Source organism: Leptodactylus fuscus, chromosome 1 (assembly GCF_031893055.1).
Source record: "Leptodactylus fuscus isolate aLepFus1 chromosome 1, aLepFus1.hap2, whole genome shotgun sequence".
NCBI lineage: Eukaryota > Metazoa > Chordata > Amphibia > Anura > Leptodactylidae > Leptodactylus > Leptodactylus fuscus.
Genome location: NC_134265.1, coordinates 126,554,574 through 126,664,750, shown reverse-complemented (window position 1 = coordinate 126,664,750; position 110,177 = coordinate 126,554,574). Strand labels below are relative to the sequence as shown.

General features: G+C 43.4%; 3 protein-coding genes across 3 annotated transcripts; 2 read left to right on the top strand and 1 right to left on the bottom strand.

The window, feature by feature from the left end:
• The first annotated feature begins 16,843 nt into the window (after positions 1-16,843).
• GAL3ST1 (galactose-3-O-sulfotransferase 1) lies at positions 16,844-76,350 on the top strand. The gene is made up of 3 exons (XM_075276658.1): positions 16,844-17,159; positions 69,714-69,847; positions 74,812-76,350. The coding sequence occupies exons 2-3, from the start codon at positions 69,714-69,716 to the stop codon at positions 75,956-75,958; spliced, it is 1,281 nt and encodes a 426-aa protein (XP_075132759.1). The 5' UTR covers positions 16,844-17,159; the 3' UTR covers positions 75,959-76,350.
• Positions 76,351-90,537: 14,187 nt separating this feature from the next.
• On the top strand, positions 90,538-101,051 carry LOC142202712 (zona pellucida sperm-binding protein 3-like). Its single transcript, XM_075273033.1, has 10 exons — positions 90,538-90,607; positions 94,166-94,362; positions 95,305-95,420; positions 96,984-97,072; positions 97,226-97,406; positions 98,675-98,783; positions 98,858-98,943; positions 99,997-100,088; positions 100,627-100,746; positions 100,894-101,051. Exons 1-10 carry the CDS (start codon positions 90,538-90,540, stop codon positions 101,049-101,051), a joined length of 1,218 nt encoding a protein of 405 aa, XP_075129134.1.
• A 30-nt stretch (positions 101,052-101,081) lies between these two features.
• On the bottom strand, positions 101,082-107,461 carry MTFP1 (mitochondrial fission process 1). The gene is made up of 4 exons (XM_075263036.1): positions 107,053-107,461; positions 102,769-102,896; positions 101,825-102,057; positions 101,082-101,606 (listed from the first exon to the last, which is right to left on the bottom strand). Exons 1-4 carry the CDS (start codon positions 107,123-107,125, stop codon positions 101,522-101,524), a joined length of 519 nt encoding a protein of 172 aa, XP_075119137.1. The 5' UTR covers positions 107,126-107,461; the 3' UTR covers positions 101,082-101,521.
• Between the last annotated feature and the right edge of the window lie 2,716 nt (positions 107,462-110,177).

The following is a 110,177-nucleotide window of genomic DNA, read 5'->3' as shown; positions in this document are numbered from 1 at the left end:
TGCTTATACAGTGGTCAGACAATTTTGTAATAGAGGTGACTGTCATTACACGAACATAAAACTTTATGGGCCATCACCAGTCGTGACCTTTAACATGTGGATGGTGCTTGGACATATAAAGTTAGCCTGAAATGGCATCATATCATGTGGGGTAATGTGGGAGCGGGGACAGAGGAGGGTTAGATTTTGGGGATTCTAATGACTGTATGGAAGGGTTTACATTAGGAATTGTGATAGGCCTGTCTGAAAAGATGTGTCTTTAGTTTGTGCTTGAAGCTGTAGAAATTGGGAGTTAATCTGATTGTCCGGGATAGAGCATTCCAGAGAAGTGGTGCAACTCGGGAGAAGTCTTGTATACGAGCATGGGAAGTACTAATAATAGAGAATGTGTTAGGTCACAGTGAATTGAGAACACAGGTTGGGTGGTAGACAGAGATGAGGGAGGAAATGTAGGGAGGTGCAGCATTATGGAGAGCCTTGTGGATGAGGGTGATAACTTTATATTTTATTCTATAATGAATAGGCAGCCAATATAGACTGGCACAGACCGGAGGCATCACTGTAGCATTTAGACTGATAGATGAGCCTGGCCACTGCATTCAGAATAGATTGTAGAAGGGAGAGTTTAGTAAGGGGAAGACCAATTAGTAAGGAGTTACAGTAGTCAAGGCGAGAATGAATCAGAGAGACAATAAGTGTCTTTAATATATTTCTGGTAAGGAAAGGGCGTATTTTGAAGATGTTTTTGAGGTGGAGGTGACATGAACGTGTGAGTGATTCAATCTGAGGGGTGAAGGAAAGGTCTGCGTCAAACATGACCCCGAGGCAGCGGGCCTGCTGCCTAGGAGTTATAGTAAGGCCTGAGTCTACAATGGATATATCAGGGACAGATCTATTAGATGGTGGAAACAGTAGTAGTTCAGTCTTAGAGAGATTTAGTTTCAGATAGAGCGAGGACATGATATTAGAGACAGTGGCGGATCCAGGGTTTGCGGGGCCCTACGCGCAGCGTGCCGCAGCAAATTAGGCCCCGCCCACTTTTATGTTGACTCCGCCCATTCTCATTCATTTTTCATGTGACTCCACACAGTATAATCCTCCTACAGTCACCCGTAAATTATATGTTCCCCCTCCATCTCTCCCCATTTTCATATACACCCTTCATCTACCCCTAGTTTCATGTCCCCCCCTCTATCTCTGTCCCCAGTTTCATGCCATTCTCCCCCTTTATCTGCCCACAGTTTCATGTCCCCCCCCGTCTCTGCCCCAGTGTCATGCCGTTCTCCCCCCTTCATCTGCCCCAATGTCATGCCATTCTCCCCCCCTTCATCTGCCCCTGTGTCATGCCATTCTCCCCCCTTCATCTGCCCCAGTATCATGCCCTTCTCCCCCCTTCATCTGCCTCAGTGTCATGCCGTTCTCTCCCCCTTCATTTGCCCCAGTGTCATGCCGTTCTCGCCCCTTCATCTGCCCCAGTGTCATGCCGTTCTCCCCCCTTCATCTGCCTCAGTGTCATGCCGTTCTCCCCCCCTTCATTTGCCCCAGTGTCATGCTGTTCTCCCCCTCCATCTTCCCCAGTGTCATGCCGTTCTCCCCCCTTCATCTGCCCCAGTGTCATGCCGTTCTCCCCCCCTCCATCTGCCCCAGTGTCATGCCGTTCTCCCCCCCTCCATCTGCCCCAGTGTCATGCCATTCTCCCCCCTCCATCTGCCCCAGTGTCATGCTGTTCTCCCCCCCTCCATCTGCCCCAATGTCATGCCGTTCTCCCCCCTCCATCTGCCCCAGTGTCATGCCGTTCTCCCCCCCTCCATCTGCCCCAGTGTCATGCCGTTCTCCCCCCCTCCATCTGCCCCAGTGTCATGCCGTTCTCCCCCCTCCATCTGCCTCAGTGTCATGCTGTTCTCCCCCCCTCCATCTGCCCCAATGTCATGCTGTTCTCCCCCCCTCCATCTGCCCCAATGTCATGCTGTTCTCCCCCCCCTCCATCTGCCCCAATGTCATGCTGTTCTCCCCCCCTCCATCTGCCCCAATGTCATGCTGTTCTCCCCCCCTCCATCTGCCCCAATGTCATGCTGTTCTCCCCCCTCCATCTGCCCCAGTGTCATGCTGTTCTCCCCCCCTCCATCTGCCCCAGTGTCATGCCGTTCTCCCCCCCTCCATCTGCCCCAGTGTCATGCCGTTCTCCCCCCTCCATCTGCCCCAGTGTCATGCTGTTCTCCCCCCCTCCATCTGCCCCAATGTCATGCTGTTCTCCCCCCCTCCATCTGCCCCAATGTCATGCTGTTCTCCCCCCTCCATCTGCCCCAATGTCATGCTGTTCTCCCCCCCTCCATCTGCCCCAATGTCATGCTGTTCTCCCCCCCTCCATCTGTCCCAATGTCATGCTGTTCTCCCCCCCTCCATCTGCCCCAATGTCATTCTGTTCTCCCCCCTCCATCTGCCCCAGTGTCATGCTGTTCTCCCCCCCCTCCATCTTCCCCAATGTCATGCTGTTCTCCCCCCCCTCCATCTGCCCCAATGTCATGCTGTTCTTCCCCCCTCCATCTGCCCCAATGTCATGCTGTTCTCCCCCCTCCATCTGCCCCAGTGTCATGCTGTTCCCCCCCCCCTCCATCTGCCCCAGTGTCATGCTGTTCCCCCCTCCCCTTCATTTGCCCCCCAGTTTCTTTGGGCCCTCTCCATCTCTGTCCCCAGTTTCATGCCGTTCTCTCCCCACCACCTTCATGTTCTCCAGTGTCATGCCGTTCCCCCCCTCCCCTTCATTTGCCCCCCTGTTTCATGGGCCCCCTTCATTATGTTCCACCTTAATATTTAATACAAAACAAACACACTCACCTTCCATCACTCACCTTCCATCGTTCCCCCGACGCTCCTCTCTCTCACTCCAGTGCAGACACATACGCGATGCAGGAGCTGTGACCTCAGCTCCTGCTTAGCTCCGGCCCGGCTTGCGTGTGTAAGTGTGATGTGATGACGTCTTCGCGCCTACACACGCAAGCCGGGCCGGAGCTTTAAAGCAGGAGCTGATCTCACAGCTCCTGCATTGCGTATGTATTCCAGCTCATCGGTGGACGGACGCCGATGAGCTGAAATCGTGACAGGCAAGTGCCGGGGGGCCCCCAGAGGCTCTGTGGGCCCCGGCACTTGCCCGACTATGCCGACTCCGAGGCTGACCGGGACCATTTTGTTAGGGCCGCGGGGCCCCGCTAAGCGTGGGGCCCCGGGCGGTTGCCCGGCTCGCCCGGCCCTGGATCCGCCCCTGATTAGAGACAGCAGAAAGACAGTCACTGGTGTTCTGTATGAGTGCAGGGGTGATGTCACTGGTAGATGTGTATAATTGGGTGTCATCAGCATAAAGATGGTACCTGAAGCCAAATGTGGCGATGGTTTGTCCAATGGGGGCTGTGTAGAGAGAAAAGAGCAGGGGGCCTAGGACCGAGCCCCGAGGAACCCCAACAGCAAGGGAAAGAGGGGAAAAACAGAGCCTACAGATGATTCAGTGAACGTGCGGTATGAGAGATAAGAGGAGAACCAGGAGAGCGTAGTGTTCTTGAGGCCGACTGAGTGGAGCATAGTGAGGAGGAGATGATGGTCAACAGTGTCAAAAGCTGCAGAGAGGTCCAGAAGAATAAGAAGAGAGAAGTCACCATTAGATTTAGCTACTTTAAAATATAGAAATAGCTGTCACTCAGGGGACATATTCCAAAGCAAAGTCTTTAAATGAAGTTGATCCGCAATTCCTCAGTCTCGTATTTTCTTTAAAACATAACCTTTATGGTTCATTTAATATTATGCAGTACGCACAACACAGACTCCATAAAGTGACAAAAAAGTTAGGAAAAGTACAAAGTGTCCATAGCGGTTAAAAAAACGCCGTTTTTTTAACCGCTATGGACACTTTGTACTTTTCCTAACTTTTTTGTCACTTTATGGAGTCTGTGTTGTGCGTACTGCATAATATTAAATGAACCATTAAAGGTTATGTTTTAAAGAAAATACGAGACTGAGGAATTGCGGATCAACTTCATTTAAAGACTTTCCATTAGATTTAGCTGTTAGGAGATCATTGGAGACTTTTGTGAGGGACGTTTCAGTAGAGTGCAGAGCGCGGAAACCAGATTGTGAGGGGTCAAGCAGAAAGATAGCGGATTAAACGAGAATAGACCAGGCGTTCCAAGAATTTAGAGATGAAGGGGAGGTTAGAGACTGGTCGATAGCAGCACAGGACGGGTCCAAGGAGAGTTTTTTCAATAGCGGGGTTATAACAGCATGCTTGAAAGAGGATGGGAAAATTCTAGAAGAGAGAGAGAGGTTAAATATTTTAGTAAGGTAAGTCGTGACAGCAGGCGACAGAGATTGGAGGAGGTGTGAGGAGAAGGGGTCACTACTGCAGGTTGTAGGGCGAGATGAAGAAAGTAGCTGAAAGACTTCCTCTTCTGTAACAGGTCCTCTTCTGTAGCATGTCACTTATACCTACGGAAACGATGGTAATTTCTGTAAGTATAATAAGGACAGAAAGTCCATAAAACTTGGCGGCCTTTTATGAAAACCACCACAATGCATTTCTGCCACAGTCTTTTATGCAGAGCTTTTTGTCTGTGAATCGCTATGTGGGGGTCTTAGTTTTAAAATGGTTTAGTGGAAAGTGGCCTTCCTACACATCATTACTCCCACCAAGAGAGTAAGAGAAGTTCAAACTCTGTCTGCCTGAGAATTCTACATTAACCGGTTAAGGACCGCTGGCCGTAAAATTACGGCCAGTGATCCTGGTACCTAAAGACCGGCCGATTGTAAAAATACGGCCGGTCTTTAGACTCCATTTTAGAGGGGATCGCGCGTCCCCCCGGCGACAGTCCCGCCCCCACTACCGGCGCGGGACTTGGTGAACATGCCGGGGACCGATCTGATTGGTCCCCGGTCATGTGATCGCTGTGACAGCAAGTCACAGCGATCCGTTCTATTTACAGTAGTGACGGCTGCTTCTAAGTCTCCTCCTTCTCCTCTTCTTCTTACACTTAGTTTCTTTTGTGAGGAGAAGAGAAGAAGAAGCGATATTTTAGAGCAGCAGCTGTCACAAAGCACTATACTTTGTTTCCACTGCCCAAAAACCCATCGATCACCCCATCCACTGCCCAAAAACCCCTAATTCCCACCCCATATCACCTTATACATAGATCATATATATATAAAAAATTAAATATATATATATATCTCTGTATATCAGATCTAGATAGGGAGATATATCTATATATATATACCCGCCATATAGGTATATATATATATATATATCTGTCCCCTGTATAGCGCTAACATATTCTGCGGCGCTTTACAGCCACTGTGCCAGAGGGCTCGCAGTAATCAGCTCTCTAGCTAAATACATATATATATATCTACCGTATAAAATATAGATATATATATATATATATATACCCGCCATATAGGTATATATATATATATCTGTCCCCTGTATAGCGCTAACATATTCTGTGGCGCTTTACAGACATTGTCAGCCAAAGTGTCAAAGAGGGCTCGCAGTAATCAGCTCTCTAGCTAAATACATATATATATATATATCTACCGTATAAAATATAGATATATATATATATATATATATACCCGCCATATAGGTATATATATATATCTGTCCCCTGTATAGCGCTAACATATTCTGTGGCGCTTTACAGACATTGTCAGCCAAAGTGTCAAAGAGGGCTCGCAGTAATCAGCTCTCTAGCTAAATACATATATATATATATCTACCGTATAAAATATATATATATATATATATACCCGCCATATAGGTATATATATATATCTGTCCCCTGTATAGTGCTAACATATTCTGTGGCGCTTTACAGACATTGTCAGCCAAAGTGTCAAAGAGGGCTCGCAGTAATCAGCTCTCTAGCTAAATACATATATATATATCTACCGTATAAAATATAGATATATATATATATACCCGCCATATAGGTATATATATATATCTGTCCCCTGTATAGCGCTAACATATTCTGTGGCGCTTTACAGACATTGTCAGCCAAAGTGTCAAAGAGGGCTCGCAGTAATCAGCTCTCTAGCTAAATACATATATATATATCTACCGTATAAAATATATATATATATATATATATATATATATATACCCGCCATATAGGTATATATATATATCTGTCCCCTGTATAGCGATTATGGCGAGGAGGTTTTATACTAGTGAGGAGGCATACGCCATTCTTTGGTCAGATGCATCAGATGCGTCTGACACTGAAACATTTGCAGACAATGAAAATGACAATATAAGTGTCAATTCCGATGTGTCTTCAGGGGACGTTCTCCCTGATGACATTGACTCTTCAGATGGTGAAGGTGCAGGAACTAGCAGTGCGGCAGCACACAGTGACACTTTCCCACTAATTGATGTGCGTTCCCTCCAGTGGGCACCTGCTCCATCTTTTGCCCCTAGAGTCCACCCATTTACTGCATCTCCTGGCATAACAGTGGATGATTCCCAGTTTACCCACATGAATTATTTTAGTTTATTCATAAGCGACGACCTCCTCAATGAAATTGTCCTTCAAACGAATTTATATGCCACCCAGTACATAACCCAAAAACCTTCCTCTGCCCATGCCAAAGATTGGACACCCACAGATCTAGTGGAAATGAAAAAATTTTGGGGCCTCACCCTAAATATGGGTATTGTAAAAAAGCCCTCAATCAGATCATATTGGTCAAAAAGTCCCGCACAGTCAACCCCAATATATTCGGCAGTCATGTCCAGGCTTCGCTATGAGCGAATAATGAGGTTCCTTCACTTCAGTGATAATTCACAGGCCCCCCCAAGTAATGATCCAAACCGTGATCGGTTATTCAAACTGAGACCCCTCATAAATTATTTGAACCACTCCTTTTTACAACATTACACCCCAGAGCAAAACGTCAGTGTGGACGAATCCCTCCTTAGTTTTCACGGCAGACTGAGCTTTCGCCAATATCTCCCTTCCAAACGGGCAAGATATGGCATAAAGCTATATAAGCTTTGCGAAAGCAGTTCTGGCTACACCGCCGCCTTCAGAATATATGAGGGACGAGATAAAAAAATTAATTCCCCAGGATGCCCCCCAAATTTTCCCATCAGTAGTAAAATAGTGGTGGAGATAATGCAGCCCCTGCTACACAAAGGGTACCACTTGTATTGTGACAACTTCTATTCAGGTGTGGCCCTATTTAGACACTTGCATTGTGCAAACACAGGAGCATGTGGAACCATGCGCAAAAACCGAATTGGTTTTCCGCAGCAGCTAGTGGGGAAGGGCATACAAAAGGGGAAGTCCTGTTCTTATTCTTGTGAGGAGCTGTTGGCGGTGAAATACAGAGATAGGAGAGATGTATATGTGTTGAGCACAATACACCCCACAGGAACAGTGGCAGTGAGGGAAAGAGGGGCAACAGCAGACAAGCATAAGCCAATAAGTGTGTCCGAGTATAACAAACACATGGGGGGGGTGGATTTAAGTGATCAAATCTTACAGCCCTATTTGATAAAAAGGAAAACCAAAACCTGGTACAAAAAAGTGGCCATCTACCTAATACAAATTGGAATTCACAATGCCTTTTTACTTTATAAAAAGAAGGGAGGCACCGACAAATATCTGGATTTCCAGGAAAAAATAATTCACAACCTCCTTTTTGACCCTCAGGACCCCATAGAGAACCCCCAGTCTGAAAATGTCAAACGACTAACTGAAAGGCATTTTATCAGTCTAATTCCCTCCACAACAACACGAGCTAACGTGCAAAAAAAATGCCGTGTCTGCGCCAAAAATGGGCGACGCAGAGATACCCGTTACTTTTGTCCCTCATGCCCCTCACAACCAGGCCTGTGTATTTCTTGTTTTGAGAGATACCACACTGTTGTTCATTATTAGAGCTCTTCCCCAGAAAATATTCCACTTCTAATTTTGTGGTTGCCACCAAGCCCCATTTTTTGCATAAACCTGCAAATTCCTATTGTTATAAACTCTAAATTCCCTAAATTATACCCCTAGATGAATACATTGGGGAACAAAAATACTAATTACATTTTTTGCATAAACCTGCAAATTCCTATTGTTATAAACTCTAAATTCCCTAAATTATACCCCTAGATGAATACATTGGGGAACAAAAATACTAATTACATTTTTTGCATCTTTTTCAACATTTCACAAAAAATCTGGATACTCTAAGAAGATGCTAAAGCACTTATTGAATGCCTGCAAACTATTCTAGCAAAATCTGGCCTACAAAATCCAATTAGCGCTCCATCCGTTCTGAGAGCGACCGTGTGCCCGTACATTCGGGTACCAGCACATATGGGGTATTGTCACGTTCGGGAGAAATTGGGTAACAAAATGTGGGGTGCAATTTCTCCTTTAACCCCTTGTGGAAATGAAAAATTTGGGGTAAAGCAACATTTTATAGCAAAAAATGTCATTTTCCCATTTGCTGGGCCAATTCTGTGAAACAACTGTAGGGTCAAAGTGCTCAATATTCCCCTTGATAAATTCCTTGAAGGGTCTAGTTTCCAAAATGGGGTGATATTTTGGGGGTTTCCACTGTTTTGGCACTTTGGGGGCTCTGCAAAAGGGACATGATGCCTGCAAACTATTCTAGCAAAATCTGGCCTACAAAATCCAATTAGCGCTCCATCCGTTCGTACATTAGATTACCAGCACATATGGGGTATTGTCACGTTCGGGATGAATTGGGTAACAAAATGTGGGGTGCAATTTCTCCTTTAACCCCTTGTGGAAATGCAAAATTTGGGGTTAAAACAACATTTTATAGCAAAAAATGTCATTTTCCAATTTGCTGGGCCAATTCTGTGAAACTCCTGTAGGGTCAAAGTGCTCACTATACCCCTTGATAAATTCCTTGAGGGGTCTAGTTTCCAAAATGGGGTCATTTTGGGGATGTTTCTACTGTTCTGGCACTTCAAGGGCTCTCCAAATGCAACATGGTGCCTGAAAGATATTCCAGCTAAATTTGCCCGCCAAAATCCCAACAGCGCTCTTTCTGCTCTGGACCTTACAGTGTACCCATACATCACTTTACAGCCACATGTGGGGCATTTCTGTAGTTGGGGGAAAATGCGTAACAAATTGTGGGGTGCATTTTCTCCTTTAACCCCTTGTGGAAATGCAAAATTTTGGGTTAAAGCAACATTTTATAGCAAAAAATGTAATTTTCCAATTTGCTGGGCCAATTCTGTGAAACTCCTGTAGGGTCAAAGTGCTCACTATACCCCTTGATAAATTCCTTGAAGGGTCTAGTTTCCAAAATGGGGTCACATTTTGGGGGTTTCCACTATTTTGGCACCTTGGGAGCTCTGCAAATGGGACATGGTGACTGCAAACTATTTTATCAAAATCTGGCCTACAAAATCCAATTAGCGCTCCATCTGTTCTGAGAGCGACCGTGTGCCCGTACATTAGGGTAACAGCACATATGTGGTATTGTCGTGTTCGGGAGAAATTGTGTAACAAAATATGGGGTGCAGTTTCTCCTTTAACCCCTTGTAAAGATGAAAAATTTGGGGCTACAGTAACATTTTATTACGAAAAAAGTAATTTTTCATTTTCACGTCTCAATGGTAAAAAAATCTGTGAGACACCTGTAGGGTCAAAGAGCTCACTATACCCCTTGATAAATTCCTTGAAGGGTCTAGTTTCCAAAATGGGGTCACATTTTGGGGGTTTCCACTATTTTGGCACCTTGGGAGCTCTGCAAATGGGACATGGTGCCTGCAAACTATTTTATCAAAATCTGGCCTACAAAATCCAATTAGCGCTCCATCTGTTCTGAGAGCGACCGTGTGCCCGTACATTAGGGTAACAGCACATATGTGGTATTGTCGTGTTCGGGAGAAATTGTGTAACAAAATATGGGGTGCAGTTTCTCCTTTAACCCCTTGTAAAGATGAAAAATTTGGGGCTACAGTAACATTTTATTACGAAAAAAGTAATTTTTCATTTTCACGTCTCAATGGTAAAAAAATCTGTGAGACACCTGTAGGGTCAAAGAGCTCACTATACCCCTTGATAAATTCCTTGAAGGGTCTAGTTTCCAAAATGGGGTCACATTTTGGGGGTTTCCACTATTTTGGCACCTTGGGAGCTCTGCAAATGGGACATGGTGCCTGCAAACTATTTTATCAAAATCTGGCCTACAAAATCCAATTAGCGCTCCATCTGTTCTGAGAGCGACCGTGTGCCCATACATTAGGGTAACAGCACATATGTGGTATTGTCGTGTTCGGGAGAAATTGTGTAACAAAATATGGGGTGCAGTTTCTCCTTTAACCCCTTGTAAAGATGAAAAATTTGGGGCTACAGTAACATTTTATTACAAAAAAAGTAATTTTTCATTTTCACGTCTCAATGGTAAAAAAATCTGTGAGACACCTGTAGGGTCAAAGAGCTCACTATACCCCTTGATAAATTCCTTGAAGGGTCTAGTTTCCAAAATGGGGTCACATTTTGGGGGTTTCCACTATTTTGGCACCTTGGGAGCTCTGCAAATGGGACATGGTGCCTGCAAACTATTTTATCAAAATCTGGTCTACAAAATCCAATTAGCGCTCCATCCATTCTGAGAGCGACCGTGTGCCCGTACATTAGGGTAACAGCACATATGTGGTATTGTCGTGTTCGGAAGAAATTGTGCAACAAAATGTGGGGTGCATTTCCACTTTTAACCCTTAGTAAATGTGTAAATTCTAGGGCTAAATGAATATATTAGTGATAGAAATTGAAAAATGTAAATTTGACCTCCATTTTGTTTTAATTGCTGTGAAATGCTGAAAGGGTTAAAAAACTTTCTACCTGCTGTTTTGGATTCTTTCAGGAGTGCAGTTTTTAGAATGGGGTGACTTATGGGGGGTTTTATTACAGAGGCCTTTCAAGTTCCCTTCTGAACTGAACTGGTCCCTTGAAAATTGTGTTTTGGAAATATTCTTGAAAATTTGGAAAATTACTGCTTGACTTGTAAGCCTTATAATATCTGAAAAAATTTAAAGAGTGATTAAAATTTGATTGCAACATAAATGAAAGACATGGTTAATTAGATTTATGAAAAAATTTGGTTGGTATGACTCTCTATTTGGAAGACTTGCAATTTCAAAGTTTGAAAACTGCATTTTTTTCGAAATTTTCGCCAAATTTCATATTTTTTAATAATCAAAGACATAACATACCGACCAAAATTTACTATTGACATGAAGTACAATGTGTTACGAAAAAACAATTTCAGAATCACTTGTCTATGTTAAAGCGTCTCAAAGTTATTGCCATTTAAAGTGACACATGTCAGTTTTGAAAAAAAAGGCCTGGTCTTTAACATACTTTTGGGCCTGGTCCTTAACCGGTTAAAATACTAGATGATTGGGTTATATTGCACTGTGGCCTCGTCTTCTTTCCCACAGAAGGAGAATTTTTGGATCTTTGTCAGTATCTGAAAAACAGGAGAGAAGAATGCTTGCATGTACTAGATGTCCAGTTGTCCTAACTTACCTGGACTTGTCCTGCAAGCAAAAAGAGCTAAAAAATTACTATTATGATGGATGGTGGATCTTTACATATGTTTTCCATAGTGAAGACTGGGAATTAATGGTCCTGATTAGAGTTTTCTCAGATTATAGGCATTTACTTGTTTTATGCTCCCCTCGGTGCACACTGCTAGCCCCTACCCCACCACTAACTATCTGATTGAGCATCCCATTCTCCTTGAGTGTGCATACTGTCCTCCCCACCCTGGCTTCACCCACATCCACACATTTCTTCTAAGATGTGGGACAGGTACGCAGCCACGGGTAATTTGGGTATTGAGACTAAGCACAATTAGCTGTTGTGACTACTATTTAATATCTCTCCCTTATAAAAGATGTACAGCTCGGCATCTCTTCTTCTTTATCTTGTGTTACATGGGTTGTCCATAATTCGGATCTGTAAATTTTTTTTTTTTTTTTTTTATGTAGATTGTGAGCCCCACATAGGGCTCACAATGCACATTTTTCCCTCTCAGTATGTCTTTGGAGTATGGTATGGAAAGCCACGCAAACACGGGGAGAACATACAAACTCCTTGCAGATATTTTTTTTGCCTTTGGCAGGATTCGAACCAAAGACTCCAGCACTGCAAGGCTGCAGTGCTAACCACTGAGCCACCATGTGGCCCCTAGGATCTGTAAATCTGTCCATGTCCAAGTAAATAGAAATAAGGCTAAGGCCCCACAATGAGCTACAGCTGAAAAATGCAATTTTCACAGAAAGTCTGCAGTGTTTTCCTCTGTGGACTTTCTGCTTCTAGTACAGTCCCTGACAAAAGTTCTGTCGCTTATCCAAGTTGTGGAATCAAAAGCTTATAACCTAAATTCATCTATTGGTTTAAGAAATGACTCATATAAAAGCTGAAACCCTCCCAAATGTGTTTTTATTAAGAAAATAAATTGGCTTCAATGGCGAAATATTGATCATTTAATGAACACAGAAAGGTCAGTTTTTGGCAAGACAAAAGTTTTGTCGCCTTGTCATGTGATGCCCCCAAATTCTAGTGTACAGCCTCACTAATTGATCGGTTAATTAGTGGGTGTGTATAAGAAGAACTCCAGCACCCCAAACCTTCACTTGAACTACAACTTCACCTCTGACAGCATGACAAAACACGACCCTGCAACCAAAGCCTCGATCATCAAGAAGCTGAAGACCAGATCCACTGCAGGGGTGGCTGGCACCTTCAATGTGTCTCAGCGTCAAGTACACAGAATTAAAAAAAAAAGATTTGACCATACTGGAGATGTTTTTGGCAAGCCCAGGTCCGGCAGACCCCGCAAGACAACGGCTCAGGAGGAACGTTTCTTGGTTAGAAAATCAAAAGCCAGCCCCTCTTCCACTGCAGCAGAGCTCCAACAGGCCCGGTCATCTCAAGTCCCTGTGTCAACTAGAACAGTTTGTAGGATTCTGCCTCGAAATGTTCGAATTAGTGCCCAGAAGCTATCACTAAACAAAAGACAATTAAAGGCCCACAGCCTACTAAACGGATGGACACTGGAAAAATGGCAGAAGGTGGATTTCTCAGATGAATCTTCAGTTGAATTACACCACAGCCATCGCAAATACTGCAGGAGACCTACTGGAGCCATATGGATCCAAGATTCCACCACCAAACTTAACTGTTTTCTGGGTGTAAGATCATGGTCTGGACTTACATTCAGTATGGGGGTATGCAAAACATTTGCAAGGTGGAAGGCAATATCAATAGCCTAAAATATCAAGAAGTATTAGCTTCCTCTTACATTCCCAATCATAAAAGGGGTCAAATTTTGCCACAGGATGGTGCTCCATCTCATACATGCTGTAAAATCTTCTGTCTTCCTGCTTTGTTGCATCATTGGTGGGCGGGGTTCTCCAGCCTTCACAATGCCAATACAGACCTGGCATCCGCTGTAATAGAGAGGCGGATGCCAGGGAGGGTTAGACGCCGGCACAGGTGCCTGCAACATCGCTACGCTCCTGCCCTGCATGAAGCCAGCAGCAGCAGGAGCAATGCTGCTATTCCGGAGGGGGGGGGGGGGGGCGGAGGAGCGGAATAGCAGCAAAGGAACGAGTTTAATGGCAGGGCAGCTTGACAGCTGCTGAAACACTGTAGCAGGCACATTATCAACGCCAACAACACACTCATTATAAGGCTTCCCAGCGAGCTGCTGAAATGCCAGAACAATCACAGGCACGGCGTGAGGAACAAGTTCAGCAGCAGGACAGCTTAAGAGCTGTCGAAACGCTAAAGCAGGCAAACCATCGACGGCAGCAATTTGCTGAATATAGGCGGATCATCGACGCCAAGAACACTGTAAGGATTGGAGTCAGGGTCAGGCAGTGCAAAGTGACACAGCTGGGAAAGCAACACTGTGCAGCTAATGACAAAAGGGGTCGTAGGCCCTGCAGCTATAACTATGCTGTAATATCTGAGATGAGGCAGACCAATGCACTTCCTAATTGAAGTGCGCCTACCACGACTCCTTACGCTTCTATCCAGGCGGCTAGGATAAGGGAAGAGGAGGCCCTGAAAGTCCTAGGGACTGGAGTCACGGGGTCACACCTAAACAGAAAGCACAGTGTAAATACAATACAAAACAAAAGACTAAACAGCATGGAACCAGGGAGGACCACAAGTCCCAGCAAGACACAGAAGAGAAGGCGAGGTCAGACGAGCAAGAGGTCAAGCCAGGAGATATAATAAAGGTACCGAATCAAAAGACAAGGGATAGCCAAAAATACAAGCCGGGTATATAACCAAGGAACAGACCGAATACAAACAGACAGGGAAACAGACTGAGCAGGGGGACCAGGAAACTCAAAGTGAATGGCTGGCAAGGATCCATGCCTGGGTGGGGTTTAAATAGCAGCAGAGAACACACCTGATGGCTAATGACATGGAGACTGAAGGCAAGGAAAAGATTAACCCTTAATGACCTAAGCACACCCAATAGAACTCCTAACACGTCTCCCAGGGAGACGCCGCGCAGCAAGGAGACCGCGGCGACTCCGTATCCTGACAAACACGCAGACGAAGTCGCGGGCAGAGGATAGTATGCTTATACTTTGTTTAACCTTGAACATCTAAGAAATCTACTTACCTCTCCCAGTCCTTCACAAGCATTCATTGCACTGTTATTGCATTGTCATGTTTCACATAGGAATCACAGGTTTAAGTTCATCAGAACATTCATTCATTTAAGTTCATAAGAACATACATAATTAATGTGTCTAATCCAGTTACGTGATACTTCAATACAAGGAATAGGTTGTATAATGAAAATCTCCCCATCCTACGCCCTTACAAAATTAAGTTAACAAAGGACGGCAAATGTACCGCCGATGACAGAATGGTGGGAAATTTATCACACATTTTACACAATTTTTTTCCCCTATAATATTTGATAAAAGCAACAAAATGTGATTGGCACTGCCCATTATGAGGCCTTTGTTATTAATTTCTACCTCTGATGAAACAACACAAAAGTATAGTATTAATATTTTTGTGGAAATCTTGGGTTTAAACTCCTTATGACATAATTTCCAATGTCTGTGCAAACTGATGTGATCTCTGTATCATGACTTCTTAAAAGTATATCAGAGAAGAAGATGAAAAGAAGGTTGCTGTGTGCATTGCGCACCTCTAACCCCATTCCCATATGCTAACTGATTAGTAATCCTATACACCTATAGATGTGCAGGTCTATAAATAAGCAATGAATAGGTGTAATATAGTGAGTGAAGGTACTTAGGAAGTAAGTGCATGTTATTATAGTTACTCATCTGTCCCAAATGCGCGTTGTACAAGGGTGGACTCTAGTAAACCAAGTAACAGCAATGTACAGATTTCAGTTCTAAAGAGAGAAACAAGGAAAGAAGTGATCTGCAATAAGCCTACTTTGTGAGGGTCAATGAACTGAATAAATTCGTACATATCTGTTCAGACTTGAAATGAACAAATGGCCACTTTAGCAGTCATATCACACTTTTGGACATTCTTGAAGGTACAAAAAAAACTTTGGCCCTGATTAGGCTAGCTCACTGCCTGGATATTAGGACGTCACGCCTCATGCTTCCCACTCTCAGATTGTGTTTCCATGGTCCATGAGAGAGAGTGTGTCCACAGGGGCATGAAAGATCAGGAAGAGCCCTGTACCAGGAAAACAAAGGCGCCAACCAGGACCGTTTTAACACATTGATGGGGCCCCCTGTCCTTCCACCACCACTTATCTATGCCTTCCAACTCTCAGAGAATAAAGGTGGACAAGTGCACACAGTCCACTGCAGCAATGTTTTTTATACGTTAAGCTGTGGACCTAACTAAGCCCATGTCCTCCAATCATTCCTATCATGCCCCTTTGTGCTATAACACAGTAATGATGACCTTCAATGTTTAACATGTAATGATAATAACTCTTTAGATCGCACCACACAGTCACCAGGTAAATGGAGGGTTGTCATCAGTCCCAGGCTGGGCTGTTTGTCACCAGGTAAATGGAGGGTTGTCATCAATCCAAGGTTATGCTGTCAGTCATCAGGTAAATGGAGGGATAGTCATAAGTCCCAGGCTGGGATGTCAGTCACCAGATGAATGGAGGGATGTCATCAGTCCCAGCCTATGCTGTCAGTCACCAGGTGAATGGCAACTTATGGCAAATAAGTCCTTGACTAGGCTGTCAGTCACTAGGTAAATTAAGAGGGTGCCATCAGTCCCAGGATGGGATGTCAGTCAGCAGGTGAATGGAGGGGTTGCCATAAGTCCTTGACTAGGCTGTCAGTCACTAGATAAATTAAGAGGGTGCCATCAGTCCCAGGATGGGATGTCAGTCAGCAGGTGAATGGAGGGGTTGCCATAAGTCCTTGACTAGGCTGTCAGTCACTAGGTAAATTAAGAGGTGCCATCAGTCCCAGGCTATGCTGTCAGGTTCTGTCTCTTCTGCATATCTGTAAATGACATTTGAATCTCTTTGTACTTGCTGCTCGTTTTCTTACAGCAGAGTGATGATGCCGGTGCCATCCACTATAACCGCAGCCCTGCTTCATATAAAGAAGCCTGTGGGCTCAGTTGCCAGCACTATTAGTGACACCCACCTGTAAGTCCCAGTCCACCCTCCCTGTGACATTGAGACCCCAGAGACTGGCTTGTGAGACTGTCGTTTGTTCTGTCAGCAGATAAGAGGAGCCTTGTTCTCGCCTGACGCTCAATGGACTCTCTGTGCTGAGGAAGAAAAGGGGAGGGACGGAGAGTTATGAGGGAGGTTGTGAGACTGAGAGTTATTAACTATATATTAGCCAGGGAGTCAGTGATATTGTAGAAAGGGGCAGGATTGAAATGACTTCTTGTTCTGGACCCAAAAAATGGAAGACGTGAACTGAGTTTGTGTGAGGGAGATAAGAGACTGCGAGGGGGGAGCGGATACAGCCCTGACTGAGGAGAGAGGCGCGGCGGGGACAGAGGTCTGGGACAATGCTGTGACATGATATGCTTCCCCAGCTCCGGGCTCTGTTATCTCTCTGAAGTATGGCACAGTGCGACATGAGACAATAAGACGGGCTTCTACCTCACAACAAGCGCCAGACCTCCGAGGTGAGTGCAGACCCCCAGAGGAGGGCTACAGGTGCAGCCGGCAGCGTCACCCTGCTGCTGCCATTATGGAGGGAGCTTTACTTCATGGCTAGATAAACTCTTGTATACTCTCTCATACACAGAGGAATAACGCAGGCTACTTCTGGAGGTTAGTGAAGTATAGAATTACATAGGAGAAAGTTTATTTGATGGCTATTAGTCATGGCTGTCCTAGGCACTGGTCTTCTACAATATTGGTTTGGTATTATTTGTCCAGCTACTAGTATGAACCTCTTTGTGACCAGCCAAAAGTGGTGTTTTTGGGTGTGGGGGTCTTCTCAGAGTGGCCAACCACTCTACATAATATATGGACACAATGGTCATCTGTCACAGGTGGTCCTCTCATCGTGGTGGTCCTCTCATAGTGGTGGTCCTCTCATAATGGTGGTCCTCTCATCGCGGTGGTCCTCTCATCGCGGTGGTCCTCTCATCGTGGTGGTCCTCTCATCGTGGTGGTCATCTCATTGTGGTGGTCCTCTCATAGCGGTGGTCCTCTCATAGTGGTGGTCCTCTCATCGTGGTGGTCCTCTCATCGTGGTGGTCCTCTCATCGCGGTGGTCCTCTCATCGTGGTGGTCCTCTCATAGCGGTGGTCCTCTCATAGCGGTGGTCCTCTCATCGTGGTGGGCCTCTCATAGCGGTGGTCCTCTCATAGCGGTGGTCCTCTCATAGCGGTGGTCCTCTCATCGTGGTGGTCCTCTCATCGTGGTAGTCCTCTCACCATGGTGGTCCTCTCACCGTGGTGGTCCTCTCATCGTGGTGGTTCTCTCATCGTGGTAGTCCTCTCATCGTGGTGGTCCTCTCATCGTGGTGGTCCTCTCATAGCGGTGGTCCTCTCATCGTGGTGGTCCTCTCATCGCGGTGGTCCTCTCATCGCGGTGGTCCTCTCATCGTGGTGGTCCTCTCATAGTGGTGGTCATCTCATTGTGGTGGTCCTCTCATAGCGGTGGTCCTCTCATAGTGGTGGTCCTCTCATCGTGGTGGTCCTCTCATCGCGGTGGTCCTCTCATAGCGGTGGTCCTCTCATCGCGGTGGTCCTCTCATAGTGGTGGTCATCTCATTGTGGTGGTCCTCTCATCGTGGTGGTCCTCTCATAGCGGTGGTCCTCTCATAGTGGTGGTCCTCTCATCGTGGTGGGCCTCTCATAGCGGTGGTCCTCTCATAGCGGTGGTCCTCTCATAGCGGTGGTCCTCTCATCGTGGTGGTCCTCTCATCGTGGTAGTCCTCTCACCATGGTGGTCCTCTCACCGTGGTGGTCCTCTCATCGTGGTGGTTCTCTCATCGTGGTAGTCCTCTCATCGTGGTGGTCCTCTCATCGTGGTGGTCCTCTCACCGTGGTGGTCTTCTCACAGTGGTGGTCCTCTCATAGCGGTGGTCCTCTCATAGTGGTGGTCCTCTCATAGTGGTGGTCCTCTCATAGCGGTGGTCCTCTCATAGTGGTGGTCCTCTCATAGTGGTGGTCTTCTGGATGGCTTTCAATGTATCTGGTAAAATGGTTTGCTTTTAGCGAAATATTCACTGGTTTCACTGCAAAAAAACTCAGATGAAGGTTAAAGTGACTATGGAGGTTAACGTTTAACCCATCTTCATCCAAGGCCAGGACTATGCAGCAACTTGTAGTCATGTGACAGTAACACCTAATAATAGTGAATGTGGTTGTGTCACTACAGGTCACAATATGAGCATGTTCATCAGTAAGTGTAATGGACTAGCATGACATTACAATCTTCTGTCACATGAGTATAAAATGCAATATAGTTTCAACCTGATCTGACAGAAATGTTTTTCATATGGTCAGCTATAGACTAGTTTAGGGGTACTCAATTACTTTTAGTAAAGGTCCATCGACCATATTCTGCCATCAACTAAATGTCCGAGCTGGACATGTCCAGTATTTATGGTATTTTTCAGACAAAAAGACATATCTGACGCTTCTCAGATATTGAATTGAAAAAATCAGGGAAAAATATTTCCTAATGTGGTATTACACTTTGTGTGGGGGACACTAAGGAGGATTATACTGTAGGTATTGGCACTAAGAAGCATTATACTGTGGCTGAGGGCATTAGAGAGCATTATACTGTGAAGGACACTAATGGGACATTAGTGCCCCACAGTATAAAGCCCCATTATTGTACCTCCATGCGGGATGCTCCTTAGTGCCGCCCCCCTCCACAGAATAATTAGTGTCCCTCACACTAGCATTAACAGCAGCTGGGAGGAACCTTCATCTACCACCCACTGTCCTTACAGTAAGTGGCGGCAGGAATCGGCAATCGTCCATGCTGCCCGCACAAGAGCCCTCACGTGTGACCGCAGCAGGGATTATTACCAATCTTTACTGTGGCTAGAGCAAGGGAGGTCCAGATAGCTGGTGGTCCGAGTTCATACCACAGTCCTCCAGTTAAGTATTTCTAGGCTAGTTTCTAGTCTTCATCAGTTGCAGTAATTTCTGTCTGAGGTTTCTTGGGTACACCCTACAGCTGCAGAGAATACATGTATACCCCATTTTACACGCATCAATAAAGTCAGATAGGGTTCTTGTGAATTGTCCCAGAAGAAATAGACCCTTGAGCAAGTAATTGTGTCCATAATTCAGCTCAAGTTAGGTTTGTGTTTGCTATAATTTTGAGGTCCAATGTGTTTATCCTGAGCCCTGCAGGGGATACTCCGCCAGTTGCATATTAATTGATTCATTGTAGTATTTCACTTCAACAGTCTACTTGTTAAAATTGGAAGAAAAAGTAGTAAAACAGTCAAATCTGTTTGCATTTGCACATTATGAGACCACGTTCACATTACAATTGCATCATCTACTTTATGTAAAAGCAGGTGTTGGTGGGCTGAGAATTGGACAATTGCCTAGTGCTTCCATGCCCCAAGGGGTCCCCTGCATCAGCATTACTGTTCAGAAAACTATCCATGAAAGCAAGGGAACAGACAGCTGAAACAGCAATGACAACAGCCAAGGACTGTGAGGTGAACTCCAGGAGGAATCACACCAATACCCCTCCGGAAGTCCTGCCTACTTGCATCCTCTTTCTGCTATGTGAGTGTCACTGTACTGTATCCTGACACCATGCAGCATCAGATGGTATACTGGCGCTGTATGATGTCAGGACACCATTGTATGGACTCCAGTGATAGGGGTCCTGGAGGAATAGCCATAAACGCCTCAGTACAGCAACAGTTGGTTATTTTTCTTCTGTTCTGTATTACCATTATGCAGTTTTATATATATATATATATATAATGAAAATAAGTCATATATAAATACATGGGACTCATATAACAAAATAAAGTGCATCATTATGTATTATGCATGTAAGGGCGGGTTCACACCTGCGCCCAGTCTCCGCTTTATGGGTTTCTGTCTTCTGCCGAGAGGAGACGGAAAACCAGCATTCAGTGCCGCCCATGAGCGTCTTCTGGTCTCCACTGCAAAACCACTTTTTTTTAACCGGACACAAATTCCTGCATGTCTGACTTTGTGTCCGGTTAAAAAAAAACAAAACGGTTTCGCTGCAGAGACCAGAAGCCGCTCATGGGCAGACACTTTGCAAATCCATTCAAATGAATGGGTTTGAAAACTGACTGCCGGCTTCCATCTGCTGTCCAGTTTCTCGTGTCCAGATGTGAACCCGCCCTTAGCAACTGTGATCTTCGGTACATCATGATGGCTCCCATTATTGTGAATTGTCCCAGAAGAAATAGACCCTTGAGCAAGTAATTGTGTCCAAAATCTACGACAATATCACATTTCCAGACACATGAGATCTCATGACTGTTACTAAAGAAGAACTGGTAAATGTGACGTATAGTAGAATAATTCTACTCAGTTCTCCTTTAGTTATAATTATGAGATCTCATAGTTTGTAGAAATGTGATATCACCAGCACTGAGCATAATGGGAGGCATCATGATATAGTAATGGTATGGTAATAGTCACTTACTTGCCATTTCAGTCTGTGCTCCACTTTTTACTAAAAGTCCCTGGGCCCGAATGATAAATATATAATGAGGCCCCAATTGCTATGTGCTGTCTATAATTCTGGTGATTTCTTATATTGTAGAGAGGCCCAGGCTCCGGGCCCAGTAGCGATTGCTACCTCTGCATCTCCTATAGCTATGCCATTGGCCTTTTCACTGATAATCTCATTCATTTCAAAGCAGTGAGCGAAATCCATAGCTCAGTTTGCAGCATAATCCGCATGTAAAATATATGGTATTTTAGATTTTGGTTTGGATTTTCAACCTGATGAAGTTGTTCACACTGTTAATAATTGATAAGGATTTCAACACATATTCCATGAAAAATCCATGTTCAAAAGGTGTGTAAACTTCATCTCATTGTTTTCAGTGGAAATTGGTGCAATGTTTCTACAGTGCAGAATCTCTTAGTGGTTTAAGATTAGGGTAAGTTTACACATAGTTTTTTGGTCAGGATTTTGACACCGTATCCGCCTAAAAATCCTTACCAAAAAGACGGCTCCCATTGAAATCAATGGGAGCCGCTCAGGTCTTTTTTTCCGGGGGCCGAGATGCTTATTCTCCGGGCCGAGTCGCTTCGCGTTTTGTTCTGAAGACACTCCCCCATCCGGACTAGGCTCATTCATTGGGCCTAATTTGGAGCGGAGTGCGTGGCTGGATGCCGGTGTAATGCACTGGATTTCAGTCACAGCTACCTGGTTTTTGGATTGGAACCTGAGGCGGCCTCCGCCTCAGGTTCCAATCCATAAAACCCCGTGTGAACTTACCCTAAGTGTCACAGAATACAAAGAATGTGCTGAGTAGCCAGAAGCAAAAAAATCTTACTGTAAGAGAGGAATCAGCATACACGGCAGTGTAAATTTATGCCACAGAATACACGTCTGATTTTTTCCCAAGGTTGTCAGAGCATCATTTTTCTGTTGCTTATACCCACACCCTTAGGCTAGGGCCCCACATGGCGTAAATGCCGCGATTTGCCTGCGGTGTAAATGACGCGTTTTACAGTCAAAGCAAAGTGAATGGGATTCTAGCGAATCTCATGCCGACTTTGTGGTAAAAACCGCGCTATGAACATGCGGCGATTTCCAAAACCGGAGCAGTTTTGGAAATGGCAGCATGTCAATTATACCTACGGAAGCGACAGTTTTCCCATAGGTATAATTGAAACAGAAAGTACGCAGAGGAAATCTCTCAGAACTTTCTGTCTAAAGCACTGCAGGAAGAACCACAGTGCATTGCTGCCACAGTTTTTCCTGCAGCACTTTATTGCTGCAGGATGCCATGTGGGACCTAAGCCTTAAAGGGGTTGTCCCATCACAAGGATCCTATCTATACTGCTGGTTAATGTGGATGTAAGACTTTTCCTAAATACACTGCTTCAGCAAAACTGCTTTGTTTGTCCACTATCTTACTTTATTCAATTCATTGTTGACACAGCCCTTGACTTATCTGCTCAAAAGTCAAGTGATGTATCTGCTGCTCTCAGGGGGGAGGGAGGAGGGGCTAAGTGCAGGGAGCGAGCCTGTGTATCTAGCTATTCCTGTGTCTACACCATGTGACCTAGCTCCCTGCTCTCAGATAGAGGAGCTGCTTTCATTTCTTCTGTTCTCCCAGTTATCAGGCTAATTCAGTTGTGTTCATTATGGCAGAGGCAGGCAGTCTCTGTATGTAACACAGAATGGAGTTGCTGCTGCCTGTACTTCATAGTCCAATGTGGGTGGGCGGAGCTACACACGAATTTGGGGGCGGAGCTAAACGGCAGGTTGCCTGTGAAACCCCGCCCACCAAATGATGCAAGAAACCAGGAAGAAAGAAGATTTTACAAGAGTGAAGACTGCTGAGTATGTGAGGTGGGAATACCCCTTTAAGGAGTGTAGTTGAAGGCAATTTTATTTTTAATGGACACTGGGTACAAGAGGGGGATTTAACTGGTAAAGAGAAGCAGGCTACTTCTCCATGCCAGTAATACATAAGCATCTCCCCTCTCTTTTCTAGTTCTTGTTATTCCCTCTATGACTTTGCATCCTTCACAATCAAATGTTATTTTATTGCTGAGCCATCTTCCTCTACATGTTGGCAGAATTTATAGAAGATTTATTGCATATTATGCTACATTATTGTATTATGTGGGTTTTATGTAAGAAAAAGCCAATAAAAGCAGATTATACACAAAAAAAAAAATTGTGCCCAGAAAACCCCTATGCCACACTGCATTAAAAAATTTTGGTGCATTTTTTTTTTCTTATTGTAGCCAACAATAAGCCAACTAATAAGTGGTATAAAGTTTATCTAGATGGTATAAAAGTGGGCCAGATTTGTCAAACAGCATTAGACACTTAGATAAATGTGGTATAGTTTAAAGTCTAAAGTTTGCATCTTCTAAAACAAGACAGCATTAGGTTATTTTCCCTATCCTTTTAGAATCCTATCACACACTAACCTTTATGAGCTGATAAGGAGAAAGCCATAAAATGAACATTACAGACAAAACTGATAAACTGTGGCCTGAGGAGGCAGCGGGGCACAGGGATTTTCCCTTTGGTGTATTTCAAAATCATGTACCCATGTAGACATGTATGTATTTCCTCCTTAGGCCCTGCGCTAGGGTGGTAGTACGCCTAAAGATATCTATGAACATGTGTGACTGGCTACAAAAGAATCCAATCGAATCTCACAGACCAATGCAGAGCTCTTGCAGCTAAAGAGATCCCCCGGCATGTACTTTCATGGCCACTGCTAGACCGGGCGCTATGCTGCTGACGGGCAATGATTTTTTTGTCCTATTGAAATCATCAGATCGCCCAAACACTTGTATATCAGGTGGTTGTTGCCACTATTAGACAGGCTTGTATGAGTTTTACTTCCTGATAATTTCCTGCTAAATTACCATGTCTAATACGGCCTTTAGACATAATACTGTACAATTTATTTGTTCTGGCTGAAGATGTAGATTATGAATTTGTTGACATGCTCCAAAAGCAATGCCAAAAAATGGCAAAAGTCAATCAAACAGATGCCTAACAATGGCAACACAGAATAAAACACGTGGGTCATTTTATATTAATCTTCAATTTGTGCTATTGTAGCTATGATAAACCTCTGTACAAAAATAAAAAGCCCAGCAAAGCTCATATTCTGAAGATATTCACCTGCACAGGCTTGTTGCTCCCTTTATCTTTTTTTCAGATTTATATTTGAGAAAAATGAGCCATCAGAATTGCGAGATAATGTGTCACGTTGAACATGGCGTCTCATATGCGGGCAGTATGTTATAGAGCAGGAGGATTTGTATGTATTTGTTGTGCAGGAAAAGATTCCATTCCATTTATTTCATATTTTATTCATTGAAATCTCTGCTCTGTTTCTTGTTTAGAAGTTCAGCGGGTAAGTGACAGCTATCTCTGTAGGAACAGGTATACAGGGAAGGCTGTGAACTGGTAAATACATCTGCCCCCGAAAAGGATGAGATATAACCCCTTCCCCCCAGAGGCATTTTTCGATTTTTGTTTTGGACTCCCCTCCTTCAAAACCCAATAGCTTTTTTTCCGTTCACAGAGCCATATGAGGGCTTAATGTTTGCGGGACATGATACTACCAACTATTATTCTGTACAATGTACTGGAAACCTGGAAATAAATTCAAAATGGGGTGGAAATGCAATTTTTTCCGACTTTCTATCGGGCTTCGTTTTTACAGCATTCACTTTGCAGCCAAAATGGCATGTCACCTGAATTCTTTGTTTCAGTGCGATTCCAGGGATGCCAAATTTATATAGTGTTATTCACATTTTAACCCCTTAACAAAAATCCAAAACGTTCCAAAAAAAAAGATTTTATTCTAAAAGTTGGCATATTCTGATATTTATAATTTTTTTTATATTTCCGTGTCTTTTTTTGCGGGGCCAGGTGTACTGTTTAGTTCTACACTTTTGGGGATTTTCTATTGCTTTGATCACTTTTTATTCAAATTTTTATCAAAGGCAAAACAGCAAATAAACAGTAAATTGACACTTTTGATTTTTTTTCCCACTATGGCATTTACCATATGTGAAAAATATTTTTATAAGTTTGCAGATGGGCATTTATGGACACAGGGATAACTAATGTGTATGTGTTTTTCACACAGAGTTTTTTGGTAACGGTTGTGGTAGAAATCTGCCTCCAAACCCTGAACCAAAAAACACCTCACCATTCAAACTATACAAAACACTTCTGAGTCTTTTCCGGTAGTGTTTTTTTCCACTAGAAAAAAAGAAAAGCGAAAGAAGAAGCGAGATATTCATTATTTTTTGAAGCCTGAGCGTTTAACAGCTCACGGCTTCAATGCAAGTCGATGTGAGCCGGTTTTTCCTGCTAACGTTTTTTGGTCAGAAACCTGAAGCGAAACCTGATCAGGAAATGCCAGGTGGTTTTTTAAAATATAATTCATGACCACATCCCAAGAGGAAACGGATCAGGAAACTCCTCGAAAAACACCTCAAAAAACGCCTCAGGAAACTCCTCACATGTTTTCCGGTCCGGTTTTGACAATGCCCTGACCAAAAAACTCAGTGTGAACTTACCCTAAGGGTCCATTCACATGGAGGAAAATGATGAGGAATTTGGTGTGGAATTTTCCATGCTGAAAAAAAAGCCTCCCATTGGTTTCAGTGGAAAATTCCACTAGTGGAAAAAAAAGCTAGCAGAACCCATTGAAATCAATGGTAGGCTTTTTTTCAGCATGTGAATGGACCCTTATGTATTCTAGGGAAAGAGGTGTAATTAGGATCTTTAACCCCTTCTCGCCGATGGCATTTTTTGATTTTCATTTTTGACTCCCCTTCTTTCAAACCCCATAACTTTTTTTATTTTTCCACTCTCAGAGCTATATGAGGTCTCAATGTTTGTGGGACAAATTTTTCTTCAAGAGGCTACCATTAATTTTTCTGTACAATTTACTGGGAAGCTGGAAAAAAATTCAGAATGGGGTGGATTTGAAGAAAAAGTGCATTTGTGCGACTTTCTTACGGGCTTCATTTTTACAGCGTTCACTGTGTAGCCAAAATGACAACTCACCTGTACTCTGTTTCTGTACGATTCTGAGGATACCAAATTTATATGGTTTTATTTACAAAAATCCAAAACTGTTAAAAAATGTTTTTTTTCTAAAAGTCGCCATATTCTGGCCTGGTGTAATATTTAGTTATACCATTTTGGGGAATTGCTTTTGCTTTGATCACTTTTTAAAAAATTTTTTATCAGAGGCAAAACAGTGAAAAAACGTCAGTTTGGCATGTTTGACTTTTTCTCCCGCTATAGCGTTTACCGTATGGGAAAAATATTTTTATAGATTTGTAGAGCGGGCAATTTCGGACACAGGGATACCTAATGTGTAGGTGCTTCACAGTATTTAACTACTTTTATGTGTTCTAGGGAAAGGGGGGTGATTTGAACTTTTAATATTTAGAAAAAAATTTTTTATATTTTTTCTTTTTTACGTTTTTTTTAAACTTTTTTTTGCATTTGTTAGATTCTTGAACTCAGGGGATCTGATCACTAATACAATGCATTACAATGCTAATGCATTGTAATGCATTGCAAAATACCAGGGCTTCTATTGCAGGCTACATAGCGTAGCCTGCAATAGAAGAAATAGAATGACAGGCCGGGGAGCCTTCACAAGGCTGTGATAGCAACATGATGCCGTCCCCGGAGATTACTCTGGGTGCCGGTGATCACAGGTAAAATGGTGGCGCCCACACACCATTGGAAAAATAGCACCTTGGTCAACTTTGACCAAGGCACCGGAAAGGTTAATCCGTGCGATCAGTGCAGGCACCAATCAAACGCAGTAGTAGTGTTCTAGCCAATCCCATGCACCTTTGTGCTTTTGGAAATCACAGCATGTGAATTATACTTATGGAAACGCCAGCGGTTTCCCTATAAGTATAATTGACGTAGAAAGCGCTGCTGGAAAAATAGGGATGTGTTGCCGCCACAGTTTTTTCCTCAGTGCTTTTTTTTTGCTATGGTCCACTACGTGGGCCTTAAAAGTTTTTAGTTACTCTTTAAAATGGAGTTTGTCACTAGAACGCAGCCCATGCAGATAAATAGTTTAGTATCATCGGAATCGAACAGCATTTTCCCCTTGTGAATCAGCATCTGCAATGACGAGATGCCTAGTCAATATGCAAATCTATTTGGGCAGCGCCCTCATTGATCCAAATTTGAATTGACAAAAACAGCAATATCTCTGCAACAGTGACTCAGATTCAAGGGGAGAACACCATTTGATGCAGGTGACTGTAGTCTATTTATCTGCAGGTCTACGTTAACCTGCTGATACTGGGTTCACACCAGCGCCCGATCTACATTTCAGGTTTCCGTCTTCAGGTGTCCGGCTGTAAGCGCCGGTGAGCGTTTTGTGCTCTCCGCGACTAAACCGTTTTGTTTTTTTTAACTGTACACAAAGTCAGACATGCAGGACTTTGTATCCGTTTAAAAAAAAACAAAAAAACGGTTTCGCCACAGAGAGCGCAAAATGCTCACTGGCACTCACGGCCGGCACTTTTCAAACCCATTCGTTTGAAAAATGCCGGCAGGTTTCTGTCTCCTGCCCTGTTTCGGGCAGGAAACAGAAACCTGCAAAACGGAGACCCGGGGTGCAGATGTGAATGAGCCCTGAGTTCTGGTGACAGACTGCTCCTAATGGGTGCACCATTTCAAACAATCAGTACAGTTAGTTTTTGGTGCCTGATATGCTATTTAGGCTCTGTACTTTAAGTTGGTGGTCTCAGTCTGGAGCAGACAAGGGGCCTTAGTTCTCTGTAGCTGTCCAATCAGCAGTACAGTGTCAAAGCTTGAAATAATGTCCCTTATCTGCAACTGCCATAGAATCGTGAGTGGCACCTATTAACCCCTTAAACACACAACCAAAACCACCTTAGGCTGAGGCCCCACGTTGCAGAAATGCAGCTTATTTTGTTGCGGTTTTTTGATCCAAAGCCAAGAATATCTACAAAAAGAATGGGAAATATATAGAAAACTCTTATATTTGTCCCTTCTATTCAATCTATTCCTGGCTTTGTCTCAAAAAACCGCAACAAAATCTGTAACAAAAAAAGCTGCTTTTCCACATTGTGGGGCTTTAGCCTTAAAGTTTTCCATAACTGACTTTTGTCACTGTGTAGCAATAACTTTGACATTTTAACTTACCAAAGTGATTTTTAAATTGTATTTTTGACAAATTGCACGGCATGTTAGGCTCCTTGCAAATGACCGTGGGCTGGTCACGACTGAATGGCATGGCGATTGTGTATGTGTTTCACGGTAATTTATTTTTTATATGTATTCTAGGGAAAGGGGGTGATTTGAACTTTTAATTATTATTATTTTTTTTTTAAATTATAGTTTGTTTTTTATATATATATATATATATATATATATATATATATATATATATATATATACTTTATTAGACTCCCTAGGGGTTCTTAAACCCCAAGGGGTCTGACCACTACAGCAATACTTTATAATGCTAATGGATTTCAATAAATTGCAAAATGCTAGCATTCGTATGAGAGGCTGCATAAAATAGCCTGCCATACAAATGATCAGCACACAAACCTGGTAGCCTTAAGTAGGCTCCTGATGTAATGGCAATAGATTGCTGGCCCAGGATCTCATTCCGGGTGCCGGCTATCCTTGCCAAAATGGTGGCACCCATGCGGCACAGAGAAAATGGCGCCTCGGTCAATGCCCATGATCAGTGCGGGCATTAGCGCCGGGTCTCTGTATAATATTTAAATATCTGACTTCTGACATACTATAACAGCGGATGTTGGGAAGGGGTTAAGTCAATAAAATATAAGTTGCACCGAATTTTCCTAGAAATAGAACTCCTTGTACCACATTTACAGGTTCCCTTTAACGTTCCTGTTATCAGGGTTTTATGGTCCTAACAACGTCATGTTCTTCCAACACTACAGTTGCTAGACATTTACAAGGGTCAGTTATAAGATTCATCGCAATCTAGTCGTCTCAATGGCTGCCAGAGAACCTAAAGCCTCACAGAAAAGTAGTTAAATATAATGTTGACTGACTGCATATGGCTGCGACAGCTGCTAAAATAAGGTCTGACTGTTGTCATAACCTGGACTGTCAGCAGATCAAGTATTGGATCAGAGAAAAAAAAAGAGCTGCACACCCTCCGGTGTCATAGTAGTCAGGTATAAAGAGATAGAAGTCACAATAGGGTGCCCACAAAAATATATAGGAAATTATCCGTTTACATAACATACACAGGCAAATGCACAGTAAAGTAGATTCATTGGCTTCCTATGAGTGGTCCTGTAGGCAAACAGGTTTTTATAACAGGTAAGAATGACTATAATCACACCAGAAAATAATAAAATAAAAAAGTGTTTATTAAAAGAAAGGATACAATACTTAGCTGCACATTAAAAGTGACGTAAGGAAGTTCACATGATGGGGGGCCCTGTTGCATATTATGCTCTAATATACACTCATCTCGTTCGATGACATCCAAAGGTTGCTGGGCATCCTTGTGATCCGAACTACACTTAACATGATGCAGCATACCATAGAGTTTTATAGTATCTTTGGAGAGGGTTTTCAGGACTTTGTTTGTCTGATCATAACATTAACATTTAGTCTAAGGCCCCACATAGTGGGGCGCAGCCAAAAAGAGGCTTGGGAAAAACCGTGGCAGAAACAGATAGTGTTTTTTCCCGCAGCTCTTTTCAAAGAAAGTCTGCACAGGCTTCTTGCTTCCATTATATCTATAGGGATTCTGCCAACGTTTCCATTTGTAAAACTGACATTCTGCCATTTCCAAAAACACAAAGGTTTTTGCCATGGCGTTTACACCATGTAGGGTCCTGGATTTATGGAAAACCAGGAAATTGAAAGAATGTTCAGCAACTTGTTAGTAACAGAAATTATCCATAGATGGACAGCAAAGCATAAATACAGACTGATCAGAAAGACATTTAGCCCGTCATATCACATCAATAACACAGTCTGATATTGTGGAAACCATGTCCTATTACAGGCCCTATTGGATATCAGGTATGGTGGAAGAATACTGTTTACTTGTTTTAAGAGCCTTTGGTCAGGAAGGAAGTGAAATATCACACTATATAGACATACAGTGTGATACATTTTTATATACAGTGCCTACAAGTAGTATTCAACCCCCTGCAGATTTAGCAGTTTTGATAAGATGCAAATAAGTTAGAGCCTTCAAACTTCAAACAAGAGCAGGATTTATTAACAGATGCATAAATCTTACAAAACAAAAAGTTATGTTGCTCAGTTAAATTTTAATAAATTTTAAACATAAAAGTGTGGGTCAATTATTATTCAACCCCTAGGTTTAATATTTTGTGGAATAACCCTTGTTTGCAATTACAGCTAATAATCGTCTTTTATAAGACCTGATCAGGCCGGCACAGGTCTCTGGAGTTATCTTGGCCCACTCCTCCATGCAGATCTTCTCCAAGTTATCTAGGTTCTTTGGGTGTCTCATGTGGACTTTAATCTTGAGCTCCTTCCACAAGTTTTCAATTGGGTTAAGGTCAGGAGACTGACTAGGCCACTGCAACACCTTGATTTTTCCCCTCTTGAACCAGGCCTTGGTTTTCTTGGCTGTGTGCTTTGGGTCGTTGTCTTGTTGGAAGATGAAATGACGACCCATCTTAAGATCCTTGATGGAGGAGCGGAGGTTCTTGGCCAAAATCTCCAGGTAGGCCGTGCTATCCATCTTCCCATGGATGCGGACCAGATGGCCAGGCCCCTTGGCTGAGAAGCAGCCCCACAGCATGATGCTGCCACCACCATGCTTGACTGTAGGGATGGTATTCTTGGGGTCATATGCAGTGCCATCAAGTCTCCAAACGTCACGTGTGTGGTTGGCACCAAAGATCTCGATCTTGGTCTCATCAGACCAGAGAACCTTGAACCAGTCTGTCTCAGAGTCCTCCAAGTGATCATGAGCAAACTGTAGACGAGCCTTGACATGACGCTTTGAAAATAAAGGTACCTTAGGGGCTCGTCTGGAACGGAGACCATTGCGGTGGAGTATTTTACTTATGGTATTGACTGAAACCAATGTCCTCACTGCCATGGGATCTTCCCGGAGCTCCTTCCTTGTTGTCCTTGGGTTAGCCTTGACTCTTCGGACAAGCCTGGCCTCGGCACGGGAGGAAACTTTCAAAGGCTGTCCAGGCCGTGGAAGGCTAACAGTAGTTCCATAAGCCTTCCACTTCCGGATGATGCTCCCAACAGTGGAGACAGGTAGGCCCAACTTCTTGGAAAGGGTTTTGTACCCCTTGCCAGCCTTGTGACCCTCCACGATCTTGTCTCTGATGGCCTTGGAATGCTCCTTTGTCTTTCCCATGTTGACCATGTATGAGTGCTGTTCACAAGTTTGGGGAGGGTCTGAAATAGTCAGAAAAGGCTGGAAAAAGAGATAATTAATCCAAACATGTGAAGCTCATTGTTCTTTGTGCCTGAACTACTTCTTAATACTTTAGGGGAACCAAACAGAATTCTGGTGGTTTGAGGGGTTGAATAATAAATGACCCTCTGAATAAACTTTTCACAATTTAAAAAAAAATTAAACAAAGAAATAACATTCTTTTTTGCTGCAGTGCATTTCACACTTCCAGGCTGATCTACAGTCCAAATGTCACAATGCCAAGTTACTTCCGAATGTGTAAACCTGCTAAATCTGCAGGGGTTGAATACTACTTGTAGGCACTGTATCTATACAGTACACTGAGGTTTTGTGTACTGCATTATTTCATACCACAGAAAAAAAAGATAAGCAAACGCATACTAATCATTGTATGACAAGGGGTGAAACTATTTTGGAATACACTGTGTATAAAACTAAAGAAAAATAGCCCATATTTATTAATATACTTTGTAAGCTTACCATGCAGTCTAAAAATATGTCAGATTTATCAGAGAGGCTGATGCTGGATGATAAATCTGATACATCTTTAGATTAAGTTTAATCCACCTAACAGTTGGTTTACTTTGGGCCAAAATTTTATGCCAAACTTAGGCCAAGGCAAGCCACGTAGCGAGCCAAAGCTGAAAAACGCTGCAGAAAAATCCAGTGGCAGAAAATCACACCACGGCATATTCCACAACATTTTTCACAGAAAGTACTCAGAGTTTTCCTCTTTGGACAGTTTTCTGATTTATACTTGAATGGAAAATGGCAGTGTTTCTGAACTGACATGCTGCAATTTACAAAAACGCTTTTTGACATTGCAAAATTTCCACTGCAGATATTTTTCTGCAATGTGTGGATGGGATTAGCCAGAATCTCATCCACTTTGCAGATATGGTTTTTGCAATGTGGCCTTGGCATTATTGTAATTTGTCTCATTTAAGCCATGCCATTTTTTTTTTTTTTTTACAAAGCACACCTTGATTCTACAAAGCCACACCCAGCGAGAGGGAAAATGTAGTATATTTTGTCAAATTTTATGGTATATAAATATACTTTATGCTAGATAAATATGGACCATCTTCTACTTTTCTGATCTCAGTTTATGCTGTCTAAATATTCAACAGGATTACGCGGGGTTCACACTAGAATTCAGGTTTCCGTCCTTCGGGTCTGTTTGGTTATCCGAAAAATGGAAACCCTATCCGATTAAAAATCGGTTACACGAGGAAGCTATATTGACTGTAATGGGGTTCCCACCCGATTTCTACAGGACTTTTCTTACTGCCTATTTTAAGCAGAATGGGGGGAAGGAGTCTCAAACTGAGACTAATGCTAGTGTGAACCTTATATTAGTAAATCTTCCCCATTATGTTAATCTGTGATATATCTTCAGTCCAATATAATATGTGCATTTTTAGGGCTAGTTCACACGGGGGGCAGTGGGGCGGATTTTGACACCGAGAGTGATGAGAGGGCTTCCCCCTCCGGAGTCTGCTCAAATGAACGTGCCGATTCCGGAGGTTGCTGCCGCCAGGCGGTCACTGCAGCTCCCTGAGACCAACTAAAGAAAGGGCAGCTCGCTTCTTTTTTCCGATAGCGGCATCTTGCTAGCGGAAAAAAGAACGCTAGTGGTCTCCATAGACCACCATTGTGAGGGGGCGGATAATGACGTGGATTATGCGCCATAATCCGCCCCCTCTGTGCCCATGTGAACAGACCCTTATAAGACCCTTTAACCATGCTGGATATTTAGTAAACTCTGTTTCCTTTAGTGAGTTTGAATGTCAGCAAAATGTATAGAAAGGAGTATGACTACTAATAATGCCATCAGTAGAAGATCCCAGAGGTACATTGAACTCACTGAATGCTCAATCACCCACCGTGCATTGACCTCTGGGGGAAAAAAAAGTTTAAAAATTAATGTGTCATAACTACTGCTGCCTGTCTCTAGCAATTCAGGCTGGGCTTCGGACGCTGGTGTAATGAATAAGTTCTACACATGACGCATTAACTTGGGTTTCATGTACTGCAAACCTATGGTCCACATTACCAAATAGTTTGGCCCATAGCAGGAGGGACAGCTACATTTCAGCCATATGTCCTGTATTGTAGCTAGTGAGGAGTCCATGCCTATTTTGCCAGTATTGGGCAGGACCAAATTCTACATATTTTCTGCCTCCCAATCACTTCATTGGTGGAATCAACATGAAGAACGGGCAGGGTGCTTATTTTTTTTGCTAGCTGAAAAAATCAGTTAGCAGAAAATAATCAGCTACTGCCCCCCATTGAAATGAATGAATGGGAGGCAGATTTCAGGCAAAATTTGAGTGGGATTTGGAGGCAGATTCCTACGTGTTATACATTTTCCTTACTACCCAGTGTTTCCAGTGACAGATATAACTAATACCAGAGACCCCTGCACTAAATGTGTTGGAATAACAAGACCTGAATGTACCCCTACCTTAACGCAACACACTAGGCCTGGATACACTAGACAAAATTAGCTCCATATTGTATATTTCAGACCTCCCATTCTATTTAGATGACAAGTGCTTATGGTTATGACCTTTATCTTTTTGTCTCATTGTTTTGTTCCTTTAATTTCATTACTTCTATTTTGCTTGTTTGCTCAGTTGTAAAGTGCTGCAGAGTCTGTTGGTCCCATCTAAATACGTATTATAAATGAGTATTTGCTGCATATGTTATGTTGTTGGTAACCTCATAAACTCTGCTAATTAGTAAGCTATTACTTAATGGAATGTCGATATTAGGACAAGCGATGTATATTTAACTATAGAAAAAAAAAGGATGGGCGTGGTTTGTGATATGCATGTACGAGAGTTTATACAAAGCCATGTAGGGCCAATGTCTGATGAGATAGGTTTGGATCTCAAAAGTAAAATCCACATTTATCAGTCATTTATGGCTTATCTTGTGGCACTCAGAGCACTCTAAAAGCCTATATGTTGTTTAGTTTTGCTTTTTTAGGTTAAGTTGTTATATGTGTACATGAGGAGTAACATCATTTCTGGTCATTATACGACTTAAAGGGGTTTCCAGCTCCAAATCGTTTTTTTCATACTGATGACTTATCCACAGTATAGGGTTTCAACACCTACTGTTCATCTCTCGCAGTCTACACCTGGATTTCTTATGTTCTCATCTGCTTTTCCTGCTCAATCTCCCTGCTCCCCTTTCCATGGACTTTTACAGAATCATGTGAGCCATGTGATTTGCAATCCATCTCCAGACAGGTAGAGAAGTGATTTTCAGAGAGGGAGGGGAGCAATTAAACAGCCTGATATGTTAAGAAAGAGTCATTTATATCTGGTACGACATATCACATACAATCACCTATTCATATTTGCAGAATTTGTTGAACAGACAGTGTCTGTTTAATAAAAGCAGATTTGCTGCTGTATTTACTACCTACAGTGAGAGGCATGGGATTTCCTGTGGTGCCAAGATATTTATCCTGACCACCATTTCAAGCCTGAATGTGGTGGAATGGTAGGTTGTAGGTCCCAGTCCTTGATATCAGTACAGATAAAAAGAATAAGTCCTTCCCTTATACTAGTGACATGTCAAGACGTTTTAAGTAACACAAATTGTCTGAACCAAGTGGCAGCTGTAGAGGTACCCCTTCCATGAGGCGACCTGAGTTGATGGCCTCAGTCAGTGTCTCATGGAATAAACCGGGGAAGGAATTTTATTACTTGATAGTAGTTATATGTTACTTCAGTAAGCAGCTGCCGATAATTTTTACTAACCTGTCCATGTTCCTGTCCTAGCCGCCCTCTGCTGCTTCCTCTAGGCGACGATACACTTACATAACAATGTTGTTGAAGAACACTGGGATGCTACATAGAGATCATATTCTGTGTGGGAGAGATATAAAAGGGGGTCATATACTGAGGGCCATATAAGGGTGTCAAATACTGTGTTGGGGCCATTAAAAGGGGTAAGATACTGTGTGGGGGGCATAAAAAGTTGTTACATGGCACCCGAATTAAGCTAGGTATTTTTAAGAAATTTGACAAACTGAGCTCAAAAGGTTAGCTATCACTGCCTTATACCATTCCTCCCTTTTGTAACATACTCTTTGCCTTGACCAACAGAATGTGAATCCACTTTTAAAACATCATGCACAACTGAATTATGAATCAGTTTTGTACATACGGAGGTAAATGTGCAGGCTGAGGTAAATGCTAATGAAATGCCACTCTTCTTCAAGGGAAGAGGCACTCTTTTTCAAGGGTAGACTACAGTGCCTCCTAGAGACACATTACTGCCTCAACATAGAGTTTCTGCATTGTCTGGGCACTCGGAGAAATCGTGTGCAAGGGCCCTCAAGGCTAGAACTCTTCTTGTTATGTGCAGAGCTACAGTATATCCTTTCTTACCCAGAATGGGATACTTGATATAAGAGACATAAAAGAACCTGTAAAGAGACACCTTCAATGATAAAACATTTATCAATGTACATTTCAATCTTTAAAGGAAGTTCCCAAGCATATTCAAATGTCACCACTGTTACCTAGATTATTACAGTGATAAACAACACACCTTTGTTATTTATGTCACTTATGTAGACTTGTAGAAAAACAAGTTTTATGTAAATTACATCACCTATTCTACTTCAGTGGCAAGAGTAGTGCCCTGGGACTGAAGGCCCGCCCCCACTGCACCAATTGCCACACAAGATCTTGTTTTCTCCAAATCTACAGAGGTTACCTACACTGTAATGTGCTCAGTAATGTGGTGGTGACTGATGGATATGCTCAGGGGAGGTGGTAGACTCCCTTTAAAGCATTACTCATTTTCCAAGGAAAAATGTTGTTAATCATTTCTGAACGAAATTCCACTTAAAGAGGTTGTCCTGGCTGTTATCGAAGCCCAAACCAGATTCAATACTGTGAGATGGGAAAACCCCTTAAACAAAGCATATTGATCCTAAGGGAAAAGAAAAGAATTTCAGGACTGAAAACATAACAAGGGGATATCTACTAAATCAAAAGGAAAGAATAGAAACATTTCATCACTGTAAGGGTATGTTCACACTGAGTTATTTGGAGCGGACTTTGCTGCGGAATCCGGCTAGTAGCGGAAAAAAGCAGCAACATATCCTATCTTGCTGCGGATTCCGCGACTGACTCAGCTGCGGCGCGAGGCACCTTCCCAACTAGGCCCATTCTTTGTGCCTAATCCGGAGCAGAATGCCGCGACTGGAGGCCAGTGCACTGCACTGGCATCCCGTCACGGCTAGCTGCACGGAAGTGTTCACATGTGGAATGCAAATTCTGCCTTGTGAACATACCCTTAGAGAAGAGTTCTCTGTCAGAGATGTTGTTAATTTGTTAAACAAAGAGTTTTTAAAAGATGGAATGTCTTTGTTAAAAGATATAACCGTCTTGGTGTGCTGTCTTAAAAAAGGGATTTTTTTGTACTCACCGTAAAATCCTATTTTCGTTGTTTCACTGGGGGACACAGCACCATGGGTATAGACCCGGCCACTAGGAGGCGGACACTAGGAAAACGAAGGCTGTTGGCTCCGCCTACACAGTCTATACCCTCCCACAGACAGTGCACTAAGGCAGTTTTGTACCACAGCAGTAGGAGAGAGTTCAAAACCAAAAAAGAATACGGAATCAACAACCACCAATAAATACTAAACTCGTGAAAAAACAAACAAAAAAAACCCTGTGCAGAAAAAATAACAGGTGGGATCTGAGTCCCCCAGTGAAACAATGATCGAATGAAAGATTTTACGGTGAGTATAAAAAAATCCCTTTTTCTCACATATTTCACTGGGGGACACAGCAACTTGGGACATCCAAAAGCAGTCCCAGAGGGAGGGAAAACAGATAGCCATGTGAACAATCCAGCATACTGCCACCTCCAGAACCTTATGACCCAAGTTGGCATTGGCAGGAGACACAGAATGAATCTGGTAAAACTTAGTGAAAGTGTGAACAGAAGCCCAAGTGGCAGCCATGCAGACCTGGGTATCAGAAGCCTGATGTAGAACAGCCCAGGATGCACCGAGAGCCCTGGTAGAGTGAACCATCACACGGAAGGGCAGATCCTTACCCTTAAGCCGATAGGCTTCCTTAATGACAGACCGAATCAATCTGGAGATGGAAACCTTGAAAGCAAGCAAGCCCTTTCTAGAGCCCTCTGGAAGAATGAATAGCGCATCAGAGCGACGGAAAGGGTCCATGAGAGCTAAGTAGACCCAGTAAAACAACATCCAGGCAGTGAAGGGAACACTCACGAGGATGCTTGGGATCAGGACAAAAGGATGGCAAGACAGTGTTCTCATTGATGTGAAAAGAAGACACCACATTAGGAAGAAAAGACGGTGGAGGATGAAGGACAAGCTTGTCCTTGTGAAGAACCAAAAAAGACTGGCAAAACAAAGCAGCCAGCTCGGAAACGCTGTGAGTAGAAGTGATAGCCACAAGAAAAACAACCTTCCAGGAAAGAAGAGGAAGAGAGATTTCCTTCAGAGGCTCAAAGGGAAGAGTCTGAAGCACCTGAAGGACGAGGTTAAGATCCCAGGGATCAACTGGCGGCTGGTAGGGAGGGACACAGTGAGCCATACCGTGAACAAAAAGTTTTCACCTAAGGACGGAAAGCCAGGGTCTTCTGGAAAAAATAGAAAATGCAGAGATCTGACCCTTCAGGGTAGAAAGACCAAGACCTTGATCCAAGCCAGACTGAAGAAAAGACATGATCCTGAGCAAAGAAAAGGAGAGAGGATGACAATTTTCACCTTCGCACCAGTGGACATAAGCCTTCCAAGTGTGTTGGTATTTTAAAATTTTTGCCGACTGAGGTTTCTTGGCCTTGAGCATAGTCTGAATGACAGGCTCAGAAAAACCCAGACACCTCAAAACCTCATGCTGTTAAACGCAGCTGACTTAAGGTGGGGTGGAATAGTGTCCCTTGAGACATAAGGTCCACCCATAGAAGAAGAGGCCAAGGGGCATCTGCCAAAAGAAACATGAGATCCGCGTACCAGGCTCACTAAGGCCAGTCTGGAGCCACTAGGATGGCAGGAACCCCCTTGACCTTGAGCTTCTTGAGGACCCGAGGAAGAGGAGGGTACAGGTACAGAAGCTGAAAGTCCAACCAGGGAATCACGAGAGCATCGGCAGCAAGTGCTTGAGGGTCTCAGGACCTGGTCACGTAGAGAGGGAGCTTGGTATTTAAACGGAAGGCAAAGAGGTCCACATCCGGAGAGTCCCACCATGCACATAGCTAAAGAACGACTTCCTGATGAAGGGACCACTCGCCTAGATCAAGACTTTCCTGGCTGAGAAAGTCTGTTGCCCAATTGTCCGCACCTGGAATGTGGACTGCTAAAAGAGCAGGAACGTGAAGCTCTGCCCACCTTAGGCAGCGAGATGCCTCCCGAAAAGTGGCACGGTTCCTGGTCTAACCCTGGTGGTTCAGATAAGCCACGGTGGTGGAGTTGTTGGACTGAATGCGGACTGGCTGACCCTGGAGGACAGAGGTCCAGTGACACAGAGCCAGAAAAATGGCCCTTAGTTCCAGCAGGTTGATTTGGAAAGGGATTTCCTTAGTGGATCACTGGCCCTGAACATTCAGGACTCCAAATACCGAATTCCCCAACCTTGAAAGTCTGGTGTCGTTGGTGACAACCTGCCAATGGATGGGAAAAAAAGACTTCCCTGGGGAAATTCCCGGGAAGGAGAGCCACCAGTCCCAGCGCGCCAGAATCGCCAGCTGAAGTGGCCGCGAGTGGAACTGGGCAAAGGGTTGGCCTCGAAGGATGAGTCCATCAAGCCCAGGACCCCCATGAAGAACCAGAGGGAACATGGAGACCTCTCCTGCAGGCACGACACACTGGATTGAAGGGCCCAGACCTTGGATTCTGGGAGAAGAATCCTGCCCTGACAAGTATCCAAAATTATACTCAGAAACTCCATGCGCTGTGACGGCACAAGGCAGGACTTTTCCTCTTTGATGAGCCAGCCTAAGCGCAGAAGAAGATCCAGGATGATCTGCAAACTGGAGAAATTGTCCGTTCTGGAGGGAGCCTTGATCAACAGGTCATCCAGATATGGAATAACAGCAACGCCTCTGGAATAGCCATGAGAGAGGCCATCACCTTGGTGAATTCTCGAGGGGCAGTGGCCAGCCTGAAGGGAAGGGTGACAAATTGGAAATGTCGCGAAACTACCACGAAACGCAGAAAACGCTGATGGGCCAGAGCAATGGGAATATGGAGGTAAGTGTCTTGGATGTTGATGGACGAATTAAATTCACCCGGCTCCATTGAAGCGACCATGGATCGTGGAGACTCCATACGAAACCTTCGAACTTGAACAAAGCTATTGAGAGACTTCAGGTCCAAGATAGGATGGAGAGAACCGTCCTTCTTGGGGTCAGTGAACAGGTTGGAATAGATCCCCTGGAAAAGTTCTGAAGCAGGCACTGGAACAATAACTCCCTGCCGCTGAAGTCTGGAGACTGCTTCAAGAAAAGCGGCTGAACAAGTGGGGGAAGAAGGTAAAGAGGAACGAAAAAACCTTACACTTAGAGTAGGCGGTAAACACTATCTCCTGAACCCAGGCATCGTCGACCCTGGCAATCCAGACCTCCCGGAATGCGAGCAGAGGACCCCCCACCCGAGAAACCCCAGGTGGAGGAAGACCTTCATGCAGAGGAGGATTTGGCATCTCTAGACCTGAAAGGCTTAGAGTGGGCCTGCCAGGCAGGTCTGGGCTTGAAGGAGGGCTTCTTGGAGCACGAATCCCGAGGAGATTGCCCTCTGGAGCAGAAAAATGTGCTCTGAAAAAAACGAAAACATTGGGAATGGCCAGAGAAAGAAGAAGAAGGATGTCGCCTGTAACATCTCTGGGGAAGAAGAGAACTTTTACTCCCAGCCACAGAAAAATCCCCCTTAGCAAGAGAATTCAACCTCCTATCAGAGGGATCAATGAGAGAAGCTAGAGGAGTCTCTTTATGAGAAGACATGATGGCAAAAAAAAGAAAAAAAACCCAAAGGGGTAGCCTACCAGACTGCTGGAAGGTAGATTAGTCGCCATCTGCTGCAGATAGATGGTGTGGCCATCGTGCGGCTCCAAACGCCGGCCAGCGTGAACCTGAAGCGCCACTGCCAGTACAAGCACCAGAAGCAACATTACCAAGGGGAAGGGGAGAGGGCAGAAACCCCCTCCCTCCAAACAAAAAGCCCTCCCCTGCAAGATGGTGCTGAAAATGCCACAAGGACAATACCTGGAGAGGTCCAGTGACACAAAGCGCCCAGGAAAAGGTAGCTGCAGAAAAAAAAAATGAGGGGGGGGGGAGAGCCCAGCAGAAAAAAACAATTCCGGCATAGGAAAGGAGGGGGGAGGGAAAGCAGGAATACTCACCCATATACAATCTTCACATACTTACCTATCTGGTGTCTTCAGGCGCCGCAGGGTCATCCCATCTGTGAGACCTCGCACGTGGACCGGAACATCCAGCCATGCAGCAAGAAGGGATGGGGACCAGGTGAACGGCAAGGCCAGTGGTGAACCTAGCCTCTCTGCTGATCGTCCGCCTCAGACAGCGGGGGGGACACATTACAATTAATTCAATGCAGTAATACTCACAGGAGACGTCTCCCCACATTTCCCGTCCCTTCCCTTTGGACCGCCATGACCACTTCTTTCAGCTGTGACTTGACTCTGTAAAGTTTGAAACATAGACATCTTTGACTCCTCACTTCTCCACGCACCCAACCCCTATTTATATATACAGTCCTATGAAAAAGTTTGGGCACCCCTATTAATCTTAATCATTTTTAGTTCTAAATATTTTGGTGTTTGCAACAGCTATTTCAGTTTGATATATCTAATAACTGATGGACACAATAATATTTCAGGATTTAAATGAGGTTTATTGTACTAACAGAAAATGTGCAATATGCATTAAACCAAAATTTGACCGCTGCAAAAGTATGGGCACCTCAACAGAAAAGAGACATTAATATTTAGTAGATCCTCCTTTTGCCTCTAGTCGCTTCCTGTAGCTTTTAATCAGTTCCTGGATCCTGGCTGAAGGTATTTTGGACCATTCCTCTTTACAAAACAATTCAAGTTCATTTAAGTTTGATGGTCGCCGAGCATGGACAGCCCGCTCTCAAATGATCTGAAAACAAAGATTGTTCAACATAGTTGTTCAGAGGAAGGATACAAGGATACATAGCTTTATGATCAAATCTGCTATGATCAGAAGTGAATGGGGATTTTTTTTTAGTTACAGTCCTATGAAAAAGTTTGGGCACCCCTATTAATCTTAATCATTTTTAGTTCTAAATATTTTGGTATTTGCAACAGCCATTTCAGTTTGATATATCTAATAACTGATGGACACAGTAATATTTCAGGATTGAAATGAGGTTTATTGTACTAACAGAAAATGCGCAATATGCATTAAACCGAAATTTGACCGGTGCAAAAGTATGGGCACCTCAACAGAAAAGTGACATTAATATTTAGTACATCCTCCTTTTGCAAAGATAACAGCCTCTAGTCGCTTCCTGTAGCTTTTAATCAGTTCCTGGATCCTGGATAAAGGTATTTTGGACAAACAATTCAAGTTCAGTTAAGTTAGATGGTCGCCGAGCATGGACAGCCCGCTTCAAATCATCCCACAGATGTTCAATGATATTCAGGTCTGGGGACTGGGATGGCCATTCCAGAACATTGTAATTGTTCCTCTGCATGAATGCCTGAGGATTTGGAGCGGTGTTTTGGATCATTGTCTTGCTGAAATATCCATCCCCGGCGTAACTTCAACTTCGTCACTGATTCTTGAACATTATTCTCAAGAATCTGCTGATACTGAGTGGAATCCATGCGACCCTCAACTTTAACAAGATTCCCGATGCCGGCATTGGCCACACAGCCCCAAAGCATGATGGAACCTCCACCAAATTTTACAGTGGGTAGCATGTGTTTTTCTTGTAATGCTGTTTCTTTTTGGACGCCATGCATAACGCCTTTTTTTATAACCAAACAACTCAATTTTTGTTTCCAAAATGAAGCTGCCTTGTCCAAATGTGCTTTTTCATACCTCAGGCAACTCTATTTGTGGCGTACGTGCAGAAACGGCTTCTTTCTCATCACTCTCCCATACAGCTTCTATTTGTGCAAAGTGCACTGTATAGTTGACCGATGCACAGTGACACCATCTGCAGCAAGATGATGCTGCAGCTCTTTGGAGGTGGTCTGTGGATTGTCCTTGACTGTTCTCACCATTCTTCTTCTCTGCCTTTCTGATATTTGTCTTGGCCTGCCACTTCTGGGCTTAACAAGAACTGTCCCTGTGGTCTTCCATTTCCTTACTATGTTCCTCACAGTGGAAACTGACAGGTTAAATCTCTGAGACAGCTTTTTGTATCCTTCCGCTGAACAACTATGTTGAACAATCTTTGTTTTCAGATCATTTGAGAGTTGTTTTGAGTAGCCCATGATGCCACTCTTCAGAGGAGATTCAAATAGTAGAACAACTTGCAATTGGCCACCTTAAATACCTTTTCTCATGATTGGATACACCTGGCTATGAAGTTCAAAGCTCACTGAGGTTACAAAACCAATTTTGTGCTTCAGTAAGTCAGTAAAAAGTAGTTAGGAGTATTCAAATCAATAAAATGATAAGGGTGCCCATACTTTTGCACCGGTCAAATTTTGGTTTAATGCATATTGCGCATTTTCTGTTAGTACAATAAACCTCATTTCAATCCTGAAATATTACTGTGTCCATCAGTTATTAGATATATCAAACTGAAATGGCTGTTGCAAACACCAAAATATTTAGAACTAAAAATGATTAAGATTAATAGGGGTGCCCAAACTTTTTCATAGGACTGTATGTAGATAGAGAATGTATGCTGTTATACAGTGATAAAAATGCAAGTGATGCTGGGTTCACACCTGCGTTCATGTCTCCGTACTATGGTTTCCGTCTTCTGCATGGCAGAAGACAGAAACCATAGACCGGGTCCGGCCGTGCGCGGCGGTGAACGTTTTAGGCTCTCCGCCGCGAAACCGGATTTTTTTATCCGGACACAGAGTAGTGCATGTCCGACTCTGTGTCCGGATTATAAAACCCGGTTTCGCGGCGGAGAGCGCAAAACGCTCACTGCCGCGCACGGCCGGACAGCTTTCTCACCCATTCAAATGAATGGGTGAGAAAGTCTCCTGCAGGCTTCCGTCTCCTGCATCTGTTTTATGCAGGAAACGGAAACCTGCAATAAGGACCAATGAACGCAGATGTGAACGAGCCCTTACAAAACAAATTACGTAGTAAACATATCTGTGGATGGCAGAGCTATACCATGCAATGTTGTTCATTCCAGTGTAGGTTTTAATTTTGGCTATGCAGTATTTCAGTATTTTTCCATTGTCCAAAGTAATTCAGAGGTCACCTTGTGTAACTCATGTTTCATTCATATTGGGGCACTCAGGTCACAGCTGCCAATTAATATTAATTCCCTGCTCAGATTTCTCTCCAGTGTAGCACGCATTATGAAAATTAAGGCTCCATTCTCTCATCTACAGCATTACATATGAACCAGTCTCATATGACTTATTTACATTGACCTCCTGCAGTTTGCAAAATAGCATATTTCTACTTTTATCTATAACTGATCTAGAGCAACTTGCCGAATATGCTAAAGTATATGGACTAGTCTTGTTTATGAGTCTATAAACACTTCACCCTCACCCTAGTTTTGTCACGTGATTTACCACACAGTCCACAATCCGCTGCTACATCCTGTATGGCAAGTGAACAGCGTGGCTCCTAGAAATGAGGCACCAAGTTGAGACCAAACAGACAAAGGCAGGGAAAAACAGAGTGCTGGGACAGGTGAGTATCCTTTTCTTTTTTTTGGAAAATTTACACCTCCCTGGCGGCCACAGAGGTCACTCCAATTTATGGACAACCTCTTTAAAGGGGTTGTCTGGGCCAAATTTTTTTATGGCCACTTCACTGTTCCCCCATACTGTATGGACAACAGTGATGGAGCCGTTATATTGTGTGGGAGCAGTGAAGAGGCTAAGATCCTGTGGGGGGACATTAAACTGTGTGGGGAATATTAAATGGCTTGAGGAGGGTTAATTATTTTTATGGTCTATGCTCAGGATAGGCCTCATCACTAGGGAGCTGACACAAGGCCCCATCAGCTTTATGGAGCCACTTCCTGCACCTCTTTCTGTACACAACCCAGAGCTGGAAGCAGAAATCTCCATCCACTGTACAGTGTATAGTCACCTGGTGCCTTCACTGCAGCTCAGATCTCACGGACTTCAATAAGTGCTGGGATGCAGTGAAGGTGCCCGGCTAATACACATTGGACAGAGTTTTCTTCTTCCAGCCTCGTATTGTGTACAGGACAGTTGCCATAAGTGACTCCATCTAGCTAAACGGTCAAGGGGCTGGGTATCGGCCCCCTACAAATCAGTTATTTTGGAATGGTCTGATGATAAACCATCAAAAATATGCCTGGACAACCTCTTTAATATACCCCACTAATGCCCCACGGGTCTCTTCGGGAGTTGTGCTGAAGCTGCTGATTGGCCTCAGATAAAATTAGATATTTCTGACTTAACCTCCATGGAATCCTATCAGTAATATGCTGGAGCCCTTCAATCTGCCAGTTATAAATGGAGAAAGAAAGGCACTATTGAATAAAAGTGTATCTGGAAGAGAAGTTGATGAAGTACTTGGTTTAAAAAAAATACCTAAAAAGCATGAGACCCTCATGGGTTCCTGAATGAGTACTATTGTCTGTGCAAAGCAACCCTCATTCTCCATCTTGCAACTCTTTTTACTTGTTATGAAACTTGTAGGCCTTGGGCAGAGCCAACTGCGCATGCCCACAAGCCACAAGAAAATAACAGCTTACTTACTGTGTAAGCGGCCATTTTTCTTGTGGCTGCAGGCATGCGCAGTAGGCTCTGCCCAAGGCCTACAAGTTTCACCGCCTGTGCCAGAAGAAGACACAGGAAGGGGACGTTCCTGAAGAAGATGGAGGCAGCACTGGAGAGTTCTCTCGCAGCATTGGGGCACCCCTAGTGCTGATTGAGCGCTGGGGCCCGCCCCCAGTGCTGCAAAAGAACTAATCTGCATACCGGTGGAAATTCGGGATTTCTACAGAACGGCAGCGCGGAGAAGACATCTAAAGGTAGGAGGCGAATAGCCTTTCTTAAGGCTATTACAATTTGTTAGTCACAAAAAATTCCATCTGAACGATAGGATCCCTTTAAAAATAAAGTACGGCTGTGAAGGAAAAAAACATCAATAGTAATAAACAGTAGCAACAAACTCTGAACCAGGGTGTGCACACCAGGGAAGAGTGTTGTGCCCACTGGAGGAGGGTGGTGTGTAGCAGACCCTGTAATGCACAAGGCGTAGGGTGGACATGGGGACCACTGACACTGTAAACCCCCAAAGATCAAAAGCAGAAAAGGAATGTATGGCCTAGAAGGCTGCTAAACTGAAATGATACAACATATAGATCCAAGGAACAGCCCTGAAAACCGGGCAGAAAAACGAACGGAAGCCACAAGGACCCCATTATAGTCTATGGGGTCCACAGGTTTCCTAAGGTAACCACTTTTTTATGTGGATTAGGCTTCCGTTCGGGGGGGTCCCAAAGTGGACCCCTCCAACAGAAACCCAAGCGCAGATTTGAACCTAGCCTAACTAAAGTTTGGTTAAGTATCAAGGTAGCTATAATGGTAGCAGAGTCTATAGTTAAAAACCTAGAAAAGACAAGTGTCTGTGTACTTATGCAGGAGACATAGAGGGCCTCTGCAGGATTTAGAGGTCAGGTAAGGCCTGATGGCTGCTTGTGCTTTGGTTGCCAGATATGTAAAGGTCTCCGAGGAAGAGGATCTGCAGGATCCGGGCCATCCACCTGGAGTCCTTCACATTGTACAATGTGGAATCCTTCTTTCAAGGAGTCAATGGTGTAGTCCTTATTGTTGAGGGAACACACAATATGAAAGGGGAAACCCCATCAGACGCATGCTTGGGCTTTCTGTATACAGCAAGAGTGAGCGGGCACATAGTTCTGCACCTTTGTAGGGTGGTCAGTGCTAAGGCAGCGAACAGTTGGACAGGTGCTGCCATTCCTGATAACAGTTGGAGGTTTTGTGCTGCAAACAAGATTTGGTCACACTGCTGTGGGTATTGCAGCTTTAGAATGATGTCACTAGGAATGTTTGGATTTTTAGGGCGACCCAGTGCTCTATGAATGCAGTCCATGCAAAGCAATGTGGCATCAGTCTCTGGAATGTCCAACAGTACAAAACTACCACACAATTGATTAATAAAACATAATAAATTTTATTAATACCTACTAAAATAGTAGAATCACATGACATATATGAGAGACAATTACATAATACAATTCTGTTGCTATAAGCAAGTGGGGGTAGACAAAACTACATAGTACCAACTAGCCAGTAATAGGTAGAAAACAGATGGCCAATAACAGTTACATGAAGTAGGAATGGTCCTGGATAAGAACAACAATATATAATAATGTATGGTGCAGGATGCACCTAACCATAAACAGCAGTGTGAAAAAGCCAGGAACCCAGTATTTCTCCTAGGTGGTATAACAATACAGTGTTGCCATCTTACCTACCAACAAGAAAGGAAACGCCCGACGCGCATTTCACCTGCACACAGGCAGGCTTTGTCTCTGGAAGCAAAGCTGACAAAGCTTTTTGTTTTACAATTGTTGATACAAGTTTTTCATACATGATTTTACAGTTGCATTATTTTCTTTAACATCATCTTTAACAATCTCCAAAGCATGCTATCTTGTGACACAGTCACATGAGTCTCTATAATTGTTTTCAGAAATTACGTGTAACTATACCCTCACCGGCCACTTTATTAGGTACACCTGTCCAACTGCTCGTTAACACTTAATTTCTAATCAGCCAATCACATGGCGGCAACTCAGTGCATTTAGGCATGTAGACATGGTCAAGACAATCTCCTGCAGTTCAAACCGAGCATCAGTATGGGGAAGAAAGGTGATTTGAGTGCCTTTGAACGTGGCATGGTTGTTGGTGCCAGAAGGGCTGGTCTGAGTATTTCAGAAACTGCTGATCTACTGGGATTTTCACGCACAGCCATCTCTAGGGTTTACAGAGAATGGTCCGAAAAAGAAAAAACATCCAGTGAGCGGCAGTTCTGTGGGCGGAAATGCGTTGTTGATGCCAGAGGTCAGAGGAGAATGGCCAGACTGGTTCGAGCTGATAGAAAGGCAACAGTGACTCAAATAGCCACCCGTTACAACCAAGGTAGCCAGAAGAGCATCTCTGAACACACAGTACATCAAACTTTGAGGCAGATGGGCTACAGCAGCAGAAGACCACACCGGGTGCCACTCCTTTCAGCTAAGAACAGGAAACTGAGGCTACAATTTGCACAAGCTCATCGAAATTGGACAATTGAAGATTGGAAAAACGTTGCCTGGTCTGATGAGTCTCGATTTCTGCTGCGACATTTGGATGGTAGGGTCAGAATTTGGCGTCAACAACATGAAAGCATGGATCCATCCTGCCTTGTATCAACGGTTCAGGCTGGTGGTGGTGGTGTCATGGTGTGGGGAATATTTTCTTGGCACTCTTTGGGCCCCTTGGTACCAATTGAGCATCGTTGCAACGCCAAAGCCTACCTGAGTATTGTTGCTGACCATGTCCATCCCTTTATGACCACAATGTACCCAACATCTGATGGCTACTTTCAGCAGGATAATGCGCCATGTCATAAAGCTGGAATCATCTCAGACTGGTTTCTTGAACATGACAATGAGTTCACTGTACTCCAATGGCCTCCACAGTCACCAGATCTCAATCCAATAGAGCATCTTTGGGATGTGGTGGAACGGGAGATTCGCATCATGGATGTGCAGCCGACAAATCTGCGACTGCAACTGTGTGATGCCATCATGTCAATATGGACCAAAATCTCTGAGGAATGCTTCCAGCACCTTGTTGAATCTATGCCAGGAAGAATTGAGGCAGTTCTGAAGGCAAAAGGGGGTCCAACCCGTTACTAGCATGGTGTACCTAATAAAGTGGCCGGTGAGTGTATGTACATAAAGCTTTAAGTAATGTAGAAACAAAACCTACAACAGTGTATATATGACATGCCTGCATGTGTCAATATTTTACTATTCAGTTTATGCCCATCAGCAAAACTGCACCTTTATGTAGCAACCCATATGACAGTCATACAGTTACTTGTAATTTAACTAGTTAAACGGAACGCTACTTGACCAAAGCTCTAAGAATTTAAGAATGTATGACCGCAGTGTAAGGGTGCTGTTACATTATGGTCATACCACTTTTCACTTTTGTGCTGGCAATTTTGTCTGAAGTTGGTCTCTATATGACCAAAAGATCACTTGGATAAGTTGCTTTTTTTTTTTTACAGTGTCCATGGATCTCACCATTTGTACCATAAGGCATAATATTGTACCAGTCAGCTATACCATTGTAAGAACTCTCAGACTCCATGTAAATCTCTCTATGTAGATTTCTGCCTTCCTCCACCCAAAAAAAAATCCCGTCAAGATAATCACAAAACAACCCTTCTATTTATCTGGTTTGAAAGTTGATGTTGGCATATAAAAATAGTTTATGAGTGTAAGAATCTCCCTATCACAGAAGTAGGAAACTATTAATTATTAATAAAACTATAAACTATTAATAGAGATATCAGTCTGTGGCCATCCAGGGAGGTTGTTGCACCTTTTTGAGCTATGTACGCTTTGCCCCTTTTTGTTGAAAAAGGAGCAATTGCCCATTTTCAATGCTGCCTGACCTTACGGGCTTTTTTACGTTGCCCATGTATTGGAATGTTTTTGCTCCTTATTTTGCTCCCCCCTTTTAATGTGTTTATTAAACTATTTCAAATTATATACAAAAAGCAAAAATGAACAGTTCAATATTTCATACAAGCAGCATTATCGCAGTCAGTATCTGACAAGGACATCTCTGCTACCAAGTTCATTATCAAAATCAGTAAGATAACAAAGTCCAAGACAGGCACTGAGACAAACCAGCTGTCATAGTCCCAATGAGGTTTTGAAAGCAATTCTCATATAGACCATATATGGTGATGCGTCATAGATCAGGTGCATGATAGCAACAAAAGTTCACTAGAATCTATAGTATAGAGCAGGCATGTCAAACTCAGGGTACCCTGAGGGCCACATGAGTAACAAGAGGTTGCAGCGAGGGCCGCACACAGCAGCTAATGGCTAAGGCCTAGGGGACTGATCACTAATACTATGCATCGCTAAAATCCGGCATTTCTATTGCAGGCTACATAGAGTAGCCTACAATAGAAAGTATAGAATGACAGGCTGGAGCCTCAGAAGGCTCCCGGCTGCCATAAAAATGCACGCAGGCCCCGAATCATGCTCCTGGTGCCTGCGATTGCCGGTAAAATGGCACCTCAGTTAAAGCTGGCAGACACCATTATTGTGTTGGAGTGCTGGGGAAGGGTTGGAGTGCTGGGGGGGGGAATAAAATAGTTAAAAGAAAAAAAAAAGCTTTAAAAATATATAATAAAAAAAATGAAATAAATAAAAGTTCTAAATCACCTCCTTTCCCTAGAATATATATAAAAGTAGAAAATCATATATCATAAACCACCGGGTTTTTTTTCAATACAAGGTGATCTAAGCAATAGATATTCCCCAAAATGGTATAACTAAAAAGTACATCTGGCCCCACAAAAAAAACCCACTCTATGCATGCCCGTACAGCTGCAGGGACACCTGCCAATGTGGCCTTGCAGCTGTTGCAAAACTACAACTCCCATATATTAAATATTTTACCATTTTGTGCTTCAAAATTTTTTCCCCTATTTTCCTCCTCTAAAACCTAGGTGCGTCTTATAGTCCAGTGCGTCTTATAGTCCGAAAAATATGGTAATCCCATCCACAAAATGCAGAAAAAACTGTTGCACACTGCAGTAAAAAAAAAACACAGTGTGAGTATTTTATGACAGTCATGATGTCGCCAGTGGAGGGTGCTCTTAATATATGGTGTGACTTTGCCTCATCATGAACTAAGCTCTGCCTTCTGCCCACATGCCTAGGAACAAATCTATGGCAGCCAGTTTAGCGGTGTAAGTGTTGATGAATTAGGCGTGGGCAGTGTCCACTCTCACTTCCATGGCCCTTCTCACTTTCAGAAAAGTAATGAGGTCTGCGCAGAAAAGGCCATATTAGCAGAAAGCTGGAAAAAGGTAGAAGGCCACAGAGAAGGCTGGAGGCAGATGGGGGGCCTGTGTGGGATTAGCTTTATCATTTAGGACGCTCTTAGTCTTTTATCATATACAGTAACCTGTTTTTATCTTACTTATCTATAAAGGAAATACATTTACAGTGATTCTTATCTTACAGTATTGGCTGAGCTGAAAGGGGAGCAGAAGTTCAGGAAAATCAATTCCCTTCCCTGGTAACATCAACAGAATACAAATGCCGTAGAGTTTCCGCATATCTGCAGCAGGATAATTTGCTGCTGCATGATATTTTATCACATAAGGGGGCGTTCACACTACCGTCGGTGTCCGACATGTAGTGTCCGCTCCTAGTGTCCGCTCAAAATCTGTCACGGACACTAGGAGCGGACACTAGATGTGTCCGTGACACCTGTCATTCACTTTAATGGGCATCGGGTGCGTTCTTTTGCACTCCGTGCCCGTCCTTCTCTGTCCGCAAGAGAAGATGTCCGACTTCTCAAGCGGACAGAAAAACCCTGCATGCAGGGTTCCTCTGTCCGCTTGAGAAGTCGGACATCTTCTCTTGCGGACAGGAAAGGACGGGCACGGAGTGCAAAAGAACGCACCCGATGCCCATTAAAGTGAATGACAGGTGTCACGGACACATCTAGTGTCCGCTCCTAGTGTCCGTGACAGATTTTGAGCGGACACTAGGAGCGGACACTACATGTCGGACACCGACGGTAGTGTGAACGCTCCCTAAGAAAGCAAAAGCCAATGAAAAGTTATTGAAACATTGTTTTCTATATAAAATATTATGTTTATCCTACTACAGAAATGTGGGTTAATTCTGCTCTATTTATACAAGAAGTTCCCTCTCCACTGTCCGTTGATAGAACATAAATTCTAGAAATCTCTCTATTAGCATGGGTTCACACTAGCGTCGGTGTCAGACAGCTAGTGTCCGGTGCTAATGTCCACGCAAGATTTTAGCATCGGACACTAGCTGTGTCCGTTACAATTTGCATTATTTTAAATGGGATATCATGTAGTGTCCTTTACAGTCTGTGTCTGTCCTTAAGTGTCCGTTTACAAAGATGTCCAATTTTTCAAGCGGACATCTAAATCCTACATGTAACAGCAAAAGCTACAGATGTCAAGGAAACTCAATATCCACAGTAGCAAATCCACAATTGTATAAGGCCTCACAGCAGAGTGGATAAAACGTGACTTTTAATTCTATTACTGAGAATAAAACGATGTGAACAAAATAAAGGGGTGTTCACACCACTGCTGGTGACCGTCAGCAGTATCTGTAGCTATTGTCCGTTACAAGATTTTAGCAACGGATACTCAGAAATACATTAAAATTTCCATTCATTTCAATGGGATTTTATCTTGTGTCCATTATTGTCCATTTACACCCAAATCTGTTTTTTTTTCCAGTGGACAAAAAAATCCTACATTCAGGACTTTTCTGTCCATTATTCTTTTAAGGGCTAGTTCACACGTGGGCAAAGGGGAGGTTTTTGACAGCGGAATTCGCTTCAAAAACCTCTCCTTTAACATGGTGGTCTATGTAGACCACTAGCTTTTTTTTTCCTCCTAGCGTTTTCCGCCTGAAGAAGCGACATGACCTTTCTTCAGGCGGAAAACGCCTGAAGAATTGCATAGAAGTGAATGGGAGGCGAAAACCGCGCGGTTTTTTGCACACAAAACCGCACGTTTTTTTGCAAAAAACCACGCGGTTTTCGCCTGCAGTTTCTATAGCACATATAGGAAAAAAAAACCCTAGCGAAAACCGCTAGCGAAAACCGCGTCAAAAACCTCGTCAAAAACCGCGTGGAATGCAAAAAACAGCGTCAAAAAAACTCCGAGGTTTTTTACCTCGCACAAATAAGCTAGGCGGTTTTCACGTGTGAACTGACCCTAACATTGAGGACTATGGGCAACGGACAGTAACTGATAGCCATCAGTTACTGTCTGTTTGTGTCCGTTATGATAGGTTTTTTTTTCACCTTCATAAAGAAATCCAACAGTAGTGTGAACCCTGCCTAATTAATAAAAACATATTCATGTATATGGTACTATCTATCGCATGGACAACTATTTGGTTACGCATCAATTGCAAACACCAGAGGAAATCATTGATGAACTCAGGAAAAATGTAGCAAGTTCAAAACACAAAGATGGTTTGTAAGGGCGAGAGTTTTTCTTGTGGCTAGGGAATATATAGATATATTATAGGGTCAGTGGAAGACTGCAGCTCCGCCTGATACCAGGATGGATGGTTCCATTGCCTTGACCTTGGATTGATGCTTTTACAGTCATTGTGTACAGCAGGGGTCTCAAACTCAACTCAGCATGTGGGCCGCAGAGCAAGATCCCAGCCAGTCGGCGGGCCGCACCGCGGCAAATTTAGCTCCACCCACTTTTATGTTGACTCCGCCCATTCATTTTTCATGTGCCCGCACACAGTATAATCCTCCTACAGTCACCCGTAAACTATATGTCCCCCCTCCATCTTTCCCCCAGTTACATATACACCCTTCATCTGCCCCCAGATTCATGTCCCTCCATCTCTGCCCCCAGATTCATGTCCCCCCATCTCTGCCCCCAGATTCATGTCCCCCCATCTCTGCCCCCAGATTCATGTCCCCGCATCTCTGCCCCCAGATTCATGTCCCCCCATCTCTGCCCCCAGATTCATGTCCCCCCATCTCTGCCCCCAGATTCATGTCCCTCCATCTCTGCCCCCAGATTCATGTCCCCCCATCTCTGCCCCCAGATTCATGTCCCCCCATCTCTGCCCCCAGATTCATGTCCCCCATCTCTGCCCCCAGATTCATGTCCCTCCATCTCTGCCCCCAGATTCATGTCCCCCCATCTCTGCCCCCAGATTCATGTCCCCCCATCTCTGCCCCCAGATTCATGTCCCCCCATCTCTGCCCCCAGATTCATGTCCCCCCATCTCTGCCCCCAGATTCATGTCCCTCCATCTCTGCCCCCAGATTCATGTCCCCCCATCTCTGCCCCCAGATTCATGTCCCCCCATCTCTGCCCCCAGATTCATGTCCCCCCATCTCTGCCCCCAGATTCATGTCCCTCCATCTCTGCCCCCAGATTCATGTCCCCCCATCTCTGCCCCCAGATTCATGTCCCCCCATCTCTGCCCCCAGATTCATGTCCCCCCATCTCTGCCCCCAGATTCATGTCCCCCCATCTCTGCCCCAGATTCATGTCCTCTCCATCTCTGCCCCCAGATTCATGTCCCCCCATCTCTTCCCCCAGATTCATGTCCCTCCATTTCTGCCCCAGTGTCATGCTATTCTCCCTCCTCCCTTCGTCTGCCCCCAGTGTCATGAGCCCCTTCATTCCACCTCAATGTTTAAAGAGGACCTTTCACCATTTTGCCCACAGGCAGTTCTATATACTGCCGGAAAGCTGACAGTGCGCTGAGTTCAGCACACTGTCGGCTTTCCCGATGTGGGCCCAGTGTGAAGAGCTTACGGTCCGGTACCGTAGCTCTTCTATGGTCAGAAGCGAGTTTCTGACACTCAGTCAGAGACGTCCTTCTTCACAGCACAACCAATCGCGCTGTGCTGTGAGAGCCGGGAGGAACGCCCCCTCCCTCTGCTCGCAGTACTCGTCCATAGACGAGCATTATCAGGGAGGGAGGGGGGCATTCCTCGCCGCTCCACAGTACAGCGCGATTGGCTGTGCTGTGAAGAAGGACGTCTCTGACTGACTGTCAGAAACGCCCTTCTGACCATAGAAGAGCTACGGTACCGGACCGTAAGCTCTTCACACCGGGCCCACATCGGGAAAGCCGACAGTGTGCTGAACTCAGCGCACTGTCAGCTTTCCGGCAGTATATAGAACTGCCTGTGGGCAAAATGGTGAAAGGTCCTCTTTAACACACAAAAAAACACTTATACTCACCATCCAACGCTCCCCCGCCGCGCTCTGCAGTTTCACTAATAGACCTGTAGGCGCGATGTGATGATGTGATGTCATCACATCGCGCCTATATGTCCACTAGCCGGAACGTAGCGGCTAGTGGATATAATCATCTCGCAATGTATTCAACTCGGATCCGGCGTCCCTAGGCTTGTGCGGGCCGCACAAAATTGTTCGGGGGGCCGCATGCGGCCCGCGGGCTGCGAGTTTGAGACCCCTGGTGTGGGAGGATTGGATTCTAGCGAATTCTACCCCCACTTTGCGGAAAATTACATGAAGTGGAAACAGTGCGATTTCCAAAACCTTTGCAGTTTTGGAAATCACAGCATGTTAGTTTTACCTACAGAAACGCCAATAGTTTTCTGTAAAAAATGCTGCGAGAAAAATTGAGAAGCGTTGCTGCTGTGTTTTTCCCACAGTGCTTCAACTGTTTCTGCTAGTGTAGTTTTCATTGCAGTTTTGTCATACTGCCCTGATGCTGAGACAAACATAATTTACAGACCAACAAAGCACTGTGCAAGACTGGGCATTATGGGTACAAATGTCTGTTATTATCACAAATGTTTGGATAAAAATATACTTAAATATAGCTTCCAGAAATGTTGAGTAAATATACAATAAATTATGTTTATAATATATACAGCTACCTATAAAGAAAATGTCTGCGCGTGCCAATGATTTATTGTTCATTTTATACCCATCATTAAACTTGCAGCTTTATGTGCCAACCCTCCCGGCAGTCATACAATTACTGTGGGTACTATACAAACTGTTCCGGATTGTTCTTCTGCATCATGTGAATAGGACTGAGGTTAGGTTTACACGTGAGCCTGTATTCCATTCAGGGTTTCTGCAGAACTGTTCTCTCTGCATTTTTCGGGAAGAAACTGAGCAGAAAGCCAGTGGAAATCATTATAGCGGGTATCCGCTTCTTAGGGCTAGTTCACACGGGGACATGGACGCTGATTTTGACAGCAGATTTTGCGGCCAAATCAGCGTCCATACAATGTCCACACTATGTGAACTGCTCCCGCCGCGACCATCGCGGTCGCGGCTTTCACCTCCGCTGTCGGCTCAAATGAATGAGCCGACATGGAGGGCGCTGCGGCTGGGCGGAAGCCGCGGCTCATCGCGAGCGGCTTCCACCCGAAAGATAGGTCATGTCGCTTCTTTTTCTGCTAGCGAGCTAGCAGAAAGAAAAAAGCGAGCAGTTCACATAGGGATACATTGTATGGACGCTGATTTGGCCGCGAAATCCGCTGTCAAAATCAGCGTCCATGTCCCCGTGTGAACTAGCCCTTAAAGGGGTATTCCCACGCCGCATACTCACCAGTCTTCACTGCTGTAAAATCTTCTTTCTTCCTGATTTCTTGCGTCATTTGGTGGGCGGGGTTTCACATGCAACCTGCCATTTAGCTCCGCCCCAAATTAGTGTGTAGCTCTGCCCACCGCATAGCGTGATCCTGTGGCTGAAGGGCCTGTGATGTCATTAAAGGTCCTTAAACACTATATGTACAATATTGGACTATGAAGTACAGGCAGGAGCAACTCCAATCTGTGTTACATACAGAGACTGCCTGTCTCTGCCATAATGAACACAATTGAATTAGCTAGCCTGATAACTGGGAGAACAGAAGAAATGAAAGCAGCTCCTCTCCCCTATCTGAGTGCAGGAAGCTAGGTCACGTGGTGTAGACACAGGAATAGCTAGATACACAGGCTCGCTCCCGTGCACTTAGCCCCTCCTCCCTCCCCCCTGAGAGCAGGCAGATACATCACTTGACTTTTGAGCAGATAAGTCAAGGGCTGTGTCAACAATGAATTGAATAAAGTAAGATAGTGGACAAACAAAGCAGTTTTGCTGAAGCAATGTATTTAGGAAAAGTCTTACATTCACATTAACAAGTAGTATAGATAGGATCCTTGTGATGGGACATCCCCTTTAAGCCGGTTTCCTTAGGGTTTCTTAAGCAATACATCATATTAAATAAAGGACCAAATGAAATAAAATGTCACCAAACAAATCTCTTGGCCATGTGTACACACTGCAGTACTAGAGGTTGAATCCATGTGAAGCTCTTTACCAAAAAACAAAGCAAATGCTAGTGAGTGAAGTCACTGTGGCATCTATAATCCTCAGACTGCCTTATCCCATGTTTGTTTTTTCTTTGAATGGCCATGGATTTTACCAATTGTAACATAGGTTGTAATGTCATCACTGTAGAATTTCAGATAATCAATTATTATTTGAAGCCCTCACATAAATAGAACGGTCCTGCTGCTCATCTAAAAGTCTGTGTTACAATATGAAAATAGTTTATGAATGTAAAAACTTCCCGGAGTAAGAAAAAGCTCATGTGAGTGCATATTTAATAGGGTTACCTGGGTTTGCATAGTATCCTACTGGAAGTATGAATAGGTCAGTCTTTGGAGTGTACTCATGTACTCAGCACTAACCGGTCACCGTGTCCTTAACAGCAAACATAGTGCCCTCCCCCCTTCCCCTGCAACGGTGATCACTACTAATCAAATCTGTCTTTCTCTGCCTTGCTTTCTCTATCCCTGTCCATGTATACGCTTTTTTTCAGACACTTTCAGATTAGTCTCCCCCCTCTTCTGGCTGCTGATTAGGGAATAAATCCCCTAAATAAGCCCCCTCTATTTTTTGCACCCCTGCATCACTACCTGCCACCACTCAGCTCATTCAGTGACCTAAGTTACTGATTGGACCTCTGCTCAATTTTTTTTTTTTTGCAGGATTTTTTTTTTTCTAACAATCTTAATTTACAGTTAGAATTAGTTAGAATCGCTATAAATATAGTTAGAAGTCTCTATCTACAGTCCTATGAAAAAGTTTGGGCACCCCTATTAATCTTAATCATTTTTAGTTCTAAATATTTTGGTGTTTGCAACAGCCATTTCAGTTTGATATATCTAATAACTGATGGACACAGTAATATTTCAGGATTGAAATGAGGTTTATTGTATTAACAGAAAATGTGCAATGTGCATTAAACCAAAATTTGACCGGTGCAAAAGTATGGGCACCCCAACAGAAAAGTGACATTAATATTTAGTAGATCCTCCTTTTGCAAAGATAACAGCCTCTAGTCGCTTCCTGTAGCTTTTAATCAGTTCCTGGATCCTGGATGAAGGGATTTTGGACCATTCCTCTTTACAAAACAATTCAAGTTCAGTTAAGTTTGATGGTCGCCAAGCATGGACAGCCCGCTCTCAAATGATCTGAAAACAAAGATTGTTCAACATAGTTGTTCAGGGGAAAGATACAAAAAGTTGTCTCAGAGATTTAACCTGTCAGTTTCCACTGTGAGGAACATAGTAAGGAAATGGAAGACCACAGGGACAGTTCTTGTTAAGCCCAGAAGTGGCAGGCCAAGAAAAATATCAGAAAGGCAGAGAAGAATAATGGTGAGAACAGTCAAGGACAACCCACAGATCACCTCGAAAGAGCTGCAGCATCATCTTGCTGCTAATGGTGTCACTGTGCATCAGTCAACAATACAGCACACTTTGCACAAGGAGAAGCTGTATGGGAGAGTGATGAGAAAGAAGCCGTTTCTGCAAGCATGCCACAAACAGAGTCTCCTGAGGTATGCAAAAGCACATTTGGACAAGGCAGCTTCATTTTGGAAGAAGGTCCTGTGGACTGATGAAACAAAGATTGAGTTGTTTGGTCATACAAAAAGGCGTTATGCATGGCGTCCAAAAAAAACAGCATTCCAAGAAAAACACTTGCTACCCACTGTAAAATTTGGTGGAGCTTCCATCATGCTTTGGGGCTGTGTGGCCAATGCCGACACCGGGAATCTTGTTAAAGTTGAGGATCACAGCAGATTCTTGAGAATAATGTTCAAGAAAGTGACGAAGTTGAAGTTACGCCGGGGATGGATATTTCAGCAAGACAATGATCCAAAACACCGCTCCAAATCGACTCAGGCATTCATGCAGAGGAACAATTACAATGTTCTGGAATGGCCATCCCAGTCCCCAGACCTGAATATCATTGAACATCTGTGGGATGATTTGAAGCGGGCTGTCCATGCTCGGCGACCATCTAACTTAACTGAACTTGAATTGTTTTGTAAAGAGGAATGGTCCAAAATCCCTTCATCCAGGATCCAGGAACTGATTAAAAGCTACAGGAAGCGACTAGAGGCTGTTATCTTTGCAAAAGGAGGATCTACTAAATATTAATGTCACTTTTCTGTTGAGGTGCCCATACTTTTGCACAGGTCAAATTTTGGTTTAATGCATATTACACATTTTCTGTTAGTACAATAAACCTCATTTCAGTCCTGAAATATTACTGTGTCAATCGGTTATTAGATATATCAAACTGAAATGGCTGTGGTAAACACCAAAATATTTAGAACTAAAAATGATTAAGATTAATAGGGGTGCCCAAAGTTTTTCATAGGACTGTATATCTATAAAGCGTTGCTGATAAAGATGAGCGAATATACTCGGTCGAATACCTTCGGCGCATAGCTCCCGCTGCATAAACACTCGAATTTTTACTGCCCCTCCCACCTCCCCTAGCACAAGCTATGCACCGGAGGTATTCGATTGAATATATTCGCTCATCTCTAGTTGCTGAGTGTTAGTCAGTGACATACGTACATTATTGACTAGAATCTGCTCAATTTTTTCCACAGGTTTTACTTTTTTTCTTTCTAATAATCTAAATTGTAGTTAGAATTGCTTTTTTTAATTTGCTATTTATAAAAGTATCTCTCTATATAAAAAAAATACAGGTAGCTTTTAGCACAAGGTCTTATATATAGGTAAATTTCACAAAGTTTTTTTCTGTTGAAGCATAACATATACACAATAAATAAACTTTTTAAATTCCTATTTAAAAGCACAACACAAATAAAAAAAAAATGTCCCAAAGCTCTCAAACATACCAAAGACTGTATTCAGCAGGGGAGGCTTATTTCCTAAAGGTAAACACACTACAGTCCACAGCCAACCATCATTAAGTATATGTCTGGAAAATTCAAACTTTTAGGAAATTACCTCCTTTTTGAGATGAATGGTCAATTGCAAAAAAACTAGAATCTCTCATGCTGGATATCCTATTTGTTTGCAATTGAGGCATAGTTCTTACTGACCTCTGACACAACAATGGAGAACAGGAAAATTCCCCATTTCTCAATTTGTCATCCTCTTCCACTGTTGAGTGACTCCATAGAATGTGCCCCAGAACAATTGCTGAGACAACTCCTGAAATTGATGGCCCTATGTGGATCCCACACACTGAAAATTATGAGCCTCAGATTCTGTGGATAGGTTAGGAATCCAATTTTTTTGTCTGAAGGATCCACAGAAATTGATTTTTCCAGAAATGTTTTTTTTTCGATGATTTCATAAATTTTATGGCGGCTTAAACAAATTTGTATGCCCAGCAATTACTAGAACAAAATGTCACTTTTTCAGATGCTAGGCCCAAGAGTTGGACCCCTGGAAATGCAGCAGAGATTAAAATATTCTGTGGTCTTGTCCTGCACATAGGTATAGTAAAGAAACCAAGTAGTAGACAGTATTGGAGTACAGATGTCTTGTATAACACTTCAATATATTGAATAGTCTTAACCAGGATACATTATGAAATTATCCGAAAGTTTCTGCATTATAGCGATAATGCACAGAGCTCACATGAGCTGCCTCCAGCTTTGTCTGCATATTCAAAATTAGGCCAGTTATTGACCACTTCTCTGCCAGATTTGCTGCATCATTCATTACAAATCAGAACATTTCAATAGATGAGTAACTGATCATTTTCAAAGGGAGGTTGAAATTCTGCCAATACTTGCCCAGTAAGAGTATATGGTACGGCATTTAAATGTACAGACTGTGCAGCTCAGGGTACACCTACAAGTTTATGACGTACAGGACACAAGAATCGAGGCCCCAGAATGCCCCCAAACCGAGGAGTCACTGATGAAATAGTGTGGGATTTGCTGCACCCTCTGATGGACCAGGGTTATTACCTCTATGTGGAGAACTTCTACACCATCATCCTATTCTTTAGGTGCTTCAGTTCCACAGGAGCTGAAGGTTGTGAAAGACTGTGCAAAAATCAAAGAGGCTTCCCTAGGGCACAGGTTGCCCAACCACCAGAAAGGATGAGAGCAAGGCACTCTAAAATGAGGACATGTTGGTCAAGTATAAGGCCAAAGGGGATGTGCTTGTACTGACGACAATTCATGGTAACGGCAGCAACCCTGTCCCTCTACAAGGTACTAGTGCCATTACCCCCAAGCCATACTGCATCCTGACATATAATAAGTACATCTGATCTATCTGACCAAGTCCTGAAGCCGTATATTGCCATGTGAAAAGCAAGAGTGTGGTACAAAAAAAGTGCTGTGCACATCATACAGCTGGCAGTGTATAATGCTTATGTACGATCATGATGTGCAGCTAGGAGAAGAAGATTCTTTGAGTCTCAAGAGGAAGTTATGAAGGCCCTGATATCTTGGGGACCAGGAAGTGCAGGGCTGTAATTGATAAGTAGTGAAGGGGTCAAAATCTTCAGTTGATCATGGAGGTTTCAGGCACCCACTAATCAGATATTGATTTGGAAAGTTTATTATTACCTCTGATGACATATTTGAATTCTTTAGTCACCCAGTAATCAAATAACTAGATTTCATTTTTATGTATGCACGAAGAAATTGCATTCACAGTGACATCCTATTATTCCTCTATAGAAGCTAAGTTGGCTGAAAGGACAGCAAGGTGCAGGAAGTGAAATTCTGTGGCTGCCATCCTTGGTAGCAGTGTGTATTGTCTTAGTAGAGATAAGTTGGCATGATTTTGATTTCCTATATAGCAGTCTCTATTGTGAGACTATAAACTTACTGAAATTTTCAGGTCCTGGAGTCTGGAGGCAGCACGCAAATGGATTAATATTCTCCTGGGTACCATTAGAAGAAACTGGCAATAGAAAAAAATTTACATAAATTATTTAACTATGGACCTCTTATAAGGCTGAAGAGGCAACACCACATATTACTGTATGTAGCAATGAAACTATATTTAATGGTGGGTAAGTTGCGCTGCCTCTGGACTCCAGGAAATGAAAATTTCAGTTAATAAATTATCTTATTCAATTTCATTCGTTCACAGCACATATATGGGATTTGTAAAGCAGTGATGATTTGGATGGAATCCGAGAAGCTTTTATTAGCATGATTCTACCAAAGGATAAGTCCTCCATGCCAAGCTATCCACCCTGCAATAGCTGAAAGTGAATCCAGGTCGCTTTTCTGCAGAACTGGTCCTGAGAGATGTGACTTACCAGAACTCTAGCCAAGACATTGATAAACAGTTTGGCTGTCCGATGCATCTGGAACTCATGACTGTTAATGGGTTGATGACTTGAAGTTAGTTGACATGAGAATAAAGCCGCTCTTGCTGAGCGAAGATCTTGCTGAACTGGAAGTACCCAACATCTTCACCTCAATGTAGGAATGGCTATAAGAGAGATATCATTAGAGCTATTGCAATCCACTTGCTTGTCCACGATCTTCCTGACAATTTTGTGTTAGATGGAATTGAAGGAGTACAAAAAAAAATTGTCCAGCTGATGAATATTTCATCTATCGGTACACAATGGCCACGATAAGAAAGAAAAAGTTAGTTTTTAAAGGGCTTGGAGAGATGGAGGCTCCATTGACTTGAGGGAAGATTCAGACTTTATTTTGCAGGGAAGAGGGTACTGCTGGCGAGCCAACAAGATTTCTTGTTATGTGTGGCCAAATGTGAAAATTAGATGAGATTGACCTTAGACCACTGACTTAATTGTTTATAAAGATCATGTTCTGGTTCTTTTCTGCTTGTTTATGTAGTAAAACATGGCTAAAATGTAATTGTTATAGAGATGGAAAAAATGAACAAAAATCAGCTTAATGAAAACATCACAGCTTGTGCGGTCCGGCTTTGATAGCCCAAAACCATCAGAGAGTCAGAATAGAGCAGATATTATCAGCTGAGAATATGACATAATACAAGATCACACAGTTAATGTAATTTACAGTATCTGCTTTGATCCACAAAGTCTTGCATGTCCGACTTTGTGTCCGTTTTTTTTACCTGGACACAAAGTAATTTAGTTCACACGTGAAAAAAGCCTAGCTGATTTTGTCACTGATTTTTCAGCGTCGCTTTTTTTGGACACTGTTTTTTGCATTGGACGCTGTTTTTGACACTGTTTTTGACGCTTTTACAGTCACTCTTTTTTTGAAGCTTTTTTTTTTTTTGCACTACAAAAAAAGTACATGATAAAAAACCGCTAGCGGTTTCCGTCACTGTTTTTGCCAAAACAGCTGCAAAAATACGCAACCAAACACCGCTAGCGGTTTTTTCAGCGCCCCATAGACTCCAATTCATTTTTTCAGGCGTTAAACGCCTGAAGAAAGGTCATGTCGCTTCTTTTTCTGCTAGCAAAAAAAGCTAGCAATAAAAAAAGCTAGCAGAAAAAAAAAAGCTAGCAATTCACATAGGGCTACATTTTATGGAGGCTGATTTGGCCGCGAAATCAGTTGTCAAAATCAGCGTCCATGTCCCCGTGTGAACTAGCCATGCAGGACATTGTGTCCAGTTAAAAAAAAACAACGATTTGCCCGCGGTCAGACAGAAGACGTACATGGGCGGTAACCTTTGCAAACCCATTCAAGTTTCCAAGTGTCCAGTTTCACAGGGCAGAAGACTGAAACTAGCCGGATTGCACAAACTGGACACCAGGCGCAGGTGTGAAAGCACCCTAAGATTGGTTAAATTCCTTTTGTACCTGTAACCATTATTATCAAGAATTCGCTGTAGAGATGAGGTAGGGGGCCCTGGACAAAAGATTGCACTGGGACCCACAATACTGTAGTTACGCCACTGGTTCAGGCCAGTAAATCTGGCCAACTTTCACAGCTGAAACTGTCATGTGACGGAGGTGGTAGGTCTACTAACTAAAAAAACAAATGCTTTAATTTATGAAAAATAGAATTTTTTTTCCAATGTGTTCATGGTGTGCAGGAAGGCTCAGGTAGATGCCCACTACCCAGCGCTGTACCTCTAATGAGGCGACGTGAGGCGGCCACCTTGGGCGGTGGACCGGAGGGGGCGGCAGCCCGGACATTTTTTTTTCCTTACTTTTTTTCCTCTGAACCAGTGCAAGGAGAGCTGCCGCTCTCCTTGTGCTGGTTCAGACGACTACATATCAGCGTAGGGGGCGTCATCACACCACCTATGCTGAGACGCAGATGTCTTACTGCAGGGAAAAGAGGATGCGGCGGCAGCGGGAGCAGCACTCATGTCAGTAAGTATAATAACTTTTTTTTTTGTTTTGTAATAGGCCGCTACCTGCTGGAGTATCTCCAGCAGGTAGCAGCCTATTTACCAACCTCCCCAGACCTGCTCACTGCCGCCCCCGCTTCCCCTTGTACTATAGGCCGCGGAGGGCGGTAGTGAGTAGGCCCGAGCCCAGGCCGCAATCCCACTATCACTACTATTATACTTGGGGATCCTTTCAGACCCTCGAGTATAATTATCGGAGCCCCAGGGGAGGTGAGGGAACATAATAAACATTGTTACTCACCTCTCTGGGATCCGATGTTACTCCTAGCAGACTTCGGGGCTATATGGTAATGTGTCAGACGTCGCGTGGTCTGGGATTTTACCATATAGGCCCTAAGCCTGTGCTAGCTGTACCATACAGGCCCAAAGCCTGTGCTAATAGTAATAGCCTGTTACTGCTAGCACAGGTTTTGGGCCTGTAGGGCAACAGGCTGTTACTGCTACCACAGGCTTTGGGCCTATATGGTAATATCCCAGACCCCGTGACATCTGGGCATTACCATATAGGCCCGAAGCCTGCTAGGAGTAACATCGGATCCCGGAGAGGTGAGTAACAGCTGCGGAATCTGCCGGAAGAAAGGGCATGTCGCTTCTTTTATCTGCAAGCAGGAACAAACCGCTCAAGGAAAAAGGAACCCATTGAATTCAATGGGAGGTGTTTTTTCTTAGCTGGATTCTGACGCGGAATCCGGCCCAAAAAAACCCGTCTGAACCCGGCTTTAGAGTGATAGTAAGATGTTTGTGTATGTGCATAATTGTGGTGAAGTGCTTCGCCAGAACAGTGTGGAATACTCCACATAAAATAATTCATTCAGCACTCCCTGTACACACAAACACTGTGTACTTAGGAAACTTGGCACGTTACTAGGTCAGTAATCTAATACAAAAAATAAATTGGCAGATATTCAATGGCAATGGTAGGAATTTAGTGAAAGTAAAATTGTAATAACCATATCTTCTCCAATGAGAGTGTCAAGCAGGATTAAATGGTCAGTTACTAACAGAATTTCTGCCTTGGCAATGATGTATATTGCCTGTATAAATCATTCACTTTAGGCTACGTTCCTCCGATGGACCAGAACAATGGAGAGGCAGCGCTAGTGTGAACAGTGTGAACCTAGCGTTACCTGTATTTTTTTGTTGAAGCACACTGAAGAATCTCCAGACCCTGTTAAGGGAAAAGGTGGGCATGGTACTGACACTATAAATGAGGGCTGGCATTCATGTCGGCATGTTGTAAGCATTTGTGCTAAAGCTGGGGACATTATAAGGCACAATGGGCCTCCCAGGAAATTATTTCATGCCACATAGACTATATTTTCTTACAGTTTCTTTATCGTTGGATGTCACTAACAGCTCTCACATTATTATTGGGATCTGTCTCGCCAATATGGTTGAATCAGCGGCTGCCACAGGGCCCTGGACATTCTGCGAACCCCACAGACACTGCTATTATACTCGGGGGGGTCTTTTCAGACCCCTCCAAATATAATGATTGGAGGGCCAGGGGAGGTGAGAGAACATAAAAAACACTGTAACTTACCTCTCTTGCGCTCCAGCAGTCTGCAGGCATGTTTGGTGACGTCCCAGACGTGACGTGGACCAGGCCATGAAGATATGCTGAGGTGATCCAGGATTAAAGGGGCTCTATCAGCAAAATTATGCTGTATGAGCCCCACATATGCGTGAATAGCCTTTGAAAAGGCTATTCAGGCACTGGTAATGTTATTTTAACAACCCCCCCGGTTTTAAGATAAACCAGAAAAACATATATGCAAATTATACTTATCGTGCACGGTGGCAGTCTTGCACTGTCCGACGTCATCTTTTGGCACGTTTTCCTCTTCTTTCTGCGACGCCCTCCGGTCCTGGCTCTTCCCCTGCTTCATCATCCTCTTCTTCTGGCAGGATTGGTTCAAATCCGGCACGTGCGCAGTATCGCTTGCCTCAAGGACGCGAGCATACTGCGCACACGCCGGATTTGCGTCAATACCGCCGGAAGAAAAGGACGATGAAGCTGGGGAAGAACCAGGACCGGAGGGCGTTGCAGAAAGAAGAGGAAGGCGTGCCAGAAGATGACGTTGGACAGTGCATGACTGCCACCGTGCACAGTAAGTATAATTTGCATATATGTTTTTATGGTTTTATTTTAAAACGGGGAGGGGGTTAAAATAAGATTAGCGGTGCCTGAATAGCCTTTTTATTCACGCATATGTGGGACTCATACAGCATAATTTTGCTGATAGAGCCCCTTTAAGAATGTCAGGGAGAGGGACAGCAGGTGTAAGAGTGGTGCAGGTGTAAGTAGGAGCGAGAATCAAGTGGTTATGTGTGTGTGAGGTGGAAAGCTTGCAGGTTTGGGAGTAGTTCTGCAGAGAAGGTCGGATGGTTGGGTAGAACAGATGGAGTGATAAAGACTTTGTTACCAACTGTAGTGGTTTGGGGTTGAAGAGTCACTTTTAAAAGTAGGGGAAGAATAACAGTGATAAGGTGGTAAGCATTCTGATATGTGATGTTATATAATTTTGAATGGGTTTTTGCAGTTACCTTCCGTTTTAGTCAGTGCATCTAGAGTTGCACTTGGAGATTATATTGAACTAACTTATACGCTTAAATATAAACCAGGGATGCGAATACATGTGGGCTAGTGGAGATAGAATCAGAGACAGGGAAGGAACAGGTGAGAAATGTAGGGGAGTACATGACTGTCTAAGGCTGAGTTCACACAGAGTTTTTTGGTCAGGAAACTGACTCAAATTCCTCCTCCTAAAAACACATCACCATAGGACTGTATGGTGAGGCGTTTTTTGGCGGAGGAATTTGAGTCAGTTTCCTGACCAAAAAACTGTGTGAACGCAGCCTAAGGGTGAATTCACACTGAGTAAACGCTAGCTTATTCTGAACGTAAAACACGTTCAGAATAAGCGGCGTCTAAAGCAGCTCCATTCATCTCTATGGGAGCGGGGATACGAGCGCTCCCCATAGAAATGAATGGGCTGCTTTTTCACTCCGTGCAGTCCCATTGAAGTGAATGGGGAGTGCCGGTGTGTACGCTCCGGCATGAGCAGAGCTTGCCGTATACGCCGGCACTCCCCATTCACTTCAATGGGACTGCACGGAGTGAAAGAAGCAGCCCATTCATTTCTATGGGGAGCGCTCGTATCCCCGCTCCCATAGAAATGAATGGAGCTGCTTTAGACGCCGCTTATTCTGAACGTGTTTTACGTTCAGAATAAGTTAGCGTTTACTCAGTGTGAATTCACCCTAAGGGTGCATGCACACTACGTAACGCCGGGCGTGTATGAGAGCCGTACACGCCGGCGTTACAGCAGACTGCCGAACACTTCCCATTCACTTCAATGGGAGCGCTCGTAACAGCGGCGTTTACGAGCGCTCCCATCGAAGTGAATGGGAAGTGTTCGGCAGCCCTGCTGTAACGCCGGCGTGTACGGCTCTCATACATGCCCGGCGTTACGTAGTGTGCATGCACCCTTAACACAGCGGGAGAATAGAGGTTGTGTTCAGAGTTTGAAATACAAACAAAAGCAGGATAACACAAATAGCACAGAGGTGACAATATAACAAGCAGTGTGTGTTATGCTGGGAGCAGTAGTGCCTTAGCTTCTTAGTACAGATGGAGAGACATACCAATAGCACAGATGTAACAATAAACTAAATAAATACATGAATGAAACGCTTGTTTAATTTCAGGCTAATTTCAGATGGAGACGTTTTGTTGTTAACAAAGCCAGTGATGAGAAATAGTCTGGGAGGGCACCTGTAGCCCCAGGACTAAAAGCAGTTATAACTACAACCAGGTACATGGTGTATCACTCTCCTAGTAATGAGAAATAACCTGGAATTAGTCAGTGTTAAGGAAAATACCTGTGAATCTGAGACCTGACTGCAGTTCTAACAATATTTGGTACATAGTGAGTGAAATTTATCACTCCCTCTATGCCAGGGTCCTGTCTTGTACCAGTTGTGAGCCACAATCTGCGCCTTGCCAGCCACTATATGCCAGTCTTAATACATTTGCCCCAGTGTGTAGGGTTTAGAGGATACCAAATTAACATACCCAGATAGCTAATTTTGGAAAGCTTGGAGAATGCTTAAAAATGATCCAGGACACCAAGTAATGTAGAATTTGTCTTCCAGCCTTTATACCTTGCCATAATTTCATCCATTTGTTCTACATTAGAGGATTCTGGAGTTATTATAATAGGGACACAGCAAATTTTATTTTCCAGTGTCAGCAAATTGCCAGACTGGTGGCCTGCAGAAAGAATCTGGTTAGCACAAGAACATCAGCTGTGACAATTTATGCCGCAATTGGCATTTAAAAAAAAACTTGCAAATCCAATGTTGACTGATATAGGGCCTGTCCATTAAGGTACAACAAAGCACAAATGCATCATAGATAAAGAAAGTTATTAAAAAAAAAAAACAACCAATAGCAAGTGCAAACAACGAGAAAGAAGCCCACAAGCAGCGCAATAAATAACCGCCATTTTCATTTATTCATTGCATGTGCAGGCCAAGTTATTTGTGGTATGACCTATGAAATTCATACATTTAAATGGGAGTATAGCAGCTTAGGCATCCCTGTTAAACTAAGAATAGCGCCATGTAGTGTTATTAAGCACTAGTGCCATCATACCTTTTAATAGAGGTGCTCGCAGCACCAAGGGTGTGTATTTCTGAGCCCGATCACCATCAATTATGCTGCCCCACCACCCAGACCTGCTCCCCTTACTCTGAATGTGGCGTCAGCTTAAAGGTCTATTTACATTTCATGTACATATGGAATTAGCAGTTTTTACGGACAGCATACAGATCCATTCATTTCAGTGTATTTGTTCATACGTTTGTTTCTTTTCACAAACCATGGATCCATAAAAAAAATAAATGGGTGCTGTTTTTTGACCAAGAGGTTGATGCATCAAAACAATGCAAGTCTACTGGTTTATGAAAAAAATGGATTGCCTCTATGTGTTACCTGTTTTATCCACAGACTGAAACATATTGACAAACATAGAAATGCGTTGAATGAAAGTATGATCTTTTTTCATGGATGTCATAAACAGATAAAGCACAAGCAGGACACGAACCACAAATGAGCAGGATCCGGTGCTGCGTGTGAATGACCTGGTTGTGTTATGTGTTCATTTTCATTGCTGTAGAAAAACAGCACTTGTGATAGCGCCCTGGAGTAGCAAAGTTACTTGGGAATTCTGCTTGTTTTCAGTTACCAGAGGTCACAGTAAAATTTCAGTATTTCTCCTGCTAGGCAAATTCTGATCATTGGTCACTGTCATTATCAAGGTTGATTGGTGACTTGATTTGTCTTGATCTTTTGCTAAAATAAGTAAAGTAATAAGTTACATTTCTGCACTGACCACTTCTCAGTCATCCATAACAGCTTTATGCACTTTCTTTTCAGATGATGTGTGTACGGACCCAGGGCAAGCTCTGTCGATCAGTATGGAAAGGTTTGGCCCTAGGAACTCTTCTCACCACTTTTTTGATCTTGCTGTATTCATATGCAGCTCCTCCACTTATCTTTAGCAGCACAGAGTGAGTAATACAATTGTTTACTTCCACTTTATTCTTATTATCAGTAATTGAAAATAGTTATGCAACATTTTCAGGAGTTAATAAGCCCGTCATTAACTTTGACTCTTCTGAAGATCCACCTCTGCCTTCAAGTGCAGGTGGATAGTTTCTTTGGTAGTATTGGTAGCTGCATTTGGTAAGAGAAGTACTTCGGTTGCAACATGCCCAGTATGTTATCTACTCATAGTCATGGAAAAAACACATATATATGCAAAAACAAGGCATCAAAAATGGTAAGTTCAAAACATGTAAGAGTATAAATGTGTCAAAAGACAGAACTACCATGTTAATAAAAGTCCCTCTGACGAAGCCGACATGGCGAAATGCGTGTCGGGGCGCGTTTACATTTGGTAGGTCTTTTTTCACTATTGCATGCATTACTTTATATTCCTTGATCTTGGGTTGGCTGTATTTATCCATCGATTTAATATGACTATTGGAGCTAGTGCTCATTTATAGAGATGAGCGAGTAGTATTCTATCGAGTAGGTATTCGATTGAATAGTCTAATATTGAGGTCTACTCGAATCGAATTTCGAATTTTCAAATATTTCACTACTCACTCATCTTTACTGTATACATTTTTTTTAATGTCACCATTGTCCTAGTTCCTGTCCCACCTCCCCTGCATAGTTATTAGTGTAAAAAAAAAAGCACCAGGAAAGGTGGGAGGGCAATCGAATTTTTACTGTGTTTACCGCGTGGTATTCGACAGAGTACAAGTATTTCGAATACCGTTGTATTTGATCGAATACCTTCTCGCTCATCTCTACTCATTTACCTTCATAGGAATTGTATTCATATCTTGTGGCTGCATGTCCAGCCACCTGTATTTATGTGAAATGTTTTGATATGTATTAGACCTTCCTTATGTTTCTTTTGGAAGTACTGATTCCCCTTTGATATATTTTTGTGTGTTGTTCTTTAATACATGAATTTTCAATAAAAACTTTGTATTTTATTAACATGGTAGTTCTGTCTTTTGACACATTTATACTCCTACTCGTAGTCATGAAAGAGTCACAGTGAATGGTCATATTAGACTTATGTCCTTGAGGCAGGGATACGTCATTACTGTCTCTCCCTGCTGCAGAGACATCAATCATGCAAGGATGGGCATGTTTATGGAACACTCACAGTGACTCTCCAGCGGAGAAGCCGCACCTCCATAACTGCACGCCATGATCAAGAATTTACTTGCAGGAACAAACAGTATATAAATTATACTTGTATAGAATAGGCACAAATAGTGTCTTGCAACCTTAGGCCGGGACCCACATAGTGTAAAAGCAGAGATTTTGCAGCAGTGGAAATTGCAGCATATCAATTATGTCTACGGAAATGATGGCATTTTCAGTATAGTTATAATTGTAGCAGAAAGTCCAGAGATGAAAACTTTCTGTGGTCATTCTGTGAAAAGCAATTTTGGAAAAAACGCTGTTTGTTTCTACTGCAGGTTTTTCATGTAACGCTTTTTAGCTGTGGCTCGCAATGTGGGACCTTAGCCTTAAAGTAATAAACTGAGTATGATAAAAAGTTTGTTTCTTCCTCCAACTCCCACCCAGTCCTAAGTTGAACATAGTAAGGGTATGTTCACACGGAGTTTTTTGCAGGCAGACTTTGATGCGGAATCCAGCTCAAAATCCGCCTGTGAAAATGTCTCCCATTCATTTCAATAAATTATCGCAAAGTGCCAACTAGGCAATGTAACCATGGCAAAGTGCCCCCACACAGTATTATATGCTGCATATTAGGCTCCACACACAGTATTATATGACATTAGGCCCCCACATTGCATTATATGCTCCACAGTAGGCCCCCCCACACACAGTATTATATGCTCCACAGTAGGCCCTCACACTGCATTATATGCTCCACGGTAGGCCCCCCACACACAGTATTATATACTCCACAGTAGCTCCCCCCACAGTATTATATGCTCCACAATATTCCTCTACACACACACACACACACAGTATTATACTTACCTTATACTTACCTGATGTCCCACAAAGAGCAACCGGGCGTCCTCCTTCTTCTGACTGCAGGCGCTGACGAATGACGTCATCGTGCCTGTGTCGGGACAGAGATCACATTCTGCAGTCAGTGTAGGCCACGGACCCGTGGCCTACACTGACAGCTTTCAGCTGTTTGCACATTTGGTACATGGTTTGGGACTGCCCTAGCGGCGTTTCCATCCCATGGTACCCCGTCCTTAGGCCTCTTAGACAAATTGGAACGGCCTCACTAAACACAAATATTTCTGTGGGAATCTCTGTTCAAAGCTATAGCAATTAGGTGGATGGATGAGAAACTCCTGAGCATGAGACAATTGAAGATGTTAGTAAACAACACCATCCGATATGATAAGATAATATACAAACATAGAGCCCAATAATGTATGGGATACATGGTGCAACTCCCCAGTGACTCATCCTTCCCTCAGGTTGCTGAGACTCAAGCTGTCTTCTAGATCTTTCACGTCTCAGTAATAGCTGTCTGAAATAGTAGGCAATAATATGCAATGTAACACGTAAATGTTTATTGAAATGCTATAAACAGTATGCATTAGAAGCATAATAAAAGCAGAGAGCTTCCATAACCATGGTGAGGTGGGGGAGGGAGGATGAAAGTACATGGGGGGGGGGGAGGTAGGACATAAGAGGAAAGAGAAAAGTTGTGGACATAAAGCAACAAACCACATAGTATGAGTCAGGTGATAACTGACTCCAGTGTGAGGAACAGTAACAGGACAGAGAGCGAGCCTCTCAGTAGGCGCATGAGTACTAGTATGCACCTGGAGGGGAAGTAGACATGCGCACACACAGAAGGGGTAGTCAGGTGGGAATGGGAATAAGGCTAGGGGGGTAAAATGAATGGTCAGTGCGCCATGTTTATGCCAGTGTATAATCATAACCACAATAGCAAAAATGGGCCTATGTTGTTCACTTCCTCTGTCATGCCTCCTTGAAATTTATGTGTAAATTGAGAACAGGGTCTCAGCTGGAGTGTCACTATGTTCTCTTTCTCTGTCCAGTCAGTCTTGCCAGTGTTAGATTGTGTGTGACACACAGTTGTCAGGAGGAATAACAGAGGAACAACACAGCACAGAATTATAAGAATGAACAGGTATGTCAGGAGACTTGAAACTCACTGAAGTCATTACTCCAGCCCTAACCCATCTCTTCAATCTGTCCCTAGCCAATGGATCCTTCCCCTCTTCCTTCAAACACGCCACAGTCACACCTATACTTAAGAAACCGTCCCTCGACCCGTCCTCTCCAGCCAACTATCATCCCATCTCACTGCTCCCGTACGCCTCAAAACTGCTTGAGCAGCACGTCCAGTCAGAACTCTCCTCCTATCTCTTGTCCAACCTGCTCTTTGACAGACTTCAGTCAGGCTTCAGACCTCATCACTCAACTGAAACTGCCCTAACAAAAGTCACTAATGACCTTCTAACCGCCAAACCCAAGCGCCATTACTCTGTCCTCCTCCTCCTCGACCTCTCCTCTGCCTTTGACACAGTCGACCACTCCCTATTGTTAAGAAATTCTCTCATCCCTTGGTATCTCAGACCTGGACCATTCCTGGATCTCCTCATACCTCACCGACCGCACATTCAGCGTCTCCCACTCACACACCACACCACGCCCTCTCTCTGTAGAGGTCCCCCAAGGCTCCGTCCTAGCACCCCTCCTGTTCTTCATCTACACCCTTGGCCTGGGCCAACTCATAGAATCTCATGGTTTCCAGTACCACTGCTATGCCGATGACACCCAAATATACATCTCTGGACCAGACATTGCCTCCCTGCTGGCCAGAGTTCCAGATTGTTTAACGGCTGTAGCCTCCTTCCTCTCCTCCCGCTTTCTCAAACTCAATATGGAGAAAACGGAGTTCATCATCTTTGCCCCACCCCGTATGACCCATCTATCAAAGTCAACGGAACCCCACTTACCCCTGTCCCACAGGCCCAATGCCTTGGAGTAACACTGTACCCCGACCTATCCTTCAAGTCACACGTTCAAACCACACTTCCTGCTGCCTCCAACTCAAGAACATCCACCAAATCCGCTCCTTCCTCACCCCTGAAACCACTAAGACACTCGTCCAGGCCCTCATAATCTCCCGCCTAGACTACTGCAACACCCTTCTCCATGGACTCCCAGCTAATACCCTCGCCCACCTCTAGTCCACCTTAAACTGCGCTGCTTGCCTAATTCACCCATCCCCCCCGATCTTCATCAGCTGCTCCCCTCTGCCATTCCTTCCACTGGCTACCCATAGCCCAGCGAATTGAGTTCAAGCTACTAACACTAACATACAAAGCCATCCACACCCTAACCTGTCCCCTCCATATATCTCTGAACTAATCTCCTGCTACCTGCCCACACATAACCTCAGATCCTCCAACGACCTCCTACTCTGCTCTGCTCTCATCCGCTCCTCACACAACCGCCTCCAAAGATTTCTCCTGTGCATCCCCCATATTCTGGAACTCCTTACCAAGACACATAAGACTGACCCCCACAATCACAGGCTTCAAGAAGGCCCTGAAGACTCACCTATTCAGGAAGGCCTACAACCTCCAATAACACTATCACCACACCACCATCTGAACAGTCTCCCCCTCACCTTCTGTCTCTATTCTTCTTCCCTCAGACTGTAAGCCCTCGCGGGCAGGGCCCTCTACCCCATTGTGCCAGTCAGTCACTGTTAGTTTTATATCTGCCTGTATATTTTGTGTACTGTATGTAAACCCCCAAATGTGCAGCACCATGGAATTAATGGTGCTATATAAATAAACAATTATAATATTAATGGGTGCTGTGGAAGGTGAACGGCCTGTTACATGGACTAGATATATAAATTATAAATATAATTGCCTGTTTCATTGTTTTTGTTTATTTTTTTTCTTTTCAGAAATCCGACATCCTTCCAATGTCATCCATCTTCACTTCCTAATTTCCCAGTATCCAAATCCAATTCCACTGAAATGCACTGTCCTCAGCGCCATAACCTTATGTTTCTTAAAACTCACAAGACCGGTAGTAGCACAATCCTAAACATTTTGTTCCGCTATGGAGAGAAGCATCACCTTCACTTTGCCTTCCCTCGCGGACGCAATGATTTTGACTACCCAAGCTATTTTCAGCATTGGCAAGTTGAAGGATACCATCCTGGCTCATGCTTTAATATCATTTGCAACCATATGCGATACAGCCATTCTGAGGTGAAAATGTTGATACCCCCAGATGCAGTATTTGTCACAGTGCTGAGGAATCCAGCTCTACTGTTTGAGTCCTCCTTTCAGTACTTTGCACGTGTTATACCCCTAACTTGGAAGTTACCAGGTGCTGGAAGTGAACAAAAGATGGATGCCTTCCTGCGCAACCCAAAGGATTACTATGATTCCAGCGGATTCAATGCTCACTACCTGCATAACTTGCTAACATTTGACCTGGGCTATGACAATGAAATGGCAATAGAGGACCCCATGGTATCAGACTTACTTAAGCAACTTGATAGTCGCTTTCATTTGGTCATGCTGTTAGAGTATTTTGATGAGTCTTTGCTGCTTTTGCGTGACTTGATGTGTTGGGACATGGATGATATACTTTACTTTAAACTTAATGCCCGAAAAGACTCTAGTGGCTCCCGTTTGAGCCCAGAGATATGCCGACTAGCACAGGAATGGAACGCACTAGATACACTTATCTACCAACATTTCAATGCAACATTCTGGAGGAAGGTAGAGGAGTATGGTGTGGAGAGAATGAAAAACAACGTCCTGGAATTACGGAGGAGAAATGACGAACTTAAACAAGAATGTATCGCAGGAGGTGGCCCTGTGGATGCCAGCAAGATAAAAGAATCTGGACTACAGCCATGGCAACCCTTGGGGCAAACATCTATCCAAGGATATAATCTCAGAAAAAACATTTCACCCAAGCATAGACAGCTGTGTAGGAACATGCTGACCCCTGAAATACAGTACATGAGTCGGCTGGGAGCAGACCTGTGGGTGACACAACTGTGGGGTAACATTAGGGCACTGCTGAACTGGTAACTGGTGGGGGCAACCGATGGGCTTTGTCTACAGTATTTGAGATGACCGCATGTGGGTCACAGATAACAGCAGGGTGCTACAAAGAATGACAGCTTTGTGATAATGTGGTATTACAACATTTGAAGTATTTTTCTAGAATCAGTATTTTTAGGCAGGGTATGTTAACTGTGTTAAGCAGACACTACTGAACAGGGTATCTCTGTACCAATGAAACTCTGAGAGAATCATTAACTGTGCACTCCTTCTGTTCACACGGCTCTGACTGTCACGTCACATGGACAGCTGGGAGGATGTTATGAATATAGTCTTTATGAAAGATGACAGGGGCGGATAATGTATCTTTATGGTCATGTATGAGGCCCCGGCTCTTAGACTGAATTGTACGTGCTTTAGACTAACATTCTCCATTTTTTTGTAGTTGTTTTTGAATTTTATCGCCATTTATCCATTTATTTATCGCCTCCCGACAAGGTGACTCTATCCATTAGAGAAGCCTCACTTTTTCTCACAATAAAGACTATAAACTGACCTCATTTTACAATTCTGAGATCTCTGTTTTAGAGCCTGTGTTTATATAGTGTTACAGATGGCATAAATGTGCAGTCACTTGAAGCAGCCAGTTACCGGTAAATGTTATATTCACTCCTAACATGTCTATTTCTAAGAAATACCTGTATTATCTATGACATTCTGAAGTACAGTATCTTTTCACCATTCTGCCATGTTTAGATCTGCATTTTGATTTCTGTTCTTCTTGTCTGTCGGAGGACCAGAAGAACGAATAAAAAAAACCAGACAAAAATGGATCCCGACAATGATGGGAAAAAAACAGAGCTTAAGGAACTCCATAAACTATAATGGAGTCCGTCTGGTGTCTGTCAAGTGTCAGGTTTATTATTAACAAAAATTTCCGAATGAGAAAATCTGCCTTGCAGCGCTTTTTTTTTTTTTTTCTGGTGATTTTTGACATGGCCTTCCTCTATTATTTCTCCTAGAAATTGTTAGAGATCTACTTCTCCATTTGTCAAAAGTCTGCCCCCTCCCATAACTGGTAACACTTGGCTGTCAAGTTATTCATACTTTTCTAGCAGACATAACAGACGAACAATATGACACGTCATCCTAAGAAAAGATGCTCCAGAATTGTTGTGTTGTGGGACATACATGTATTTACAGACAGGAGGGAGGACAAATCCTCTTGAGACTATTCTGTCATGCACTGAAATGAATATTGTCTGACTGGTTGCAATCGCCATGGACTATGACTGTATGTACTTTGTTCTTATTTAATTTTTTTTTTTATGAAATAAACCTAAAGTTGTATGGTTAGAATGCTTCAGAGTATGGTACAGTGACATAAGCAAAGAAAAATGTATGGGCTTATCAGGTTCCATGTCTGTGCGGTCATTGTGCGGGGTGGTCAGAGAGCAGTCAGTGGGTGTAGGTCTGTGACTTTACTACATACTGAGGATTTATCTGGCCATTATGTCATATAGCTGTGCAGGCATACTATATACTATGAATCCTACTGAGCAATGTAGTGCTATCAGTGGTACTAACTGGTATTAGCAATGGTACACATATTCGCTGATATACCTAAAGCTGAGAGGAGAACTAGAAATACAGTATGTTAAATATCAAATATAATTGAATGGGTGGTTTTACTGGATTGGCTTCTTGTTCAGCAGCTTTATACTGTACATTGTAGAAAGCCATTATTTATAGAAGAGTATTATGAAGGAAGAAAGTATGTAAATTTATTATTCATACCAGCCAAACCAGGGGCACTTAATTTGTAAACTTTTCCTCCCATGGAGAATTGCCTGTAAAATATGTTTATTCAATGAAAAATAGTGCCGTCCCCCAAGGGAAGCAACTTGACTATTCTGTACATTACTGAACTATACTTTCTCTATGTTAATTCTGCAACTCTAGAAACATCCTACTAATATTATAAATGTGAACGTTTGTGTGTTTGGATGTTTGTGAGTTTGTATGTTTGTTAATCACGCTATAACGCCTGGACGGATTTGCGTGCAATTTTCCACAAACATAGTTTTCCCTTAGGATTGAAACATAGGCTACTTTTGGTGCCACTAAACTACATGGCTTCCTAGCAGGAGACTCACAAAAGCAGGACTCCTAGCCCCAGCTATAGACTCACACACACTGCCTGGCATTTCCTGCCTCAACCTGCCTGCACACTCCTTACTGTCACCTCAGGAGTAGCCCTCACTCTACTCACTCACATTTACATATAGCTTTCCACTATATAAAACATGGTCACATGGTCTGTATTACTACATACACAATATAACAGATCACATTGTCTGTATTACTACATACACAATACAACACATTACATTGTCTGTATCACTACATACACAATACACCACAATATAACACATCACATCACATTTGCTAGCCCACCAAACTTTTTAAAGCACTTTTACAGTTTCACACGTCTGTGTCCGCCCAATTCTCAAATCACCGCAGACGAAGTCGCGGGTAAAAGCTAGTATATACTATAGTAAGTTAGCAATTTGCCATAATATATATTGTGAAGGACCATAAGAAAGGGTCATAAGCTGGGGGGGGCATAAAAATCATAAATTGATGGGCAAAAAAGGGAGTCATATACTGGGGGGAGGAGGTCATATATCGTGTGGTAGGACAGAAAAAGGGGGTCCTATATCATATGGTGGGCTAGAAAAAGGGGTTATATACAGTGTGGGGACCAAATAAAAGGGGTCGTATACTGTGAAGGGGGCCAAATAAAAGGGGATATTATACTATGTGGGGGTCAAATAAGATGATTTTTTGATCTGCACATGAGGGGGGTTGTCCTATAATTTTAATTAGTGGGGGCCCATCACACAATCATAGATAGCCTGGTTGAGTATCTTTTTTGGGGAGTTGTCTTTCTTTAGTTCTCCTTAGGCAGCAAAGAGACTAGGTTCACCAATGCCCTCTGTCTGTATTGCTTACTTAGATAGATTTCAATGGGACAGCACTGCAATACCTACACTTGCTGGTACAGTTTGTACACAGTACAGCGAACCGTTCTGTCTGGATACCAGTGAACTGCATTGGTCCAGGATGTCAGTCCCCTACAGATCTAAAATCAATGGCCTATCCTACAGATCCATCAATGTTCATTCTGTTATGCTTTCTTCTTTATATAGCTGGGGTCTCCTGAACACAACATGCCAGATATGGTCTCACCAGCACCCAGTGGCGTAACTAGGAATGGCGGGGCCCCGTGGCGAACTTTTGACATGGGGCCCCCACCGACACCGAAGATCTCGACCGAGTCCCTCCTACGCATTCCTGCGCGCTCTATTATGTCCCATAGTGGCCCCTGCACACAGTATTATGTCCCTTAGTGGCCCCTGCACACAGTATTATGTCCCTTAGTGGCCCCTGCACACAGTATTATGTCCCTTAGTGGCCCCTACAGGACTAAATACTGTCACCGCTGACCGCTATACCAGGACAAATTGTGGATAAAAAAAAATCTGGTCCTGTGCATTACAATTTAGTAACTCCATGTGCCTCATATTAATAACAGTTAACCCTATCATGTCCCTCACATTAAGCCTTGTGTACCTCACATAAGAGTTACTGATATGTGAGAGACATGGAGGTAATAATAAAGTATCTTCATTACTATTACCCCCAAATGTCTCACATATCAGTAACTCTTATGGTGAGGCAAACAGGGGTTAATGTGAGGGAGATGATGGGGTTAACTGCTATTACTATGAGGCACATGGAGTTACTAAAACACAATCCCCCCAAATGCCTGATAGTAATAAGTATAGTAACCCCAGTACGTACCTGTGTAGCTTCAGTTTCATTTTCCTAGAGCAGCTTCTTCCTCTTCTCTTCTGTGCAGGACGGCAGGGATAAGCCCCGCCTCCTCCTCTCATTGGTGGGCAGAGGACAGCAGAGAAAGGGAGGGGGGAGAGAGGGGGGAAAGTCCTGCAGCGCTGACAGGAGCCAGACCTGCAGCTCCTGTGTGTCAGCCGTATACTCGGGGGTCCGAAAAGACCTCTGAGCATAATGATAGCAGCAGTAGCAGCTGTCACCGGGCCCCTAATGTCCCGGGCCCTGTGGCAGCTGCTACCGCTGCTATGGTGGTAGTTACGCCACTGCCAGCACCCCATGCAGCAGCACAACAATTCTTCTCTTCCTACCAGTTATACCACTAGATATACAGCTAAGTATCCAACTTGATTTCCCATCTACATGACCATTGTGAAATAAAGTTACACACTGCATAAAACCTGTGTGGGGTGTTATTCTAAATGCTACAGGGGTAGGATGCCTACTCAAGTACCCAATCAAGTACAAGGTGCCACTAAATTCCCCTTTTTACCTTCAAAATCCTGCCATCAATGACCACCATGGATAGGTGGAATATCAGCTGCATGTGGAAGCTGCAGCGTGGGGATGCCGTCTTATTGTTTCTCACTCTGGCCCTCATTGTCTTATGTACATTCTTTAACTGTTCATATATATCCTTTAGTGTCCTAGATATCTCCTATTAAACCTCTTACTGCATCACAAACAATTTTGTTGTTTATTGGATGTTCATTTTAACAAATTGGTTGTGTAATACACTTGTAAATCTTGCTGTTGTAGTTGTATCCATGTTAATACAATGCTCTACATTTGCTGATGGCAGCTATGTCCAAGCATTGTAAACTGGTAGAAAGTAAAGAAAATTATACAAGGCAACATATAAAATATTATTTGTGTGTCTTTGTAAGAGTAGCCTTACAACACGTTTTGACATTAGTTTTGGTAAGCACATGAGAAATGTGCTGCTGAATGTATGGAACAAAGATTTGAAGCTATATGCTTATACGCTCATATACTGGGTATATATATTGACTCTTAAATGGTCACTAACTTTCAAACAATTTAGTCTCATTTATTAGTGCATGTGATTCTGGACCAAAATATATTAGTAATGTTGCTGCTTTATGGCTGAAAAAAAGTCTCTAAAATTCCTACCACTAGGTGACTCCATTCTAGCTAATTTGCTGTTCACTCCCTGTTACTAGGGAAGTCCCATCCATAAATACCATTCAAAAGAAAGACATGTTCACAGTGAGTGGAGGGGGGAGGGGCTTGGCTTTCTTTATACAGTGAATGGCAAAGCACAGCACAGAAGCATAACCCAGATCAGTGAGTATATTTATTTCTAAATTGATGCTTGAGTTATTGCTGATGGGATGTTGGTTATAGACAGCAAGCAGCTTGCGTTCAGATTTCTCCTTTACTGTGTCAGATAGCTTTTCACCTGCATCATGCCTTGTATTTGCTGTCTTTCGACTTCCTATGTTATGGACACTTTGGCTTTCCTCACCTATTTTTTTGATGATTTACAAGTAAAGAAACAGTTACTACTAGTAGTAGTTATAATGGATAGGGGAGGGGGCAGACTGCTCCTTACTGTACACCCCATGGCCTGAAAAATGTAAACTGTGCTACAGCCATGATGGGGCTATTATCAGCAGAAAAACTTAGGACACCATGTATGGAGCCTTTTGTGCAGCCTTCTGTGCTCCACATTATTGGTTCTGTGCCCTGCTCTTCAATGTTTCCCAAAGTGGGATGAGCAAGGCAGAGGTCAAGACAGATTGCAGTTGGGATGCCTTGGCACAACAAATTTATTATAACTCATGCTAGAAATCTGACATGACCTATACCAGAAATCATAAAAAGAAAGTTGCATTATTCGCGACTCCCACGGTGTCCTCCATCATCATCCGGACTCCATAGAGTCCCAATTCAAGGACTACTATACTAAATTGTACAACCTCATACCCCTCTCAGGTGCTGACCCTGCGTTCTAGGACATTGCCCTATGATCGTACTTGGGCCCTTGCCCCCTCCCTAAGCTCTCACCCTCGGCGATTTCTACTCTGAATGCTCCTGTCACGGAGGATGAGCTTAGCACTACCCTTAAAGGGGTTGTCCCACGTCGCATACTCACCCGTCTTCGTTTCTGTGAAATCTTCTGTCTTCCGACTTTGTTGCGTCATTGGTGGGCGGGGTCACATATGCAAAGCCAAGCGGCGAGATGCCGCTGGCCCTACGTGCACGCTCATAAACCAGTCTAGCCTTCACAATTTAATACAGACCCGACATCCGCCTCTCTATTACAGCGGGTGCCGGGTCTGTATTCACATTGTGAAAGCTAGACTGGTCTATGAGCATGCACACAGGGCCGGCGGCATCTCGCCGCTTGGCTTTGCATATGTGACCCCGGAGCGGAATAACAGCATCGCTTCTGCCGCTGCTGGCTTCACGCAGGGCAGGAGCGTAGCGATGTCGCAGGCACCTGTGCCGGCGTCTACCCCTCCCCGGCATCCGCCTTTCTATTACAGCGGATGCCGGGTCTGTATTGGCATTGTGAAGGCTGGGGAACTGACTGGTCTCACCATCTATGAACGCAGGGCCAGCGGCATAGAAGTGACCCTGCCCACCAATGACGCAACAAAGCAGGAAGAAAGAAAATTTTACAGCAGCGAAGACTGGTGAGTATGCGACGTGGGAATACCCCTTTAATCCTACATATGCCCTGTTTTGTGTCTTGTCTGTCTCTTTGCCTCTTTGCCCTCCTTGGTTATCTACGATTGTCATCAATGTACACACACAGTTATAGTGTCAGTACAATATGCTGAATAATATTTTTTTTATTAGACCCCATCATTATAAGATAAGATAATCCTTTAATAGTCCCACCATTGGGAAATTTCAGTGTGTTATAGCAGCATGATAATACTGCTACAGGATGATAGCAGTTATACACTCACCGGCCACTTTATTAGGTACACCTGTCCAACTGCTCGTTAACACTTAATTTCTAATCAGCCAATCACATGGCGGCAACTCAGTGCATTTAGGAATGTAGACATGGTCAAGACAATCTCCTGCAGTTCAAACCGAGCATCAGTATGGGGAAGAAAGGTGATTTGAGTGCCTTTGAACGTGGCATGGTTGTTGGTGCCAGAAGGGCTGGTCTGAGTATTTCAGAAACTGCTGATCTACTGGGATTTTCACGCACAACCATCTCTAGGGTTTACAGAGAATGGTCCGAAAAAGAAAAAACATCCAGTGAGCGGCAGTTCTGTGGGCGGAAATACGTTGTTGATGCCAGAGGTCAGAGGAGAATGGCCAGACTGGTTCGAGCTGATAGAAAGGCAACAGTGACTCAAATAACCACCCGTTACAACCAAGGTAGCCAGAAGAGCATCTCTGAACGCACAGTACGTCGAACTTTGAGGCAGATGGGCTACAGCAGCAGAAGACCACACCGGGTGCCACTCCTTTCAGCTAAGAACAGGAAACTGAGGCTACAATTTGCACAAGCTCATCGAAATTGGACAATTGAAGATTGGAAAAACGTTGCCTGGTCTGATGAGTCTCGATTTCTGCTGCGACATTCGGATGGTAGGGTCAGAATTTGGCATCAACAACATGAAAGCATGGATCCATTCTGCCTTGTATAAACGGTTCAGGCTGGTGGTGGTGGTGTCATGGTGTGGGGAATATTTTCTTGGCACTCTTTGGGCCCCTTGGTACCAATTGAGCATCGTTGCAATGCCAAAGCCTACCTGAGTATTGTTGCTGACCATGTCCATCCCTTTATGACCACAATGTACCCAACATCTGATGGCTACTTTCAGCAGGATAATGCAATGCCATGTCATAAAGCTGGAATCATCTCAGACTGGTTTCTTGAACATGACAATGAGTTCACTGTACTCCAATGGCCTCCACAGTCACCAGATCTCAATCCAATAGAGCATCTTTGGGATGTGGTGGAACAGGAGATTCGCATCATGGATGTGCAGCCGACAAATCTGCGGCAACTGTGTGATGCCATCATGTCAATATGGACCAAAATCTCTGAGGAATGCTTCCAGCACCTTGTTGAATCTATGCCACGAAGAATTGAGGCAGTTCTGAAGGCAAAAGGGGGTCCAACCCGTTACTAGCATGGTGTACCTAATAAAGTGGCTGGTGAGTGTATATTACAGAAGGAGACACACATAAGCTCAGAATAGCAGATAGGAGAAAAATACTAGAGTCATAGCAGCTAAAGAAAAAGAAGGCTTCAGGATACAATCTGTAAGAAATGCGTATGGTTGGTAGTAATGGGACTGATACACATACTGATTGTATAGTGACACCTTTTTATGCGGATAGCAAACGTTCTCCAGCCCCTAGAGGAGAGTTAAGGGGATTAAAAGTAGCAATTGTAATCAAAGTAGAGATAAGGACATATAATAAATGTCCTTATCTCATATAATAAATGTCCTTATCTCTACTCTGTTACAATTGCTACTTTTAATCCCCTTCTCTCTCCTCTAGGGGATGGACAGCGTTTGTTATCAGCATAAAAAGCTGTCTGTATACAATCAGTATGTGCATCAGTCCGTTTTTAGTCTCAAACTGAATTCAAACGGACGGATGGCATACTGATGTGTGAACCAAGCCTAAGTGAGATGTTCCTAGCCTGGCTTAAAGGGGTTGTCCCATCACAAGGATCCTATCAGTGGCGTAACTACCACCATAGCAGCAGAGGCAGCTGCCACAGGGCCCGGGACATTAGGGGCCCGGTGACAGCCGCTACCGCTGCTATCATTATACTCGGGGGTCTTTTTGGACCCCCGAGTATAATGATCGGGGCCCCCTGTTGGTGGAATACTTTCCCTAATAATATAGGGAAAGTATACAGTACGTCTGAAGCTGCAGCAACGGCTGACACACAGGAGCCGATGCCGGAGCTGCAGGTCTGGCTCCTCTCAGCGATCCCAGGACGCTTCCTCTCCTCCCCCTCCCTTTCTCTGGTTTCTCTCTGCCCACCAATGAGAGGGCTGAGGAGTGGCCAGGAGGCGGGGCTTATCCCTCTACAGAAAATGGACCCTGCCGTCCTGCACACAAGAGGAGAGGAGAGAAGAAGAAACTCCAAGAAAATGAAACTAAAGAAAGAAAAAAGGTACACAGGTACATACTGGGTTTACTATGCTTATTAATATCAGGCATTTGGGGTGATTACTTTTGTTTTAGTAACTCCATGTGCCTCATATTAATAGCAGTTAACCCCATCATGTCCCTCACATTAACCCCTGTGTACCTCACATAAGAGTTACTAATATGTGAGACATATGGGGGTAATAATAATGAAGATACTTTATTATTACCTCCATGTCTCTCTCATATCAGTATGTGAGGTACACAAGGGTTAATGTGAGGGACATGATGGGGTTAACTGCTATTAATACTGTGTGCAGGGGCCTCTAAGGGACATAATACTGTGTGCAGGGGCCACTATGGGACATAATACTGTGTGCAGGGGCCACTATGGGGCATAATACTGTGTGCAGGGGCCACTATGGGACATAATACTGTGTGCAGGGGCCACTATGGAACATAATACTGTGTGCAGGGGCCACTATGGCGGATAATACTGTGTGCAGGGGACACTATGGGGGATAATGTGTGCAGGGGCCACTATGTGGGATAATACTGTGTGCAAGGGCCACTATAGGACATAATACTGTATGAAGGGGCCACTATGGGGGATAATACTGTGTGCAGGGGCCACTATGGGGGATAATACTGTGTGCAGGGGCCACTATGGCACATAATAGAGCGCGCAGGAATGCGTAGGAGGGACTCGGTCGAGATCTTTGGGGGGGGGGGGGCCCATGTCAAAAGTTCGCCACAGGGCCCCGCCATTCCTAGTTACGCCACTGGATCCTATCTATACTGCTTGTTAATGTGAATGTAAGACTTTTCCTAAATACACTGCTTCAGCAAAACTGCTTTGTTTGTCCACTATCTTACTTTATTCATTTTTTTTTTTTGACACATCCCTTGACTTATCTGGTCATAAGTCAAGTGACGTATCTGCTGCTCTGAGGGGGGAGGGAGGAGGGGCTAAGTGCACGGGAGCGAGCCTGGAGGGGGGTAGTTTACACTTTGGGGGGAGGGAAGGGGCCACCAATACAGACCCGGCATCCGCTGTAATAGAGATGCGGATACCGGGGAGTGTGGACGCCGGCACAGGTGAAGCCAGAAGCGGCAGGAGCGATGCAGCTATTCCGGAGGAGCTCCTGCCGCTGCTGGCTTCACCTGTGCCGGCGTCTACACTCCCCGGCCTCCGCCTCTCTATTACAGCGGATGACGGGTCTGTATCACATTGTGAAGGCTGTACGCCCGATGCCTAGTGCATCGGCAGCGCACACGCAGGGCCAGCGGCATAGAAGCGACGACTTCTCGCCACTGGCTTTGCATATGTAACCCCGCCCACCAATGACGCAACAAAGCCGGAAGACAGAAGAATTTACTGCAGCAAAGACTAGCAAGTATGCGACGTGGGACAACCCCTTTAAGGCCACTTGAAGACAGCCATGGGCGAGCTCAGTGTGCCATTAGTTTTTTTTCTGAATAGCACACTGACTCATTCATTTCTATTGGGCCACACACATGACCGTGTATTACATGGATAACTGTGCAGGCCAGTCTGGGCCACAAAACTCAGTAAAGGTCCTATTTGTGTATGGTTTTGCAGCCTTCCTTCCACGGCTCCTATTCATTGAATTATTTAGACCACAGAAGCATGTCTGGTAAACAGGAATCACACGTATGACATCCGTGTGGTTCAATGAAGGCCAGCTCATGGCAGTCTGTGAAAAGTCTACATTTATCAGCCAGGAAGGTGCACTTAATGGTCGTCTTACTGCACAGCATTGTGTATGCACTCTTATTTTAATAGTAAATATTGAATTCTGGATGGGTGATTGGATCCTGAAAGAAGGGCAACTTATCCATGAGGATTGAGAATTTTTTATACTCAGCCTCTGACTGACGCACAAGTGAACAGGTGTATCCCCTGGTGGGACTTTAGGTCAAAGTGGGCCCCCAACACAGAGGGCCCTGGCATCGCACAGTACACTCACTGTACTGATACAGATTTTTACTGGAGGGTCCTAGATACCCCGGTCTGACACTGTATATACAGTCATGGCCAAAAGTTTTGAGAATGACACAAATCTTATATTTTCACATGATCTGCTGCCCTCTGGTTTTTATGTGTGTTTGTCAGATGTTTTTATCACATACAGAAATATAATTGCAATCATATTATGAGTAACAAAAGCTTATATTGACAGTTAGAATGAGTTAATGCAGCAAGTCAATATTTGCAGTGTTGACCCTTCTTCTTCAGGACCTCTGCAATTCTCCCTGGCATGCTCTCAATCAACTTCTGGACCAAATCCTGACTGATAGCAGTCCATTCTTGCACAATCAATGCTTGCATTTTGTCAGAATTTGTAGGTTTTTGTTTGTCCACCCGTCTCTTGATAATTGACCACAAGTTCTCAATGGGATTAAGATCTGGGGAGTTTCCAGGCCATGGACCCAAAATCTCTATGTTTTGTTCCCTGAGCCATTTAGTTATCACCTTTGCTTTATGGCAAGGTGCTCCATCATGCTGGAAAAGGCATTGTTGATCGCCAAACTGCTCTTGGATGGTTGGGAGAAGTTGATCTTGGAGGACATTCTGGTACCATTTTTTATTCATGGCTGTGTTTTTAGGCAAGACTGTGAGAGAGCCGATTCCCTTGGCTGAGAAGCAACCCCACACATGAATGGTTTCAGGATGCTTTACAGTTGGCATGAGACAAGACTGGTGGTAGCGCTCACCTCGTCTTCTCCTAATAAGCTGTTTTCCAGATGTCCCAAACAATCGAAAAGGGGATTCATCAGAGAAAATGACTTTACCCCAGTCCTCAGCAGTCCACTCCCTGTACCTTTTGCAGAATATCAGTCTGTCCCTGATGTTTTTTCTGGAGAAAAGTGGCTTCTTTGCTGCCCTCTTGAGACCAGGCCTTGCTCCAAGAGTCTCCACCTCACAGTGCGTGCAGATGCACTCACACCTGCCTGCTGCCATTCCTGAGCAAGCTCTGCACTGCTGGTAGCCCGATCCCGCAGCTGAAACACTTTTAAGAGACGGTCCTGGCGCTTGCTGGTCTTTCTTGGGCGCCCTGGAGCCTTTTTGCCAACAATGGAACCTCTCTCCTTGAAGTTCTTGATGATGCGATAGATTGTTGACTGAGGTGCAATCTTTCTAGCTGCGATACTCTTCCCTGTTAGGCCATTTTTGTGCAGTGCAATGATGACTGCACGTGTTTCTTTAGAGATAACCATGGTTAACAGAAGAGAAACAATGATGCCAAGCACCAGCCTCCTTATAAAGTGTCCAGTGGTGTCATTCTTACTTAATCATGACAGATTGATCTCCAGCCCTGTCCTCATCAACACCCACACCTGTGTTAATGGAGCAATCACTGAAACGATGTTAGCTGGTCCTTTTAAGGCAGGGCTGCAATGATGTTGAAATGTGTTTTGGGGGATAAAGTTCATTTTCAAATATTGACTTTGCAAGTAATTGCTGTTAAGCTGATCACTCTTTATAACATTCTGGAGTATATGCAAATTGCCATTAGGAAAACTGAAGCAGTAGACTTTGTAAAAATTAATATTTGTATCATTCTCAAAACTTTTGGCCATGACTGTACTGCACACGTTTGGGTAGCACAATGGTGTATTTTTGTTTTGTTTTTATCGGCTATACTTAACCAGTTCCAGACCGCCAGTATGACCTTGTAGTGTTAAACAGTTGCATGAAATCGTGCAGTTGCGGAACTGGTGAGCTGACTCTTATTACAGCTGGAGCTCCTCGAGAAAAGGCAGGGATGGTTTATTATTGTCCCTACCCTTCCAATTGCTGTATACACAGCGCTCAATGGTACTATCTATACAGCTACGGGGCTGCCATAATGTGGCTCTCCTCTGACCTGGTGGTTAAGTGATCCGCCGAGAACCAGAGACTGTAAGAGCTGCTGGGTCATGGAGGACTCAGATCATCTCTACATTTATGGGCAGGAGGCTACAGTTCTCCTTTAACTGGAGCTAAATTTATAAATCCCAGTTACAGGGGAAATCAGCCCCCCACCAGAAATATACTGTGAAAATGTCCCACAAAGCTCAATTGACTTTATGGGGGCACAATGTAATAAATAAATAGAAAAGTAAAAAAATAAAGTAAAATAATTTAAAAAATAATATGCCAATACTATGTCCACATCACAGGTTCTAGCCCCACCCCCGATGACACAATACCAAATCACATCAAACCAATTGATTTCAATTTCACATGAGATAACACATTGGGAAATGTACTAAACTGGTCATGCCAGTTTTTTTAAAAAGTGGAGCATTTTTAGTCCTCTATTTTTTCAATTATACAACTCATATGACACTTTGAAGGATCAAGGGACACTCCAGTCTGTCAGGTATAGGCTATGGCTACATGGAAACTTTGAGTGCGGCTCCTGTTGCCTGACCAAAGATTGCCGTGTTGTACTGCGACTCCTTCACTAATGTAAAAGAATGGACTTGTACTAGGACTTCTTATCTTGTCACCAAAAATTCCAGCAGTAGTTAAGGAGAGCAATAATGAAGGAGTTGCAGGTTGGCATGGCTGTCTTTGGTCACACGATGGGAGTCATGGACAAAGATGCCATGTTAAACCTGAAATCTCCCCCAGTCCCTTACGCTAGGTTCACACCTGCGTTCTACTCTCCGTTCTGTGCTTTCCGTCTTCTACATGCAAGAAGACGGAAAGCACAGACCGGGTCCGGCCGTGCGCGGCGGTGAGCGTTTTATACTCTCCGCCGCGAAACCGTTTTTTTAAATCCGGACACAGAGTACTGCATGTCCGACTCTGTGTCCAGATTAAAAAACCCGGTTTCGCAGTGGAGAGCATAAAACGCACACCACTGCTCACGGCCGGACAGCTTTCTCACCCATTCAAATGAATGGGTGAGAAAGAGTCCTGCAGGTTTCCATATCCTGCTCTGTTTTATGCAGGAAACGGAAACCTGCATAACGGAGTGCTGGGCGCAGATGTGAACGAGCCCTTACTGGTGTACATTGTATTTCTGACATGTAGGACATACTGTGGTTACTACACACTTATTAGATTGAGCCAAAGCCAGTAGTGGTTTCAGTAGAAGGGTGAAGTCTTTCCATAATGTGTGACCTCAGCCTAAGGCTACATCCAGATTACTGAGGTGCAAAACAGACATGAAAAGCATCCATGTTTCACAGCCGCCTTGCACCCAAAGGGCAGATGATTTCACAAATCTCCCATATATTTGAGTGTATGGAGGGATCTGTGAAAATGTACAAAAATAGGACATGAACTAGAACAGTCATATGAAAAGCCCCCATTGACTGACAATGAATTTAATTCTGCCATGTGATGTCCATTAAATAACTCACATCGCACGGCCATTATTCACTGTCGGGTGACTGTAGTGAATTTTTTCTTTCCTCCAGCATTTCAATGGCAGAAAACCAGCAGTGTATATATCCCCAAATGGTTAATATCCAGTGCTGTGAAGTAGATTCACCTGGGTCTAATCTCAGCACTTGTAATTCTTTATATCTTCTGGCTGTGAAGTAGAAGGGTAAGGGTATTCAGTATGGGGAGTTGGCTGGCGCTGCTGCTGTTGTGGCTTTCCTGGGTGGCTTATGATGTAGGCAGTCAGAATGGTAAGTAGCTTTGTATGTGATGTATTATAGAAATTTCCACTACAAAGTGTGATAAAATTGACCTAAAAAGATAAAAGGGTCTTTCACATCTGCTATCTCTTAGTACTGGCCATGTGGTAACTGTAATGAGAATTGGCTTGAAATTATTTGGGCACCATGTGGTAGCTGCAGCCCACTAGCCTGTGTACAATACAGCTATGTGGACTATAGCTGTAGCCCAGTGGTTAAAATCTGTTCCTGTACCTCTGGCCTGATGGTTTGTCTGTATGGCATATGGTCACAGCAGGTTATCTACTAGTTGTGGGGCACCGTCGATGACTACCAAATGTAGTGTACTATGTGACCAACCTGACACACTCAGTATGGTGTACATTATATGTGCTCCTCTGCTGAGCAATGTTGATAATCTAGAGTTGTCTGCTTTGTATGAGATCTTAACTGAGTAATGTCAGGTTTTTACCAGTATTCCGCTGCATTCAGACACTCTAGTCTTGGTCTGGTTCTGTGTAGTTTACTGACATTGCAGCTCCAAATCCAGCCAGAATATGCCTCCTGTTACCTTTAATGGGTGCACTTTTTAATTATGACTGTGTGACTGACTCATTGGTAGTATGTTTAGGCTCATCTTTCTGCCTTGGGATTCACAGAGCCTGAATTTGGATAGGTCTTACAAAAATTCTGTATTCCCATGGCACTTTGCTAGCCAGTGCTATCACTTTGTGTGCCTGACCTGCATGCCATGAATAAAGGGTCTGTAGTGATGGTGGAGCTCGGTCTAACTTTCCCTGCACTGGTGCCAAGACCGTGTTCACATGAATGGGGCTTCATCCTAGGGATCAATGGTGGCAGGAATGTGAGGCTGAAGCCAGGATTTAGCAGAGGGGGCTGTATAAGCACTTCCTTTATCGTTTCCATTAACTTTTAAACCACTCTTGACCTTGGCTCCAAAAAAAAAAATTGCTGCAAAAACTGCTGCTTTAAAGGAATAGGAAATATAATGGAATTGTTTTTACACTTTTTTTTTTTTTTTCTCTTTCCTCCCCTCCCCTCCCCCAAGCCAAAACCCACAGTCTGCAACAAAAAAAAGCAGCTTTTCTGCAATGTGTAGACTCAATTGAACTAAAGGCTCATGGGTGCTCATGCAAAAGTGCTATTGGGGAAGATGGGAAGGGGGGAGGTGGTGGTGAAGGGATTTGTTCAATGGACCTGTCAAGGTGGCTGTTTTAGGTGATGCCTCTATGTTATCAAATAGAAAGTGATGAGGGGGCTTTCATCATACTGACCCATTCTGCTCAATATTTAGTTCTTTTCTGATAAGTTAATATGGAATAGTTTCAATTTTTACTTCCGTTTAAGCCAAATGTTACCAGTTGCTGTAAAAGCAATTCTGAAAAGCTTGCACTATTCTTGATGGGTTTTCAAAATTTATTTTTTTTGACTGATCAGAACTGTGACACATAAGCACCTCATAGTAATGGGTGTGCTTCTACACTGCAAAGGGTTAAAGCTGTGGTGAATACCTCAACATTCGCTTTTAGGACTGTGATCTCAAGCTGGAGCAGTGGCCATGCATGTGCATAACTGTGCCATTGACAGGGGGCACCTATGGACATGCATCCTATTGATCGCTGGGGGGTAGTTGAGGCCCCTATTGTGTTGCATAAATATAATTAGCAGAGACGAAGAAAAAATATTAAAGGTCTTGTGCTATAAGAACCTTATTCCTCCAATCCTTCCTGTGGATAGGAGGTAAAGGCATGTAATTGTGTTTGTTTTGTTTTTTTTTTTTGTTCCTAAAACCAGAGGGGATATAAAACTGTGGTGTCTTCAGGTTTTTATATTTCTCTTTTGGCTCTTCAAACTGCATCCATCAGAACCACCACATGCTCATTATTCAAGTAAGTTGTTCTTACTGAGCCTTGTTTGGGATGAATTGTGCCACTCTTGTTCCCTCTGCACTCCTTCCTTCTGGTATGGCATAATCTAGAGCTATTATCTACTACCATAAAATCAGAGAAAAAGGTGCAACTGTGAAAGTTGTAAAATGAAAGCTGCTAATACAAAGCGTTCATTGTTGAAGCTGTAGCTTGCCGAAACTTGTACATTATACTGAAATGGCTTACAAGAGCTGACAGACTCCTGTGTACTGAAAATGTGGTCTGCTAGGTTCAGGAACTTCAGTTGTGAACACACAGCTTGATAAAGATCTTGCCTGAAATATTGCTTATTGTTTGCTCACACTTCTGCTAGAAGAAATAAAACTTCTTTGTAGGATTTTGTGGTTGTCTTATTGTAAGCAGGGTGGAAAGGACTTAACATCACAGAGCACAAGGCTGTAACCCTCTCGGGTCCCTGGTCACACCACATACCTCCATATATTCACCTGACACTTTCCTGAACACAACAAAGAACTTGTAATTCAGCTTTACAACACAACTCTTCATTCCCACATGAGAGCCCTTTCCCAAATGACCCCTCTTTCCACTCATTACATGCTGGTCAACAATCTCACTGCTTAACCTGTTCAAAGGGAATATGGCCTCTCTGTAACTCAGCCGTAGCCTCCCTTGAGTATGAGTCTAGCACCTCAATGACCATGATCTTACATTCTGTTGGCCCTAGCACATATTTTCACAAGCTGGCCACTTCATGACTTGTCAACCCCAGTATGCTCTGGAAAAAATCAGTGGTACCGCACACTATTTTTGTCTTATGTGGTGCTAACAAAAAAGGTCCTTCGACCCCCTTAGTATCAGTAAGGAATAAATTTGTTGCACACACTATTTGGATTCATGAAAAGAATAGTGTTTTATTTATAAAGAAATTAACGCCATTGACATTACTCCTGTCCTCCTGCTATGCTAGCTCCATCATACTAGATCGCACCCACCCTGTGCTTTTGCCTGAAATTCTACCTCTACACCATATAGATCATTTCTGAGGAAGGTCTAAGGACCGAAACGTCAAATAAGATTGCGGATCTAGTTCATTATCAGCATTCTTTTGCAATGTGTCAATGGCGTTAACAATTTCTGTATAAATAAAACACTATTCTTTTCACGAATCCAAATAGTGTGTGCAACAAATTTATTCCTTACTAACTCCAGTATGCTGGTCTAAGGTGTCAATGACTTCCCTGATCAGCTCAGTCTGCTCTTTATAGGATCCTATGTAATTCTGTCTTGTCTGTGGGTCTCCCAATAGTTCAGCAAGCGACCTACTGTCTATGCAGTCCTCATGTCTAATCACTTAGTCTCGCTGACTTAATTCCTTGCAATGGACAAGCCTCTCAAGGTCTCCTTGAAGTTACACACAGATCTGCCCTACTAGCAGTGTGACATTTTTTTTTATTTTTTTTTTGGTACATCTGTGGGCAGGGAGTCTTGCTCTTATTGCCACCTTACTTGGGTTCATGTGCTTTCACAATAACCTCTTTCAAACTAACTCCAGTATAGCTTGTGTGGAGTTTTCCAATAGCTTTGTCTCCAAGATGTCATTATTCAGTCACACTAACTTTTGTACCACTGTATTAATGTAGAAATGTCTTTCTCTTGCCAGCTCCCCTGAATACCGTTTTCTATCAGTGCAATACTACATCTATAAGTGTGGCTGTTAAAAGAGATCCCTTGAACAACAGAGTATTGTTGGACCCTGGAAGCCTGACCTTGGGGAAATGTCCAGTCTCCAGTACCACTGCACTACTAGGCTTCCTGGTGTTCGAGTACAGCCTTTATGACTGCATGTTCTCCAGAATGGTAACGTAACTCCTCTAGACATGTAGCTTCCTAACATCTTATATGTAGGCTTAAAAATGGTCCACAAGGAATAACTTGCAATAAGTAAAAATGTAAATGTCGTCTGAAAACTATAATGGGAAAAAAAAAAAAACCTGTTAACCAGGGAAGTATAAGGTGGTGGGATGCAGAAATGCCAGCAAGGTGTGCACTTGGACTAGGAGAGCTCTAACTGGCTCATGTACGGTAAACAGAAGGTGGTTATTTAATGGGACACTCAGACTGGGGTAATGACCTGGTAGAAGGATTATAGAGTAAAATCTCAATATTTGCAGTTGACACAAAGCTTTGAAGTCAGGGCCCCACATGGCATAAAGACTGCAGCTTACCCATGGCGGAAATGCCACGTGGGGGGAGCAGTGTTTTACAGTCATTGTAGCATGTTGGTTGCACCTACAGAAACGCCAGTATCTCATAGCAGGCAGAGATGGTACTGGCTCCAGCTGGTCATATGATGTGATGAGCCATCATGGGATTGATTTGAGCGGGAGCAAGGGATTTTATATTAAATAAAATTCTCTTTAGAAGCAGAAAAGCCTGCAGTGGAAGAACAATGTACATAAGTAGCACAGAGTTTGACATAGAAAGTTGTGTGTCTGGAGGTCATCTTCTAGGTTTTCAGTTTTCTGGCCCAAGCTGAACTAAAATGGGTCTTTCACATAACCTTCAGTCTTTGGCAAAACTAGTGAACTAGTGTGCATGTGTGTTCTCCTCTGGCTCCATCTAGTGGCAATAGTGTCACTCTACCATCCAGGTCCCGATGTCAGTTTGTCACTTAGTTTTATTTATATTTTTGTAATCAAAATTTCACCAATATATTGTGCTGAATGTACATGTTAACTGTAATTCGTGCAAAATTTTTATATTAATGCCTGCATCCCAAATCTCACACTCTCTTCATAGGCCTTTGGCAATGTTGTGAAGTTCTTCGCGGATTTAGTTTACAACCCACCTGCTTTTACAGCTGTAAATGTGTTTTCTCAGTATTTTCGACAGCAGATAAACTGTATATCAAACACGTGAGTTCTCATTCAACTATCATTTTAAGGTTGACCTAACATGATCTGGATGCAGCTGTATCACATTCAGCCCTTGGGCCACTGATGCTTTCACTTCTGTAAGTGAAATACTGAGTAGCTTTAGCTGGATTTCATTGCTGGGTGGTGTGTGTGGTGTGTGTGGTGTGTGTGGTGTGTGTGGTGTGTGTGGTGTGTGTGGTGTGTGTGGTGTGTGTGGTGTGTGTGGTGTGTGTGGTGTGTGTGGTGTGTGTGGTGTGTGTGGTGTGTGTGTGTTTTTTTTTGTTTTTTTTTTCCCACTACGCATAGGCCACCCAAAATGATAAAAGCTAGTCAAAATGTATGAACCCCAAAAATGGTGCCAACTGAAAGTACAACTTGTGCCCTTTTTTTAGCTATTCTTAACAGCAGGCTATGGCATTTGGACAGCAAAGATGGAAAGTGTTAACACTTAAACTACCCTGTCATTAAAGGGTTAAAAACCACATGCAATTCAATTAAGTTCTGTGTAAACTCAGGCCTTACAGCAAAACCACATGGGCAGTAACTAAAGCCTGCAAACAAAACACCAGTTAGTTGTTGCATGTAAGGCAGCGGTAGCCTGGGGACCAGATTCCACTATGGCCACATACAAGTAGTGTCACCACCCTCGTCACTCCTAGCTCTCACATTGCCTACAGATATGAAATTAAACAGACTTATGAGACTCCTGATATTACCTGTGCCATACACCATATAGTTATGGGAGATTGTATTTCTCTGAGAACCGATGACCTAGAACTAGTCACATTGCTGACATAGATGAGAGGTTGAACATGACACTCCTTCTCTGGTGATGTTCCATCTAACAAAACATCACCAGTACTTGTGGCTTCCTGTGTCTGGAATGGGTCCTCCTCTTCTCTTGAAGTGGTTGTGCAGTCTGGAGGTGAGTTCAAGACATGGGCGGCAGAGATGGCAATCCATCTGTACTTCACATGTTTATTCTGGTCTGTGCACAGCATCTCCAGGCTGCGCACAGTGAAGAGAAGAGGCGCTGGCTCCTATGCAAGCTAGATAAGTATGGGATGGGGGCCATCAGTGGGCAGGATAGCTAGCTTAGTGTAGTTAGGAGGGAGGGGTGCTAGTAGTCAGGATAGTGTAGTATTTTAACTAGGAAGATTGGGGGGGTAACTCAGTGACAGGGAGGTAGTGTACACAGGAGGCTACACATGTAAACAAATGCAGAAGATACCTCAGATGCCTAGAAATCACGCAAAACACTGCTAAAAGTATATGGATGCACTTTGAATCCATTAATAACACTAACAGATATACGGTATATATTGCCCAGAAAACTCCTTTAAGGCTGAGGCCTCATGTTGTGGGTTTTTCTCTTCCAGATTTTGCTGAGGTTTTTGGAGCCAAAGCCAGGAATGGCTATGAAAGGAAAGGGAACCCTATAGAAACTACCTATACTCCTGCTCAATCCATTCCTGGTTTTGGTGCAAACCTCAGTAAAATCTGTAACAAGCTGCAATAACACAATGTGGGCCTAAGAGTAACTTGTATATTTCTTTCTCTTAGGTCATTGACTCCTATCCCTGTTGAAACTCTTAAGAGGGTGCAAGTATCTGGAGAAGGGCACCTTAACTTTTCGTTTCAACTCATGAATGGTGAATATCTTAGTATTGTTAGTAAGATGTGTACTTCTTAGTTATATTAAAGGAATATGCTTCATAACTGTCACTGCTTTACATAGCTAGCTAAACTGCACCATGCTACTTTTAGACTAACACTTTATTTTTACTTTTTATTTTTTCATCCAGATGACTTCTCAAAGACTTCAGATATAAAACAATTCTATATTGGCTCTCCAATATCTTTGTCTCTATCTGTGCTTGCGTCCAACCACTTGCCTCTGCAGCTCTTTGTAGATGAATGCATTGTAGCGCCTACAGATCTCCTTAGTACATCATATCAGCGCTATGTCTTAATCAACAACCACGGGTAAAACATCGTTGTTTTTTTTTTTTTTTTTCAGCTGAGGTTTCCCTTGTCATTTGGTTCAGATGTCACTATCAAGACCCTGTTGAGCAGTCTTCAGGAGTTTTTATTTAAACTTTTTTTTTTTTTTTTTTTTCTTTAATGAAAAAGGCAACTCCTATGCACTTTACATGTAACCTAATACATGGATTTTTATTTTAAAGCTTAACTAAACTTTTGATTTGTCAGTATTTGCCATTAATTTTGTAATGTTTAATTAACAGTCTCCTTTCTGTGAAATCTTGGGCCCCATGCCCTCTTGCTTCTGTATTGAGAGCTGTTACTACCTGACTGTTACTGTGTATGGAGTATGAGCTGTGTAAGACTTGGCTAAAATGAGGGTGGGGGAGGGTCAATTCAGTAATCTTTGTGCCATATAAAAAAGATTTGGTTCAAAACCGTCAAGTTTAGGATCTATAATACGCAGCTGTATAATATAAAAGCATCTCCACTTGTATCCTAATTGGCTTCAAACAATCTCCTCTTCTATATGTCTCCAAAAGAAAGTTTGTACACATAACACCAAAGATATAACTAATGACCCCCCTACCCCTCAAATTCTCTGCATCTTGCACAGCCCCAAACACCATACACAGTAACAGTGAGGCAGGAATAGCTGTCAATACAGAAACAAAGATTGGGAAAAAAAAATATAAATGCAGGACTTCACAGAAAGGAGACTATTTGTTTGTAAAGTATATTAAAGAATGTATTAACACAAATATTGTCAGAAAATCCAAAGTTGTTAGTCTAAGGGCTCGTTCACACGGAGTTAGTTTGGCAGCAGATTTTGACCTGGAATCCGCCTCAAAATCTGCTCCCATTCGCTTCAATGGGAGCCACTTGCTGCTTTTTTCCATTAGCTAGTAGTGGAAGAAAGTGCCATGCCCCTTTCTGTGGCTGACTCAGCCACGGCATCCACAGTGCAAGACTTCCTCCCAATTGGGCCCATTCATTCGGGCTTAATCCAGAGCGGAATGCCACAACTGGATGCCAGTGCACTGCATCGGCATTCCGTCATGGCTAGCCGTGTGTTATGTACATATGCAGAATCCATTTTCTGCCATGTGAACATGCCCTAACAGTTCAGGAACTTTCAGACTTTGAGATGTCGTATTAGTGTTATATAGTATATGTATGTACTAGAGAATGGGGTGACTTGACCTGACAAAATAAATGCCATTTCATATTCAGTGGTTGCTGCTTCAATGTACAACTAACTTCCCTTCCAGATGTTTCATAGATGGTAAAGTAGCTTCTTCGAGGTTTGTGGAGCCTCTTACACTGGATACAGTCTGGCTTACATTCCCAGCTATGAAGTTTGCAGACTCCGCTGACAAGGCATGTATAAACACCCTGTGAGAAGTTAGTGGATTATGGCAATGATGGCTTTACACTCTTTCCTTTCTGTGCAGATCTACCTTCATTTTAAGTTGATTGTCTGGGATCCTAAGAGTCTAAATGGACTGAAGGCCTGCTCTTACCGCAGTGACATTAACAGGTGAGGCAGGAATGGCCAATGGCTGTGGCAGGAAGGGGTTAAAGAGAAAATGAACCCTTTTGTTCTGATATCAAACCTTTCATGTGTACTGTAAGTGATACTAAAATGTAACTTGAAACCCTAAAGGGACAGTTGGGGAACAGAAGTTTGTTACACTTCACACAGCATTTATGTCCCATTACATCTAGCAAACTGATCCTAGAGATGGTAGGGTCACCGGCTCTGAATTAACATAAATTTAGAAGCCTTAAAACTGACACTAGGTTCACACTAGCATTGTCTCTATTCTTGCTTGTTGGGGCCAGATGCATTTAACGATACAATAATGATCAACTCACTCGCTACTGGCAAATGCTAGTTCTCAAAGTACAAGGTCATGAAAATAACCAACCTTACTGGTTGTATTGGGGTACATTAGAGCCTCATAGGGAGTCAAATTTGAAAAATGGTGTTCTTGCTCCAATACTATAAAATGGGGGGGGGGGGGGGGGGAGGAAGGAAGGAGAAAGTGTAGGATCTATATGACCCCTCCCCCCCCCCCCCCCCAAGTTATTTACAGAACTCTCCACATATACAACTGCTCAGCTAAACCAAAATCAAAGCATTCTAGCTCTGTCCATTCACAGCAACGTTGGCTACAAGGAGTGTAGTCTCCTACCAGCTGCATTTTCTACACCACCATGGCTCTTAACTGTCCCAAAAGCTCGGTATGTCATAAAAAAAAAAAAACTTTTTAAGTTAGCCATTAAAAAAGGTATCAACTACTGAGAAATTCTCTCAAAAAAAATTTCATTTCATATCCCCTGGCTAACACGGTACAAGGATATTTTTTTCTTTTGCAGCATGATAGTGACTTTTGTTCCTGTGGGTTGCCAATCCTGTAATAACAATGCCTTTGAGTGCAGGACAATGGATCCTAAATGGTTATGACGCTCAAATTTAAAGCAGTTGGTCTGGGAAATGTGACTATTTTTGACTTTGGAATCTACAGACAAATAACTCATTGGGGTTTAGTTTTGAGACTTGTTTAATGGTATTTTTAACCTTTATCAGATGGCAGCTTCTTGGCAATCCATATAGTGATCTCTGCAGTTGCTGTGATTCAATCTGTAACCCACCTCTCAGAAGGAGGAGAGATGCTAATGGTAGGTGGCAATAGATTCTATTTGACAAATGGGTAGGTCCTTATCTGCGTTGTATGTAATGTTAGAAAGCCAACTGTGTGCGGAATACGGGGTGCAGTCAGCTTTCTCTGTATGTAACCTGGAGATCGGTGCCTTTAACTTTGGCACTGATATCTCCTCACTGTCAGAAGAGTGGGATTTACAGTATAATATTGCTAAGGAATGCTCCCAGTGATACCAATACTAATGGCACAATGTCTCCACCACCAGGACATATAACAGGGAAGCTGACAGTGCTCTGAATTCAGTAGTATAGAATAGTTTCACTTCATGACTTTTCAGGAAAGCTGCCATGTGTAAAGTGGTAATAACAGTTTCTAGAGACTATGACTTGTTGAACTGGTAAATTACACAAAATGTTATCTGTAGTAATCTTAAATGGTACATGGAGACTAGCTGCCATAATGTAGTGTGTAGAAGATCTGCTGTATGATACTCCGCCATCCACACTTGAAGTACTGATGTGAATAATGTAGTGACGGTTTCTATTTTATTTTAGATAAAACTGATTCTGGCATTATCCATACAATGGTTCTGGGGCCATATAAGATCCTAAGTCCAAGTATTAATGGGAGTCCCAGCTCAATGAATGAATCTAAGACATTGGGAACTGCATCAGGTAATCTGCAAATCTTTAATGGGCTGGAAAGCTACCTCTATATATGGAGGCATCCAAACTATATAACTTGCTAGACCTTAACTGGATTTTCACTGAAAATTACTGAGACTATACTCAATTTAACTGTAGTTGGTTTTTCATTCTTAGACTTCCCGATACCACCTGCTGTTGGAGCCCTTTTTCTGGAGCTAGCAATCCTCCTGCTGTTGTCCTTGGGTGTCGCTGTGTACAGCCATGCAACAAGTCGTCACAACACTAAAGAGCTTGATAAGCAATTGCTTGTTCCTGATAAACTGAATGCTTAAGTAAAGTTTCACTCCCCCACCATGTCACATTCTCGTTCATCTTTATTTTAATTGATATGGGGAAGGTCTTTGCCAAAAGGGTGTAAATGGAGGTGGAGGATATTAAATGGCATCCAGTGGACTTGGATATGAAGAATTTCTATGTAAAAGAATACTTTTAGAAAAGAGTTAAGTATACAACAATGACAGTTTCTCACAGTAAAAGTGATCAGGAAAGAATACTTTATTTTAAGTCCATAAGGCCTCACACTCTACCCCAACATACTTCAAATGGGCTGTGTCCTTTATTGTTGCATAGTTCACATGCTGGAAAGTAGATGTTTGTCCTCAAGTATTGCACATGCTCTTAAAGGGAACCTGTCAGGTCAATTTGGGACACTAAACTACTCTCAGACTTTATAGACCAGGGGTTTAGTGTCCCAAACCGCAGTGCTTTAAATCCATCCTTTCAGAACCATTGTTGTAGCACATCAAGCAGGCCGTGCTTCATCAGGATTCCTGTCATGTGTATTATAGAGCTTGCGAAGGCTTGAATCCAGTAAGAAGTCCACTGATCTGGAGAATGGAACATGTAGTTAGACTTGGCATCAAGGTTCCACATAAGCACCAAGTTTGTGTATATGGGTGGTTTGGATAGCTGGCCACCATTTTGAGGATAACACGTCATTTTGGCTAATGCCTTAGTTATAAAACACAAGTGTAGATTCACTATAACCTACACTTCCAACTTCAACAAACTACTGCAAACACTTTGTCTTCCTAAGAACACCTACCTGTCTATTGGCTTTATAATGAAAGGAATAGCTGAGAGTCCTACTGCAGTAGTTGCCCACTTGCGTACTGGAAGAGGCCAGCAGGTGACTCGTCCCATCAGGTAAAGAGAAGCCGCACATATTCGGTTGATGGTAAATCCAGGAATGGCTACAGATGCAAGAGCTTGCCAAACAAAGGTATCTACCACAGCCACTGTGACATCTGCTGCCCGATCTGGGCCATCTGTGTTTTTCTAAAGACGTAGTAAAGAAGATGCTGTAAACTAGCAAAATTTACTATACATTAAAAGTATGAGAGCATAGCTTACATCTTGACTTTTACTCTTATGCAGAGTTTTCCAACCTTCTCGCATTCTTTTCCCATAAACAGATTTGAGGTAAAGTTTGTCATTCTCATTAGTATCATTTTGGGGAAATGGGGTGTCTGAGGGGTTATTATAGTTGTAGCATAGCCTTATGCTGCTTTGCTTTATGGCAAATGTTGCTAAGAAGGGGTTATCTCTATTTTACTCCTGGCTGACTTGGCTGTTTATTAACCTGAACAGTACCTGCTGTTGAAACAACCCAATCCACATGATGCTACCAGGTATGTGCGAGTATTCAATTTACCAAAATGGCAGCTCTAGCTCTACTTTGACCCAAGTTGAAATTACAATTCAATATTTTACCTCTTAGGAATAATGTGCAACTCATTTTAAGACCCCCCCCCCCCCCCCATCCCGAACAGTTTTGCATGACCTTCTGTTTGACTCTTGGTATCAGTGTTTCATGTATAAATAATCCTGACTGGTTATCTTGAGTGACAGGATGCAAAATAAATGAATAGATGTAAGTTTCCCAGGATTAATTGAGCTGCCTTTGTTTAGTTTTTTTTTTTTCCCCCCCCCCCCCCCCCCCCCCCCCCCCCCCAGTTAATGTCCCTACCCTATAGCATGAAACCATACCTGAGCCGCTTTGCGTCCTTTATCTACTGCATCTGCTGTTACATAAGCTGTGGCAACTCCATAGGTTGCCCAAACAAGAGTTTTAGGTATCAGGGCACGAAATGATTCCCCAACTTCATTGGCATAGCCTAAAAGATAAAAAAAAAAAAAAAAAATCATGTTTAGCATGTGGTATGGAAGCTAGGGGATGACATGAACATCTTGACAACTATAAACCTGTTTCGACATGAAGTAATTGGCTCATATATATATATATATATATATATATATATATATCAATATATTATATAATTTTTTTTTTTTCAGTCTAGAGCATGAAGCTGCCACCTCATTGCTTTCCCTTCACTGGTTGGCATTTTACCACTGCCGTAAACGCTGAGCTTGTGTCCAGGTTAAATGCTCAGTTTCTTTCTGAGCATACAGCAGAAGCTGTACTGTATTCTACTGGGTATCCATGATTAATAGAACCTCACTAGAATGATATGCACAGATCTACATTTTACCACAGCATCAAGGAGTGCTACTAAAAGCCGATAACTGCAATATTTCTGCAAAGAAACGTAATAACATTTGTGGGTTTTGCAGATGAAATTCCACAACAATCGTGCAAAATGTGTAGATGGCCTAAAGAAGCATTCCAAGCAAAGACACTTATTGAAAATTTTGGTACTACAAAATGGTGTGTGTGGTGGTGGGGACTCCTACTAGATCATGGTCACACAGATGACTAACTTCAAGCAGTATGTCTGAATTGAAGTTAACATTGGAATTTTTTATTTCACATTTTTACTAGATTAGAGAAGCTTTATTTTGTAATACACAGAGTACTGTCACATTGTTTCATCTATTATTTAGAGAAGAAGCTAGGAATGTACCAGCTGCTTTTTCTGAAAATGGGACAATTCCCCTGAAGCCTCTTAAAGCAATGCATTAAGTCTGCCTGGTTTACAGCTGTCAATGCCACGAAGCTCTGCAATACTCATCATGGTGAAAAGCTAGCACAAAGGTTAGGATCTTAGAAAGATACAATAGAAGCACTGTATTCATGAGTTAAGAGAGACTGCTGGTTACTCATATTCCGAAGGTTCCAGGTACTGACAACCTTTACTGTGCTCTTCCTGAAAGATGATCTATCTGACAAGTCTGTAGGCCATAAATAGTCTTGTCAACACTGAAAAAGCCTCCTCCGTGTGCGTGCGTGCGTGCGTGCGTGATAGGTCGGTAATAAAGCCCCATCTATATAGGTTACAATTGGTGAGATCTGTGCATTAAGTTTAGCTTCTTCGTATTTATGAAATTGGTAGCATTATATTTCCTTATTTGCCCATGCAAGGCTGTATACATTAAGAAATGTTAGGAATTATCTCATATCAGAATATACTAATAAGTAGGGTTGGGTGATTAATGGAAAAATAACCAAAACCAAACCAGCAAGGATTACCAACATAATTTGATTCACGTCTCTTATTTCGGTTTGGGTATTACAATATTCGTGAGGTTCCACCTGCAATTTCGTTCGGACAAGCACATCTAAACTGAAAATGGCAGTATTATACTCTACAGACCCTAGAGTATAATTTGTGAAAGCCCAGGGAAGGTGGTCAAACTTAAAAAAAAAAAAAAAAAAAAAAAAAAAAAAAAAAAAAAAATTACCTCTCCTGGGCTCCAGCACAACTTCCTGCTGTCTTTAGGTCTTCTGATTAATTTCACGGACCGCTGAGACCTGTGATAGGGCCTCAGCAGTCCCTGAAGACATATTGCAAATATAAGCTGTTACTTTATGATTAGCACTTCATGGTTTTAACCTGAATAGTAGCACCAGGCTCCCTGCTGTGCAAACTGTAACTAGTCTTGTACCCTTGTTGTACTGCAGCTCTCTACACAGCAGGTAATCTGGCTGCCAGTGTGTAGGGAATGACTATGTTCCAGAGATAGCATTTTTACAGTCGTCATAAGACATCACTTTATGAGATGTGAGTATTGCTCTATGGTAATAGCTGTTAATTCTCCATTAGTCTGCATTATACCACAAGAAGCACTTCTTGACCTTCAACAGAGGTCATACAACAGTAATGGCTCAAAACCAGAGCACTAGATGTACTCAAGTTTCCAAATATACTTCATTTTAAAATGTGGTCTCTTACAGCTGATCTTCAATAGTGAGACTCTAGAAGAGACAGAGATTTTATTTATATATATTTTTATATATATATATATATATAATCACCAATCTTCATAACCCCTGAGCCAACAGAAGGCTAGCTAGCAACTTAGAAAATAACCTGAAATATCACTAGTTAAAAACTAGTCGGGAAACTTGGAATATTTTTCCATATGGTGAACACCACAGCAGGAAAAAAAAAGTAAAAGCTGACTTTTTTTTTTTTGCTGTTTCCTCTCATAAAAATTTTAACAAAAAAAATCACAGACATAGACAATCTTTAAATAATATAAATAGAAAATTCATCTGGCCCTGCAAAAAAGACACCTTATGGCAAAACAAACCTTAAGTTAATTGCACAAATGCAGTTTTTCTCCAATTACAGTATTTCTTCCCCAATTTCGCAGTACAGAATATGGATTATAAAATACCATTACCAAATACAACTGGTGCTGCAAAGGGATTGTCCAAGCAAAAATGGACAACCCTTTTAACTTTTAAATCACCCCAGGGCATTAGAAAAATTCATACTCCCTGTCCCTGATGATCCGGCGTTTTCTTCTGGAGATCAACTTATTAGCCTCAGTGGTCAAGTGACGGATGAGAAGAATCAATGTCACTACTTGTGACATCATGGGTCTCTTTCTGAGAACTGCCGATTGACCTCAGCGGTCACATGACCACTGAAACCAATCAGTGGAACTCCAGAAGAGACCAGGGAGAAGCCACTGGAGCAATGAGGATAGGTTAGTATGCATTTTTAATTTTTTTTAAATGCCTCCGGCTGATTTAAATGTTAAAGGGTTATCCGATTTTGCATGGACAACCCCTTTAAATGCTCATACAGCTCTGTGAATGGAAAAATAAAAATGTTATACCAGTAGTTTTTGGAGTCAAAAAATGAAAATAAAAAAATGGCAGCAGCAGAAGGGGGTTAATAGAACAGCAACATGCATGCATGACCTTCATGTTCTCATCGAGGTGTGGTATTAAATTCCACTAGAAAGCTGACAGTACGCTAAATTCCGTTCTCTCAGCTTTCTCGGTATGTGCCCCAGTACTGGAAATATTGCTTAGGTTTTAGCACCGATATTTCCCTGCTGTCAGAAAGGAGGGTTTATACAGCTTAGCGTCATTGATGGACTGTAACAAATGTCCCCCAGGACAGTACAAGCCTACGGAAGAATACTGTGAAGGAGGACACTTCTTACAGCCCAGAGATGATGCTACAGCTGTAAGACCTGCCATTTCTGACAGTGGGGAGAGATTAGTGACTAAATTAACGGTACCAATGAGATGCATAACAAAAAAGCCAATATATATGGCTTTTATGAGTATATGAAAGGCCCTCTTTAAGGGGCAGGTCCTAGAGAGAGAAGGGAATCCCATTCTCACATGAAAGTACTGGAATACCTTGTTAAACCTAGTACAGCTACCGAGAAGGAGCACCATGACAGAGGGATACAAAGATCAGTAAAGGGTTTTTTTCCCATGACAACATTTATGGCATGGCTACAGGATATGCCCTAGATGTCTGACAAATGCAGCTCCTGTCTCTGGGATTCCTTCCGCCAACCCATTCAGCCTTACATGATCCCTCTGACAGTAGAGGTTGGGTTTATGCAAACAGCAGAGTTCACCGAGTTAGGTTTCTGTAACTCCCATATGAATGAATGGAATTCCGGAAACAGTCCTGTGCGGTTTCTGTATCTACCGTTCCATCAGACTGGGTTACTTGGTTCTTTCCTTACTGTGCAGTTTTTAATGGCAGACATGAGTCGCACATGTTGTGCCAAGTTCACATTAACACGGAAAAACAAACAAATGCAGATCAGTCATGTCGCAAAGATTTCATAAAACGGACACGTTCTCTAAAAAGTGTCGCCCTCTGTCACTTTCTTTGGCTCCGTATGAGCTTTCAGGGCCCACTGGCCACTTACTACACCCATGGTCACCTAAAAAGTAAGAAAGTCTCCTAGCACCCTCCTTATCTCTTACAGGAAACCGTGCAAGTACTTGGCAGGACAGTTCTTGCCCTTGAGGGCAGCTCCTTGAAGAGTAAGAACTCCTCCTTAGTTATCACCAGCATGAAGTGGCTGATAAGGAACCCCAGCTCCACTTACCCAGGTAGCGCACCCACGTGTCTCTATAGAGGTCTGGCTCTGCTCCCGCGCTGTGCTGGGGCTGCTCTGCCATGACTGTCAGTGACTGCTCAGCCCCAGTCACAAGAAGGACACTGCAGTCAGGGACAGTCACACAAGTGCCGTCATCCAGGTAGCAGCAGCAGCTCAAAATAAACTCACAGGAAGCGCTGCCGCTGCTCTGACCCGGAGAGCTGACTCTTACAGGGCAGCTTCATCTTCCCAGTGAGCAGTAGGCGGCCTGGGTTCCCCTGCTCGGTTATTAATCCAGGGAGGGTGTATTAATAATATACAGCATTGCACGATAATCCCAAGAGCCAAGGAAAAGGCGGGAGTGTGATAATAACTGCGGTCTGGACCCGCTCCTGCACCCAGCGCCATTGTAGGGTATACAGGCACCGGCCATCTCTGCCCCGACCACAGTCTACGCCGCAAGTATAGGTCTGTACTTGTCACACAGTCCCAGCAGAGCCCTGTCCGAGTTCAGCCAATGGCTAGTTACTTGCATGGTCACGTGACTGCCATACGCTTAGGGCTCGGTGTTTGAAAGTCTTACTCAGCACTGAGGCAGCCGCCGCTCACACTCAGTGTATGGGCTGCAGATGGGATGTGACAGGCGCCGGCCCCAGGGTACAGCTCCATTAGTATAGAGCCATGGCCGTGCATGTGGATGAGTAGCTGGTGAACTTACCGGGGAAACATATTTATATTGACTGAAATAAAATGCTTCTTCACATGTGACAGACTTAATAACACAAAGTGTCACTGAAAAACTTTATAATATAGTTTTTCCTCTCCGTTACGGTAATTTTTATTTTGTATGGTGTTGTCGGGGGTGGGGCTATAACCTTTCATAACAGCGTTTTATTAGCGTATTATTTATTTATTTATTTTATTATTATTTTATTTACTTTTTTTTTTTTTACTTTTTTATTATATTTTTTTTTTTTCCAGATTGTGTCCCCATAAGGTGATAAGAGACCTTTGGGGACATCTGATCACTTATTTTTTTGTATTGGAGGCTGATTTCTCCTATAACTGGGGCTGGTACATTTAGCCTCAGGTGCAGGAGAAATCCAGCCTCCTGCACACTGTATATACAGCTTACTGAGCTGATCTGGGGTCCTGTAGGACCCAGCAGCTCTTGTAAGACGCTGCTCCCGGCGGATCACGTGACCACCGGGTCAGAGGGCGGCTGAATTATGGCTGCGTCCATAGCTGTGTATACAGCGCTCATTGAGTGCTGTATAAACAGCGATCGAGAAGGCAGGGGAGGTAATAAATCTTCCCTGTATTCTCTCTGGGAGCTCCAGCTGAAGTTACAGCCTGCTCCCATTGAAAGTAGCTGCACAATCTCTGTGCAGCTGCTATGTTCTGACTGGACGTATAGGTACATCCTGTCAGAACTAGGCAACCACTTCCCAGATGTACATAGTCTATGGGCGGTCCGGAAGTGGTTAAAGGGGTTGTCCCATCTCAAGGATCCTATCTATACTGGTAGCTTATGTAAATTGAAGCCTTTTTCTAAATATATTGCTTTAGAAATTCTGCTTTGTTTGCCTGCTATGTGATCTTATTCTTTCCATTGTTTACACAGCGTTGCTATAACCACAGATCTGGGAGATAGGGCAAGTGATGTGACTCAGTTGATCCCTTCAGATAATTGTAGTTTGCTGATAAAGTTATCTGTGCAGTCTGTTATCTCTCTACGTAATCACACAGATAACACTCTGTCAGTTCTGGACAAGAATCTGCAGCTTATCTGACCTGCAGAAGTGTTGTGTGTCCCCTTCAGCAGGAGGAAGGGGTAGGGAGAGAAAAACAGGAAGTGAGAAGCAGACACTGCAGGCAGCCTGGCTGAGATGGGAGAACCCCTTTAATGGCCATTCTTGATGGTGGTACATAGATTGTACATACATTTTTACTAACTCTTGTCAAATGTATGAGGTAGTAGCTGCTTTTTCTGTAACAAATCTGCCCAATGTGAATATGACCTGGGTTAAAGTAGCTGGAACTGAAAATTCTGTATGAAAAGTGGTTTTGGTTGTGAGATGAGTTCATGTAAGTGGAAACTTATTTATGACGTATAAACAGATTTAACAGAGCAAACCTGAACTTCTGTAATGAGATAAACTGCTGCCACGTGAGATCTTATCACAAGAAACAGTGAAAAGTCATTGGAAACACATTGCCACAATCTGAGAAGGACAGAATCCTTCAGATGAGAGAAGCTGGTTAATACTCCATCAGATCTGTGTGTGTCTAGGCTGAGATGTAAGCACTGTTTAACATTCACTGCAGGTGAAATTGGACATCACATCACAAGTAGAGATGAGTGAATGGTGTTCGATCGAATAGCTATTCGATCGAATATCAGGCTGTTCGAGGTATTCAATTCCAATCGAGTACCACGCGGCAAACGCCGTAAAAATTTGTATCCTCTCCCACCTTCCCTGGCACTTTTTTTGCACCAATAACTGTGCATGGGATCCAGCTATCCACGCTGTGTACCCCCAAAACCTAACAGGAATACACAGCAATTGTCCTGCTATACTCGATCAATTCAGCTTTCCTCGGTGTACTAACCATAAAATTTGCATTTCCATACATCTAAAAAAGACTAGCACAAAGGGACGGGGACGAGGTGGACGAGGACGGAGGCGTGGAAATGCAGCTGGGGAGCAAGGTTGCGGTCAACCAACAGCGTATCCCGTGCCTACCTGCTCTGCGGCAGCAAGCATTGCGCTTCCCCACAGTCCCCGTCTTGATGGCCACATTAAGTAGGCTGCAGGGTACAAAACTAACCAGGCCTGAGCACCAGGAACAGGTGTTACAATGGCTAGTGGATAATGCTTCCAGCACATTCTCCACCAGCCAGTCAGCCTCTACTTCAACTCCTCCTACCCAACAGTCTGGTCCTCCTTCCTCACAACATGCCCAATCTTCCCAGCAGAGTAATCCCACCTCCCAGGAGCTGTTTTCGGGTCCTTTCACTGTCCCTGTCTCTGTCCCACCACTTCCCGAATCACAGGAGCTAGCAGATGAGTTTCTGTGTCCTGATGCCCAAACACTGGAGAGCATCCTCCATCTCCTGTTGATGTTGTTGT

Excerpts from the sequence above, each read along its gene's own strand:
- MTFP1 (XM_075263036.1), bottom strand. The coding sequence starts at position 107,125 with ATGGCAGAGCAGCCCCAGCACAGCGCGGGAGCAGAGCCAGACCTCTAT. Across the intron at positions 102,897-107,052 it reads CACGTGGGTGCGCTACCTGG|GCTATGCCAATGAAGTTGGG; the intron begins GTAAGTGGAGCT and ends TTTATCTTTTAG. Across the intron at positions 101,607-101,824 it reads ATTATAAAGCCAATAGACAG|ATCAGTGGACTTCTTACTGG; the intron begins GTAGGTGTTCTT and ends TCCATTCTCCAG.
- LOC142202712 (XM_075273033.1), top strand. The coding sequence starts at position 90,538 with ATGGGGAGTTGGCTGGCGCTGCTGCTGTTGTGGCTTTCCTGGGTGGCT. Across the intron at positions 97,073-97,225 it reads TTCGTTTCAACTCATGAATG|ATGACTTCTCAAAGACTTCA; the intron begins GTGAATATCTTA and ends TTTTTCATCCAG. Across the intron at positions 100,089-100,626 it reads AAGGAGGAGAGATGCTAATG|ATAAAACTGATTCTGGCATT; the intron begins GTAGGTGGCAAT and ends ATTTTATTTTAG.
- GAL3ST1 (XM_075276658.1), top strand. The coding sequence starts at position 69,714 with ATGATGTGTGTACGGACCCAGGGCAAGCTCTGTCGATCAGTATGGAAA. Across the intron at positions 69,848-74,811 it reads CTTATCTTTAGCAGCACAGA|AAATCCGACATCCTTCCAAT; the intron begins GTGAGTAATACA and ends TTTTCTTTTCAG.